Source organism: Staurois parvus, unplaced genomic scaffold (assembly GCF_062004578.1).
Source record: "Staurois parvus isolate SC_StPar_1 unplaced genomic scaffold, SC_StPar_1.0 ptg001302l, whole genome shotgun sequence".
Taxonomy (NCBI): Eukaryota; Metazoa; Chordata; class Amphibia; order Anura; family Ranidae; genus Staurois; species Staurois parvus.
The window spans coordinates 9,619,644-9,763,822 of NW_028319098.1; the positions used below are offsets into that span (position 1 = coordinate 9,619,644).

The 144,179-nt window shown below is 42.9% G+C and overlaps 4 protein-coding genes and 1 non-coding gene across 5 annotated transcripts in view; 2 read left to right on the top strand and 3 right to left on the bottom strand.

Annotated features, from left to right (window-relative positions):
• The first annotated feature begins 55,068 nt into the window (after window positions 1–55,068).
• On the top strand, window positions 55,069–56,563 carry LOC149437187 (uncharacterized). Its single transcript, XM_089661057.1, has 2 exons — window positions 55,069–55,151; window positions 55,387–56,563. The coding sequence occupies exons 1-2, from the start codon at window positions 55,069–55,071 to the stop codon at window positions 56,561–56,563; spliced, it is 1,260 nt and encodes a 419-aa protein (XP_089517183.1).
• A 1,835-nt stretch (window positions 56,564–58,398) lies between these two features.
• Window positions 58,399–95,382, bottom strand: LY96 (lymphocyte antigen 96). Its single transcript, XM_089661064.1, has 5 exons — window positions 95,245–95,382; window positions 75,165–75,251; window positions 69,511–69,639; window positions 65,004–65,056; window positions 58,399–58,989 (listed from the first exon to the last, which is right to left on the bottom strand). The coding sequence occupies exons 1-5, from the start codon at window positions 95,363–95,365 to the stop codon at window positions 58,900–58,902; spliced, it is 480 nt and encodes a 159-aa protein (XP_089517190.1). The 5' UTR covers window positions 95,366–95,382; the 3' UTR covers window positions 58,399–58,899.
• Window positions 95,383–98,299: 2,917 nt separating this feature from the next.
• LOC149437189 (U11 spliceosomal RNA) lies at window positions 98,300–98,432 on the bottom strand. Its single transcript, XR_016308172.1, has one exon. It is a non-coding gene; the product is annotated as a U11 spliceosomal RNA (small nuclear RNA).
• Window positions 98,433–102,827: 4,395 nt separating this feature from the next.
• On the bottom strand, window positions 102,828–110,292 carry TMEM70 (transmembrane protein 70). The gene is made up of 3 exons (XM_089661026.1): window positions 110,113–110,292; window positions 105,958–106,066; window positions 102,828–103,511 (listed from the first exon to the last, which is right to left on the bottom strand). Exons 1-3 carry the CDS (start codon window positions 110,257–110,259, stop codon window positions 103,063–103,065), a joined length of 705 nt encoding a protein of 234 aa, XP_089517152.1. The 5' UTR covers window positions 110,260–110,292; the 3' UTR covers window positions 102,828–103,062.
• A 13,367-nt stretch (window positions 110,293–123,659) lies between these two features.
• Window positions 123,660–144,179, top strand: part of ELOC (elongin C) — a 21,338-nt gene continuing 818 nt past the window's right edge. Inside the window, exons 1-3 of the mRNA XM_089661027.1 lie at window positions 123,660–123,772; window positions 131,141–131,186; window positions 140,508–140,651. Coding sequence (XP_089517153.1) covers window positions 131,183–131,186; window positions 140,508–140,651 — 148 coding nt within the window. The 5' untranslated portion in view covers window positions 123,660–123,772; window positions 131,141–131,182. The remainder of the gene's footprint in view (window positions 123,773–131,140; window positions 131,187–140,507; window positions 140,652–144,179) is intronic.

Genomic DNA, 144,179 nt, shown 5'->3' on the forward strand with positions numbered 1-144,179 from the left:
CACAGTCTGCTGAACATAATACTACACAAACATTAGATGTTGCCATGCTTTCATTGCACATAACATTTAAACATTCACAGTGCAGGGAGGAAAAAGTATGTGAACCTCTGGACTTAATAACTGGTTGACCCTCCTTTGGCAGCAATAACCTCAACCAAACGTTTCCTGTAGTTGCAGATCAGACCTGCACAATGATCTGGAGTAATTTTGGACCACTCCTCTTCACAAAACTGTTTCAGTGTAGCAATATTCTTGGGATATCTGGTGTGAATTGCTCTCTTAAGGTCATGCCACAGCATTTCAATCGGGTTGAGGTCAGGACTCTGACTGGGCCACTCCAGAAGGCGTATTCTGTGCTGTTGCAGCCATTGTTTTGTTGAATTACTTGTATGCTTTGGGTCATTGTCCTGTTGCATCACCCATCCTCTGCGGAGCTTCAGTTGGCGGACAGATGATCATACGTTTTCCTGCAAAATGTCTTGATAAACTCTGGAATTAATTTTCCCATCAATGACAACAATCCGTCCAGGTCCTGAGGCAGCAAAGCAGCCCCAAACCATGATGCTTCCTCTGCCATGTTTTACAGTGGGGATGAGGTTTTGATGTTAGTGTGCTGTGTCTTTTTTTCTCCACACATAGTGTTGTGTGTTCTTCCCAAACAACTCAATCTTGATTTCATCTGTCCACAGTATATTTTGCCAGTAGTGCTGTGGAACATCCAGGTGCTCTTTTGCAAACTTCAAACGTGCTGCAATATTCTTTTTGGACAGCAATGGCTTCTTCCGTGGTGTCCTCCCATGTACTCCATTCTTGTTTAATGTTTTCCTTATTGTAGATGTGTCAACAAAAATGTTAGCATGTGCCAGAGATTTCTGTAGGTCTTTAGCTGACACTCTGGGATTCTTCTTTACCTCATGCAGCATTCTGCGCTGTGCTCTTGCAGTCATTTTTACAGGACGACCACGCCTAGGAGGAGTAGCAACAATGCTAAACTTTCTCCATTTGTAGACAGTCTGTCTTACCGTGGACACATGAACATCAAGGGTTTTGGAGATACTTTTGTAACCCTTTCCAGCTTCATGCAAGTCAACAATTCTTGATCGTAGGTCTTCTGAGAGCTCTTTTCTGCGAGGCATGGTTTACATCAGACAGTGCTTTTTGAAACCAGTAAACCCAAAACAGGTGCGTGTTTTTTAAGGGCAGGACAGCTGTCAGCAACACATCCATTATCATCACACTGATTGGAGTCAAGGTTGGCTCACTCCTGGCTGCCATTAGCTCTGGGAGAAGTCATTAAGCTAGGGCCTCACATACTTTTTCCTCCCTGCACAGTGAATGTTTACATGTTATGTGCAATTAAACCATGGCAACATCTAATGTTTGTGTAGTATTATGTTCAGCAGACTGTGTTCTTCTATTGTTGTGACTTAGATGACGTTCAGAGCACATTTTATGCCCAATTCATGCAAAACTCCATGTAATCCCAAGGGGTTCACATACTTTTTCTGGCAACTGTATTTGCATGTTGTGGTTTATGCACTTGGAATGGTTAGCCCCATCTCAACAATGATTAACATTCTTGGTTTAGAATTTCATTGCTTTATCTGTGCGCTGTGACCTGATAGACGTGGCCTGTCCCGAAGACACTAGTAACATTCATTTGAATGGGACATATGTGTTTTCCAAGGACATTTCTCAAGATCTTCACATTCGTGTTTTTGTTTTGTTTGCTTATAAAAATAGCTCATGGATGTGAACCCAAAGAAGACCGGCTGACCTATGTGTGTTGTACTTGTGTGAATTGATCAAGATCAGGAGGACTTTCTTCTCCCAATATAACCTCCTATTCATCTTGGTTTACATCCTCCCAAGAAGAACAGCTGCCACATTTACTAGCAGAATGATTGCTGTTAAAAGAAGGGCAGAGACTGCTATTGTGTCCTCTGCATAGTTTAATGTCTGGTCCATCTACCAAACATATAGCTGGCCCTTCTCATTTACAGCTTATGTTATCCATCAGAGTTACTTACAATCATAATAAAAGAGTACAAGGAGCTTATTTCTTAGTGCAGTCCGTATTGGAATCCATCTTCTTTAGTTTTGATTTCAGTAACTTCTAAGTGGATGCTATTGATCACTGTAATTTGCTCCATTAACCTTGCTCCTCGCACTTTACCTAATTAACCTTTAACCACTTGCCCTCCTGAGGATTTACCCCCCTTCCTGACCAGGCCATTTTTTGTGTTACGGCGCTGTTTACTTTAACTGACAATTGCAGAGTCACGCACCGCGGCATCCAAATGAAATTTGCGTCCTTTTCTCCCCACAAATTAAGCTTTCTTTTGGTGGTATTTGATTGCCTGTGCGTTTTTTATTTTTTGCGCTATAAGGAAAAAAAAAACAACAATTTTGAGAACAAAAATATATTTTGGACTTTTTGCTATTAAACATGTCCAGTATAAAAATGTAATTGGATAAAGGTTTAACACTGTGAAACACTTTTTGAAAGATACATTGTGCATTTTATGTACAACTACTGTATATAGATCAGACAAAAATGAGGATCAAATGAGGAGCAAAGAGGGACAGAGGGACTTTATTCCAAATCAGGGACAGTCCCTCGAAATCAGGGACAGTTGGGAGGTATGTATACATATGTTTAAAGACTATAAATTATTTAGAGTCACTTTACAAGCTCACCGTCTAAGCTCCTTTTCTTGCCTCTTTATAAATATAACCATTAAATATACTAATCGCTAATAAAATACTAAATGCAGACCTTTTAAAATAAGTATACTAAGTGACCCATAATGATTACAAAAGGTGATTTCATACAGTAATTCATCCACTGAGAAATCAAAACTGGAATCATTCAGAATAAGAGCTCTGTCCCCTGTACTTTCATTGAGTAAAAATGGTGGCAGCTGTTCCTGCTATTTCCTCTGCCTCCGGTTTTGTAACATCCTCTCTGTAGTTCCTTTCTCAGTAAATGGCAACACAGCTATGTCACCACTCATTGTAGTGAAAGGACCTGAGAGTCTCATACTCCCGAAGTGACCCACTCACTAACATTGCTTCATATGATAGACAGGCCAGGAGACTCCTGGTCTGTTATGCTCACCATGACCTCATGACGGGAATTGTAGTCTGTTGCAGCAGTGCTGCACAATCAGAGAAACTGCCAACACTTGTTTGATTCCTCCTCAAGGTGCATAGCTCGGCTTTCTGCATGAAACCAAGGACATCACTGATGATAAAAAATTAAATTTCTAAAAAATAAAAAAATGAATAGACACATTTGTAATGTACTTAGCAGCAGGAACTGATGGTTAAAATGATTTACCATCCTTGGGTAAGCTTGATATGCAGTGAAGCCCTTGAAACTTATTTCCATCTCTTCTTGAGGTTTCTTTCAGGATTCAGTGCCATTGGCTTTAAATTCATGGATTACATTTTCAAAAAGTGTAACAATTAAGCATATTCAATTATTTTGGGAAAAGATCTCGCACACAATCACCATTATAGTATGTTATCTTCTAGGTTGAAAAGCAAAATTGTTAAATTAGAAACGCCCACAAATCTAAAAACTCCACAGCCTAGTCAATAACCAGTGATGCATTTTCCAAACATAAACTGGTTACAAGAGTAGACCGTTACCAGTTAAATATTACAAATCCTGGTTACCATGGTTAGAGCTTCAACACAAGGAAACATACAGCAGGTAATCGGTTTTGATCTATTTTGAGGGTCAGCAACCTATAGATTGTGATCTACCAGTAGATCATGGCCACGTGACTGGTAGATTGTGGTCTGGGCTTGCTGACCTGCCATCCCAGAGCATCCAAAGAGTGCAACGCACAGGGACTATTTTTAAAGTTAGAGCTTTAGCAGGAGCTGTAGCACCTTCCTGCGACTTTGCTATGCTTTTGTCAAAAAAAAGCCATAGGGAGATGAGCACTGCTATGGCTGAACAAAGCAAAAGCAAGCAGGGAGAGGGTCAATAAAATGCAGTTTGAGGTTGACAAGAAAGACACAACTCATTTACATTACATGTTTTGGAGGTGCCTTTAAGCTGTAGGTTTGTATTACGGAACAGTACAATTTTTATAGAGAACGTTAGCAACACCATGTTCTGTCATCACATATTTTAAATGTCCAATGGATTTTTTAAATTCAGCATTTATTGTGGCTTAATACAGCAGTAGCATTGCAATCTGGTTCATTTGAACATGAAAAAAAGGCTTTTTTTAGGCGGTTTTGGCTGTGACACCTGATTTTTTTATCAAGCATTTATAGGCCTGAATTGACTGGTGGAAGTAGCTGCCGCAGTAAACCTAAAAGAAAAAGAAAGTTTTATTCTCCAAAAAATAAAGCTAAAGCCCTCAGCTTCATAGAAATTGGCCAATGGGAAAACGGTTTAATAGTATAAACCAAGAAAAGCGCATAATAGGATTTTAGAGGTGCATAAAAATAGAAAATCTATTACAGTCAAATTATATTCGGTACAAGTAACTACAGTAAATCTTGACAATCATAACATGTTTGGCTGTTTTCTGTGGCATATGGATGGTGATTCCCTACATGTTTCGCCAAACCTGGGCTTCCTCAGGGGAAGAGATAAGGTATCCGCAGTACAGTCCTTAGACCACGCTGCCAATATCATTCATTAAAACAGTGATACACATATGTTGAAATTATGGCCCAGGTGTACGTGCAATTGCAGATGGTACATAAAGGACCGAATGTCCACAATAACAGGAGAGGTAGGGAGGATTATCAACACCAAAGCATCACCAGTAGATGTCAGAGGTCTCCCTCACTCATCAAAAATCCACACAGACATTAGATCCCAAGCACAGCCTCAATGTTCAGGCATCACCTCTGTGACCTTTAGGTGCACAGACACACATACTAGACTGATATTAGCTTTGTTTTGTTTTGTTTTATGAGCCCTGTACTCGAGTTTGTGGCTTCAGTGATGGAAATGTAGCCCTGCATAGAATCATATAATGAATTTTTAACATGGAATTCTGCCTTTCTAACAAATATAATAGGATGTGGAAGGATAGTTAGATAATACAGTGTATACATAATGTTCATTGCTTTTTATGATCTGTTATACCTGCTCAAGTATTTAAAGAATTAATTCTATGCAGTGCGGAATTTTGCCAGTTGCCATGGGGGTATGCCTACAGCTGTCTACAGTTGAGCATAGGGTGACTGTATGGACACAATATTTCACATTCCTACACAGGAACCAAATATGAACAGGGGGTATAATGGAAACTGCAATATCTTGAAGAGGTGTTAAGGGATTTTAATGCCTATACCAAGAACAGAATATACCAACTGTAACTGCATACCCAGCTGCTCCATTTGGCTGCCCATAACCAGGTTAGTAAGTTCCATGTAAGCCCTGAGATCATCTAGTCAGAGCTTACACAAGGCTAAAGACTATTTCCCTATCACCATGTGACAGGACAGAGCAGCCAATCACCAAGCAGCAACAGTGTTAAGAGTGAGGGAGTGGAAGGAGTCACATGCCCACTCATACAAGAAAATACCAGGTATTTAAAGCAAACCTGTTACCTTGACTTTTGTGATCAAAGTACAGGTTTGGTTAAAGGGAATTTCCTAAAAAACAGGAAGTCACCTCTCTATTCAGAAACAACCTCCATTTACTCATAAAGAGCTCCCTGCTGTTTTCCTATTACACCTGCTGGTGAAATCTGGTATTGCATTGCATTTTCAATTAAGCCTCAGTCTGCCAAGTACTTTGGACAGGAAGACTTCAGATTTGTCTTCCTTGAGGTATAATATGGTGAAGATATAATTTAAATACATTGAGTCTCTTTACTGAGAAACAGTTACACTCTACATGAATGTGTCCTAAGTGTCAAAACTCTGAGGTCTGATTCCTATTATTAGTAACATACATTATATCCTCTGCCATTTATTGGTGGGCTACATGAGAGCAGTGAGCCATCTCTGTTAAAACATTACTGTTACACAAACGTGCTAGAGGAGAACAGTGATACGAATCTTGTATTCCCGCAGAGGAATGAAGCGCTCACGGGTTGACGTCAGCTAGGAGTCGAGTATCAGCTGTTTCCTGCCATTTCTATCTCAGCACATTTTTTATCCCCACCCTTTCACCTGCACATTCTGCCATGCTTTTAAAAGTGCTTTAATTAACCCTTCCCGAATCTGTTGCAGCAGTAGAAATAGATGAATCCCCATCCCAGGGAGGGGAGTCGACTTTCCAAGGTTAAGCAGTGTAACCATCAGCTGCTCCTGTCTGTCAGGAGTAAATCTGACCACTGCTGAGTGGCTGATTAGTGTAAGTCATCTGAAGATTCAGATATTCAGCTATATAGCAAAGTGTGAGCTTCACGAAGGATATACTGTACAGCTTGGTGTTTAGCATGCAATCATATAATGTTACCGCACTTGGCAACTAACATTCCCCATTTTATGCAGATCTCGCCATTCGAAGCTGGAAAAGAATTGCTCCAATTGCTGATGATGGCTTCATGTATATATATCTAACTAACCCATTACATATTCTAAAAAGCATAGAGAGATTCTAAATTGCGTGTTTTGCACTGTACACCTACAAACACAGCTCTCTGCTCCAGTACACACCTATTAGTAGAGTATAAATTGTATCTATAGTCAAAACATTTTAAAGCATAGTTTAAACAGAGTAGGGAAAGGTTCAAATCCTTGTGGGGATTTCTGTGAACGCTTGGAGATACAGTATATCCCTTAATTTCCTGTCCTAGAGACAATGGGAAATTATAGTAAATCTCCAAATGCTAAGGGAATTTTCTTCTTAGGCCTGGTTTACATCGGTGGCAAGGACTGACTCTCTGAGGCATTTGAAAGGCAGCTAGGAACAGACTTGAGTACAAGCCTAAATTCTCTTGAGCTATTCCACCAGGAAGCTATCAGAGGTAACAGCTAACCAAAACCAGCAAAAGCATTCCATACCCTGAAGCCACAGGTATGCAAAGGGAATTTGGATCGGGGATTGCCTCCATTATCTATTATTGGCTGTCCACTTTGACAGCTTCCAAGGGAATTGCTCAGGTGGGTTCGGACCCCAAACATGTCTGAGCTCATCCCTGGTGAGGAGGAAGTATGTCGTTTCCTCACCACCTGTTTCAACCCCCTAAATGCTGCACTACCTCTCCACAACCAGACAGTTGCAGGGTAGTTCCAGCATGGCCCGGGTCACATTTGGTGAGCAACAGAGCATGGGGAAAGCAATAGGGGGTATAATTAAGCAAAGCATTGCGGCCGTGGCATGCGTTCACCCCCAGCCACTGTCTTTGCAGCTTAATGGGGAAAAGTTGAGGGGATAAGCAGCTCATCTAAAAACACAGCTCAGTATGTTTTATCATCCCCCCAATTGCAAATGTAATCTAGGCCTTAGTCAGCTGTCCCCAGAACAGGTGTCCCCATTGGAGGATTTCCCCTCACCTCTTGTTCTGGTGACAACTCTAAACGTTTGGATTTCCCCCCTCTTTTTTGGTGACATTGGTCACCAACACAAATAGAGGGGTGAATCTTCTCAATGGGGACACATACAGCAATAAAAATATTTAAATATGAGCAGCTATGTCCGTGCACAGCCTCTGTGTCCCCAAACACTTACATGGGATGCCTACACACAGCACCTGGCAGCTCAAGCCACATCAACACACAGCCCATTCACCGATTACGGGCCCCAGTGCCCTTGTGAATGAAGCCTTATCACCTTATTTTATAATCAAAGAGAGGAACTTAAAATCAATTTATTTGTAGAACAGTAATAAATTGACAGAGGGTTACACCTTATGTATTAGAGTGCCCCCACTCTGGATGAATGAGCACAAGGGGGCACCTTTGGACCACAACACTGTCAATCTCAGAGGAAGGTAGTGTTAGATGTACTAGTAGATTTAAATACAGTACACTAACAAACTGAAGCCAAATGCCAGCTAATGCTTTAAAAGCAGTTACAGCAAACAGTTTTTTCCTTTTGGGATATAGGTTTTTCATAAATAAATAAAAGACAATCATTGTAAGCATCCCAGCTAGTGTTTGCCCCATTCTTGTAACTGATTCATTTGCAAGAGAGTTTGTTCTTTCACATAACAACAGACTTACAGGCTGGATCACCAGATGAAAATAGAAGAAAGAAAGCCTAAAATAAAAAACAATGCAGCCATCACATCTAAAAATTGGTAAGTTGCAATATAATAAATGTTTGCTTTTGGGTTTAATACTGCTTTAAAGTGAACATATGATTTACTTTTTGCAGGACAAAGAAATAAGTTTACTTGATCCCCCCCCCCCCATTCTCCAGTAGCATGTACTTACCTTCCAGTTGCTCCTTCCCCCCCCCTTAATTGGTTCTGCCAATGGGAGCAAAGAAAGACTGCTCTGTGTAACCCAAAGTAGAATTTCAAGTTGCAGCTTACCCATGGCTGACTGCTACCTCATCCCCACATGCCAGCACTGGGTCAGTCATTAAAGCAGAGCTCCACCCAAAAGGAGACATTCTACTTTAAGTCCTGCTCCCCCCCGATCCTGGTAAAGAAATGGGAGCTTTTGGGGAGCAGAGGGGTGCGGGTGCCTGATTTTGACGGGTACCTACTCCCACTTCCATTATGACCACCTAGGTGTTTGGAAAGCAGGAGTTCTCCTCCCCCTCCCTGCAGTCTTCTGGGACAGGTCTCAGAAGACTGCCGGACCATGTACAATGAGCAGCACTACTTGCACATGCACAGTGGGCAACCGGCCGGGAAGTAACAAGCTGTTGCCGACGGGTGCCCACAGTTAAGGTGCCGGCACCTGGGAGAGAGCACCACTGGAAGGAACAGCTGGGGTGAGGACATCGCTGGATTGTGGGACAGGTGAGTGGCTGTTTTTTAAAAGTTAGCAGCTACAGTTTTTGTAGTTGCTGACTTTTAATTTTTTTACAGGAAGCTGGAGAACCACTTTAAGTACCAGTGTTATCACATGGGTGAGTTCCATGCTCCTTCAGACCTGGAAATAAGTGGTATTTCCATAGGTCTTGGCAATGGTGGAGAAGCAATGGAAAGGTGAAGAAGTGTTGTTGTAGAAACCCGGTTATGAAATAAACCAGTTTGTTGAATGCAGTAGTTAAGGGAAAACCAAAAACAAATAATGGTCACTTACCTGCGAGGCATAGAAGGTAGAAGGATGTGTTTGTGTGCGTTGTTGAGGAAGAGAAGGGAGTGTGAGCCCTTCTGTTTTAAGGAGCAACTCCAGACAAAAAGTGAAACCAATGAATGAGTTATTAATGCTTTCCAGCAGACAACTCAACTATGCAAAAATCAGAAAGTGTTTTCTGCTTAACTTAATCCACTGTAGCCAGAATCCAGGGAGCTCCTCACATGATCATATGAACTACCTAAAGTCTATGCTGTGTATTTCCTTTTTCTCCTACCTGTATTACCAATCACATTCAAACTTTCAAGATATGTCTGAACCTGATTAAAATTAAACATGTTGTGGGTGTAGGTGGGAATTTATTCCTGCATTACAAAGAGGTAAGCAGAAGGGGTTCTCAGATCTTTAGATGACAAACAAGCCTTGGTGGACTGGTGCAGATGCCTCAGTAGGTAGACAGCTCTCTTATCTGAACTTTCAGTTTTGAAATGTGCTAGTTTAGACTTGTGGCTGGGCTGTAAAACAGGTAACTGAGTTTCATTTTTTCTGCCCCCAACCACCCTTTCTAACCTGCATGGCTCTGAGGAAGTGGCTAAGTCCTCGAAACGCGTCAGTCTGTTGAGATTCCATTGTTCTGCTGTGCTGTTTCCATGCGATGAGCTTGTACTCTTAGTGGATTCTGTGAGTATAATACTTACTTTTTTACAATAAAATTATATTTTAAGGATAATGCACTAGGCCAGTGCGCCCTCTGTTTTGTTTGTTATTGCAGTATTTCTAGACTTCCTCAGTCTTGTGAGGGCAGCAAGGCAAGAGCATCCTGTGAGAGCCAGGATATGATTGCAGCCTACTGACATTTTATCAGGCCCACTTCCCAAGCGCAGGAGCAATAAAGTTTTCCAGTTCTTTATACATGGGTATACACCAGCTGCAGGCAATAATGATCCCCCATCACGATCAGCTTGCGCCACTGGTGAATAGGGCCGTGCCACAACAGCCCCACAATCCCATGCAAAGCACACCGTTGAGGTGAGGATTTTAAAAGGGGAAAACAGGTGGTGAGGAGGTGACATAATGCCACCTCACCGCCTGTCAAATGCTCCTCTGAAAAGTGATCCACCACAAGTGTAAACAAGCAGAAAAAGAAAAACATAAAAACCAAACTTAAGCTCAACCTCAATCTACAAATTTCATTGTGTATCCTTGAAGAGGGTAAAACCCCCAGTGCATGGCTAAACACACACAAATAACAAAATAGAAAATCTTTATTGGAAACCTATACTATACAAAAACCAACTGTTCTAAAATGAATTAAAACCATAATTGGCCAATTATTCAAATTTTCCAGCCTTTTTCCCATTTTGCAATCTGTTGGGATGTCTCTCCCTCCCTACCTCCTCTATGCAAGATGTGACCATGCGGCTCTTTCTGAAGCACTACCATTATGGAGCACAGTGGGGATGCCCCAAGAACCTAATGGATGGCTAAGCATTACTTTGCTTCATTACTGGACACTTATTATTTGGAACTTTCCTTACTGTGTTGGTGATTTCCATGTTAGGCATTTACTAATTCTGTCTCTCATATTGGCTAAATCATTCTATGATGCCTAATTGCCTATGGAGTCTTCTGACACCCCAAGCTAGCCGGTGGCTCCCTGGACTGGCAAATCAATTTGCATGGCTGTAAATCTTCTCGTATAAGGAATCTATTATCAGCATGACAAATCTATAATAGGATGGAAAGATACACAGTTCAATTTCTTTTGGAGTCTTCCGGGAATCTCAGCAAGCTTGTGGCTCCCTTGTTTTGCCGTTAAACCACATAGTTGGGATAATTTCACACAACAATCATTGGTAAGACATGCTACAAATGGAGGGATTCAACATCTTCCTTAAAGTGATTCTAATGGCTTATAATTTTTTTAAAAATAAAAAACATGTTATACTTACCTGCTGTGTGTAGTGGTTTTGCACAGAGCAGCCCAGATCCTCATCTTCTCAGGTCCTCCTCAGCCTCACCTGACTCGGGTGCCCCCACTGCAAGCAGCTTGCTATGGGGGCACCTGCTGCTCCGTGTGTCTATCCACACACGGAGCTGCAGTTCAGCCCCGCTTCCTCTCTCTTCTCATTGGCTCGCTGGCTGTGATTGACAGCAGTGGGAGCCAATGGCTCCTTCCTCTGTCTCAGCCAATGAGAAGAGGGTGTCCTGGGATAGCGGAGACTCCATTGCACATCACTGGATCAAGAGGGGGCTTAGGTGAGTATTTGGGGGGGGGGCTGGGGGGGCTGTAGCACAGAGTAGGATTTTTACCTTCATGCATAGAATGCATGAAAGTAAAAAACTTTGAGCCTTTAGAACCACTTTAACGTCCAACAAGGACTTTGAATGTTTGTCTATTCACGGAATGGATGGACTCTAAGACATCCCCATGGAGGAGGAGGTCCTTTTATATTATATAGTTTCATATCACATAGAATTATATATATATATGAATATTTGGGACATTTTCATGTATGTGCCCTTCATTGGGAGGTGATGCTTTACATTTTTCCCGCAGCTGCTATGGGGAAGGTTTTTAATTATTGGCCAGTTATGGTTTTATTTCATTTTGGGACAGGTGGTTTTTGTATAGTATAGGTATTCAATAAAGATTTTCTATTTTACTATTTGTGTGTGTTGAGCCATTCCTGGGGTTTATACCCTCTATACACAATAACACTTGTAGATTGAGGTTGAGCTTAAAGTGTTACTAAGCCCACAACAGTAACATCAGTCTGTATATGCAGTAAAGCATGCTTGCTATTCTCACTTAAGGAGTTAATCCTCTGCATTGTGTAAAAATGCTGTTTGATCCTGACTTCTCTGATCCTCCCCTTCTTCCAGTGTTCCCCTCTTATCTCCTGATAAGACATATTGTGTGGAATCACTATGCACATGCTAAATGTGGTGTGTATTGCTAGAGAGGTTTTTTTTTCTTGGAGCACAGGGCCAATCAGCACTGCCCAGACTGTGCATCCTCCTAGAGAAAACTCCTCCTACAAGCTTTAACCAGTGCTTTGCTGAACACTGATAGAAGTCACAAGACTGCTGTAACTGCTGATGAGAAAAGGTATTTAGCAGTTTATATTTACTAAAATAATTGCATTTTCCATGTAGTGTGTACTTTGGGAGACCAGATATAGTGAATGCAGGGTCCTGGGTTTAGTAACACTTTAAATTTGATTTTTATGTTTTTCTTTTACCTATGTATATTTACACCGACAGCTCCCTTTATATAAACAAAAAAACACATTTATTTATTTATTTTTATTTATTTGGATCTTGAAGACACATTTTATTATAATTTTTTTATGCAAGTGTAAACAAGCCCTAAGGGTCGTTGGTTCGAATCACAACCATGGCATTACCTGCATGGAGTTTGTACGTGCTTCCTGTGCCTGCGTTGGTTTCCTCCGGATACTCTGGTTTTCTCTGACGTTCCAAAGACATGCTAGTAGGTTAGTTGGCTGCTGTCTAAATTGGCCCTAGTATGTGTATGTATGAATGTGAGTTAAGGACCCTAGATTGTAAGCTCCTTGAGGGCTAGGGACTGATGTGAATGAATGTATGTGAAGTACTGCATAAATTGTCGGCGCTATATAAGTACCTATTATAAAAAATAAGAAGTTTGTGATTCCAGGCCAAGAAGCTAATGTTACAAAAAAGTAAATGCTATTTTTTATTTTTATATATTTTTGCTCTGATATTTGGAGGTTTTATTTGATGGATCTGGCAATAAACAGAATAAGAATTGCTAATTTATTTTACAAAATATAGATTACCTGTTTGTAATAACGAACTGCCTGAAAATCTTTATCATACTACAGAAGTTTAAAGTGGAACTTAACCAATAACAACTAAGAAAAAAAAATGTATTTAGCTAGGAACATATATTCCACATTTATAATTATGCTACCAAATCTAGAAAGTGCTGTAAATTGCCTCCAGCTTTGTTCCTCTTTCTTCTTATCGGAGGCTGCCATTTTGCTGAAGCACAGAGCCCCTGAGCAGCAGTAAATCTTTAGGCCAGGGGTGCTCAAACCATATGCGGCCCGCCGAGGACATTTATCCGGCCCGTCAGGCAGGGTTGTATCTGCCGCGAGGCAAGGGACTAGGGTTTGGCAGGTCAGGAGAGCTCGGCAGGGCTTGGGCGGGAAGCAGGAGGGCGGGATCAGAAATTCTAGAACAGGGAAAGGTGGGCTTGGCTTATGAACCGGCACCACTCACCTGGCCTCTCTGCAGCCAGCCGGCCATCTATTCTGATCAGTGCATGCAACCGTCACGGCCACGGACCCTAGATAAGTGCAATAGATAATCAATCTCCTCCCTCTCTCTTTCCCCCCTCTCTCCTCTCTCCCTCCTCTCTCTCCCCCCTTCCTCTCTCTCTCTCTCCCCCCTCCTACCCCCCCTCTCTCTCTCCCCTCCTTTTCTCCCCCCCCCCCTCTCTCTCTCTTTACATTGTATACAGATCTGACCCAACAAGGTGTCCTGCATTTACCATATATTTCGCTCCATAATACACACTTGGGGGGAAATGTCTGTGCGTCTTATGGAGCGGCCGGCCCAGTATTCCCGCCGCCGTTGTATATCCGCAGTCTCTGGTCATCTCCTGTACTGTGTCCGCATTTGTTCATAGTTTTTTTTTTAAACTATAGTCCGGCCCTCCAATGGTCTGAAGGACAGTGAACTGGTCCCCTGTTTAAAAAGTTTGAGGACCCCTGCTTTAGGCTGTCAGCAGACCTCTACATTTTAGGCACACCGGCAAAATATAGAGAGCAACTGAGCATGTGCAGAACAGGGTAAGACAGTGTATTACTGAATTTTTAAACAGTAAAGCTCTTAATTTTAATATTTTTGCAAAAGGTGCAAGCTTGAAGTGATCTAGCAAGATGTAATTTTCTGACTAAAGTTCCACTTTAACTAAAGAATAATAAACAGATTTGCTCTAAAAAACAGAGCAGTAGTTAGGCTCTTCTCAGATGCGATGGTGCACTCCATTTGTTTCAAAGTGCAAAACAACCATGCAAAATAAGTGCATAACCCTTTCTTTTAATTGCCCTGTACCACAAGGCATGGTGCTTTATTAGAAATGTGCATTTGGGTGCCATTAAGAATTAATAACACTACTGTGCACCTGCAAAAGGAATGCACGTTTCTTGTGTGTTGTGGGAACACTCACAATTTTGTGTGTGTTCCCCCAATGCACAAATGTGGACTTAGCCTTGGCCTGTCCCTAGGTACATACATTTTTTACACCCTCTTCTCCTGGTACTATGATGCTAAAGGTGAATTAATATTTGTAGCAACTGACTATTAAAATGTTACTAAACCTACAACAGTAAAATCAGCCTGTATATGCAGTAAAGCATGCTTCTTATACTTACTGTGGAACCTAGAGGGTTAATCCTCTGCTTTTTGTAAAAAGGCTGTTTGACCCTGTCTTCTCTGCTCCGCCTCTTGTTAAAATGACCACCTGATAAGACAAACTGAATCAGTAGTCACATGCGCATGCTCAGTTTGGTGTTTATTGCTAGAGAGGTTTTTTATTTTTTCTTGGGAGAGTGCATGTGATTAGCAAAGGGCAAATCAGCACTCTTCAGACAGAGGGTCAGGACTTTCACATCCTTCTAGAGCAGAAAGAAAACTCCTGCTACAAGCTTTAACCAGTGCTCTGCTGAAGTCACACAACTGCTCCAACTGCTGATGAGAAAAGGTATTTAGCAGTTTATATTTACTAAAATAATAGCATTTCCATGTTGTGTGTACTGTGGGAGACCAGATATAGACTGAAGCTCCTCTTTAAGGACTCTTTCACATGGGCAGCACTGCCTACTGCCCCCTGAAAAGCAAGACGCATGCTGCCTCCTAAATGTGTTTTTATTTTTTAATCCCAGGGGGGATTTGTATTAAAAACTGTACCACAACTGTGAGCCAAGTATTTGGCTCATGGTTGTGGTATGCTTCAGATGATTTTAATGGGTATGTTTAACAGGTTGTGCTACCTGTCGAACTCTGCTAGCTGGATTAAAATCGGTGTGCCTGCAATGCTTTGCATGTGTACAGCTGCAATGGTATGTAGCACTACCCCCTTAGGGCCACTGGATTTGAATTGGGTCCCCCTATGCTCTGCATGACCAGGGAACACACATTTCCCACACTTTGCACACTGGAGCCAGTAAACAGTCCTTGAGCTTGGTTTTGTCATTTTATTAAGGGGTTAAACTTGGATAGGGTCTAGGGGTATATGGGATGCAAGGAACTGTAGAATTTGAGGACAACTCCTTAGCAACTATATACAAAGGTTTGGATTAGCAACACCAAAGACTCTTAGGTGTACCTCCTCAGACCCCAGATGATTCCTTCTCTTCACCCAGTTGCCTAAGAGTATCCTTGAGCACGGGAGCCCAAGAGCTGTTAGTTTAGAACAGTCACAGATGAGAAGCTAGTTGGATCTTGTACCTGACTGCCCTCTCCCCTTATCTGGCCCACGGGATATAAGAATACTCATACTGTCCTCTCCTGTTAGCTTGGTGGGTTGGTGGCTGCCTTCAGGCTGTTCTCCTGGGAGATGTTGAGGCAGTGGAGATCTTCTTCTCCAGCGACCTGCCTGTAGGTGGGCTCCCCTCCCTGGGGCCCTCTCCCAGGCTCCACACTCAAGCCTTCCTCAATCCATCTTACACCCGACACTACACACCTCCCCCAGGCTCTGCCACATGTGAGGGTTGCCCTGGACACCATGCCCAGCCTCTAGCCAGGGGATTGGCCAAGGTCCACAAATATGCAGATCTGGGGCTCCTACCCTCCTCCACCCCTCTTCCAGAAAGCTCTCAGGTTTCTAGAAAGATGGGAGCGCTCGAGAAGCCCTGACCTCTTAGAGTATCCCAGCCTGTAACCTCACTACCTCACTCCCATGCTGACTCGTCCCCAGGCTGCAATCCAACCTCTAGCTAACAAAATACTATCTACCTAACCTGGAGTGCATTCCAGGCAGAATGAAATGAGATTTTGGGCTATCTAATTTGATGCAGGAGGAGGTAAGCAATGGACCACAAGGGGTGGTGACATCAGGAGTGGCTTAATTTGAGGGTGGGGGATTGGGAAGTGAAACCATGTTTCCTGTTGCACCATAAAAATTGGTGTAACATAAAACAGCTTTGGCCTTGTGTACAAAAAGTGTTTGACTGCCAGTGCCGAAAGCAATGTACTGCAGATAACTGTTACATGGTATATTTGTTGTAATCCGCACTAAATTTGAAAGCAGGTTATAGAATGCATGCACCTGCCACAGACGAGATTCCATAGGCATATACTTAGATATCATGGTATGGTGTGCAGAGGTACAATGCAGTAAAGACCCATTCCAAAGACTAATTTCTGTGCACTCAATGGAGCGGGCAATAAAAGTGAGGCATTTCATTTAATGTTTAACCGCTTTGAGACTGCCCTATTGCAGATATACTGCTACAGGGCGGCACGGATGCACACAATTATGTATATATACGTGATTTTGCAATTTATAGGCAGGTGGCGCATGCGCCCTACTCACGCCTCCATTCGTGGCCACGACTGTAAATCAACGGATCCCAGCCGGTGATTACTCGCTGGCGCCCAATGATTGAAGAGGATGTTCAATGGGGAGGAGAACTATATGTAAACAATACAGTTCTCCTCCCTATCACCTTGTGCACAGCACAGCCATCCAAAGCAGTGTGATTACAGTGAAGCACCAATACACAGCACATAGTAAAACAGCACACACCATACAGTTAACTCTTTGATCGCCCCTCATGTTAACCTCCCTCATGTTAACCCCCTGCCCAGTGCCATTAGTACAGTGTCAGTGCTTTTTTTAGCACTGGTCACTGTATTGGTGTCACTGGGGATGTCAGTGACACCAAGTCAGTTCCCCCCAGTGTCAGAATGCCTGCCTCCATTTCGCAGTCCTGCTATAAGTCACTGATCGCTGCCATTACTAGTAAAAAATAAAAAAAAATGTAAAAATCTAGTATATATTCAGCCATTTGTAAACCCTATAACTTTCATGTAAACCAATTAATTTACACTTATTGGGATTTCTTTTTAGCAAAGACATGCAGCAGAATACATTTTGGCTTAAATTTATGACGAACTGTGATTTTTAAAAAAAATTTTTACTGAACATGTTTAATAGCAAAAAGTCAAAAATATTGTTTTTTTTTCTCAAAATTGTCCGTCTTTTTTTTATAGCGCAAAAAATAAAAACGCACAGGTGATCAAATACCACCTAAAGAAAGTTAAATTCCTGGGAAACAAAGGACATAAATTTCATTTGGGTGCAGTGTTGCATGATCACGCAATTGTCAGTTAAAGTAACGCAGTGCCGTAATGCAAAAAGTGGCCTGGTCAGGAAAGGGGGGGGGGGGGTAAATTCTCTGGAGGGATAGTGGTTAACTAAATGTCATTGAACAAGTGTGAACAGGATTAGCTGAACACAGTTTGATTTGTTTTGCTCTAGGTAAAGTATACCTGTAACTGCCATACATTGGACCTTTTATGCATTTTTGCTCCAACTCAGGTGTATTCAGATCCTAGTGCGAACCCATCTAAGTAAGCCTGTCAGGAAGCTGTCACTGTACTGAGCGAATCATTTGTGTCTGTGGCATTCTCCATCTTTTAGCCGCAAGTATACAAGGGTGTGTATACGTGAGGCTGCAGGGTGGAGAATGCCCTGATTACTTATGATTGGCCCAGTACAGTGATGGCTTCCTGGGGGGTTCACTCATGTGGGTTTGGACCAGGGGCAGACTGACAACTCATGGGGGGCAATAGGGGATCATGGGGCCCCTGTGTCCTTGCCCATACCCAAAAAAGCCTATGAAAAAGCCAATGAAAGGTACCAGGGGCATCTCATGGGGCCCCCTACTGACCCCGGGCCCTCGGGCAGTGCCCTAGTGCTCGAATGGTCAGTCCGCCCCTGGTTCGGATTAATATCCAAATACACCTCAGCTCATACCTAGTGGCAGCCTTTTTTGCACAGGCAATAGATACACTGCTGCTCACACATAAGGTGATGGACAGGTTAAAGGCAAAGTCCAATGCTTTCAAATTTTAAATTAAAGTGATTGTAAACCCTTACATATACCCAGTGAAGTGACTAGCGTCAATTGATACACAGAGATGAAACTAATCCTATTGTACCTCTGTATCTGCAGCCTTCTCTCATCTATAACTGTGCAAAGTGCTAAATGTTAAAGCTTGTCTGAGAGTTTAGAAAAAAGGGGCGGAGAGCTGAAATTACACACTGCAGAGCTCAGTGAGGAGAGCTCTGAGAGCTGATTGGAGGGAAGAAACACACCCCCTTCACACAGGTCACAGGAACAGAGCTGAGGCTGTCAATCTGCTGGAGGTATCTCCCTGTCACCATTTTTCTCTTGGTGTCAGGAAAACTTGTCAGAAGTGACCAATGCTGATAGCAGATGAACGAAGCAGCAGACATGACATCTCCTAATAGAGACAAGTACTCACTATAGAGGGATATGCTTTGTTGCATATTTCATTTCTGAGGTTTACAACCACTTTAACTCACCCACATTAATAAAATGTATTAATTTTTGCCTGGAAGACTGCAGAGCATTGCAATCACAATTAGTGCATAGCGGGTACAATGCACAGAAGCCTGCAGACCCTTCCCCTGGCCCCAGATCTGCAAGGAGGTATAGGCCTTCTGTTATGGTGGTGAATAAAGAACACACCAGACTACAAGTCTGGCGACATCAATACACTTGAGATCTATGAGTCCCTTTACCGCGGTGGTACATGGGACTTGTAGTCTTCCAATTCACAGATCCTTGTAAATGGATATGTGAATAGATGGCGCACTGTGTGGGTGAAGCCATGCACAGCTGGGGTAAATAAAAAGGAAAACAGAATGATCCACAGAGAAGTGTTTCAAGTAAGTGGATGGGTAGCCTGATTAAGGGTGGGGCTGGAGAAGGTGCACATATTTTACTGTAAACAAACAAACAAACAGAGAGCGCACTGACCTAGTGCATTATCCAAGGATCAATCTATTAAAAACTGGATAAAATGATTATACTCACAAACATTACAGTAAGTGGTCGCAAAACAAGTGTCACCACATAATATAATTTAGCTGAGACCCAATGGACCCTGTACTGCCTGAAGAGGAGCCGTATAGGACCAGGGCAAGGTTGACGCGTTTCTAGGGAATCCATCTTCCTCAGAGCCCTCGAAGAATCCTCCTCAGAAGGATTCCCTCGATATGCGTCAGCCTTGGCCTGGTCCTATGCAGTTCCTTTTTAGGCAGTACAGGGTCCATTGGGTCTCAGCGACTTGTTTTGCAACCATTTACTGTAATGTTTGTGAGTATAATTTTATCCAGTTTTTAACCGCTTCAGGAATACTGCTACAGGGTGGCATGGGTGCGCAAAATCACTTACATATACGTGATTTTGCAGTTCTGGATAGGGGGAGTGTGCGAGCAGTGCTGCCATTCACGGCCTCGGCTCTCAATCACCAGGTACCTGACGGTGATTACTTGCTGGCACCTGGTGATCGCCGAGTATTACCAACAGGGGAGAGAACTGTATGTAAACAATACAGTTTTCTCCCCTGTCAGCTCCTGCACACTGCTTTGTATGGCTCTGCATAGCACAGCCATACACAGCAGTGTGCTTACAGTTGAAAACACACACGCAGCTTACTGTGAAACAGCACACAGTTAACCCTTTGATCGCCCCAGACTTTAACCCCTTCCTGCTCAGTGCCATTAGTACAATGTCAGTGCTTTTTATTAGCACTGATCACTGTATTGGTGTCACTGGGGATGTCAGTGACACCAAGTCAGTTCCTCCCCAGTGTCAGAATGCCCGGCGCAGTCCTGCTATAAGTCGCAGATCACCGCTATTACTAGTAAAAAATAAAAATTCCAGTATATATACCGCCATTTCTAAACGCTATAACTTTCACATAACCAATTAATTTACATGTATTCAGATTTTTTTTAGCAAAGACATGTAGCAGAATGCATTTTGCCCTAAATTTATGACAAAATTGTATTTTTTTAATTTTTTTATTGGACATGTTTAATAGCTAAAAGTAAAAAATATTGTTTTTTTCTTAAAATTGTTGTTTTTTTTGTTTATAGCGCAAAAAATAAAAACCGCAGAGGCGATCAAATATCACCAAAAGAAAGCTCTATTTATGGGAAAAAAAGGACGTAATTTTAATTTGGCTGCAGCGTTGCATGACCACACAATTGTCAGTTAAAGTAACGCAGCGCATTAACGCAAAAAATGGCCTGGTTAGGAAGGAGGGTAAATCCTCTAGAGGGCAAGTGGCTGATTCTTGGATAATGCACTAGGTTGGTGCGCTCTCTCTGTTTGTTTGTTTACAGTTGCCTTCTGGACTACCACTGACGTGTGTGAGAGCAGCAAGGCCTATCATATCTGTTGGTCTAGTTTGGTCATCCATACATCCTATGGGACACAATCAGGAGAGTGGCCTCTAGTCCTTCTCACTCATGCGCAGGAGAATTTGACTGTTATATTTTATGGTGCACCCTAAACACGGTCACAAAGGTGGACTATGCTTTGAAGTATTTGTGTTGCCATAGCAACCGCTACGATTTTCTCCTTCTTGTTAGCCTGTGCTGTCAGAATGACAGATGTGTCGGACTGGTTGCTATAGACATCAAGGAAACTTTGGATCTACTATACATTTACATGTATTTTCATTGAAAACGGTTTGTGTGTTTATCATTTCTATTATTCTACATAATCCTAAAAAACTGATCCTCCTGTAAATGCAATGTAAGCATGTAGGTAGGCGGGGGAATGACAGCAATTGTCACATTCATTCTATACATAAACTCCCCCACCCCCACCGCTCAGAGATTTTACAGAAACATCTCCGGGGAACGAATGGAACAGAAGGAGACTCAGAGAATAATTTGGAGCTTAGCACATATTTGTAGAACCGTGAGATGGGGAGAGAAATGGGAGTCCAGACTGCGAGCAATTAGGGACAGAGATATATAGGAGGATCACATTCACTGAGTGGATGGAGCTGGATATAGAAAATAAAGTCCCCATAGAAAAGGAAATGTTAGGAAAAGTCCTCATGCACACTGGACATTTTTACAGTTGCTGTTTTTGGCATTTGACGTTTTTTTGATGTTTTTTTCTACAGCCAGTAAACCCCCCAGCATGTTATCCTATGTGTCCATGCACACATAGACTGTATTCAATGTTTTTTGGCTGGGAAAAAAAACAGAACTAGTGGGTTGCTACAGGAGTTTTTTAGCTGGAAAAACACTCTTAACGCTGAAAAATGCAGCAAAACGCAGTAAAACTTGGTAAATCGCAGTAAAAAGCCACAAACCGGCGTTTTTGGACTTTTTTGGGTTAAAAAAATTGCTAAAAACCACAAATGTGGAAAAACGTGGGAAAACACCACTAAACGCTAATGCAAAAATGCTAAAAAAAAGCTGGAAAACTCAGGTTTTTAACGTGAATTTACACAGCTGACGTTACCAGCGTTATCAAAACACCCAGTGTGCATGGAGCCTTACTATCAGTGCCTGCTGGTATAGAGGGTAATGCAAAACCTACAATAAGTTGTAACAACAAGAGTTGACAGGAGCACAAGACTTGAGGTGTGCCTCCATACACGATACAATCTGATTGTACAAACTTCTCTAGTTCTTTAATCCACTGTATAGTGCCCATGCCTGCAGATTCGATGCACATTGAATAAATTGTTTAGACGTGTCCTCCCAGTACATAGTTTTGGAAAATCTAAAGGAGATTGTCTGATCAAATTGTATAATGTAGGGCCAGCCCAAAGCTGATCTTCGTCCCCATCGCACTGCCGAACCACAGCACTGTGTATTGTATGTAGCTGATGCTACATACAGTTTATACAGCATGCCCAGCAGATACATCTGTTTGTGAAGTATTGACACCCCGGGTACATGACATGGCATCACTCTAGCCCTTCCCCTCCCTGTTATATGTTTTCAAGTATTTTTTTCGGGGGGGCAAGTACCTGCAGCCTCCTGCGAAACATGTCACAACACTCCAGGAGGCTTGGGGACGCTGTCCCTACAGTCCGTAGTGTTAGCGTTTCAGCAGCCATCTTTGATTTGGCAGCCAACTCACTGATCACTTAGCTGGATCCCAAATCCAAGATGGCGGCATGGGAGAAGAAAAGCTGGGATAACTGCAAGTTTTGGGAAGACAGCACTGGACTCCTTGGGCAGGTAATTACTGGTATGTGTTTTTTAAAAGTCGCCAGCTACAGTACTTTTAGCTGCTGGCTTTTAGATTTCCCAGTACTGGGTGAAGTTCCTTTTTAAGATATAGATTACAGCCACTGCTTCAGGTACTTATTGATGATCTATATTGGGGGTCTCCAAAGTACAGCCCATGGGCCACATCTGGCCCACTACAAGGGTCTGCCCACAGCTAGAGTCAGTGGCGTATTCTCAAATTTTATGGATTATGGTTTCAGGTCAGCAGAAGCTGCCTATGGTCTCCGTTCTCCCTGCTCAAGTCCCCCACCTCCATCCCTGAGGTCTGAACAACCAGTGACATGCTTGCCCCGCAGAAAAATTAAACTTCAAGCTCCTCCTCCCAGATTCCACCATGCTGTAATCTTAAGGCCTCATTCACAAGTGGTGTATATATGCATGCCCCATGTGAGGGCCATGTTTACCCGCACAGGTATGAAAAGTTGTTCCAAAGCTTCACCGTGCACGCAATCCCATTGATGCCAATTGGGCAGCAGCAGCTGCATGGACACAGCCATCGGTCCCAATTTGACATCCATGTGGGGTATCCATGTTCTTCTTCCATGTCATTGGTTGTTTGGACGTCGGCAATGGGAGTGGGGGACTTGAGCAAGGAGAATGGAGACCATCGACAGCTTCTGATGACCTGCAAACCTCAATCTGTGTACTTAGATCACTTATCCTAGCTATGGGCAAGATTAAATCTTTAATCGGGCCAGATGTGACCCATGGGATCTAGTTTGGAGACTCTTAACATAGATCTAACAATAAGAGACAGAGGTTGTGGTGAGAGAGGATGTGTGTGACTCAGTCCCCAATATCATAGCATAGAAAAAAAAAAAAGAAAGTTTGCCCAAGGAACTATGCAAGACACACAAATGTGTAAAAAAGAATTCACAATCTTTTTTATTATTCTTATCATTAATAAAAGAAAACATATTAAATCTCAAGCAATCAATGTGCATCAAATATCAAGAAATATAAGCATTTAACAATACTATGTCAACACGATCCACAAGTTACATAGCACAAGCTCTCTGTGGAACATCTCAACGAGCTTCGTGAAGCAGTGTTCACTTCTTCAGGAGACAATACAGCTTGTTAGTATGATATATGAAGTGATATCTGGAAGAAAAAAAAAACTATTCATCACCAGGATAATCCATATCTCATAAGTTGCAAGAAGCATGAACAAGGGCTAAAATTTGACCAAGGAAACAGGTAGTGACTGGAGGGAATTTCATTGGCACAAGTCAGGCACAAACACCTAATATAGATCATCTATAGGTATTCGAAGCATGGGCTGTAATTTATACCTTAAAGAGGAACAACTTTTCATCCCCATAAGGGGAAAACCAGGCCCTCACATGGAGCACACATATATACATTTCATGTGAATAAGGTCTTAGAGTGGTAAGGGGGACTCTGATGGGGACACTGATGTAAAGTGAGTCTCTAATGGGGACACTGATGTAAAGTGGGTCTCTGATGGGGACACTGATGTAAAGTGAGTCTCTGATGGAGGTACTGAGGTAAAGTGGGTCTCTCATGGGGACACTGATGTAAAGTTGGTCTCTGATGGGGACACTGAGGTAAAGTGGGTCTCTGATGAGGACACTGATGTAAAGTGGGTCTATGATGGAGGTACTGATCTAAAGTGGGTCTCTGAAGGAGGCACTGATCTAAAGTGGATCTCTGATGGAGGCACTGATGTGAAGTGGGTCTCTGATAGGGACACTAATGTAAAGTGGGTCTCTGATGGAGGCACGGAGGTAAAGTGGGTCTCTGATGGAGGCACTGATGTAAAGTGGGTGTCAGATGGGGACACTGATGTAAAGTGGGTCTCTGATGGGGACACCGAGGTAAAGTTGGTCTCTGATGGGGACACTGATGTAAAGTGGGTCTCTGATGGAGACACTGATGTAAAGTGGGTCTCTGATGGAGGCACTGATGTAAAGTGTTTCTCTGATGGAGGCACTGATATAAAGTGGGTCTCTGATGGAGGCACTGATGTAAAGTGGGTCTCTATGGAGGCACTGTTGTAAAGTGGGTCTCTGATGGAGGCACTGATGTAAAGTGGATCTCTGATGGAGGCACTGATGTAAAGTGGGTCTCTGATGGAGGCACTGAGGTAAAGTGGGTCTCTGATGGAGGCATTCAGTTAAAGTGGGTCTCTGATGGAGGCACTGATAAAAGGGGGAGTCTCTGATGAAGACCCTAATTTAAGCAAGTACTCTGATTAGAACTCTCCCGGGGTCCTGATGTAAGGCTGTATACTGAAAGAAACTCTGACGTTGGGGCGACTGTAATGGGCACCCTGATTGGGCTCTGACGTAAGGTGGGGGGTCATTCATTTATAAAAAGAGTGGCATAAGTGCCTTGCTGGTCAGTTGGATGCTGGTACAGGTGAATAGGAGCCCCTGGTCAGGTTCGTAATGTGTGGATTCCCTCTGGAGGTTGACAGACAGGGGGCCAGTCACAGCAGCAGCAGCAGATGTGATGGCAGAACACAGGATCAGAGGACTTGGGAGCAGGCAGGTGAACAATAAGTGGAGCTGCAGACAGGTAATTAGAAGAGATTATGGAGATCAGATCTGGTTTGAGGTTGGGCAGGCCAGATCAGCAGCTTATGGGCAGATCAGGTACATTATCAGTAGCAGGTGCAATGTCAGGTCCCAAGCAAAGGTTGGTATCAGAGGAGCAGGCAGAATCATGGTCGTGGTGCAAGCCAAGGTTGGTACTGGTGGATAGCAAAAGCAGGTCAGGACAAGCTAGGTTGATATCAGGAGGTCATTCAGGAAATACTGGACAAAGGTTAACAGGTACTGCCAAAAAAAAGTCAGCATTGGTCTGGTGCCAAGAATAGTCGAACACGTTCGCACACAAAGTCCCACATGCGGTCACACATGGGAGCGATATATTACTCAGCAATTTCATAGGGACAAACAAGCAGCATCTTAGCGATCCTGCTAGTGGCGGTTTTTAAAGTTGTCAGCACCAGGATGGCCCATGCGTCATCAGCCTAAGGCTTGCTTTCTAATGATATAGAGGACAAGTTTTTTTTTTAAATCATACTGTTGCTGTATATTTTGACTTCTGTCTCTAATAATTTTATTTAGATGTGCAAAGTTACTGAAAATCCACTGACCTGTGTGCAAACAGGTAAATTATTATTATTATACAGGATTTATATAGCGCCAACAGTTTGCTCAAAGCTTTACAATATAAAGGGAAACAATACAGCAACAATACAGTTCAATACAAGAGGATTAGGAGGGTCCTGCTCCTGGGAGCTTACAATCAAAGAGGGAGCGGCTGGTGGTACAAAAGGTAATAACTGTTGGCGATGAACTGATAGGAGAAATAGAAGATTCAGTTATTAGTTAAGGCAGGATAGGCTTCCCGGAAGAGATTAGTTTTCAGAGATCACCTAAAGTGGACAGAGAAGGAGATAGTCTGATAGATTGGGGTAGAGAGTTCCAGAGGATGGGGGAGGCTCTGGAGAAGTCCTGGAGATGAGCATGTGAGGAGGAGACAAGGGAGCTAGAGAGCAGGAGTACAATTTGAGTGATATTTGGAGACAAGATTGGTGATGTAATTTGGGGCAGGTTTATAAATAGCTTTGCATTACAGATCAAATATTGTGACCGGGGCACCCCTGCCAGATATTACAGCCAGGTCCTAGACCTCTCTGCAAACAAGCTACACAACCTGGACCCACCCCAGCCTGTGATGAGAGAAAGAATGAGAAGCAGCTCAATAATGAGGTCTTCATTGGCTCAAGGTGCTGACCTTCTATCTCCATGTATAAGTACTGCTGATAAAAAGTCTACAGAAGGCTGATGTTAATGGAGAATCGGGTATTTACAGTAGTCCTATGTAAAAATAAATGTCATGATTTTATTGAGTACAAAACTGAATTAAAAGTTTTGTTTTTTTTGCAACTGCTTGGAGTTGCTTTCAACGAATCCATTGTGAGTCGTATGTACTAAAAGGGCTTGTTTACAGAGGGCACTTTGAATAACCATCCACAGTGGATTGCTTTTTAGAGGGTGTGTCACAGTCATTGGTGAGGTGTTATGCACGTCCTTATGGTGCAGTCCTTTTCACCTGAATGGGTCATGTTCAGCCAGTGGTAATGCCCACTGAGTATGGAAGAGGGTTAATTCCTGCTACAGCATGTGTACAGCTCTAAGCACCTACATGCCCTAGTTCAGATGGGTGATTGAGAGGCAGTAAAACCATGGCCCAACTGCTTGGTTTTACCACCTGCCTCTTTCCTTAGCCCCTGTAAATGAGCCCTTATAAAAACATAGGATATATTGTCCATTCATGAATTACTCTTGCTCTGCTTAATAAAGCATGAACGGTTTTCTCTCACATTTGTTAATAATTTCCTTTTTATCAGCTCTCCAGGAGATTCCCAGCTGCTTCTAATTGTTTTATGTGCATAATTAATCACTTCCCAGCCTTCTAGTTTGAACTCTAGATAAGCTAAGCAGAGTTATCTTGCTGTTGTGATCTCACTTACTTTACCTGAACCTAACACTCTCCACCTGTATGATTTCATGTCATCTTTGTTGGCTGTTTCATAGAGCCTAGGGATACACAAACTATTTAAAGCTGAAGAATAATCTGTGTATATTTCTGTGTATATTTTGCCTTCACTAGTTCCTCTGCCCCCCCCCCCCCCCCCCCAGTCATCAACATGCTAATTACATTTTTAAAACTTTTTGGCTTTCATTACACACCTTATTTTAGATCTTGTAACATTATCACTGGGTCTTTCAAAATGTAACTTCTTTTATGGCTCTGAACACATCACTGCATTACAGATAGTAACGTAATTGTGTTCAGATCCATTACAAAAAAAAGAAAAAGCTACACGTCTACAAACACAATGTTTTTTTGCCAATGTGGCCTAAATCTCTGAGTAGCAAAGCTTAGAGTGGACCTAGCCTAGGAAGTCCAAATCCTTAAAGCCCAAGTCCATGATAAACACCAAGATAAAATCCCTCTGCCCCATACAGTATAACATTTGTAGTATTCGTACATTCGGTCTTCTGGACAGTCACATAACATTCTGGGGTCCATCCTCTTCCTTCTTCAGTGGCATCAGAGGGTGGTCTTCTCTGCTGCATGAAGTGACCCGTTCACCTGTGAGCCCAGACTAGAGTAATGACTCCCCCAGGTGAGTGTCTTTCATTCCCTGAAACAGAGGAAATATATACCTGAGCTCAGGCTAAAAATCTCCATTTTTCAATTGCAAAGTTTGCTAGAAAGGGTGTGTTGAAGTGTGCAGAGGGTTCATCCAGAATTTTTAGTTTTTCATGCCCTGGTCTCAAAGGAAGTGGGTAGAATGGCAGTGGGCATCTTCAATCTGAAATAAGATGGGTGGTGGAGAAGGATGTGACCTATAGTGCTGGAACATAGAGAGGCTGGGTACTGCTGTGCACCTTCTCCTTTTTTTCTTTTTATTATTATTATACAGGATTTATATAGCGCCAACAGTTTGCTCAGCGCTTTACAATATAAAGGGAGACAATACAGCAACAATACAGTTCAATACAAGAGGGATAGGAGGGTCCTGCTCCTTGGAGCTTACAATCTTCTTTTCTTTTTTTATAAAGGGGATTTCTGCTTTAAGATCCAGATGCCTGACCAGCTTGAAATTTTTGAGGTATATGTCCAACACCTGAGCACTGGTGTAAATTTCAAGAAAAAATTCCAACCTTTTTTTTTCTTTGTATCAGAAAGTAACCATTGAAGTTTGCAGCAATTAACAGTTGGTGTGTATTTCAGGGGTGCTACCTGCCATCTAGTGGCAATATGAAGAAGTACACTGACTATAGAAATACGTCTTAATATACAGGATTTATATAGCGCCAAGAGTTTGTCCAGCTCTTTACAATATAAAGGGAGACAGTACAATTACAAAACAAATGAATACAGGAGGATTCAGAGGGCCCTGCTCATTTGAGCTTACAATCTAAGGGGGAGGGTCGAGAGATACAAAAGGTAATAATTGTGAGAGATGGGCTGATGGACAAAATACATGTACAGTTGTTAGGTGGGGGCAAGGTAGGCTTATCACTTGCCTGGGATAGTTAGATGGATGTAAAATATTTAAAGGATAAGTTCACCTTTTAGTCAAAAGAATAAAAAATGCACATTTTGTTTGCAGGTAAAAAAATGTTCATTTATTATTTTTGGTTGCAGGAGCCTAGAAAGCATTGCACCAGCAGTCAGCAGATCACTGCTTCCATGCAGGTCTTCTGCAGATCTGTCAGTATATCTGCTTGCCCGTACGGGATGTATGAGCAATACACTGACAGGAAGAATCCATGAACTACCATGGAACTTCACAGCACTGTGGAAGTTCATTGAGGACAACTAGCCGACAGCCGCTAAGACTTGTAGTCTCCCATTCACAGAGGACTAGAGATGAGCGAATTATTAAAAAATTCGGTTCGGCTGATTCGCCGAATTCGCCGAATAAATTCGCTTCGAGCCGAATATATTCGCTGCGAATTTAACTTATAAAAAGGGTGTTTCTAGGCTTCAGAGAGCCTTTATATTAGTGCAGAACACTGTACCTTTAATTTAAATGCCCTTGGAGTCTGCTGGGGAAGAGAAATAATACTGTCAGTCAGTATGACATGCAGATGAGTGCCGTCGATCTTAGAATCACCGCACACTTCACTCATTTGGGCAGTCACGGGGCCAAAACCAGAGTGTGGAGCCACAGTGTGGCGGTGGAGGCAGCAGCAATGGGAGGCCATACAGCACCCTATGACAAAATGGAACCCACCAGCAGTGTGAGGAGACCTGAAAGTGGCACATGGCAGAGTGTGGCGATGGAGACAGCAGCAATGGGTGGCCGTACAGGGACCCATGACACACTCTGGACCTGGCAGCAGCATGAGGAGGCGGTACAGGGGCCCATGGCAGATTATGGGCCTGGCAGCAGCATGAGGAGTCGGTACGGGGGCCCATGGCAGATTACGGGCCTGGCAGCAGCATGAGGAGGCGGTACAGGGGCCCATGGCAGAGTGGCGGAGCGTAAGCAGCTAAAATTGAAGGCCATACAGAGGCCTATGTTAAAAAGTCCCCCCAGCAGCAGCGTGGGGAGACGACTATCAAGAGTCCAATGGCAGAGTGGCGGAGCAGAAGCAGCTTCAATTGAAGGCCATACACAGGCCTAGGTTTAAAAGTCCCTCACAGTTAATTCCAATAACGAACTCTACTCCTCCGTGCAATCTACTTACGAGACCCTGGGCAGGTCTGGGTCCAATTTGTGGTAGAGACTGGTTTTGTTCAGCCATGCTTGAGCGAGTAATAACAGGTCTGAGCTGCCCTTTGGTGTCTGGCTTAATGCGCACAATACTGAACGTCCCAGCGTTTGTCAACGATTTGCCGTTAAGTGATGTAAACCCGCTGAACCACATTCATGAGGAGCCGGTACAGGGGGCCATGAATCAGTATGGACCTGGCAGCAGCGTGAGCAGACGACAGAGGCACATGGCGCAGGGTGGCGGTGTAGGCAGCATTATTCTGAAGCCATACACAGGCCTAGGTTAAAAAGCGGAAGCCGTCAGCAGCGTGAGCAGACAACAGAGACACATGGCGCAGGGTGGCGGTGGATGCAGCAGTATTCGGAAGCCAAACACAGGCCTCGGTTAAAAAGCGGAAGCCGTCAGCAGCGTGAGCAGACGACAGAGGCACATGGCGCAGGGTGGCGGTGGAGGCAGCAGCAATGGAAGGCCATACAGCACCCTATCACAAAATGGAACCCACCAACAGTGTAAGGAGACCTGAAAGTGGCACATGGCAGAGTCTGGCGATGAAGTCAGCAGCAATGGGAGGCCGTACAGGGACCCATGACACACTCTGGACCTGGCAGCAGCAAGAGGAGGCGGTACAGGGGCCCATGGCAGAGTGGCGAAGCGTAAGCAGCTTAAATTGAAGGCCATACAGAGGCCTATGTAAAAAGTCCCCCCAGCAGCAGTGTGGGGAGACGACTATCAAGAGTCCAATGGCAGAGTGGCGGAGCAGAAGCAGCTTCAATTGAAGGCCATACACAGGCCTAGGTTAAAAAGTCCCCCCAGCAGCAGCGTGGGGAGACGACTATCAAGAGTCCAATGGCAGAGTGGCGGAGCGGAAGCAGCTTCAATTGAAGGCCATACACAGGCCTAGGTTAAAAAGTCCCCCCAGCAGCAGTGTGGGGAGACGACTATCAAGAGTCCAATGGCTGAGTGGCGATCCGGGAAGTCAGCGTTGTGATTGCAGATGCAATGCAGAAATTCTACGAAGTAATGCCGTGGGTGCGAAGAAGATCATATACCGTCGTACTTCCATCCATAAGACGGAACAACCTGCGAACCGGGAGCTTTATTGCCCTGACCCACTGAGCAGCTTCTGGGATACCCAAGAGGTCCATGGCAGAGTGGCGGAGCGTAAGCAGCTTCAATTAAAGGCCATACAGAGGCCTAGGTTAAAAAGTCCCCCCAGCAGCAGCGTGGGGAGACGACTATCAAGAGTCCAATGGCAGAGTGGCGGAGCGGAAGCAGCTTCAATTGAAGGCCATACACAGGCCTAGGTTAAAAAGTCCCCCCAGCAGCAGTGTGGGGAGATGACTATCAAGAGTCCAATGGCTGAGTGGCGATCCGGGAAGTCAGCGTTGTGATTGCAGATGCAATGCAGAAATTTTATGAGGTAATGCCGTGGGTGCGAAGAAGATCATATACCGTCGTACTTCCATCCATAAGACGGAACAACCTGCGAACCGGGAGCTTTATTGCCCTGACCCGCTGAGCAGCTTCTGGGATACCCAAGAGTTTGGCTTCTGTGGGGAATATGGTTGAAAACTGAAACTTAAAGGCATGTTGACGGAAGGGCACCAGTGTCAGTGCTCCGGAGGGAATATAGCTTCAAAGCTGACACTTAAAGGTATATCGACGGTCAGAGACCACAGGAAGTGGAGCTTGCGTCTTAAATCGACTGAATGTGGCAGACGTGAAACGTCTACGGGCCGTATATGAAACGGGTTGTTCCTCTTTCTGGAATAAGTGTTGGAAATGGCCACTCTTTTTGGTGTGGCGTTTTGTCTATTTAATTCCGATAACGGACTCTACTCCTCCGTGCAATCTAGTTACGAGACCCTGGGCAGGTCTGGGTCCAATTTGTGGTAGAGACTGGTTTTGTTCAGCCATGCTTGAGCGAGTAATAACAGGTCTGTGCTGCCCTTTGGTGTCTGGCTTAATGCGCACAACACTGAACGTCCCAGCATTTGTCAACGATTTGCCGTTAAGTGATGCAAACCCGCTGAACCACGTTCATGAGGAGCCAGTACAGGGGGCCATGAATCAGTATGGACCTGGCAGCAGTGTGAGGAGACCCGAAAGTGGCACATGGCGCAGGGTGGCGGTGGAGGTAGCAGTATTCGGAAGACATACACAGGACTAGTTTAAAAAGCGGAAGCCGTCAGCAGCGTGAGCAGATGACAGAGGCACATGGCGCAGGGTGGCGGTGGAGGCAGCAGTATTCGGAAGCCATACACAGGCCTAGGTTAAAAAGCGGAAGCCATCAGCAGTGTGAGCAGACGACAGAGGCACATGGCGCAGGGTGGCGGTGGAGGCAGCAGTATTCGGAAGCCATACACAGGCCTAGGTTTAAAACTGGAACACAGCAGCGTGAGCAGACGACAAAGACGCACATGGCAGAGGATGGATCTGGCAGCAGTATGAGAAGGCGGTACAGGGGCCCGTGGCACAGTGTGGTGATGGGGGCTACAGCAACTGGATGCCAGAAAGTGGCCGATAGGGCTATATACTGCATGGAATTATAAAGTTGTAAAGACAGCGGCCTATAAGGCTATACACACTATAACAATCATGACTTGATTGACCATTGGCCTATAAGGCTATACACAGCATGAATATCATGACTTATTCTGAGAGTCGTTTGGAAGGCTATATACAAAAAGTAACATATGTAGGGTTGAATTCCACCTTGTTGCAACGTCGCAGATCAGGCGATGCTGTGGAATTCCGTTCTGCCGCTGCAGCTCAAGGAGGGTGTGCTTTGCGGTGTAGGAATGGCTGAAATGCATGCAAAGTTTACGTGACATTTTAAGGATGTCTTGCAGTGGGATGGTGGATTTTAGGAACCGCTTGACAACCAGATTGAACACGTGAGCCATGCATGGCGCATGGCACAACCTTCCTTGATGCAGAGCAGACACCATGTTCTTTCCGTTGTCGGTCAACATGGTTCCGATTTTCAGTTTGCGCGGAGACAGCCATCTGTCGATTTCTCTGTTCATTACACTCAGAAGTTCCTCCCCTGTGTGACTACGTTCGCCAAGGCATACCAGGTGCAGCACAGCGTGACACCGTTGCGCCCTGCACATGTGATATGCCGGTCGGGTAATGGGACTTGGCACGGGGGTGGCGGCTGAGGACACGGCGGAAGAAGAGGTGGTAGAGGCGGACATCTTTGCTGGACCAAGGACGTGCAAACGTGGAGGCAAAAGCGGCGTGACCTGTCCAAGTTGCTGGTGCGGCTGTGCCGGCACCACGTTCACCCAGTGGGCCGTAAATGACATGTACTGTCCCTGACCGTAGCTACAGCTCCACACGTCGGCGCTGCCGTGCACTTTGGCAGAGACCGACATGCTCAAAGACTGGCCCACCATCTCTTCTACATGTGAATGCAGGGCTGGCACTGCCTTTTTGGCGAAGAAATGCCGGCTTGGCACTCTCCACCGCGGCTCGGCACAAGCCATCATTTCTCGGAAAGGTGCTGAGTCCACCACTTGGAAAGGGAGGGACTGCAGCACCAGCAACTTGGACAGGAGGACGTTCAGCTTCTGCACCGTCGGGTGCGTGCTCGCAAACTGTTGTCTCTTGGAAACGGATTCCAAGAAAGACTGCTGACGGAATCCGTGAAGAGGAGTAGCAGGAGAAGGAGCATCTGAACGAGCGGAAGATGCCAACGAGCGACAACTCCCCTCAGCAGAGGTGTTGGAGCCTTGACTGGCTGATAGAGGGCGATTGACGTCGGGTGACAGAGCAAGTAACGGAGCGGGTGATGGAGTGGGGGCTGGGGCAGGCAGAACCACCGTATCTTTATCACGGTTTTCCCAGGCCACCGAATGGCGACGCTGCATATGCTGACGCAACGCTGTAGTCCCAACATTGGCCCCCTGGCCACGCTTGACTTTCTGGCCACATAGTCGACATACGGCTACGTTTACTTCCTCGGGCGGCTTGACGAAAAATTGCCACACCGCCGAGTAGGAAACTTTGCCCCCGCTACTCCTCACTGGCTGACTGCTACTTCCTCCGTGCACACCGGCACCACTACTGGCCGTGGTGGTAGGCTGCAGTGGAGCTGGTGCTCTACTCCGTGGCCGTTTGGCTCCACTGACACTGCTGCGACCCTGCTGCCTCCTGGGCAACCCACCGACTGTTTTGCTCGCTGGCAAGCTGGCACCCTCTTCTCCTGATGATGCGGAAGCAATAGCCTGATGACGACGAGGCTGCCAAGTGCGATCAGCCTCATCATCATCAATTAGGGTCTCCGCGTCACTACTAGCCCCCTTGGCTGCGTGTGGGTCAGGAGACAGACCTGTCTCTAGACCGGCTACCGAGCCACTCTCCTCGCCAGTACTTCTTCGCCTGGCTGCTGAAGAGGCGGATGTCTCCCCCCGTTCCTGACCGCCCTCTGTTAGCTCTTCCTCACTGTACAGTGGGGCTGAGCCCACAGCATGCGATACTTCGCTTGGTGAGGGAACACCAAAGGACAGGGGCAGGTCGAGGACACGTGATTTCAGTGGGCTTGCTCCCGGGCCATGCCAACTAACGGTTGTGTCTGACGTACCCACCGACCGTTGGCTGTAGGTGTCAGAGGTGACCTGGGAAGAGGAAGACGACCGAGTCAACCAATCGATGACGGCAGGGTTGTCGGTGGAGACACGACCGCTGGATGACACCGGGAGCACTGGCCTCTGGCTGCGACTAGTGCTGCCTCGACCCCTTCCTCTGCTGCCACGTCTGCTCGCTCCTGAAACATTGCCTCCTCTGCCACTCCTCTGCGTATTGTCTGACATACTCTTTAATTCAATAAGCATCCCAAAAATAAAACCGGATTTAACTCTTTGAACGTACAATAGTGGTTGTGAAGCAGAAAGTCAGTTTATTTAGCACAATCGGTCAATTGCAGCTTGCCGTTGGCTGGAAACTGTACGTTTATGTCACTGGAATGCACTAATCACCCAAAAAATATTACCGCCACCCGGCGTGTATATGGATTTAACTCTTTGAACGTACAATAGTGGTTGTGAAGCAGAAAGTCAGTTTATTTAGCACAATCGGTCAATTGCAGCTTGCCGTTGGCTGGAAACTGTACGTTTATGTCACTGGAATGCACTAATCACCCAAAAAATATTACCGCCAGCCGGCGTGTAAATGGATTTAACTCTTTGAACGTACAATAGTGGTTGTGAAGCAGAAAGTCAGTTTATTGTACACAATCGGTCAATTGCAGCTTGCCGTTGGCTGTAAACTGTACGTTTATGTCACTGGAATGCACTAATCACCCAAAAAATATTACCGCCAGCCGGCGTGTAAATGGATTTAACTCTTTGAACGTACAATAGTGGTTGTGAAGCAGAAAGTCAGTTTATTGTACACAATCGGTCAATTGCAGCTTGCCGTTGGCTGGAAACTGTACGTTTCTGTCACTGGAATGCACTAATCACCCAAAAAATATTACCGCCAGCCGCCGTGTAAATGGATTTAACTCTTTGAACGTACAATAGTGGTTGTGAAGCAGAAAGTCAATTTATTTAGCACAATCGGTCAATTGCAGCTTGCCGTTGGCTGGAAACTGTACGTTTATGTCACTGGAATGCACTAATCACCCAAAAAATATTACCGCCACCCGGCGTGTATATGGATTTAACTCTTTGAACGTACAATAGTGGTTGTGAAGCAGAAAGTCAGTTTATTTAGCACAATCGGTCAATTGCAGCTTGCCGTTGGCTGGAAACTGTACGTTTATGTCACTGGAATGCACTAATCACCCAAAAAATATTACCGCCACCCGGCGTGTATATGGATTTAACTCTTTGAACGTACAATAGTGGTTGTGAAGCAGAAAGTCAGTTTATTTAGCACAATCGGTCAATTGCAGCTTGCCGTTGGCTGGAAACTGTACGTTTAGGTCACTGGAATGCACTAATCACCCAAAAAATATTACCGCCAGCCGGCGTGTAAATGGATTTAACTCTTTGAACGTACAATAGTGGTTGTGAAGCAGAAAGTCAGTTTATTGTACACAATCGGTCAATTGCAGCTTGCCGTTGGCTGTAAACTGTACGTTTATGTCACTAGAATGCACTAATCACCCAAAAAATATTACCGCCAGCCGCCGTGTAAATGGATTTAACTCTTTGAACGTACAATAGTGGTTGTGAAGCAGAAAGTCAGTTTATTTAGCACAATCGGTCAATTGCAGCTTGCCGTTGGCTGGAAACTGTACGTTTATGTCACTGGAATGCACTAATCACCCAAAAAATATTACCGCCAGCCGGCGTGTATATGGATTTAACTCTTTGAACGTACAATAGTGGTTGTGAAGCAGAAAGTCAGTTTATTTAGCACAATCGGTCAATTGCAGCTTGCCGTTGGCTGGAAACTGTACGTTTATGTCACTGGAATGCACTAATCACCCAAAAAATATTACCGCCAGCCGGCGTGTAAATGGATTTAACTCTTTGAACGTACAATAGTGGTTGTGAAGCAGAAAGTCAGTTTATTTAGCACAATCGGTCAATTGCAGCTTGCCGTTGGCTGGAAACTGTACGTTTATGTCACTGGAATGCACTAATCACCCAAAAAATATTACCGCCAGCCGGCGTGTAAATGGATTTAACTCTTTGAACGTACAATAGTGGTTGTGAAGCAGAAAGTCAGTTTATTTAGCACAATCGGTCAATTGCAGCTTGCCGTTGGCTGGAAACTGTACGTTTATGTCACTGGAATGCACTAATCACCCAAAAAATATTACCGCCACCCGGCGTGTATATGGATTTAACTCTTTGAACGTACAATAGTGGTTGTGAAGCAGAAAGTCAGTTTATTTAGCACAATCGGTCAATTGCAGCTTGCCGTTGGCTGGAAACTGTACGTTTATGTCACTGGAATGCACTAATCACCCAAAAAATATTACCGCCACCCGGCGTGTAAATGGATCTAACTCTTTGAACGTACAATAGTGGTTGTGAAGCAGAAAGTCAGTTTATTGTACACAATCGGTCAATTGCAGCTTGCCGTTGGCTGGAAACTGTACGTTTGTGTCACTGGAATGCACTAATCACCCAAAAAATATTACCGCCAGCCGGTGTGTAAATGGATTTAACTCTTTGAACGTACAATAGTGGTTGTGAAGCAGAAAGTCAGTTTATTTTGCACAATCGGCAAACTGCAGCACCATCTGTGCACGACAGCCACCAAAAAAAAAGGGGTGTATGTCACTTTAAATTTTTGATTCTTTGATAGCTGTGGCCCTAAGTAACAATTCTGTGTCCCTGAGTAACGATTCTGTGTATCTGAGTAACGATTCTGTGTCCCTGAGTAACGATTCTGTATCCCTGAGTAACGATTCTGTGTCCCTGAGTAACGATTCTGTGTCCCTGAGTAACGATTCTGTGGCCCTAAAGTCTCTGTGGCCCTAACTCTGTCCCTTAATACACACAGGTCTGTCTCTCTTGAATGACCGGAGGCTAATGGAGAATTCTAAGATGGCCGCGATTTATAGCTCCACCATTACACAGTGCTGGCTGGCTGCTGATTGGCTAATGCAATCACATGTCATGAATGCATTATGGGTCAGCGCGCCTTGTCTGCGCGCCTTCCCAGAGATCCCCGCCCCATCTTCTCTGTCCATTTTCTCCGTCGCCACACATGTCACCGCCATTTTTGGGAAAATTCCATTCGTGCATCCGAAGTTTGCTAATCTTCGGATTCGTCGCGAATAGAATTTTTCCAAATCTTCGGAACGAATTCCACTTCGTCATGTTCGATTCGCTCATCTCTACAGAGGACTGTGAATGAGTGCCGTGGTTTTTTTTTATTTTATAGCTAGCAGGCGGGGGAAGAGGGAAGATCCACCACTAGCTGTCAACTCATAAGGAAGAAAAATATATCTGAAATATATTTTAAAAATATTCTTCCCAAATATATTGACATATTTTTGAAAGACTACAATTTTGGCCATATTCAATATATTTATATATATATATACAGTGGTAAAAAAAGTATTTAGTCAGCCACCAATTGTGCAAGTTCTCCCACTTAAAAAGATGAGAGAGGCCTGTTGGCATCATAGGTAGACCTCAACTATGAGAGACAAAATGAGAAAAAAAATCCAGACAATCACATTGGCTGATTTGGAAAGAATTTATTTGCAAATTATGGCGGAAAATAAGTATTTGGTCACCTACAAACAAGCAAGATTTCTGGCTCTCACAGATCTGTACCTTCTTCTTTAAGAGGCTCATCTGTCCTACACTCATTATCTGTATCAATGGCACCTGTTTGAACTTGTTATCAGTATAAAAGACACCTGTCCACAACCTCAAACAGTCACACTCCAAACTCCACTATGGTGAAGACCAAAGAGCTGTCGAAGGACAGCAGAAACAAAATTGTAGACCTGCACCAGGCTGGGAAGACTGAATCTGCAATAGGCAAGCAGCTTGGTGTGAACAAATCAACTGTGGGAGCAATAATTAGAAAATGGAAGACATACAAGACCACTGATAATCTCCCTCGATCTGGGGCTCCACGCAAGAACTCACCCCATGGGGTCAAAATGATCACAAGAATGGTGAGCAAAAATCCCAGGACCACACAGGGGGACCTAGTGAATGACCTGCAGAGAGCTGGGACCAACGTAACAAAGGCTACCATCAGTAACACACTACGCCGCCAGGGACTCAGATCCTGCAGTGCCAGACGTGTCCCCCTGCTTAAGCCAGTACATGTCCGGGCCCGTCTGAAGTTTGCTAGAGAGCATTTGGATGATCCAGAAGAGGATTGGGAGAATGTCATGTGGTCAGATGAAACCAAAATAGAACTGTTTGGTAGAAACACAACTCGTTGTGTTTGGAGGAGAGAGAATGCTGAGTTGCATCCAAAGAACACCATACCTACTGTGAAGCATGGGGGTGGCAACATCATGCTTTGGGGCTGTTTCTCCGCAAAGGGACCAGGACGACTGATCCATGTACAGGACAGAATGAATGGGGCCATGTATCGTGAGATTTTGAGTGCAAACCTCCTTCCATCAGCAAGGGCATTGAAGATGAAACGTGGCTGGGTCTTCCAACATGACAATGATCACAAACATACCTCCCGGGCAATGAAGGAGTGGCTTCGTAAGAAGCATTTCAAGGTCCTGGAGTGGCCTAGCCAGTCTCCAAATCTCAAACCCATAGAAAACCTTTGGAGGGAGTTGAAAGTCTGTGTTGCCCAGCGACAGCCCTAAAACATCACTGCTCTAGAGGAGATCTGCATGGAGGAATGGGCCAACATACCAGCAACAGTGTGTGCCAACCTTGTGAAGACTTACAGGAAACGTTTGACCTCTGTCATTGCCAACAAAGGATATATAACAAGTATTGAGATGACCTTTTGATATTGACCAAATACTTATTTTCCACCATAATTTGCAAATAAATTCTTTCCAAATCAGCCAATGTGATTGTCTGGTTTTTTTTTCTCATTTTGTCTCTCATAGTTGAGGTCTACCTATGATGCCAATTACAGGCCTCTCTCATCTTTTTAAGTGGGAGAACTTGCACAATTGGTGGCTGACTAAATACTTTTTTGCCCCACTGTATATATATACATATACACACACTATGGGATCCCCATGGAAGTCAGAAATCGCTGTTATAGGCCCAGCTACTACAGTGATCTCCACTAGCTTCCAGGTCCCATGCCAAGCAGCTGCCCTGCTGCTTACAGAACACAGGATACAAGTGCCATTCAGTGAACCCTTTGCATTTTCTCAATGAATGCAAAGCATTTTCTAATTGGACGAAGTGGAGACCATAATGTCACCAACTCGCCTTGTCCAATCAGATAATGTTTTGTATTCATTGAGCAAATGAAAAGTGTTCCCTGAATGGTGCCCATGCCATGCAAGTGACCTTCTGTGTTTGCTAAGCAACAGGGCATCAGCTGAGCCAACCTGGAAGCTAGTGGAGATCATTGTAGTAGCTGGGCCTACAACAGTGATTTCTGACTTCCATGGGGATCCCAAAAGTATGGCACACACATAGTTACATTGGTCCAAGCTGGACCAATGTAACTATGTAAAAATTGCCATAAAATTCAGCTTTAATGGTATTAAGTACTGGAATGAAAGCATGGAGTGACTGTTCTGGTATAAACCACAGGTGACCACTTGTCTCTGCACCCCCTATTATGTATTAAAGGATTTTGCTCTTCTCTTAACCCTTTGAAATCCATTACTGTGTTACACTGAGCTTAGATTAATATGTGGCAAAACAAGTATTTACTTCCCCAAATAACACAAATATTCTGAAATGAAACAGGACAGTTTCAACATGTTAAAATCCTAGTTGTAATGGCGCACCAGCTATGGATCCAATTGATCGTGGTGGAATTTGGTGCTTTAGTGAAATGACCTAGATCTCCACCCAAGTCAACTGCTATGGATTTTGTGTCCGGGTTACTGTAAATTCATAGCCAGCAACTAGAGCATGAATGTTACTATGTCACATCAGGTTCCAGTACAACAAATATACAAAAGCAACAAATCTGACTTTTTAATCCTGTAAAATGTTGGCTATGTTACCAAATCTGTGTTTAAATCATGAAAATATTGGTGGGGCTTTAGCTCTTGCTTTATCAGGCGTATTTAATATGGTAGTGGAATTAGCACTTGTGATGTACTGTGCAGGGAGAAATTGAGCAGGTATTATTATTCACAGCAACCAATCAGATTACAACTCAACTCGTATTTCACACCTAAGCAGTTAACAGTGGAATAAAGCAACCCGTTCACAGTACACACTGAAGTGTCATATACAGTGCTCAGCATAAATGAGTGCACCCCAACAGATTTGTCAGAAAACCTTTACTTTCCTTTCAGAATCAACATTTTCTATGGGACATTATACTACAAAATACTCCAACAAATGCGGGCCGTTGATTGCAAACAAGATTTGTTAATTTTCACACACAAAAAAGTATTTTCCTAACAAATTCATTCAAGACCATGTTGCAAAAATGAATACACCCCAATGAAAGTCTTAGCAGCAATGCTAAATTTTAGACAACAAAAGCCCAATTACGAGAATTCAACTACAGGTAAGTCTAATCATTCATTAAACAGGTGTCCAGCACACAGCTGATTATAAAAGGCCGTTACTTAACAAAAAGAAACCCCTTCCCATTTCATGCTGTCAGCAATGGCACCACATGGAAGAGAAATGTCACAAGGCCTGAGAAAATAATTTCTTTACACAAGAAAGGTGAAGGCTACAAGAAGATCAGCAAAGATTTACTTATCGGTCAGAATACTGTAGCAAAAGTGATACAAAAATTTATTAAAACCTTATTTTCATGTAATGAGCTAAACAAATGTTCTATAAAACTCAGTTTTGCCAAAATTTTGGAAATTGTTCTTTGTGTTTATTGCTATATTGATTAAAATCTTACTTTTCAAAAGGGATGTACTCATTTATGCTGAGCACTGTACGTGTTGATATCTTTGGACTGCAGTGTGTCATAGAAAACATAGCTTACATATGTTTTACTGTGTCCATGTGTGTTTTGGGACCCATAGAAATGATCGAAATTGCAATAAAACACCCACTGGAAAAATGGGCTGCTGAACTATGGCTTTACTGCCCCCTGGTTGCCTATCGAGCTGTCCCAATACAGCTGGATGGGCTGCAGAAATGCTCTACTATGCAGTCACTGCATTTTTAACTTGGGGTACACCGTTTGAAAGGCAGTGCAGCACATAATTACCCATAATCGGGTGGTAAGGGCGCCAACTCACTCAAATGTTCTCTGAAAAGCAATCCGAAAGCATATTGCTCTTCATAGAGCATCACGAATCTGCAAGAGCTCTAATGATCAACAAAGGTAGACATGTTTTAGGTAGGTAGCCTGTGTGACAGCCATGGGTGTCTCCATAGATATAGTGGAGAAGTGAGTGTAGCCACAAGGGAACAGGTGTTATTTATGACATTACCAGGCAAAAATAAAGGGAAAAAAGCCTATAAATATATTTCATTTTTCTATTTTGTTATAGATACACTTTTATTTCTAGTAATTTTATTAGCATGATTGAGCTACTAAAATTCCCTTGTGTATCTTTAAACTAATGAGCTATCTGCCAGCAAGTACATAAATCTCTCAGGAGTAAGGCAAGCCATAGCTGATGCGATTTAATTTTGTGTAACCACGGGTTGCATGAAAGAAAATTACTTGATTCCCCCATCAACACAGTTAGTGTTGATAGGGGAATCCCCCCCGCAGAGCTATTGTGTTCTTCAGGCCGAGAGCCTTCCCTGCCGGTGAAACATGATTACTGCTTCCAGTAGCAATCGTGTGTAAAAAAAAATCTAACAGGATTGACTTCAATGCAACCAGCCTGCCCATAGATGGATCGAATCTCCAGGCCATTCGAAAATTTATGCTGCCCTAGGCAACACAAAAAAATCTGCCACCCACACCCCAACATCCCCCCCCCCCGCCCTCCTGGTGACACCTCCTCTAGATCCCAGAAATGGTGGAGTTGAAGTGGAGGGTACAGTGGCTGTCCATGGCCATGTACTGGCGGGGGGAGGGGATCTCCCGCTGCCGGTATTCCTGCAGTGACACCTCCCCATTCCTGGAGATAAGGCAGACTCGTCTGGACAGAGGCTCTCCTGCCTGGGTGGTCCGTGATTTTTCCACCTGGAGGGAAAGGTGCTGGCCCGGGGTGTACATATATCCCAGATCGTTCCTCTTCCACCCCTGCTTCCTACACCAGTCCCGGTGTCTCCGGGCATCCATCTCATACCAGTGATCGGTGCTGAAAGCCTTCACCAAGGGGGCGAGTGCAGCCAAGGCGAGGCACAGACCGGCACCGGCCAGCAGCTTCATTACCCTGGAGGAGAGGGGATCACACCTCGGGCACAGGACCCCACCCCCCCACCTGTGCCCCCCTCTGCACACCACCGCAGCCCCCTGAATAGAAAGAGAGAGACTCACCATCCAGCCCTGGTGCCCAAGAGAACCAGCGTCCCTTCTTCTGGGGCCCACTGAAAAATGCACTTAAGGCAAACACTTTGCAAATATGCCCCTGCTTAAAAGACTACCTGAGCTTGAGTATCTTATGGTGGCCATACACGCTTTGATTTTGTTATCCGATCAAAACAATTCAACAGGGATAACTTCGATTCGGTTCAATTTAGGGTGCTTTCACAACCCGATTGAAATGCTGTGGCATGACCTTAAGAGAGCATATCACACCAGACATCTCAAGAATATTGCTACACTGAAACAGTTTTGTGAAGAGGAGTGGTCCAAAATTACTCCAGATCATTGTGCAGGTCTGATCTGCAACTACAGGAAATGTTTGGTTGAGGTTATTGCTGCCAAAGGAGGGTCAACCAGTTATTAAGTCCAAAAGTTCACATACTTTTTCCTCCCTGCACTGTGAATGTTTACATGTTATGTGCAATTAAACCATGGCAACATCTAATGTTTGTGTAGTATTATGTTCTATTGTTGTGACTTAGATGATGTTCAGAGCACATTTTATGCCCAATTCATGCAAAACTCCACGTAATCCCAAGGGGTTCGCATACTTTTTCTTGCAACTGTAGAATGATTATTCCTATTGGGACAGATCGATTAGAAAAAATATTGATCATTTCAGACTGTCATAAGGTTTTACAAGCTGCTGGCAGTAGGGTTGGATGGTGTGCCTCTGCCTTCCCCTGCACCTACGCTTGAGTCTCCTGAACCGGGGCTAAACACTAAGGCTAGGTTCACACCGATACAGGTTGCGTTTGAGCCGTTTCTGCATTGCGCTTTGCGTTTTTGATACGTTTTGCTTTTTTTTTCATTCTTATTTATTTTTATTGTTGCTAGGCAGATTTAAACCGCAAAATGCCTCAAAAACACAATACATGTTTTTCTGCAACATTTCCATTGAAGTCTATAGAACCAAAAACACAACTTTTTGTGTTCAAAAAAGTCCCTGACCCTTTCCAAAAAACGCACCGGGTGAAAACACACAGATGTGAACATGTCCCGTAGGAAATCATGTTAAATGGACTGTACTGCATTTCTGCAAAATGCTGCAGAAAATGCTTAGGTGTGAACCTAGGGTAAGTCTGCATGAATCTCTAAGCTGGGGTTCAGCGGGGACCGGCCAAATTCCAGTCCCTCAATAGTTGTTCCTGATCAACCTCTGTCAAATGGGATATTGGAAATGTTTAACTCGATCAATAGCTGCACTGCTGATCAGAGTACTCTAACAGAGGAGGAGTCCCCGCTGTCAGAAAGCAATAGCACAGCACGGAGGATTCCATGTGCATTTTTTTGTTCGATCCGCCCTCTGGCTGATCTAAAAAATAAAAAATAAATGACTGATCTGTGGCCAGCTTTATTCTTTCCTAATGTATGTAAAAAAGAATGTATTTAAAAAATATTGAACTCTTTTAGTATTTATTGTTGGGTTGCTTCCCCCATACAGGACAGAGAACTAGAACTGTTTTTTCTACATTCATATGAAAAGCAACCAACATAACACAAAAACAGCAATCACTTGTATTGTATGAACCACAACAAGAAGTTTAGGGGTTTGGTTACGAAAAAAAAAAGAAAATATTCATCCCAGGTGTTTTTCCTTTCTATAACTCATTTCATGAATTTGATATTGCCTGCAGCGAAATCAAAACTGATCATAAAACCCGACTTGACATCAATGATTTAATTATAAAAAGTACTGCGTCGTTCTGAAATAATAAGCAACTGAAATCATTAAACACAACCAATTAACACTTTTACTTACACTCCTGAAGGGTTTTCTTTGAAAGCTTCAGAGCCTTATAACACAAATGTCATATTTTATCACAGCGGTGGGTAAAAGCAGGCAAGTCACAATCTTTTTTGTTGCATCCATTGATGAGGAATCAATGTTAGCGTCTTATTATTTGCTTGTGTGGATTAGGATACATCACTTTGGGGTTTATTTATAAAAAAAAAATGCAGAGCAATTCACCCAGTGAAAGTACACGTACATTCACTCTGTGAGAATGGGCAACACCCAGTGAAAGTGCACGTACATTCACTCTAAGAGAATGGGCAACACCCAGTGAAAGTGCACGTACATTCACTCTAAGAGAATGGGCAACACCCAGTGAAAGTGCACGTACATTCACTCTGTGAGAATGGGCAACACCCAGTGAAAGTGCACGTACATTCACTCTGTGAGAATGGGCAACACCCAGTGAAAGTGCACGTACATTCACTCTGTGAGAATGGGCAACACCCAGTGAAAGTGCACGTACATTCACTCTGTGAGAATGGGCAACACCCAGTGAAAGTGCACGTACATTCACTCTGTGAGAATGGGCAAACAAGTGACTGTTATTAGGCTATTTCCTGTGCTGGACAAACATTTTTCATTGTTTTAAAACCAAAAATAGTGCATTTAGTCAGTAGCTGCTGCTAAGTATCGCAGATATTTTTACTATTTTTAACCATGTTTTTTTCTAAACACTTTCTTTTACTTGCTTTTTTTACCCAGGTTTTTTTCAAACTGTTGTTTTGTTTACCGCTGTTTACAAACTTTTTTGTCTGGAGCCACATATTTTACTTATTAGCATGACCCTCACCCCCCTTTTTTTAACCTTGTTTTTGTTTACTTTTTTGATCTCTTTTGTTTTTTCTGAACCACATTTTTTACCTGCTTTTTACCCATTTTTTTTCCAAACACCATTTTTTACGAATTGCAATATCTTTTAACCACTAGCCTACAGGGCACTTATACCCCCTTCCTGCTCAGGCCAATTTCCAGCTTTCAGCGCTGTTGCACTTTGAATGACAATTGCGCAGTCATGCAACACTGTACCCATATGAAATTTTTATCATTTTTTTGTGACAGATAGAGCTTTATTTTGGTGCTATTTATTCACCTCTGGGTTTTTTATTTTTATAAAATTTTGAAAAAAAAAAGTTTTTTCTTAGCTTTTGTTATAAAATTTTGTAAATAAGTGATTTTTCTCCTTCACTGATGAGGCTGCACTGATGGACACTGATAGGTGGTACTGATGGGCAGGCACTGGTAGGTCATATGACATCCTCCCAGAACGAGAGAACCACCTTGCGTCCATCATATTACTATATGGTGGGTGGAAGGCGGTTAACCTTTTATAGCATTGCATTTTTTTCTAAACTATGTTTTTTTAACCACCCACGTTTTTTATGAATGACATTTTAACCAAATGTTTTGTGTAAATTAGGATATAACACTTTGGAGTGTATTAATAAAATAAAAAGGCAGAGCAATTCACACAGTTGAAGTTCATGTACATTTGCTCTGTGAGAATGGGCAAGCAAGTGATGATATTAGGCTATTTCCTGTGCTGGATAAACATTTTTCATTGTTTTAAAACCACTAGCTGGTACTAAGTATCATAGAAATTTCCTGTTTTGTTTCAGTACTGTGTTTTTACTGAACCACACATTTTTAACCAAATTTTTTTTTCTAAACTGCTTTATTTTACCCGCTTTTTTAACTACAGATTTTACAAACCATTGTGTTGTCTACTACTGTTTTAAAAAACTTTTTTTGAGCCACATTTTCTTTTAATTGTTTTTTTTTTACCTCATTTTTGTTTACTTTTTTAGCTGTGATTTTTCTGAACTGCATTTTTTACCTGCTTTTTTACCCCATTTTTCTAAACTACAATATTAATGAATTGCAATTTTCTGACTGAATTTTTTTCCAAGCTGCATTTTACGCTTTTGTAGAATTGCATTTTTTTCTAAACTATGTATTTTTAAAAGTGTTTCTAAACCCACAACAGTAAAATCAGTCTGTATATGCAGTAAGGCATGCTTGTTATAATCACTGTGGGATCTAAGGGGTTAATCCTCTGCATTGTGTAAAAAGACTGTTGGATCCTGACTTCTCTGATCCTCCCCTTCTTCCAGTGTCCCCTTCTTATCTCCTGATAAAACATATCGTGTGGCGATACACTGCACATGCTCAGTTTGGTGTGTATTGGTAGACAGGGGTTTTTTTTCTCTTGGAAGAGTGCATGTGATTTGTACAGGGCCAATCAGCACTGTCCAGACAGAGGTCAAGGGTTCTGAAGGATATATTTTAAAAAAAATAGATATTTTTTAAAAATAAATATATTCTTCAGATTTTTTTTAAAATATAAAAAAGTCATTTTAACATATATTTTTACGTATATTTGTAAATGCATTCCAAAAATGTAGATTTGTATTTTTAAAGACATGCAGTATATATATATATATGTATTTATTTATTGAAATATATTTTTAAATATATTGAATATGGCCAAAATTGTAGCATTTCAAATATATGGCAATATATTTGGGAAGAGCATTTTTAAAATATATTTTTCTTCCATATGGGCAGGAAGGGGTTAAATGAAAAAGTTGAATTATGTACAGTATATATTTTTTAGCAATGTTCTGATTTCCAGGTAAGAGTTTCCATTGTGGCACTAACATTACAAAAATCCACATTTCCTGCTGTGATAAACAACAGACAGAGTCAGGGTGATGTCATGATTATGTCAGACTTTTCTAAAAGTAAAGCGTCAAAAGACATGTGTGCCTTGCACTTGGTTTTTTTTTTCTTTACCTTGAAGAGGAGTGAGTTCACACATCCTTACAATGTAAACCTCCTCGCTTCTCATTGTCTCAGTTATAATTAGCTGCAAAGGATTTCCTGGTAAAATCAGACTCATTAACCCCTTCGCGCCGGCCGCACGCAAAACTTTCGGCGTCTGAGCATTTGCGCACATTTGCATTCATGTAGCAAAAAAGATATGTGCTGAGAGCGTGCGCTCCCAGCACACATGTGAGGTACTCACGGAAAGGTCCCAGGCCGTTCTTTCGATCGGGACCTTTCCCGATCATGTGACCGGCCGTGACGTGATGTCACGGGGCCACATGACACTAAGCCACGCCCGTCCCGCCCACCTCCCGGCGCACGAACTCCTCTTCACGCCGGGACGATCCGGCGTGAAGGGGTTAATATCATTGAGCTCTAGAATTGTTCTTCCTATTTATGGATGTCCAAAAGGTTAAAGCAGGGGTCTCCAAACTTTCTAAACAAAGGGCCAGTTTACTGTCCTTCAGTCTTTAGGGGGGCCGAACTATGGTCAACAGGAATACAAAATGTTCCAGCATCAGTGGGAGTAAACTATCTCCTATCATTTTGTGACAGTGGGAGGAATTGTGTCTCATCATTGGTGTCATTAGGAGGTATTGTGCCCCTTCATTGGTGTCATTGGGCCCAGGGGTGGACTGACCATTTGGAAACTCGGGCACTGCCCAAGGGCCCGGGGTCAGTAGGGGGCCCCATGAGATGCCCCTGGTACCTTTTTTATAGGATTTTTGAGTTTGGGCAAGGACACAGGGGCCCAATGATCTCCTATTGCCCGGGGGCCCCATGAGTTGTCAGTCCGCCCCTGGTTGGGCCCCATTGTTGGTGTCATTGGGGGGGGGACTATGCCCCAACATGTATTTCATTGGAAGAAATTTGACTATCATTGGTGTCATTAGGAGGAATTATGCCTTTCATTGGTGTCAGTGAATTAAATAGTGTCCCAAGGGCCAGATAAAACCAAGCAAAGGGCTGCATTTGGCCCCCAGGCTGCAGTTTGGAGACCACTGGGTTAAAGCAAGCCTTCACCCTAAACCTGGTGTCCTCATGCCCTACCTTCTTCCCCTTTTTTCTCATTAGGTAAGATATTTTATTTATTTATTTATTTTTAAACCATCTATTGAGCTGCAATCCCACATTTTTCACCTAGGCGAGAATGACGTCTGGGAACACCCCTCCCGAATTCTGAACATGTGCAAATATGCTGCAGGACTTCAGTTCCAAACTGCCCTGTGACACATTTGCACATGTGTGGGTTCACTGTACATCAAGGCAGGTGCATGGTTACCCACCCAGGCACCATAAAGACAACACTGAAGGTGGGGGCAAAGCTAACGAACCTGACTGAAGCTCTTCTTGTTGTAAGCTGAGAGTTCTTGGAATTACTACCAGAGCCACAGCGCTACCGCCCATAATCCTCAATGAAACAGAAGACATGGAGGCTGAATAACCATAGAGACGTTGTGAATCTTCAAACTATAAGGGCTCATTTACATTTGTGTTGCTTTGTGAAGGTCGATCTGTAGTAAATTGCTTTTTATAGTGCAAGTGCGTCCGACAGGCGCTCAGGAGATGATATTGCCCCACTCCTGAATGCTTTTTTTTTTTTGAAAGCCGAAAGGGCTGCTTGAATACCCCCCTGCAACTGTGAGCCTAGTGTATAGTATTTTCAAAAAACAAAAAAAAAGGAAAAATGGATTTAGTTCCATACCTCTACCCAAATCACTTTTTCAACCATTGTATAAAAGTAAGAAAAACATCGACAGATATCATTAACATACAAAATACTTCATTTATTATTCGCCCTATAACAGATATATTGCTACAGGGTGGCAGGGGTGTGCAAAATCACATATAAACAGGTCTACGCCGTCTGAAAGGACCCTTAACCACTTCAAGTCTGGACACTTTCACCCTCTTCTTGTCCAGGCTTTCAGTGCTATCACACTTTGAATGACAATTGCGCGGTCATGCAACACTGTACCCATATGAATTTTTGCATTTATTTTGGTGGTATATATTCACCACTGGGATTTAAATTTTTTGCTATATACAGTGAAGGAAATAAGTATTTGATCCCCTGCTGATTTTGACTGTTTGCCCACTCACAAAGAAATGATCAGTTTAAAAATCGAATGGTTGATGTAACACTGAGAGACAGAATAGCAACAAAAAATTCAAAAGAAATGCATGTCTAACAAATTATGCACTGATTTGCATGTTCATGAGGGAAATAAGTATTTGATCCCCTTCACAAAACATGACTTAGTACTTGATGGCAAATCCCTTGTTGGCAATCACAGAGGTCAGACGTTTCCTGTAGTTGGCCACCAGGTTTCCACACATCTCAGGAGGGATTTTGGCCCACTCCTCTTGGCAGATCCTCTCCAAGTCATTAAAGTTTGGTGGCTGACGTTTGGCAACTCGAACGTTTAGCTCCCTCCACAGATTTTTAATTGGATTAAGGTCTGGAGACTGGCTAGGCCACTCCAGGAACTTAATGTGCTTCTTCTTGAGCCACTCCTTTGTTGCCTTGGCTGTGTGTTTTGGGTCATTGTCATGCTGGAACACCCATCCACAACCCATTTTCAATGCCCTGGCTGAGGGAAGAAATTCTCACTCAAGATTTGACAGTATATTGCCTATCCATCGTCCATTTGATGTGGTGCAGTTGTCATGTCCCCTTAGCAGAAAAATACTCCCAAAGCACAATGTTTCCACCACCATGTTTGACAGTTGGGATGGTGTTCTTGGGGTCATAGACAGCATTCCTCCTCCTCCAAACACGGCGAGTTGAGTTGATGCCAAAGAGCTCGATTTTGGTCTCATCTGACCACAACACTTTCAACCAGTCCTCCTCTGCATCATTCAGATGTTCAGTGGCAAACTTCAGACGGGCCTGGACATGTACTTTCTAGAGCAGAGGCACCTTGTGGGCACTGCAGGATTTCAATCCTTGTCGGCGTAGTGTGTTACCAATTGTTTTCTTGGTGACTGTGGTCCCAGCTACCTGGAGATAATTGACTCAGATTCAGTTCTGGGATGATTCCTCACTGTTCTCATGATCATTTACACTCCATGAGGTGAGATCTTGCATGGTGCACCAGACCTAGGGAGACTGAGAGGTATTTTGTGTTTCTTCCATTTGCGAATGATTGCACCAACTGTTGTCACCTTCTCACCAAGCTGCTTGGCGATAGTTTGGTAGCCCAGTCCAGCCTTGTGTAGGTCTACAATCTTGTCCCCGACATCCTTGGACAGCTTATGATGTTTGCCATGGTGGAGAGTTTGGAATCTGGTTGTTTGATTGCTCCTGTGGACAGGTGTCTTTTATACAGGTAACAAAATGATATTAGCAGCACTCCCTTTAAGAGACTGCTTCTAATCTCAGCTTGTTACCTGTATGAAAGACACCTGGTAGCCAGAAATCATGTGAATGATAAGGGATCAAATACTTATTTCCCTCATGAACATGCAAATCAATGCATAATTTGTTAAACATGCATTTCTTTTGAATTTGATGTTGCTATTCTGTCTCTCAGTGTTACAATACACCTACCATTTGATTTTTAGACTGATCATTTCTTTGTGAGTGGGCAAACATTCAAAATCAGCAGGGGATCAAATAATCCTTCACTGTAAATGAAAAAGTCCAACAATTGTGAAAAAAAAGTGTCTTTCTTATAAAATTTAGCAAATAAATAATCTTTCTTCATAAATCTTGGCCAAAATGTATTCATTTATCTTTTTGGTAAAAAAAAACACAAAAAAAACCCAAATTAGTTTATAGCCAAACATTTTTTTACATTTTTATATTATTTGTTTTTTTATTTTTTTTTACATACTGTCACCCTAGCAGTACAGTGTCACCATAGTGACGCTGTACTACTTATGGGGGGTGATGAAGATTTTCTTTTTCTTTTTTTACACTGATTGCTTTTACATCCATGAAGGCTGTAAAAGCAATCATTTCTCTTTCTCTCTAGCTGCATTCCTTCAGCCATTGAGAAATACTGTGAGAGTTGTGATTGGTCACAGCTTGTCACGTGATACAAGGCTGTTGTGACTAGCCTTGTACCATGTGACCTCTGTGATCATTCACAGATTTCACACGTAGTAAGCAATGATGTCAGAAGTGACATATTGTTTACTACTGTTCATGTGATCACCAGGGGCGGACTGACAACTCATGGGGCCTCGGAGCAATAGGGGATCATGGGACCCCTGTGCCCTTGCCCAAACTCAAAAAAGCCTATGAAAAAGGTACCAGGGGCATCTCATGGGGCCCCCTACTGACCCAGGGCCCTCAGGCAGTGCCTGAGTTTCCAAATGCTCAGTCCGGCCCTGGTGATCACTGATTGGCCAATCAGTGATCACATGAATCTGGACCTCACACAGATCTGTGTTCCGCTGTGTCAGGAGGATACAGTGGGCACCAATCGCGGTGCCGCGTGCTCCAAGGGGGTGCACACAGGCAATGGAGGCAGGGGGATGTTTAGAAATATCTGCCCGCATTGGCAGTGCTCCCGTTTGGCCGCTTATCAACATGGGCCGGACGGGAAGTGGTTAAGCTTGATTCGTCAGCATACGGAATATATATATACTGGTTAGTCCAACTGTGAAACAGGGGCATATAAAAAATAGCAAATGTGGCTTCCTAATACATGTAACCATATCCAACCAAAGCAAACATAATGTTCCATAATGCCATGAGAGTGATACTTCTCAGTCTTGTAAGAAATCCATAATAGGTCCGTCATGACTTGCACAGCCTGACCGGTTTGCATCAGAGACAAATAAATGTGTGACCTAGAAGTATCAAGTATATTTTAATTTTTTGTGCTGGTGTATAGCATGCAGTTGCGGCGCAGACCTATTCACTTGAATATGGACATTTTTGCGATGTTGAGCCTTGCACATTTTTTACCGTACGTTTTGTCGTGTTTTTTCCACATGGCTTCTTGTTGTGTTTGCGGTGCCATTAACAATGAATGGCACTATAAATGCGACACACGTTCTAAGCATGCTTTGATAATGCACACATAAAGGCACAATTTTGCACGAGTTTACAAAACACGCAGGTGTGAATGGAACTTTAGTTGCCTGTACCCCTTTAAATCAACTCCAATGCATTTTACATTTCAGTACACAAAATACATGATTGTAATAACTGAAAACATGATGAAAAATCCATGTATGGAATGATGTAGCACAGTGTTCCAAACAGGCACCTTTACAAAGGCCACGATTTTCTGCCAGTTATGGCCATTACAGTGACGGTTTACTATTCAAGGTCTCGCTGTGAGGCTATCTTCTTAGGCCATGTGTTATAATACTCAGAGTGCATTTTTAACTACAAGAATTCCGGCCGGGTGACCACTCTAAATTCCCAGATGATACACAGCACACAATTAGAAGTCGTCTGCGCCAACTCACAGGATCTGAATGGAAGACATTGCCATCTAATGGACAATATTTATACTTCACAGAATATCTCCCTATTATAAATTAGGTTCATAGCTATGCGTTTTACAGTGCGTTTACAAATTTGTAGAAATGCACTACAGTTGAACATGAGTTCCTATGAGTCACATTCACATCTTTCCATTTTCATCCACTGCATTTTCTGGAATGGCTCAGGAACTTTTTTGCCAGCAGCAGTTTGTGTTTTTTGTTCCATAGACTTCAATGAAAATGCTTTTCCTGCATTACAACAGACACCTCCCCGTAGCAACATTAACACATCTCAAAAATGCATCAAAAAAGCATTTAAAAAGTATATGAAGAAAAAATTCCAACCGCACAGGAAGAAGACATCAACCACAACCTGCATAGGAGTGAACATAAAACATATCTAAACCCCCTAACAAAAATTGAATATATTGCAGCTTATCAGTCCATAGAGGTGGTGGCTACCCTAGGTTCACATTTGTGTGGGTGATTGCTGCTGTAGGACTGCACTAGTTCCCGCAGCCACCTGCACAGAAAAACGCAGGAGATGCGTGCAAGTGCCATTAATGTAATTGCTCCCACACTGGGAGCCACCTTGCATTTTAGATTCCCATGTGGGCTGTGATTCCAGAAATGGTTCAGGGACCTTTTTTCTGTGTTCAGGAGGCACAGCAGCCCATTTAAATGAATGGGCTGTCGTGCCCACACACAACGCGTCTTATAGAGCCGCAACAGTGTGAACCTAGGGTAAAGGATTTTTTTATGTTTATTTTCACTTGGTGATTTTGCCAATAACACACTTCCTGCCTGGGTTTCATTGATCACTTACTTTACTGTATCTATAGAGAATTAGCATTGTCACCCTAGGCTGGTCTCCTGAATTGGACTACAAATACCTCCAACTCTCCTCATCTCCATTACATAGGTGGAACAGAGTTATGTAGCTCACAGAAGATGCTTGAAATATCACTTCAGTACACAGTTAGTTATGGATGCTGGATCTTTAGCAGGATTAACAGGCATATTTCTGTACTTGTAGTAAATATACTTAAACAAATACAAAAACTAATGCTGCCAGCATTTCTGAGGACTGTTCAGTGTCAATATATTTCATTTTTGTTCTTAGGTTTAGAAATACTTTAATGGCTTCCCATCCAGCGACATACTGGTACTGGTATTAATTTTTCCAGCCAGTGTTTTCAAAGCCGTTAAAGGTTAGAAGCCTCTGGATTACTTTTACAAGTGGTGGAAGGGGGTCCCACCCCTTCCCTCCGCTGCCACCTTTACCAGGCTCTCCCGAGCTATCAGGGACCCAGAAAGGATGCAACAGGCAGCATCCTGCTCTGGGCACACAGTGTAAGGAACTAATGTTGTTTCTCCCACTGTGTGATGTCAGAAACCAGAAGCTATGACAATTTCATCACTTCTGGTTTTGGGTCTTTGTTTATCTGGCCATTACCAGGGAAGCAGATGATCAGACCAATCTGTGTCTATTCGGCTGCATTGGATGCCAGAGGAGAGGTCTGGGATCTAAAAGACCCCAGATCTCTCCATAAAGAAGACCTGTCATGGCCCATGCCATCACAAGATTGTCCAGATATAAGCTATCGTTGGAGGAGGTGGACAATTTTCTGAAAGCAATAAATACACAACTCTGGAAATCCAGGAAGAAAAAGTCCAGCTGTCAGTTCATGATAAACATAGGCTAAACATAGAGTCTTTCAGGTCCATCAAGTATTATCTTGATAAGGAAGGAATGGAAGGATCAAGAAAGGGGCCCTTTCTTTTCCAAATCCCTAAGGAGGAGGTTCCCCTTCGAGGAAAATTAGTTGCTTGTATGGAACAAGAAACAGAGATTGGATGCGGCTTTCTCGCAGGTTTCCAGGTGCACTGATTTGGCTTTTGAGGATATGGGCATCCTGAAGGATGCAATAGATAAAACTCTCTCTCTTTAGACTCTCTCTTTAAAAAAGCATGGAACTCTTCCCTGACCAACCTCAAGCCGGTAATGACTTTGACAGTGGCGGCAAGAAATTTGGAGTGCTGCTAGATCAGCTGAGAGATCATGTTGAGGCAGGGACCTCAAGGAGAGAGCTTTTGGAGTCTTTCCCGGTCCTCCTAAAAGCTGTAAAATGACGGCCAGGTCCTCGGCATTGTTCAACTCTGCCAGGAGAGCCATGTGTCTCAAGACTTGGTCGGGGGAGACGCAGCGTCTGTGAAGTTATGCAGGATCCCATTTTTGGGGGAAATTCTGTTCGGCCCAGATGTGGAGTTGATGTTGGATAGAACAGCGGATATGAAGAAAGCTTTCCCCCTGAAAAAGAAGAAGCAGGTGGTCAAGGAACAGACCCAGAAAAGAAACTGGAGTTTAAAAAAAAATAGGGGGAAAGAGGGGTGCTCTGTAGACCCCCAGAGTGGCCGGCCAAGAGCCAATGACATTTCTCTTCCAGTGGGAGGGAGGCTTCGGACCTTTTCTCACAATGGGAAGAAGCAACATCAAGTGTCTTTGTCAGAAACATCGTGGCCCAAGGGTACGGCCTGGAGTTGTCCCATACCCCATCAACCAGATATTGTGTAACCAATCTCCCAAGGGATCAGGAGATGGCCTCAGCAATGACGTCCCTTTTGAAGGAACTGATGCAGCAGGAAGTCATCATTCAGATGCCAAGGAAACAAGAAGGTCCGGGGTTCTACTCACATATTTTTCTAGTTCCGCTTAATTTTGAATCTAAAAATACTGAACAAGTCCATTCAGTACAAGCACTTTCGCATGGATACAATTTTTTTAGTGGGTGCTTCTTGGCAACCATCGATCTGCAGGATGCATATCTGCACATTCGATGTGCAATCTTTTCAAATTTCCTCCAACTCATTGTCAATCTGGGAACATCCATTTGGCAGTTCAAGGCACTACCCTTTGGCCTGTCATCTTGTCCAAGGGTGTTCACCAAAGTCATGGCAGAAGCACTAGAACCTCTGAGATTGAGGGGGATTTCGGTGGTGCCATATTTGGACAACCAGCTCTTGTTTGCGGATCCCAAGGTTCAGGTGCTTTTGAATCTTCAGGCAACTCAGGCTCATCTGGAAAGCTTAGGATGGCAGTTGAATCTGGAGATATCCAACTTGATTCCAGCCCAGAGCGTAAGGTTCTTCGGATGTAACATAGATTCCGTACAATTGAGGATATTCCTTCCAGAGGAGAAAGTAGAGAAGATTCAGTTGGCTCTGAGTTGGATTCAGTCCAACCTGCTTTCGTCGGTCCAAGTGGCCATGTCGGCCCTGGGACTGCTTACCACCTCCATCCTGGCAGTTCAATGGGCCAGGTTTCATTCCTGCCCTCTTCAGTGGGACATTCTGCGAAAATGGACATACCAAGATCCACTGGACAGACCTAAAACAATCATTTCAAAGGTAAAGAGGGCGCTTTGGTGGTGGCAAGACATGACCAACCTGGGGAGGGGTCTGCCATGGTCCTTTCCACGAGCCAAACACCTAACAACTGATGCAAGTGCATGGGGTTGGGTAGCCCACTTCAGAGATCAGACGGCACAGGGCTCGTGGTCCAAAGCAGAGGCCAGAAAGTCCTCAAACTGGAGTATTGTATTTTGGTACATGACAATTAATTAAAGTGTATTTTTTCCAAAAAAATGTACATTTGAAAAACCTCTGCGCAAATACTATAGTAATACGACATAAAAATAGTGACATAAAATATGCAACACCGACCGTTTTATTCTCAACGGCCTCTGCTTAAAAAATATGTATAACATTTGGGGGTTCTTAGAAATTTACCTGCAAAAAAAAAAAAATGTTTTATACGTGTAGGAGAGGAATGTCATAACTGGCCTGGTTAAGTAGTGGTAAAGTAGATCTTGGATTAGGGTTTATTCTCATCTACAAAATGAAAACTACTTACATGATGCAGGCTTGCAGCCCCCATTTATCCTACATAAACTTCCAGTGACGGCTTGCCCTGATGCTATGCATCTCAATCTGTCACACAAACAGCTTCAGAGCATCTGAACTGACAATGCCCAATGTATGACAATTTTATATATTTAAATACAGGTGCATTTTCATTCTTGCTCTTCAATACACTTTTTTTGAAAAGCAAGATGATGGACATGTATCTAGAATGTAGAATGAATGAAAGAGTTAAGCTTACATTCGCTGTAAATGGTACATTTGATAGAAATTTTACTCTGCAGTCACCTTCAACTCAGAAAATGAATACTAGATTTTTCAAATTTGTGTTACTGGTCTCTTTATGACCTGGGGCAGCTGAAACCTTTGTAACCAGAGCAAATGTGCTCTATTCACACCTTTTGTATTTCAACACATGTATTAACACTTTTTTTCATGTATTGTCCCATGTGACATTATGGCCCTTTGAAAGAGACATTTAGTGGCTGTGAATGTATTTATTTTTATTTCCTGAATGTCACTTTACTTTGGGTACAACAAACAGATGCACCACATTACTGGCAGGTTAATGGCATCCCCTAAGTATGTTATTCAACGGAATTGTTCATTACTAATGTTTTACTTTAAGACTTGTTAAAGTGGAACTAAACCCACCTATCCCTTACAGCCAAAGATGGCAGCATCTTAGTCTCTGTTTGATTGGCTGTTACCATTTGAGGGCTTGCAAGTTTGTCTGAGAGCTAACATAAGCAAACTAGCAAGTGTGACAGCTTCTTTCAGATAGACGTCAATGCTTACTGCAATAGATCACTTTTCATAGGATGGTATAACAGTGGTTAGCAGGTGTTCAGGAGGTGATCTTTGCGTCTCGTGAATGTCTCATTTTTTTCCAAACCCAAGGGGGAATTTGTAGTAAAAAAAAAAAAAACTTACACAACAAACTGGAACCAAGCATTTGCGGTGAGTTCCTAATGAACTTAATGGGTGAGTATGACAGGCGTTGTTGCCTGTCAGATTCTTCAAGCCGAGTTAAAATGCTGTGGGCACAGCATGTGTACAGCCCTGTCAAGCTGTAATGTTAATATATGGATGGGCAGCCCAGGGGGCAGCAAAACCACTGCTCGACCACCTGTTTTTACCACTCCCCTTCCTAGATGCCTGTGTGAAGCTCCTGCCGCCCACCTGGGAATTAGACAATTGCCTTGAAATTAACTGTTTGGGTTAAATCAGTGGGTTTAGTTCCAGTTTAAAAAAGCTGCTCCCTGCCATATATTTTTTATTTGTACATGTCTCCCTGGAAGTGCCCAGCTCCCCATGCCTTTTGTTTAACAATTCTTTTCACATTAGCCTTAAAAATGGAGAGAATTGAATTCAATGGTGTCTACATTACAGTTTTGCAATTTGTTGATTTTTGGATAAGTTTGCTGAACCCACCCTCAAATTGAACCAAAGATTTGCTCATCATCAACAATGACCCACTGAGGATTAAGCAATCATAGTAAAATCACTCTATCCATAAAAAAATCCACTCCAAGGGATTTAATGAAGAATATATTAAAAATTATCTTTTTATTCTTTTTACTGAAAAATGACTTAAGCAATGATGAAACAAACAAACCACATAAATAAAAAGAAGATACTAACCTAACTGGCACATTGATAGATCAAATAAATAAACCAAACTTATTAGGAAGGAAAATACAAGAATTAATGCCAAGGGTATTGGCAGGAAGAAATTAAAGTAGAACCCAGGACAAAATTTTATTTTATTTTTAGCTATTATAGGAAAGTGTCAGAACATCTACCAGGCTATAGGCAGTTGTACAGAAGTTGATCTGTAGATCGACTTCTGTACAATTCTATTGCCCATACATGGAATGAATTTCATCCAGTCCCTGCTGGCCCGGACGAAATGCAATCTATGTATGGCCAGCTTTCACTTATCCACACTTGATACAAAAAAAAACTTTGGGCTAGAGTTTACTTTAGCTTTTGACTGTGAAAAACATATTGCATGCAGAAAAGCATTAACATATAATTTACAATTTCTTCATTATGGTCGCATCAGCACATATGATCAGTTCTTCTTTTTGTCCAGCAAATAGCCGAAGTTTTACAATAAATGTGCCCTGAAATTAGGAATAAGATAGAAAACTTTTAACACAATAAAGAAACATTATGCTGAGAAATGCATATATACCAGTGCATTTTTTTTAACCTTGCAGACTCTCTTATTTAGGTATGATGAACACTTAGCATTGTAGTTCTTCAGATAGTGTGAAATGAGCTTTGTTGCTTCATGTATGGTGTACAATGAGCATGGCTCTTGTGGATGGTGTAAAATGAGCATGGCTGTTGTGGATGGTGTAGAGTGAGGATTGTCCCCCTGTGGATGGTGTACAATCATTGTTGCTCTATGGATGGTCTACAATGAGCATTTTTGTTTTAAGCATGGCGCACAATGAGCTTTGTTGCTCTGAGAAAGGTGTATCATGAGTATTGTTGCTCTGTGGATGGTGTATAATGAGTATTGTTGCTCTGTGGAGACCCAGTGGTTTGAAAGGAGGTGGAGTTGGTTTGCTTCTATCCCCAGTGAGCACCTTTCCAGTTCTCCATAACCCTCCCTCTCTATCCTTCTCTTCTTTCAAGACTCACTGCATTCAGCTGTTTTTTCCTATTTCTCTGAGGATTGCAGTGATCTACCGGCCTCCTGGACCGATATCGCGCTTTCTTTATGACTTCTCTGCCTGGCTACCCTACTTTCTCTCCTCTGAAATACCCGCTATCATTCTTGGAGATTTTAACATCCCTGTTAATGTTAACAACCCAGATACATCCCTACTCTTCAACCTACCCTCATCTTTTGCCTTAACACAATGGACACAGTCCTCCACTCACTCTGATGGGAATACATTAGACCTTGTTTTCTCCCATCTTTGCACTCCCTACAACTTCACAAACATCCCCTTTCCTCTCTCTGATCACAATCTCATCACCTTCACAGTGTCCTCATCTTCAAACACCTATCCCTCCAAGCAGCAAACAATTACCCGCAGAAACCTTCATAACTTGAACCCTTCTCTTTTCCACTCTGCCACTGACCGCCTCTGTGACAGAATCTCTCCCCTGTCCTGCCCTGACCTGGCCACTGCTGTCTACATCTTTGATTTCATCCACACTAAACTCACTTGCTCCTCTAACTACATGAAGTATCAAGCCCCTACCATTTTACCTGTGGCAGACTGAGAACACCAGAAATATTAAGAGACATAGTCGTGCACTGGTGTGATTGTGGCATAAAACCAAATCTCAGCAAGCATTCACCCTATATAAATCTGCTTTCTTAACATACAATTCCTCCCTCCATGCTGCCAAACAAGCCTACTTTGTCACTCTCATTAATACCTTGTCATCCAGTCCTCATTGTCTCGTCTCTACTTTTACCTCTCTACTTTCTCCACCTCCACCCAGTACCTCACTCACTGCTTACGAGATTGCAAATCAGTTCAAAAACAAGGCTGATGCAATTCGTAGGGGCATCTCCACTGCACAGACATCTATCCCACTTAGCATACCTTATACTAAACCTCCCTCAACACTTTCCTATTTTGACCTTGCTACTACTGAAGAGGTCACTAAAGTTTTCTCATAAGCCTGTCTCACCACCTGCCCCCCCCACAACTACTACGGTCACCCTCTTCTTCTATCCTATGAGCCCACACTCACATCTTCAATCTCTCCCTCTCTAATAGTGCCTTCCCCACCTCTCTAACGCAAGCACACATCACTCCCATACTTAAAAAGCCCTCACTGGACCCCACCAACTTGAACAACTTAAGACCCATCTCCCTGCCCCTGCTTACCTCTAAACTCTTAGATCGCTTAGTCTACAATCGCCTGAGCTCCTATCTCACTAACAACAACCTTCTTGACCCTTTACAGTCTGACTTTTGCTCACTCTATTGAAACTGCCCTACTAAAACTCACTAATGATTTACTAACTGCTAAAACCAATGACCACTACTCTATACTCTTACTACTTGACCTCTCTGCGGCTTTTGATACTGTTGACCATCCCCTCTGCCTCAAAAAACTCCACTCTCTTGGCCTCCGAGATTCTGCTCTCTCCTGGTTCTCCTCCTACCTATCGCAGTGCTCCTTCAGCGTTACCTATAACTCTGTCTCCTCCTCTCCACTTCCCCTTTCTGTAAGGATCCCTCAAGGTTCTGTCCTTGGAACCCTTCTTTTCTCCATCTACACCTCCTCCCTTGGTCACTTAATAAACTCCCATGGGTTTAAGTACCATCTCTATGCTGATGACACACAAATCTATCTTACTACCCCTCACCACACCCCTTCAGTCTCCTCTCTCATTACTAACCTACTAAGTGACATATCAACATGGATGTCATTCCACTTCCTCAAACTCAGTCTTTCTGAAACTGAGCTCATACTATTCCCTCCAGCCCCTGCCCCCTCCCCTGACTTCTTCATCAAGATCAATAATACAACCATCAGTCCCTCCCCTCATGTCAGGGTACTAGGTGTAATCCTAGACTCCCATCTATCCTTTCAGCCCCAAATCCAATCACTGTCCAAATCTTGTAGACTTCACCTCCGCAACATCTCCAAGATATGGCCGTTCCTAACCTCGGAAACCACTAAGCAACTTATTCACTCCCTGGTTATCTCTCGCCTTGACTGTTGTAACTCCTCACTGGCCTACCTAATCGCAAGCTATCCCCTCTTCAGTCTATCATGAATGCTGCTACCAGATTCATCCACCTTATTAACCATTCCATATCTGCCACCTCTCTCTGCCAATCCCTCCACTGGCTTCCCATTGTCCAACGAATACAATTCAAAACATTAACAATAACATATAAACCCATTTATAACTCTGCCCCAAAATTACATCACCAATCTTGTCTGCAAATATCACCCAAGCCGTCCTCTCCGCTCCTCGCAAGACCTCCTACTCTCTAGCTCCCTTGTCTCCTCCTCCCATTCTCATCTCCGGGACTTCTCCAGAGCCTCTCTCATCCTCTGGAACTCTCTACCCCAATCTATCAGACTATCGCCTACTCTGCCCACTTTTAGGCGATCTCTGAAAAACTATCTCTTTAAGGAAGCCTATCCTGCCTTAAGCTAATAATGGAATCTTCTATTCCTCCTTCCAGTCCATCCCCCACAGTTATTACCTTTTGTACCACCAGCCCCTCCCTCTAAGACTGCAAGCTCCAAGGAGCACGGACCTCCTATCCCTCTTGTATTGAACTGTATTGTTGCTGTATTGTCTTCCTTTATATTGTAAAGCGCTGAGCAAACTGTTGGCGCTATATAAATCCTGTATAATAATAATAATGTATGAGTACTGCTGCTCTGTGGATGGTGTATAATGAGCATTGCTGCTCTATACATGGTGTATAATGAACATTGTTGTTCTGTGGATGGTGTATAATGAGTATTGTTGCTTTGTAAATCATGTATCACCAGCATTGTGGTAGGGTGAATAGTATATAAATAACATACAGTAGATGCCCTGGTAATGGTGTACAGGAGCATTATTACTCTTTTGGATAGTGTAGAGTGAGCATTGTTGTTGTATGAATGGTTCACATTGAGTATTGTTCTTCTGTGGATGGTATACAATGAACATACTGTAGATTCTTTTTGGATGGTGTACAGTAAGCTGTTGCTGTATAAATGATGCACAATGAACCATGTTCTGTGGATGGTATACAATGGGGTAAATTTACTAAAACTGTTGCACTTAAAATCTGGTGCAGCTGTGCATGGTAGCCAAGTAGCTTCTAACTTCAGCTTCAATAAAGTTTTGAAAATAAAACTTGAAAGCTGATTGGTTTCACCAATTGCACCAGATTTGCCCTCCCGGGTTTTAGTAAATAACCCCCAATGAGTCTCATTGTTTCCTTCCAAGATGCATTGCCGAGTGTCTAAAAACTAGAACCCAGTGGGCGGTCAGGGAAAAGTGCAAGTTCGGTTAAAATGTATTTATCTGGATCTATTTGTCTGTCCGCATATGTTACTGCTTGTAATAAAAGTGTATATAAAGACACTACAGGCCTACTGATAGAGCTTCAATAGTTATGGTAATGTGTTTGTGATTCAGTAAACCTGTGGTCACTTTAAAACTATTAAACTGGCAGAAGACATAGAAAACAGGCATCTAGAGGTGCTTGTGTGTAGTGTCAAACACCTTGTCAAGCTCGAGTTCTCTTTTATGCAAATACTGGTATAGTGCCCTCCTAGATAGACTGCTAATTAGGTTAGGAAAATTTTGGATTTTTTTGGCTCCCCTGTAATCCATGGCACAGCTTCTGGAGTTCCACCCAAAAGGGGAAGTTCCGCTTTAAAGATTGGTCCCCCGCTCCCCATTAAGGATTGGTACCTTTGGGGAGCGGCGGGGGAGCGGGTACCTGAAATTGACAGGTACCCGCTCCCACTTCCTCTGTGATTGCCTAGGCGAGCATAAACGGAAGTTGTCCTCCTACCCTCCCTCACCATAGTCTTGTGGGACATGTGACAGGTCCCAGAAGACAATAGGGCCATTCAGGAAGCGCAGGGCTACTTGCGCATGTGCAGTGGGCACCCGGTTGTGAAGCCGCAAGCTGTCACAGCCGGGTACCCACACTGAAGATGCCGGTGCCTGGAATACAGGACGGCCGGTGAAACGGGCTGCGGCGGGGGCACCGTGGGATCGTGGGACAGGTGAATGGCTGTTTTTTAAAAGTCAGAGGCTACAGTTTTTGTAGCTGCTGATTTTTATTTTATTAAAGAGTGAGTGTACGTTAATTTGAGCTGCTCTGGGTTTCACTGGTTGTGGGATTGAAGGCTTCCCCATGCCTTCAGTAGGATTCTGGAATGTAGTGGGCTGGAAGAATGTAATCCACAGGCTAAATATTTATGAGGTCATAGCCAATGACTGGGGGAAGGGTGCCCAGTAGGTGGCTGGGAGAATGCAAAAGTAGTTTGAGGCCTGGGGCAGAGGGGTTCTTGTTCAGGAAAAGAAGTTCCAACCCTGAAATGCTGCTTCCCTTCTGGGCAGTCCAGCTGCATCTACACTTGTTCTTCGAGGATCCAGCTATGTTTAGCTGGGGGGCCTGCTGTAATGCTCATTCAGGTCCCAGCTATGTTAGAGCTGGGGGTCTATTCTACTGAATTAGCTGGAACCTACTGTGGGATTTCACCGAGGATCTGGTCCGGAGATTTCACGGGAGACATGTCTGGTTGCTATTGGAAGGAGGCATCCAAATATCCAAAGACATTTGTGTGTACAGACTGATGTGTGAGATCCTAGTGACTGTGTGCTGCCACTACCCCTTGTATATCAGTGCCGTTTTAACTCAAATGTGGACATTTCTTATAGTGTCCCAGTGTAGCACAGTCCATAAATTCCTACTGCAAAGACGCTTTGAGAAAGTGAGAAGTGTCCTCATGTTGCTACTTTGGGTTACATTGGAGTATCCCACAGTTTCCCTGCACCCCAAGTTCAATTTATAATAAAGCATCAGAAAAAGAATACCCTTAAACTACTCATTGAGCCAGAAGAGTGACTGAGACTGGCTGCGGATCAGGGCTCCCTGGAGTAAGGTATATGGCAGCATATGCAGACATCTCTATATACCTTTTTTCATGTGTGTTAATTGTTTAGTAACTTAACCTGTTTGCGCCAACAGTACACATATATACTGTCTCTCAGCGAGTTGATCTTAATGCCGAAAGGTCACATATATGCATACCAGAATATAAACACAGCTGTGCCGAGAGCATGTGCCCTGCGAGCTCACAGTTGCCGGCAGCTAACGGGAAGCTACCAATCTCTACTTGCAATCGGGAGCTTTCCGAACATGTAACTACTGTGTCAGCCAATCACGGCGGTCATATGATCAGAAACTCCACCCCATCTCCCGGCATAAGAAACTTCTTAAAGGGACAGGAAGCGCTAGCATTAAGGGGTTAAGTGACCATGGTTTCAGCTTATACCCAAAAAAAGTATTAATTATTTTATACAGACAAAGCATGCCTCCTATGTGGGATTTAATACATGACTTTCTCCTGGATATAAATCTTAATGCAAAAATAAATGCTCTGACACTATATAAGCCCAATGTCACAATACCTTCACATTTGGTAACATAGAAAGGGTTCTTCTTTTGTACAATGTGATTGTCTCTGTAGAAACACATACATAGTCCATCATTAGTGAATGTGCAAAACTCTAAGTTCAGAGAATCAAACATGTCATTGAAATTATAAAAACTGGAAAGTCATGTCAGATTACTATTAAATAGATTTTGTATGATCAATACAATCACATTGAAGCTGATTTTATAAAGGAAATACACACAGTCAAACTGAATGGTGGGTCTGTGTCACCATGCTCCATATTCATTAGTAGCAATAGTGTAGTACAAGTGTAAGTTTACATATGCTATTGGTACTTATAATTTTCTAAAATCAAAAAGTGTGTGAACATTTACTTAAATTATACAGTCATTTGAAAAGTAAACTCCTGTTCTTGAATTTTCTAACTATCCTCAACTCTATCCAAAACTATGGGCCCAGTCATAGCCAGATATAGCAAATAAGTGCAAGATACAGCAACAGAAAGAAGACTGCAAAAGAATAAAAAAATGTCCAGTAACACAGCTGCAACAAAGCTTTTATTTGCAAACCTGACAAACCAGAACTATCAGTTTTGGAAATTCAAGATTAAAATTCTGCTAATAAGAGAAGGTACGTAGAAATGTAAAAAAGGAGTCAGGCCAGAACACCCTTCAGATGACTGGATAGAGAAAGATCAGAAAGCTCAAAGCCCAATTTCACTTAGTATAGAAGATGATCAAATCATACACATACAGTGCTCATCATAAATGAGTACACCCCAACAGATTTGTCAGAAAACCTTTACTTTCCTTTCAGAATCAACATTTTCTATGGGACACTATGCTACAAAATACTCCCACAAACGCGGGCCATTGATTGCAAACAAGATTTGTTAATTTGCACACATAAAAAAATAATTTTCCTAACAAATTCATTCAATGCCATGTTGCAAAAATGAATACACCCCAATGAAAATGTTAGGAGCAAAGCTAAATTTTAGACAACAAAATCCTAATTAACAAGAATTCAACTACAGATGAGTCTAATTATTCATTAACAGGTATTCAGCAAACAGTTGATTATAAAAGGGTGTTACTTAAAAAAAAAACCCTTCCCATTTCATGCTGTCAGCAATGGCACCACACGGAATAGAAATGTCACAAGGCCTAAGAAAGAAAATAATTTCTTTACACAAGAAAGGTGAAGGCTACAAGAAGATTAGCAAAGCTTTACGAATCAGTCAGAATACTGTTGCAAAAGTGATACAAAAATTAAACAAAGATGGAACTGCAACCATGTCACAGAGATTTCCAGGCCATCCACGGAAGTTAAAGCGGAGTTCCACCCAAAGGGGAAGTTCCGCTTTAAAGATTGGTCCCTCGCTCCCCATTAAGGATTTGCACCTTTGGGAAGCGGGGGGAACGGGTACCTGAATTTGACAGGTACCCGCTCCCACTTCCGATGCGATCGCCTAGGTGATTGGAAGCGGAGGTTGTCCTCCTACCCTCCCTCCCTGAAGTTTTGTGGGACACATGACAGGTCTCAGAACACAACAAGGCCATTCAGGAAGCGCAGTGTTACTCGTGCATGCGCAGTGGGCACCTGGCTGTGAAGCCACAAGCTGTCACAGCCAGGTGTCCACACTGAAGATGCCGGAACCTGGAATACAGGATGGCCGGTGAAACGGACTGCAGCGGGGGCAACGCGGGATCGTGGGACAGGTGAGTGGCAGTTTTTTAAAAGTCAGAGGCTACAGTTTTTGTAGCTGCTGACTCTTATTTTTTTACAGAATGAGTGGAACTCCGCTTTAACATCTCGACAGGTGCGTCTTCTGATGAGAAGGGTTGACGAAAATCGCCATGCAAGTTCGCTGCAGTTAGCTAAAGAAGTAGAAAGCCAAACTGGGGTGATTGTTTCCCACACAATACGACATACACTGCAGAGGAATGGCATGCATGGGTGTTGTTCACAAAGGAAGTCTTTCCTAAAGCCTGTGCACAAAAAAGCCCATCTAAAATTTGCCAGGGTCCATGCTGAAAGAGAAGAAGACTACTGGGACTCTATACTCTGGAGTGATGAGACCAAGGTAAATGTTTTTGGAACTAATGGCTTCAAAACTGTATGATGTCGCAAAGGTGAGAAGTACAAAGAAAAATGCATGGTGCCTACAGTGAAACATGGTGGTGGCAGTGTCCTTCTGTGGGGTTGAATGAGTGCTGCTAGTGTTGGGGAGCTGCATTTCATTGATGGTATCATGAATTCACAGATGTACTGCTCTATATTGAAAGAGAATATGCTACGATCACTCCGTGCCCTTGGTCATCGTGCACTTTTCCAGCATGACAATGATCCAAAACACACATCTAAAGCCACTGTTGCATTTCTGAAGATGAACAGGGTGAAAGTGATTCAGTGTCCAAGTATGTCTCCTGATCTGAACCCAATCGAACACCTATGGGAAATTATGAAGAGACAAGTTGAGCATCACTCTCCATCCAGCATGCAGGCTCTAAAAGAGGTCGTTCTTGAAGAATGGAAAAAGATAGATGTTGCAATATGTTGCCAACTTGTTCATTCCATGCCTAATAGACTTGGTGCTGTCCTTACAAATCATGGAGGTCATACAAAATACTAGATGTAGTAGTTTTTGTTGTGGGATGTTTTCATTTTTGCATCAACTAATTGGAATAAAACTGAAGATTTTGTAATCTAAGTTATATTATTAACCTTACTTTCATGTAATGAGCCAAACAAATGTTCTATAAAACTCAGTTTTTCAATATTTTTGTTCATTGCGATATTGATGAAAATCTTACTTTTCAGAAGGGGTGTACTCATTTATACTGAGCACTGTATGTAAGTGTGAAACTGCTAATGAGATGTGGAAAGCATTACAAAAGGTGCATGAAAGAGGCTGTTTTTTATGTCTCCCGTATGTGTTCCATTGGGGAGATTTCCCCTCACTTCCTGTCCCATAGCCAAAACAGGAAGCGAGAGGAAATCTCTGCAAAACTAACGGAATCTCTTGGGCCCCCATCCCCCCAGGTCACCCCAACTAGAGTCCCCATTGGAAGATTTCCCCTCTTACTGTTCTGGGGACAACCCAAAATTGAATATTCTTTTATTTTCACATTCAATGATAATGGTAAACAGGACAAATAGGGGAGGGGAGTCTTCCTAACAAGGGCAGAGGTAGCAATAAAAGCCTGACATGTATCCTAATTCATCTCCACTCTGTCCAAAGCTAAAAACTGTTTTGCCTTTAGTTGTACATTAAATGCTACAAAAATTGATGACCTAGCAGCCACCCGGTGATCTGAGACACCCAGATTTGGACTCTAGCAGCAGCTTTCCTCCAGATGCACAATATTTTACTGAGCCAGCTGGTAACTGTATTTTTCTGTAGTAGACAAGACTGGTGCATTGTGAAATGTAATACTAGTTGCAGTTGGATAATAACTGAATAATAAAATTATATATTATTCAAGCAATACACCTGATCTGTCAAAGATCATGTAGGCATAGCTTTCAGCAGTCCATGTTTTCCAACAACATCATGTTGCTGATCCCTGCAGATGTCCATGTGAATACCTGTCCCCCCCCCCCCTTTATTTTCTTACTGTCTCATACAGGATATACAAGCCAGTGAGAGGAACCACAGCATTTGGCAGAACTGCCAGTATACGACCCACTTGGAAGAATGGAATACGTGCAGTGGCCCGAAAGGCAGGGCTTTTGTATATACAGGCACCTGGAAAACTAAATGTATGTGATCTCCTTTTAGGCTCCATTCGCACGGGCATTTTGCCATGGTGCTAATCCCACTGGCTGGAGTATACTGCTGCTGAGCCCATATACTGTAATGAAAAGCTGTTAGCAGCTGCAGCTATTCGTGCTTATTCACAAAGCCAAGGATTATCTGCTGTGATCGCTTCTGGACGCACTTTTTAATTAATAATGGCCAGAAAAGAAGCACAGTGGTCAGTGGTCAGCTTCCACTGGTTGTCAATATAGTGCTTCTTTTATATTGTATACCAGTGCGAGAAGGACCCTAAACTAGGGGTCATTGGGCGAAGGACCCCCTTGCACTAGTGATAAGTGTGATGTCCTTTTTATTTTGATGATCATACAGGATATCAATCCGCCAAAACGCCCACTGCACAAGGAACCCTTGCAACCTCTGGAGGAACCCTGGCTGAGATACCTATCCTTAAGGATGAGTCCTTCCAAAATTGAATTTTCAGATAAACCACCTATTTCATGCTTATTTGGGATTTTTTTTTAATTTTTGCAATTTGCCTTCTCCTTCAAAGATTTACTCAATTTGTAACACCTTGTAACCAGTTTACTGTGTGCTTTATTCCTCCATATACCACAATGTAGCCAAACAGCTTTACATTGCATTCTAGATGGAAACACAATCCCACACAGAGTCACCTGCAGTTAATACTGACCAGGTTAATAGAGCAAAAGAATAGGGACATACTGTATATATTATATAACGTATTTCTATGACTTACCTCCTTTTAAGGCACCACAAAAATTAAATTCATCATCTATTCCTGAACACAAATCATATCTTCCATCAGAAACTTTTAAAGCATTATTCCAGATTTCAATCATCACATATACATAGTCTAAATTCATTCCTACAAGAAGAGAAACATTATACAAAGTGAAAAGCTACAGGATGAGTTATTGCAATCAAGAAGGCTCTACTAAACATTCAGATTCTGACCCAAAAACAACTTTCTTAACTGCACATTACAAGGCCCAGGACATTTGGGTTATGCAGCCACCTTCACGTGATTGCACACTGGAACGAACAAAGCTGATATTACAGAGCTCTAGGAGTTACTCCACACATGCTCAGTTTAGGATGTATGGCTAGAGAGTTTATTTTTTTCTTTGGGAGGATGCAAGTGATCAGCATAGGGCCAAACAGCACTGTCCAGACAGAGGGTCAGGGGTTATGCAGCCCCATAGAACAGTCAGAGCAGAATGAAAACTCCTTCTACAAACTTAACCAGTGCTCAGCCAGACACTGATAGCAGTCACAAAACTGCTCTGACTGCTGATGAGGAAAGGTATTTAGCAGTTTATATTTACTAAAGCAATTGCATTTCCATGTTGTGTGTACTGTGGGAGACTAGATATAGTGAATGCAGGGTCCTGGGTTTAGTAACACTTTAAAGTGAATCTAAACTAGTGAAACTGACTAAACTGTCAGCAGTTCAAGTTCTTTAGCAAAAGAGACTGTGAAAGTCTCTTTTACCTAAAACAACCCCCACCCCCCCAAGCTAATAGCATTTTTTAAAATTTATGTACGCACTATGCATTGTACATCCCGGATAATTCTTATGTGCCGAAGTGCTCCGGATGTTGAAACTCCTGTTCGCATGGGTAGGAGTTACATTTTCAGTGGTCATTCATTGGCTGAAGAGGAGCGTTTTGTGACCCACAAAAAGCATCTGAAGAGAAAGTGGCACCATTGAACAGAGAAGCGACTTCAGCCTAGACTTGACGCTGCTGAAAGAGGGCATTATGAGAGGTATGTGTGTCATAATGTGCAAGTATGATGAACATACAGGTACTTGTACAATATGGTGGCAGCTCACCTCACCAAGCAGAATTTCATTCTACACAGCAATAAATTGACTGAACAGATTCCTGTAAAAGTGATGGTAATTCTAAAGTTCTTTATGCTGTGACCCTACTAATGATGATAGTGTGTTACTTTGGCATCTAGAAATTCTATCAACAGCTGCAAGTCACCCCATGACCTGCTTGTCGGTTTCCATAAATGAGCCAGTGCTGACCTTCTCTGACCACCCGGCAGCACCAAAAAGATACCAGGCTGAGTCAATGAAATGTCATATTTGGGTGCACGTTTACATTTTGGTACATTGGTACATTGCAGCACAGTGGCTAAGTGGTTAGCACTTCCGCCTGGCAGTACTAGTGTCGTTGGTTTGAATCCCAACCACGGCGCCACCTGCCTGGAGTTTGCATGTTATCCCTGTGCCTGCATGGGTTTCCTCTGGGTACTCCAGTTTCCTCCCACACTCCAAAGACATGCTGATAGGTTAATTGAATCCTGTCTAAATTGGCCCTAGTATGTGTATGTATGAATGTGAGTTAGGGACCTTAGATTGTACACCCCTTGAGGGTTAGGGACTGATGTGAATGTACAATATATGTATGTAAAGCACTGCGTAAATTGATGGTGCTATATAAGTACCTGAAATAAATAAATAAAAATATATTGAGCCCCTGGTACTCTTGTCTGCAAAGCAGCAAATGCTACAGGACCTATTCCTGCTACTAATGTTAACTCCTTTCAGTGTAAATTAACATACAGGACTAGTTAAAGCAGTAGGTCTTCATCACAGAACAGTTAGGATAACAATATTAACAATATAATATTGCAGATAATTTCACAAGGAAAAACTTTCTTTAAGAGCACAAGCACAAATTTAAAATTGCAATTGTGCAGCCTTTAAAAGCCATTTGAGGCATGTTTTAGATGTACTGTGGAAGTTCCCTTCAATTGACTTCAGTGAGAAAGTGCAAACCGATAGAACAAAACTGTACACTACATAGACTTTTCTATGTGCATCAGCACAACATGTCTGGTTTAACTGAAGGCCTTTAATTTATATTGAGTGATTTTTTTGGAGGAAGTGCATTTTCCTATAATTAAAAAGGTGAGACAATGCACTATGGTTGACAAGTAATCATTCTGAACTACATGCACAGGTATTCATTAATAAATCATTACTTTTCTTTTTAATTTATTGTAGCGCTACCCCTGGAGAAGGTACTAGTATTCTGCCCAGGCTTTTCCCTAAATCTTCACCTGCAACCAAGCACACAGTATTTTCTATGACCAGATGCACACAACTTCCGTCCGTTACTCCAATGATCAGTCTAGGGGTTGTAGTTTTTGTTGTTTTTACTTTTATTAGAACTGGGATAGGGAAAGGATATAGTGGGATACTCTGAATTGAACTATTCCCAGTTGATGACTGCTTTCTCTATCTGTGGGTTTCCTTAGTAGAATTGTGTAGCAGACCATACAAATAATGGAGCAAAGTCCTTCTGCAGAAATGAAGAACTAAATGAACAGTTGCTCTTCTGGACACCAGCCGGTGTCCCCTCTAGTTTACACCCAGCAGCTGACTATGTAGGTCCTGAGAGAGTTAAACAGTCCCAGGATCCCTTTTGAACAGTATGTACTCACAAGGTCCTTGCTACAGGTCACCTTCCTCAGTGATACCAGATAGGATTTGTAGACATTCCCCTTAGTGAGCTCTCAAAAGCACCCTGGGTTTCTGTGTTCTGGCCCTCAAGTCACGCACCCAGTGGAGCCACCTCAACCCTGGCTGGAACTCCCCTCTGGGGAAGAGGAAAAAGAACCCAGATCCCACGTGGTCACTGAATATAAATACCAGCACCTAGCATGCTCAGGGGCACCACTCCCTGTAATTGGCTGGAGCTGCATCCATATTACACCATACTCAACTATCTACATCCTAGCACCTATCTAGGGGGGTGCTATATTAATAAACTAGTGTAGGTACCAAGATTTGATTTGATATCAGCATCTTGCAATTTCTTGCACAGCAGTTCTCAAAGTGATATTAAAGGCAATTCTTAAAAAAAAAAAAAAAAAAAAAGAGTCATCCTTGCCTGCTTTGTACAGTGGTTTTGTATTCTGACAGTGGGGAGTCCCGCTGTCAGAATACAATAGCACAAGGGAGGAGATCTAGTATTTTTTTTTTTTTCACTTAACTTGCTGGTTGAACAAAAAAAAAGATCAGAGTGTTCACCTAGCTTTAAATTGGGAGAGGGAGCGACTTGAGTACATATCCCCTGACGAGGAACAGTGATAGGGACGTTACTGAGATTATGAAAGACCCTGGGCATTATTGGGCACACCAAGAAAAGCAAAGATGTGGTGCATGTAGTATGCTGTGATGAGTGGTGGGTGTGGCCTAACAGAGGGAGAGTTGTAAAGAGTATATTCACATTATATGCTTTCATTACTGTGCCACAAACTAGTCTTACAGACATAACCCCAACCTTGCAAAGTGCAATGCAGTCAGGTTTAGGTGTGGCCAGGGGTGGACTGACCATTTGAAAACTCGGGCAGTGCCCGAGGGCCCAGGGTCAGTAGGGGGCCCCATGAGATGCCCCTGGTGCCTTTTTCATAGGCTTTTTTGAGTTTGGGCAAGGACACAGGGGCCCCATGATCCCCTATTGCCCGGGGGCCCCATGAGTTGTCAGTCCGCCCCTGGGTGTGGCTAAATTGCACTGGATATTGGGTGTGGCCTAAGTGAACATGGTTACATATAGTCTAAGCCTACTGTCAGTAAGCATTACCCACAGTTGTACATGCAAAATACTCCAACTACTGTAACACACGTGAGAATTTCATAGACAAACATACACCAAAGGGTCACTTTTAAAAAAATAACACAGAATATGTACAGAGAGCTAACACCTTTTCTGAGTCTACCTTACAGTAGACCTTCATGGTCAGTGTCTGTACCCCCTCCCGCCATTTCCATTGGTGATCAGTGTCTGGTCCACTTTACATTAGGGGTCAGTGTCTGTGCCCCCTTACTTTGTTGATCTGTGTCCTCAGTACATTGGTGGTGTGTCCCTAACATTGGTGGTTAGTGTGTCTCCCTTTGATTGATGATCAATGGAAGTGGTGTTACAATTACCTTATTAGCAATGAAGCGTGGGCACTGGACGCTTGGAGCAGAGGGAGCTGGAAGAGGATCAGCAGCAGAGAAGGAAGGGGCACACTCTCAAATGTAAACACAAGTTGGGCACACCCTGATTGCCTCTGTGCCTTTGCTCATCACAATCTTTGTGCGGGTGGTTGGGACACCTGGGGTACCCTGTAGGAGATATGGGGTATGTGCCCAGTGTGCTTAATGCTAGTTACATCCAGGGGCGGACTGACCATTTGGAAACTTGGGCACTGCCCGAGGGCCCGGGGTCAGTTCTGGGTCCCATGAGATGCCCCTGGTACCTTTTTCATAGGCTTTTTTGAGTTTGGGCAAGGACACAGGGGCCCCATGATCCCCTATTGCCCGGGGGGCCCCATGAGTTGTCAGTCCGCCCCTGGTTACATCTCTGTGATATGAGGAGAGAGCAGAATGACAGAGAGATGACCTCATCCGTCTGTTGCTGCTTTTTTACTGTCCAATCAGCAGGCTAGGAGTGGAGCGAGGACAATGCTGCATCTGTTCTACAGTCTATAACTGTAATAGAAAAAGTGTTATCATCTTCCTGGATATGCTGTGTGGCAGGGCTGTACAAATAGAACTAGTTGTACTACAAATACATTGGAAGCTAAACCAGCTTCCATACCTATCTATCTATCTCTCTCTTGTGTTTTCCTGGGGTTCAACTTTAAATATTATACTTAAAAAAAAAAAAAATCTTCATTACTGGAATAACTAAGTACAGCGTTTGACTTACATAACCTCTTCTTTCAGAGCAATATATACCATATTGAGAAAGGCAATATAAAGTGCAACAACCATATGCGAAGTGCAGTAACCCATAGTAATCAGTCAGAAATCTTTTAGCTGAGCTGGTTTGACAAGCTGCCATAAGCTACTGTACTTTACACATAGTCACAGCTTTTTGCACTGCCTTATTGAATAAGGTCGGTGATACAGAGTTGTACCCAAATTTATGACCTTATGTGACACTCAGACCACGACCATTAAAAGCACTCGCTACTGTGTATAGACACACATACCCAGCAGCTTGTTGAGAAATCTCCATGTGACAGTGCCACTTTGTCACTTGGAGAATAAGGAACAAAGACACTGACAGAATAAATGTCACTTCTGACCCTGAGCCACTTCATAAGACACTGGTAGTACTATGAAGAGCATGCAAGGAGAAAAGTGCTCATTTTAAAGTGCATTCTAAAGTGCAGAATGTATTATTTTGGCAGCGACTGCCTTTGGCAAAGATGGATGGACATCTCCTGCCTGTCTTTCTCGGAGGGACATCTTTCAATTGCTGGTTAACCTAAGTCTGTATATCTGAAGGTAAGTATATTCCTTTTTTATCTTCCTTAGACTATCTTCCTTAGTTTTAGCCTTTAAACAACAAACTTTTAACAAACAAAAAAAAAAATTACTTGTTATGAATGTGGTAGAAATATTCACTTCTCCTTTCCAATTAGTAAAACAAGGATCAATGGAAAAAGACATCTGGTGGTTGTCATCTGAAAAACAATTAGACATGTGTAATATTCAATTCATTTATATAATAATGTGACTAAAGGTCTTATTAAATGAAGTTAACAGAAATCAACATTTATAATGCAATTCCAGCCCAAACAATTTTAGTTTTGTATAGGGTAGGGGGGGGTAAGAACTTCTGGTGGGTTTTACAGTGCTCAGCATAAATGAGTACACCCCTTTTGAAAAGTAAGATTTTAATCAATATCTCAATTTAACACAAGAACAATTTCCAAAATGTTGACAAAACTGAGTTGTATAGAACTTTTAATTTTACTCATTACATGAAAGTAAGATTAATAATATAACTTAGATTACAAAATATTCAGTTTTACTCCAATTAGTTGATGCAAAAATGAATACACACCACAACAAAAATTACATTATTTTTATTATTATTATACAGGATTTATATAGCGCCAACAGTTTGCTCAGCGCTTAACAATATAACGGGAGACAATACAACAATTCAATACATGAGGGATAGGAGGGCCCTGCTCCTTGGAGCTTACAATCTAGGATTTTGCATGACCTCCATGATTTGTAAGGCCAGCACCAAGTCTTCTAGGCTCTTTTGGAGCCTGGATGCTGGATGGAGAGTGATGCTCAGCTTGTCTCTTCAGAATTCCCCATAGGTGTTCAATTGGATTCAGAGCAGGAGACATACTTGGCCACTGAATCACTTTGCACGTCTTCAGAAATGCAACAGTGGCCTTAGATGTGTGTTTTGGATCATTGTCATGTTGGAAAAGTGCACGACGACCAAGGGTATGGAGTGATGGCAGCATCTTCTCTTTCAATATAGAGCAGTACATCTGTGAATTCATACCATCAATGAAATGCAGCCCCACAGAAGGGCACTGCCACCGCCATGTTTCACTGTATGCACCATGCATTTTTTTTGTACTCCTTACCTTTCCGACACCATACAGTTTGTTTTTTTTTATTCTTTTTATTGAAAAGTTTAACATAATATACATCATACAAAATGGTGAACTAGAGCCGTTAATCACCAACAGCTGTTAGCAACATAAAACATACAAGAGAAAACATACAGAAGACAAATTTCCCAATGGAAAACAACAACAGCAAAACGAAAAACAATAACCATTCCTGCACATGTCCAAAAGGTACCCGTAGTAGGATGGGCAAACACATTACAAAATAAAAGCACCACACCATGCTCCACCCCACAGAGTTACATCAAGAGAGCCATTCTCACTTAACACCGGCCGTCATTCTGCTATAGGCCGGGCGGGACACTTGCTGTTATGACTGAATGTCATATGATGTCAAAAGCAGCCGTTCACGTGGCCACGGTGCCAAGCAGCGGCACGATCTGTCCACAGGACACAGTCGATGACATATGACTACACCGGTCTGTTGCCAGTGTCATGTGACTACTCACAGCAGATCACATGTCAATTGTATACAATGGATGGCTTCCTGTCATGCCATCCATTGTATACAATTGTGTTGTTAGATGTGATTGGTCAAAGCAGTCACATGGTACAGACATGGCCAATCACAGCTCATCTGTATCATGTGATGAGCTTTGCACAATCACAGCTAATCACAACAAAACACTGAATGAATCAGTTTCATTCAGTAACAATGATTGCAAATATCAATGAAATACACAGGTATTAGCAATCATAATGTGTAAAAAAAAAATCCTGATCACTTGCCCAGTAGTAGTTCAGTGTTACTATGGTAATATTGTATTGCTTTGGTCACAGTGTGTTGAAAAAAAAAAGTAAAAAAAAGAATGTAATAAAAAATATTAAAATTATATTATAATACATTTTCTTTTTACATACTGACACCAGTCAGTATCCCTGATCACTGCCACACCAGTTATATAATCACGCTGTAGTGGACTAGTGGCAATATGTACAAAAAAAAAAAATTTTAATTTGTGATTTTTTTTTCTCTTACATTTCTACATTTTCCAAAAAATTGTAACAAAAAATTACAACCTCCAAAAAACTCACCATGCCTCTTACCAAATACCTTGGACTGTCTATTTTCCAAAAATGGTTAATTTGGGGGGTATTTGTACTATGCTGGAGTTTTCAGGCCTCAGATATATATACCATGGTTTGTGAACTCTATAACTTTCCTACAGACTTAATAATATACACTGATTTGAGGTATTTTCACAAAAGAACTGTAGCAGAATACATTTTGACCTAAATTTATGAAGAAATGTAATTTATTTGCAAAATTGTATAACAAAAACAAAGAAAAAGGAGTTTGTTTTTTTAAAGTTTCAGGTTTTTTTGTTTATTTAGCAAAAAATAAAACGTGGCACCAAAAGAAAGCTCTATTTGTGTGAAAACAATTATTACATTTTTTATGGGTACAGTGTTGCATGACCATGTAATTGTAATTCAAAATGCGACAACACTGACAGCTGAAAATTGGCCTGGGCAGGAAGGGGGTAAAAGTGCCCGCTATTGAAGTGGTTAAATACAATGCACAGAGGTAAACTTTAGACTAGTAATATAACAACCAATTCGAATACTCAACAAATACCATTTTAAAGGGACCTTAATAGGAGAAAATCGTAGTAGAATATTCACTCAGAGACCATAAGGGAAGATAATACCCACCCGCCCCAAATCTTGTCAAACTTGAGGAGAGCTCCCTTTTAAGATACAAAGCCTTGCAAAAGGGTAATGTCTTATTAACCTGGGACTTCCAAGACCCCACGGTAGGAGCATGTGTTCTTTTCCATGAGAGAACAATCGGTTTCCTAGCATGGAAGAAGAGTAGGGTAAGTAGTAGGGTAAGTAGTGTGCGTACAGCTGTAGTAGGGGCCAAATCATCCACCAGACTAAGTAGGCAATGTCTCACGGAAGGGTGAAGCGGTATAGTGGTACCATTTTGAATGCACCGGAGAACTTCCAACCAGAACCCCTGTATAGCTGGACAATCCCAAAATATGTGCATTAATCTAGCCCCATCCGCCAGACAACGCCAACAGGAGGAAGAGACTGATCCAAAAATCTTAGCAATTTTGGCTGGGGTCAGATATATATGTTGTAAGAATTTAAAGTGTATTAGTTGTTCACGGGCTGAGACCAGCCTGGTGAAAGGAGCATCCCAAACATCCTTCCAGTCCTCTCTATCCAGGTCAGGGACCACTGCCTCACACCTAGTCCTACACACCTCCAGGAGTTTACTAGTTTCATGGAAAAGAGACATATATAGTGGATAAGGGCTTAGATAGCTAATTGTCCCACAGTAATGACTCCAGATCCGAGGGAGAAAGGGTAACCCAAGAAAGTCCAAATTGCACTTGAAAAGCATGCCGAAGTTGGAGATAACAGAAAAGTTGCTTATTAGGTAGGTGATACAAGGCATTTAACTCATCAAATGTTCTCAACTGTCTATTATGCAAAAATGAATTGACCAGCTACAAAATATTTATAGAAGTTGGGCACTACTAGACCACTTTCTTTCCAAGGTTGTTGTAGGATCCCAAGCCAGAGCCTAGGAACTTCACTCTTCCAGAGGAACTCAGAGATTAAACCATGTATAGCTTGGAAAATCCACAATGGAGAGCTACGCAGGACATATAACAAAAGTAGAATAAGTTTAATTTTGATCAAATTTATCCTGCCAGTCATTGAGAGAGGGAGATTCTTCCAGGCACCAATCGTTCATTTGAAATGGGAAAGAATAGGGGAAACATTCAACCTTATAAAGTCCAGCATGGAATTAGTAATGGTTACCCCTAAATATTTTACTTGCGACACCCACTGGTGCAAGGAAGTGGGCCGTGGAAGGCTACCCACATCCCTACCCAAAGGGAGAACCTTAGATTTAGACACATTCACCGGGAGACTGGAAAAAGAAGCTATATCATCTAATGTGGATAAGGCAGACGACAAGGAGACCCCGGAGTCTTCCAGGAAGAGCACCACATCGTCAGCATAAAGGGCAGTTTTCTCCCCAAATTCCCCACCTGTACCCCATGAACCGAAGAAGCCCACAGAGCCAAGGCAATGGGTGCCATCATCAAGGCAAAAAGCCCCGGTGACAGTGGGCAACCCTGTCTGGTTCCCCGAGCCACTGGAATGAACTCAGAGAGTCTGCCACCAGTTTTTATGGCGGCAACAGGATGATCATGGAGCAAACCTATCCAGCAGAGAAACACCTCCCCAAATACCATACGTGTCAGAACTGCCAAGGTCTAATAAAACTAAAACCTGGTTGTCCAGACCCTCTGGGCGCAATCCATTATGAGTATATACCCTCCTTAGATTAATGTCTGTGGCCTTACTGGGCATAAAGCCCGTTTGATCTGGGGACACCAAAAGATCAATGACTCTCGTAAGTCTGGTTGCAAGCATCTTAGTAAGGATCTTGATATCCATATTTAAGAGAGCAATAGGCCTATAAGAGGCAAACTGTAACAAGTCCTTAGCAGGCTTAGCTAACAATATTACATGTGCCTCATAAAAGGATTGGGGCAAGGTGCTAGTTCGTAAGCATTCCCCATAAAGGTATAGAAGCCTGGGAGCCAGCTCCTCAGAGAATTGCTTATACCATTCCACAGGAAGCCCATCTGGGCCAAGGGACTTACAATTAAGGAAGGAGCTGATAGCACTGGCCACCTCCTCCTCAGTGAAAGGAGCATCCAGTATCACCCTAGTCTCATCTGATAGTACATGCAAGGGTAAACTGTCCAGAAAGGTCCCTAGCTGGGAGGCTTCATAGGCTGGAATGTGGGAGTATAAGGATTTATAAAAATCAACAAATGCCTGGAGGATACCCTCTCCCAAGGTCTGAAGGGACCCGTCCTGGGCATAAACACATGGTATTATTGTAGGCATGAAAGAATCGTCGGCTGTCAGTAAAGTAAGCAATTTTCCATTTTTATCCCTCATCTCAAAAATGTCTTCAGCACTCCTGCACACCGAACACCGAGTTAGATTAGAATAATGTAATTGTAATGTCCTCCTCGCCTGCTGAAAAGCTATGAAGGAGTCATAAGAGGGATGAAGTACATATTCTTGAGCACAAGCTAATTCTGCCTCATGTAGTGCAATGTAATCTGCGTTCTGGTTCACACGAGTAGCCTTAATAGCTGAAATGTATTCTCTCCGCGTAGAGGCCTTAAAAACACCCAAACCATCTGAGGGGTGCCGGAGTCCATGTTGACCGGCCAGAAGGCATCCAAATGCACCGCCAATAGGGGCTCAACCGAGGACTCCGCCACCCAGCTAGCGTGCAAATGCCAGACATGAGAGCCTGGAGTGGCAGGCAGCTGCAGAACAATTTTAGGCGTGTGATCTGACACTCCACCCACCAGGTACGTGGCTTCAGTAACCCAAGGCAAAAGAGAAGCATTCGAGAAGGCCATGTCCAATCTGGAGGAGGTACCAAACACATGCGACAGTTAGAATTGTTTAGTATGAGGATGTTTCCACCTTCACTGAGCCCAGCGGAGTGTGCTGTTCCCCTCATATTTGTTATTTAACTGTGCATTGTATCACCAATTCTTATTTCACCATGTTTGTTTCTATGTCTTGATCTGTTGCTGTCATCTGCTGGCCAGAATTTGCATGCTGCATGCCTCTGTTATAGCTAGTAAGTTTTTCCTCTGCTGGGCGTGGTTTTAGGCAAGCCTTGGTTCTGGTCACTTCCTGCAGCCATTTTATCTGCTATATAGCTGTGTGACAGGACATTCAATACCCTGGGCTTGTGAAGGCATCAGTTTTTGATCAGCAGTTAGCCTCAGGAAAGATATAACAGGACAGCATGAATACCTCTACTACATTACAGTATTGTATCACTGTTTGTCGCTGTATTTGGACCAAATAAACCCACGCTGATTTCATTTCCGTGTATACGTTTGGATCCGTCTAACCTGAGCATCTGCCGGTCCGGTCTGCTCCACTGCTTGGATACGAAGGTAGGAAGTTACACAGCTATTATCAGTTATACCTTTATTCGCCTTCATGTGGGGACAGAACACGGAGTCAGCCCAAGCAGAAAGGTCTAGGTTAGGCGCTCTGGACGGGCTGGAGGTAACCAGAAAGTAGTCCAACATGTTGTTAAAGTCACCCATGATTAGGATTTTTAGGGCATAAGAGGCCAATTTATCTAGAACTGTGTATAAGATTGAGCCCTTAAATGGAAGGGGGTACATACAAATGTATCAAGGCTAATTTGAGAGAATTGATTTCCAAGACAACAGCCACATACCTCCTTGCAGGGTTAGAAAACACATGATGTACAATGCAATTAAGACATTTATACAACAATATGGAAACTCCCCGAGCATAGGTACAAAAGGTAGCATGAAAGGAGCGCTGAATCCAGTTCCTCCTCAGGGAGAGATTCCCCTTGCCCATCAAATGGGTCTCTTGCAGGAGCATCAGGTGTGGATTATAAGTCTTTAGGTATTTTAGCACCAAGGACCTCTTGATCTTACAGTTCAGGCCTCTGACATTCCAGGAGACTATTTTTAACTTAGACGCCATACCTGTAGACAGCAACAGGGAGACAGAACAGCATGTAGCAGTGCGGGGACAGTTCCACAAGTCCCATCATGGTCATCACAGGCAGGCAAAAATTTAATAAAATAGCACCTCATGAAAAACAAAAAGAAAAAAAAGGAAGGGAGGGGGAAAAATAAGGGATAAAGGCCCCAACAAAAAACATCCCTGCGTCCCCTGATCAAACAACAGACAAACACAGTCAGGGAAACTTTATAGCCCAAAACTAGAAAAAAATGGAGCGCATAGTGCTCAAAACAGTAGTGGGTGGCGTGAAATAGTCATAAATCCAGCCCGGCAGAGGCTAAATGTGAGCATGGGGAGAATAGAGAAATCACACACCGAGCCCAGGGAAAGCCAGAAGCACAGGTATATGATTGGGTGTCCATCCTCAGGATCAATGCAGGGAGTCCAGCCAGTTGGATGCTAGGCGAGGGTGTCAAAGAACTGAGTGGATCCATTATGCTGTACCCTTAGTTTGCTAGGGTACAACATGCTGTATTGGAAACCTTTTTCACAGAGCCTCTTTCTCACCTCCACAAAGGATCTCCTGCATTTTTGTAGTTCTGGAGAGAAGTCCAAAAAAAATGCAGAATGGCATTTTCATAATGCAGGTCTTGTTGCCTCTGAAATTCAGGAGGCGGACCAAAAAATAACATGGAGGAGCACCAGGTTTTTTAGGGCCTGTGAGGACTCAGTGTGCCCACTCAACTTGATAGGCCCCTGAGACATTTTGAAGGTTCAGGACTTGTTTAATGAAGGAGTCAGCGAACACCACAGGGTCATCCCCTTCAGCCCCCTCAGGCAAGAAGACCACTGGCACATTATTGCGGTGTAGCCTGTTTGCAGGGTTCGCCACGGCGTGTAGGTCTGCGCATACACAGATTGCCAAGACACACTAACACGCGGGCGCTAGGACCTGGGCACCCGCGGCGGCAGTTGCGACCGAGCATGCGCACTCACGCACACGGGCGCACGCTTGTCACCAATGACAGTGCAGGGCGCTCTATTTAAAACCAGCTTTTGCAATGCTCAAGTGCCGTATGGTCTTACTCCTGAGAGATTGCTTGTTGCCGGCCCTGCCTGACCCTGATCCATTAACCATCTCCTGCTCCGATTCCTGGCTTGTCTGACCATTCTTCTGTTTGCTCCTGAACATATTGACCTCCTGTTACTGAACCTGGCCTGTGACCCATCCTCCAAGGGTGACATCAGGAGGTTCACCTGGCGCTGGAGCTCAGATAGGGTTCTAGCATGGTTAGATGTACTATCCTCCAATTCAGAAATGCGGGACTGAGCAGATCCCAAGCGCCCCCTGATTTTATCCAGGTCTTGCCACACTCCAGGGCCAAGGAATCTATCTTAGACAAGAGGGAAGTTTTACTTGCCTCTATGGCTGACAGGATAGTAGAGGTAGCCGAGTCCCCAGACAGCATCTCACCTCCTTCCCCCGCTGTTGCAGCCATGGCGGGCTTGAGCTACTCCACTGTCTGCACTGCTACAGATGTCCCAGATGGCGTGCATGCAGACAAGATGGCGTCTACGCGTAGACGACGAAGAGCTCTGGGATCCACTAGAGACCCATCACTGTCCGGATGACTTCCTCAAAAGCATGAGGAGGGTGGAAGTAAGTCCCCCAGGTAAAGGTGGATGTTTGCTGAGCAAGATGGCGAAGGTAAGCTCCCCAAGAACAGGAGAATAGCACCAGATGATAGGAGCCTCTGCCACACACGTCTGTGCTGCTTCACATCCCGGCCATGCCTCTCCCTAGCTCCACACCATACAGTTTTGAAGCCGTCAGTTAAAAAAACATTTATCTTGGTCTCATCACTTCAGAGTCTCGGTATTCTTCTTTTTAAGCATGGGCCTTGGCAAACTCTGGGCTTTAGGAGAGTATTCCTTCATGAACGACACCCATTCATGTCTTTCCTCTACAGTGTATGCCGTTTTGTGTCACGGGAAACAATCACCCCAGTTTGGCTTTCTACTTTAGCTAACTGCAGTGAACTTGCATGGTGATTTTCTTTAACCCTTCTCATCAGAAGACGCTCATGTTGAGGTGTTAACTTCTATGGATGACCTAGAGGTCTGTGAGATAGTTGCAGTTCCATCTTTGTTACATTTTTGTATCACTTTTGCTACAGTATTCTGATAAGTAAAGCTTTGCTGATCTTCTGTTAGCCTTCACCTTTCTTGTGCAAAGATATTATTTTCTTTCTCAGGCCTTGTAACATTTCTCTTCCATGTGGTGACAGCATGAAATGGAAATGGGTTTTCTTTGTTAAGTAATGCAGGCCATAGATGGGTCGAAAATCGGACGATTTTTCTTTTAAAAAACGAAAAATCGGTCGGTCAAGCGGCTGACATTACCAGCAACGGTAAAAAAATCATCCAATTTTCATCCCGTCTACAGCCGGCAAAGAGTATCCCTGCAGAGAGCTCCGCTATTTCTTTGACAGTTCCTTGACATTTATAGCGGTTGCAACAATGCATCTATTTGTATCCATTTAGGATACAGATGTTTTTATTCGGAAACATTGGATACATTGTTGCAACCCCTATAAATGTCAAGGAACTGTCAAAGAAATAGTGGAGCTCTCTGCAGGGACACTTTTTGCCGGACTGGAATTCCTCTTCTTTTTCATCCTCTTCTTCTTCCTCTTCTTCATCCTCTTCTTCTTCTTCATCCTCTTCTTCATCTTCCTCTTCATCCTCTTCTTCTTCATCCTCTTCTTCTTCATCCTCTTCTTCTTCCTCCTCTTCATCCTCTTCTTCATCCTCTTCTTCTTCCTCTTCTTCATCCTCTTCTTCTTCTTCATCATCCTCTTCTTCTTCTTCTTCTTCTTCTTCTTCTTCCTCTTCTTCTTCTCTTCCTCTTCATCCTCTTCTTCTTCTTCATCCTCTTCTTCATCATCATCCTCTTCTTCTTCTTCCTCCTCCTCTTCTTCTTCCTCCTCTTCTTCTCTTCCTCCTCTTCTTCCTCTTCTTCATCCTCTTCTTCTTCATCATCCTCTTCTTCATCCTCTTCTTCTTCTTCATCCTCTTCTTCTTCATCCTGTTCTTCTTCTTCCTCTTCTTCCTCATCCTCTTCTTCTTCATCCTCTTCTTCTTCATCCTCTTCTTCTTCTTCCTCTTCTTCTTCTTCCTCTTCTTTATCCTCTTCATCTTCTTCTTCATCCTAGATTTTTTTATTGGTAAAAAATCGGCCGATTTGCCCATCATTGCCGCGAAAATCGTCCGATCAGCAAAATCGGCCGATTTTTTTTCCAACTTTACCGATAAAAAAAATCTGCCAAAATACCGAAAAACGGCCGAACAATTAGCCCACTAACGATCCAAAAATTGGCCTATTTTATTTTCAACCCATCTATGGCCTGCATAACTCCCTTTTATAATGAACTGTCTGCTGGACACCTGTTTAATGAATAATTAGACTTACCTGTAGTTGAATTCTTGTTCATTAGGATTTTGTTGTCTAAAATTTAGCTTTAATACTATGACTTTCACTGGGGTGTATTCATTTTTGCAACATGGTCTTGAATGAATTTGTTAGGAAAAATACTTTTTTGTGTGTGTGCAAATTAACAAATCTTGTGTGCAGTCAATGGTCCACATTTGTGGGAGTATTTTGTTGTATAGTGTCCCATAGAAAATGTTGATACTGAAAGAAAAGTAAGGGTTTTCTGACAAATTTGTTGGGGTGTACTCTCCTGTATTTATGCTGAGCACTGTAATTATTATCCATGTCCTTGTTGGTGAGATTCCCTCACTTTTTCATGTCCTGGTCTTATAGTAAAATAAGAGAAATCTGCCCAACTGGAGACACAAACATTTCTAACTCTTCCCTACTCTATTAAAATGTGTTTTTTCCGAACATCTTCATGCCATCTCATTTATTATTTGATTCTGCTTCCTCATCAACTCCATAGGACTGCGTACCAATACATTAGTGTTCCTCATCATTGCTCAAATGAGCTTCAGACAGCCCGATTTGGTGGTCTTTTTTGGATCTGGAATAACCCCATGCAAACAGCCTGGCCCCATGCACAGAGAGTGCTACTGGTCATATTTCCCTTCCTAAAAAGACTAATTACACCTTTTCAGAACATGTTACATGTTCCACTCGTTTTTAGGGTGGAACATGTAACATGTTCCCACTCCTGCAGTCTCTTCCCCCTGATCCCCCCCGTGACAGCGTCCCAGGGATCTACTCCCTGCACCCTTGTCACAATTTAAAAAGAACACAGCTTTACAGGGCTCCACCTATGTGGCCACACTATTCATTTGAAGATTTCTGGAAATGAATGATCTACAGTCGGACTTTGCGCATGGCGGCTTGTAGTTCTCAATGGACTCCGAGGACACTGGTGAGCATCCTTATAGTCCACTGATTCCTTCTGTCATTCAGTATCTGCCTGTCCATGTGAGGTATGGCCAGACAGCTTACAATGACAGTCTTCAGGAACCCTGCATTACACCCATGATCTGCTGATCATCGATGCAATGCTTTGCATACTCATATGAAAAAAAAAAAGTAAATGTACACTTTTTTACCTGCAAAAAGGGGAATTTAGCCTTTGAGACCATCAGTCATCCTTTTCGGAGGTACATTCCCCAACCTGTCTGAATTTCAAATTTCTGTAGCTCATGCTAGCTTTAAAGAACAGCGCATGACATGGTTAGGTAATTGTTTGATATGAATGTTCATTCATGATTTCTCTTCACTTCCTGTCTCATTACATTTTTTATTGGGACAGAAATAGAAGGGATTCGTCCCAGCAGTGACCAAGGCAGCAATGAAAACCCAACACAGATCCAATCTCTTTCCAACTCATTTGAAAAGTCCTAGCTGGTACCTGACTGCCGTTGTTGCAACTACCTGACTGCCGTTGTTGCAACTTTGTATCCTTATACTGGTCTGTTGTGCTTCAGTTGTTTTTTGTGTTTTGTGTTTTTTTTTACCTAAGCCTGACCAGCACCGGATACATGCTGCTCGGGTTGGGAATCATATTGGTCTATTGTTTTGTTTTATGTACGCCATGTTTGGACTGCTGTTGCACATTTACCTCGCCTGGCGGACCCTCGGTTCCGGCGTTTCGGTTGGTTTGGCTCCCACCTCTCTGGGGCCGGACCAGGTTGACCGGGGCCACCTGCGCCGGGGCTCTGCGGGCTTTTTGCTTGTTGGTTTTGATGCTTTCTTCCTACCAGAATCACTTTAATATGCCTTTGTCTACATGCTGTCTTCCTAGCCGCCTGCGTTTCTGCGCACTCACCACTAGCCCCCTTGGTGTTCCATTTTTTTACACCACCTGGGCTACATCTGTTCCCCGGGCCACCAGGTTTTGGGTGCTCCCGGGGACCGTTGTTTTTTTGTTGTTTTTTTTTCTTTTTTGTTGTTTTTTTTGTTTTTGTTTTTTTTTTTTTTTTCTTCCCTCTTTCTTGGGGGGGTTCTTATGTCCTTCAGTGTCTCTCATAGAATACCCTCCCCTCCCCCCTTCCTCTCCCTTGCTCTCGCATACGACTGCACGTTAAAGCTTAGCTCGAGTAACCGCATACCCTCCCGGCGCCAAATTGACATAACATTCCTTGTGATGGTACCTCACTGTCCGCTTACCCATTGTTTGCTCTACCCATGGGTTCCTTGAATATTCTCACCCTGAATGTTCAGGGTCTTAACGTCCCGCAGAAGCGCAACAAAGCATTCCGCTCATTTGCGTCGCACAATGCGCATATAGTCTGTCTTCAGGAGACACACTTCACTCCTACCTCTATTCCCAAATTCTTTGGCCCTCGTTACCCACAGGTCTACGCGGCCTCTGCTGCCACTAAGTGTAGAGGGGTTTTAGTCGCCCTCCACTGTACAACTCCTTTTAAGTTACAAACTGAGATTAAGGATCCTGAGGGTCGTTATATCATACTGGTTGGGCAGTTGGTGGACTATGAGGTCACCATAGCCACGTATTACGCTCCGAACCAGGGTCCTCTGCCGTTCCTTTCCCACCTCTTCTTGGTCATAGATCATCATAAGCGAGGCACGCTCATACTCTGTGGAGACTCTAACCATATAATATACCCCTTCTTAGATAAATCCCCACAATCACCTTCTCCGCGCACCCCCAACCACTCCTTCCAATCCATACTGCAACATTACTCATTGGTCGATTCCTGGAGGGAATTCAATCCCACTAAATGCCAGTATACTTTTTACTCCCACCCACATAAGGTTTTTTCGAGAATAGATCATATTTTTTTGACCGCCAGTTCTTCCCCCCGCATCTTAGCTTCTGATATCCTACCGATCCCTTGGTCGGATCACTGTGCGGTGGTCACTACCATTGCTTCTTTGGCCCCAGCTCCCCCCGATCCCTCCTGGATCATTAACGAAAACCTGCTGGCTGACCCAGTTTATTGCTCAGGGATAGCAGCTGCGCTTAAGGACTATCTCTCCTTAAATCAAACCCCTGATATCTCCCCCCTTCTACTATGGGAAGCACACAAACCGGTACTTCGCGGACTCTGTATCAGCAAAGCCTCCTTCCTGAGTAGAGAGAGGAGGCAGAAACGCCTCCTCCTTGAACAAGCTTATGACCAATCCCATGCCGCCTTCCAAACTTCCCCCACCCCTGCTAACAAAGAAGCTCTCGAGCACTCCCGCCTAGCCCTGGATCTTTTCCTCACTGACCAAGCCGAGCTCTCCATCTGCAGATCTCGACACAAATTCTACACTAAAGCCAACAAACCTGGCACTTTCCTTGCTCTCTCTCTCCGTAAACTAGACCAAACTGTTAGACCCATACGGTTACGGACCTCAACTGCGAATCTCTCTAGCAACCCCGAACGGATTCTGCACACCTTCCACAAGCATCTCTCGCGCCTTTACTCTGCCTCCACGCCCTTTGACTCTTCCCATGCTGAAGCCCTTTTTGCTTCCCTTCCTTTCCCGAAATTGGCTGAAAGTCACTTAGGAGCACTGGAGCGACCTATCTCAGTAATTGAAACCTTAAATGCTATCAATTCCCTAAAGCCCCGTAAACGCCCAGGACCCGACGGCTTTTCTGCCACGTATTATAAAAAGTTTGCCCCCATTCTCACGCCTGTTATAACCAATGCGTTTAATGCCATACTTTCAGGCCATACCTTTAACTCAGATACAGTGCAAGCCAACATTTCTATGATACCCAAGCCGAACTCAGATGACACGCAATGGTCCAATTATAGACCAATCTCCCTTCTTAACGTAGATGTTAAACTCCTAGCTAAAATTCTATCTAATCGCCTCAATACATGTATTGGATCCCTAATCCACAATGATCAGGTCGGCTTCATACCAACCCGACAAGCGGGGGACAACGTCAGACGTGCATCCCTTTTAGCACACTTAGCCAAAACTCGCAATATTCCTGCTTGCTTCTTGTCGTTGGACATACGGAAAGCGTTCGACACTGTCTCGTGGCCATACCTACACTATATATTGTGCCGATGGGGTTTTGGCCCGCATTTCTTAACCTGGATCTTTTCTCTCTACCAGGGCCCTTCGGCCAGGATCAAATACTTAGGGCATCGATCTGCTCATTTCCCAATTATGCGTGGCACCAGACAAGGTTGTCCCCTATCCCCTCTGCTTTTCGCATTAGCTATAGAACCGCTGGCCCTATTGATTAGGACTGACCCCGATATTCGCGGACTTGAGATAGGAGGCACCACACATAAACTGTGCTTATTTGCAGATGATGTCTTACTTTTTCTCACCTCCCCCTTAACATCCACACCTACTCTTCTTCAGCTACTTGATAGGTTTGGGATGCTCTCGGGCCTCCAAATAAATCCCCAGAAGTCACTTGCACTTAATATTTCGCTCCCACCCAATGAACTTAACCATCTAAAATTGATCCTGCCATTCTCGTGGTCGCAAGACTCTGTTCCCTTTTTGGGTATAAAATTCACCCCGCATATTTCAGGTCTCTATACAGCTAACTACATTCCTATGCTAGCTCGTCTAACGGCACTAATGACCAAATGGTCCTCCCTTCCGTTGGCTTGGCTGGGCAGGATAGCTGTTGTGAAGATGTCGATCCTCCCCAAAATCCTTTACCTTTTCAGAGTTCTCCCTATCCCAGTACCTTCTCACTACCTTCGCGTATTGCAGCGCCGTATTTCCTCCTATGTTTGGGGTAAAGTCCGCCCCCGTGTTCCTTGCTCTACTCTATACCGACCAAAAATTCATGGTGGTCTGGGCCTCCCTGAAATTAGCAAGTATTACCAAGCGGCGCATGTAGCACAATTGCCAAAGTATCATGCTACCAATGAAACCCCGCAGTGGGTCATTCTGGAATCCATTGAATGCGACCCCTTTAGTACAGGAAACCTTCTTTGGCTGAGACGTGTTGATCGCCGCACGATTGCGAATCCCATTACCTCGCATTTTTTGTCCCTCTGGGATAAACTGAAGTCCCGTTATCTCCTACAATCACCACATAATCCCCTCCTTTCCTACCTTCGCAATCCGGCCTTCCCCCCAGCCTGGTCCGCACCACACGTCTTTGCTCACTGGTCTACAGCTGGTCTCACCCAGACCCGACACTTCGTATGCAGGAATAAATTCAAATCCTTCGCCTCACTATGTGAATCCCATAACCTCCCTGCCTCTGAGATATTCAGGTATCTGCAGCTGAAGCATTTCTTTGCTCCGTACACAACGGCACATAACCCAACACCTACTTTGTCACCTTTTGAGCGAGCTTGCCTCAGGGACCCCCATAGACGGGGCCTCATCTCCTATTTATATTCCCTCTTCACAACTTCAACTACCTCAGCGTTCCCCTCGTATACAAATAAATGGGAAGTGGATTTAGGATGGCAAATTGACCCCTCAGATTGGGACCTTATTTGGTCCAATACCAAGGAGTCATCACAGAATATTGTGGCCCTGGAGACCAATTACAAAGTTTTGACCCGCTGGTACCTAGTCCCGGCTAGAATTGCAAAATATACCCCTGATTACCCCTCAGTTTGTTTCAGGGGCTGCGCAGACCTGGGTACTTTTTTCCATATTTGGTGGGATTGCTCCATCGTCCGTGCATTTTGGGTGGAGGTTTTTAAAATATTATCTACACTCAGTGCCGTGACCCTCTATCCCGATCCATTAATCGCGCTTCTTAACCTGCGACCGCCTGGCATCGCTAAGGCGCATTTTAAACTTATTCTACAAGTCACCACCGCAGCCAAGCAGGTTATCGCTAAATCATGGAAATCTCCCTCGTTGAGCATGACTGCAGTTTCGAATAGGGTCACTCAGGCAATGATTCACGCAAAAATAGAAGCCACTATCCTAGATTCCATCCCTAAGTTCAAGAAGATTTGGAATCCCTGGGTAGAGCATTTCCTCCCATCCAATTTTGATGACTCCCTTCTCAATCCGTAATCTGCATCTTTTGTTTGATGGTACCATTCCATAACCATACTGCGGGTTTCCCCCTTCTCCCCCTACTGTACAGCCGTATGCCCCTTCCCATCCTTCCCCCCCCCCCCCCATTTTGTTAGGCCTTAACTGCCATTTGATAGTCCTCTTTATTAGTGCTGCCTGACTTTGTATTATTGGGTTTCTTACTGTGCAATTAATGTATACCTTCAATGACCCATACTTTTGCTTATTATTTTATACTGTTCCATGTTAAAAAAAATAAAATTGTTTGAACACGAAAAGTCCTAGCTGGAATTACACTTGAAGTATATTGAAAAAATGTGGCGACCATCAGGTGGTAGGAGGTCAAGACCCAGTTTATACCAAAGGCCAACGTCCCTAAAGTTAAATATTGGAAAAAAGGATATTGCACAAAAACTCAGTACACAAAAAAATAAAATCAATATTCCTTTATTAACACATCACCTCTAAAATGTATCTTGTATACAGTTACATTGCACAATTAGCCCACAGCTAACATCCCACATCCAACCAACCATAGAAAGACAGGTTTGTACTCTACACATTCATTGGAACCTGTCTTTCTATGATTGGTTGGATGTGGGATGTTAGCTGTGGGCTAATTGTGCAATGTAACTGTATACAAGATACATTTTAGAGGTGATGTGTTAATAAAGCAACATAGATTTTATTTTTTTGCACATTTAAAGTATAACCACTGAACTGACAAAAGTTGCTCAGTGATTGATGCATATTTGTTACTTCTCAAACCTCCTTTCTCTTTTTTTAACTCCAAAGTATCAGTTCACTAAAACATACAGTAATACAATATTGGGCCTCTTGTGCACAAGGCGTTAAGCCCATGTGCGTCAAATCCTGGTGTCAGGCACTCAGGAGGAACAGATACATGTCCAGCCCTGCTGCCAGCAGTATGTCAAGATCTATGACAGGCTACATGGTGGCTGAATGCTGTACCAAGTGGTATTCACATTTAGAGCGGTATGCATTCAGGGGCATTTGCCCGGAATGCAAGAATTCTGTGTTCCGGGCATATGTCCCTGAACACATACAGCTTTAAACATGCGTAATACTCAGTACAGCAGCTAGCCACTGTTTATTTCAGTCTGTCATAGCTTTTGACAGGCTGCTAATAGTGGTGAAGGGCGATGTACCTGCACCTGCCAGGTGCCCAAGAATGTTGGGATTTGACCAACATGGGCTAACACCCAGTGTACACATGGCCTTTATCCTAACCATGTGTTATTCACAATTTTCTGCAATCAAAAATGTCTTTTATTCATTAAGGGCCTTTCACACCAGCCTGGTCCACTGAGGTGCTTTAAAAGATTGCACATTAATGCATGGGCGCTAATACACTTTGCATTAGGTCAGCTTATTCATTTGAAGAGACTGCCTAAGGCACATCATGAATCTATTCTTTTTTTAACTAGATCTGTTGATTAGGTGGGGGTTGTCTCTGCAATATCCTCTCAAGGTTCAAGAATAAAACTGTTTCATTGGAACAGAAGGGAGATCTTTCAATGGGGGAACTTGTTCTAGTGACAACTTTTCCTAGATTGGAAATATTTCCTTTGATGTATAGTTAAAGTGTTACTAAACCCAGGACCCTGCATTCACTCTATCTGGTCTCCCACAGTACACAGAACATGGAAATGCTATTATTTTAGTAAATATAAACTGCTAAATACCTTTTCTCATTAGCAGTTAGAGCAGTCTTGTGACTTCTATCAGTGTCCAGCAAAGCACTAGTTAAAGCTTGCAGTAGGAATTTTCATTCTCCCCTATGAGGCTGCATAACCCCTGACCCTCTGTCTGGACAGTGCTGATTGGCCCTGTGCTCTCTAGCAATACACACCAAACTGAGCATGTGCACCTTGCCTCCAAGGCTCTGTTCTTTCTGGAGATGGACTGGGGACAAATGAAGAAGGGGAGGATCAGAGAAGACAGCATCAAACATCTTTTTTTTACACATTGCAGAGGATTAACCCCTTAGGTCCCACAGTGAGTATAACAAGCATGCTTTACTACTGATTTTACTGTTGTGGGTTTAGTAACACTTTAAGTCTACTGCACAGGAAGTGAAGGCAAATGTCTGCACTGGGACACTGATGCCAACCTGACAGGGGTTTTAAACATTTCCTATTCTACTTAAAACTAATAATAACTTTCTTTTTTGTTCTTTTTTTAGTATTGCGTTATTCTGGAAAACCAATAGAAAAGTAATACAGTAGCTGACAAACATTGGTATCTTTTATTTAGGCTCAATTCACACTGCCGCATCTTGGGATCCAACTTGTGAGAGCCCAAGTCGCAATACATGTGAAATCCCATGTTAACCAATGAGAGCTGTCTTAATTAGCACTACTGAAGTCGCTCCGACTTTATAAAAGGTTGCTGTACTACTTCAAGGCGACTTCTATCCGACTTTAGCCCATAGACTTTAAAGAACTTTAATGGAAGTCGCCTCCAAGTTGGATCCTTATCTATTTTGATGTGATTTGGACCTGACATGACAGGAAGATTACCCAGGCATTCCCTGAAAGTCACTTCCAAGTTGCATCAAAGTAGTACTCAAGTCGCCAGGAATTATTGGCCACTGTAGTTTTCATAATTACTGTGTACTCAATTTGGTTTGAACCCTCAGCTCACATTCTGTGACTGTATGCCTTTGTCTTTCCTTAAAGTATATGTAAACCCTTACCTTGTAAAACAACACATACAGTTTCAAATAGAAATGAAATAAATCATTTGTGTATAAATATAAAAAAAAATACATGATAAAAACCTTGCTCCCCCCCCTTTTTTTTTTTATAAGTGATCACATACCCTCTACATAAAAGGTGAGGAACAAGAAACAGCAGTACACTAATCTTCCCAGTGGTTGTGTAGGGGAGTGTGCCAGGACAAGTCTGATCATGGAGGAGAACAGACTGAGTTCACAGCACAGAGAGAGAACTGACCATACTGTGCTTTCCTGCCTACTATGGTCAGTCTTTGATAGGAAAACAGAGGGATTGGCAATAACACCAGGGACGTCACACCAAGGAAGAAATACAAAGAGAACAAGATACTTTTTCATGCAAGTACATGGCACAGAAGGCACATATAAAGAATTAAAAAAATAAAAACTAATAAAAGTTTTTGACTGTAAATATACTTTAATGACCTACTTCCCCCCTTGTCTAGGGCTAGGTTCACACTGCTGCAATCCAATTTTGATCTTCCAGTGCGAATATGTAGTGCTACTTGGCTGTAGTTTGCATATTCTATGCGGTCATAATCGTGCTGGAATCGCCCCAAAGTAGTACAAAAACCTTTTCCAAAATCATGCCTTGATGAGTTGCATTGATGTAAATGGGCACCATAGAAAACAATGTAATTTTTTATTGTCATGTGATTACATGCGACTCAAGTTGCATCTGAAATAACATTACTGTGAACGAAGCCTCAGTGTTTAGCCCTGAGCATTGTACTCAGGAATGAAGGAGAGAAAATAATATGCTTCACTACAATTGAAAATACTCAGTATTTCCAACAAAAGAGTTTCAGGAGAATCGTGCAAAGCTATCAGTGAGTGGATGAGATGGCTCTCTAATCAGGCAGAGAGCACTATGTTGTCATGTGTGCCCCATTTCTGAAGGTCCTGGGTTTATCCAAAGGCTATTGAGGCAATATAGTGACTGGGGTAAAGTGTGGGTACCATAAAACTCAATCATACCTTTTTTTTTAATCTCTTTGTGTGGTTTTAAATCTGCGTACGTCTGTTTTACCCACAGCACCATTAACAAAAACAGATATACTGGCTGGAAACCACACACAATATATAATAAAAATATTTTTAAAATACACAACACTAAAACAGATAGTTGTAACCTATGCCCTAAAATCCCTCCTTTAAAACCTGATAGTTAAGTGAGTAAACCCATAAGGAGTATAAATATACTTTGATGTCAGTATTCAAGCAAAGACAGTACAAGAAGTGAGATCACATACAAACACAGAGCAGAAAATACCTTTACTTACCACATAGTATATAAAATAGTTCCACAGCAGGCGTGTCACAAAGTATGTATTTTGTGATTGTATTCACCGGAATAAAAACAAGGAAAAAATAAAACAGAACCTTAATCATATCATCCAACATTAATAAAACTACGCAAAGAAAATGATTTACAATAAGAGGAACAGCAACCCGTCATCTGAGTTCCACTTCCTCTTAAAATGTTTTTTGTTTAAGTCATATTCGCAATCCCGGGCAACCAGAGTTTTACCAAGAACAGGAACATTTAGTTAAAAACGTTTGTGTAATGGCAATTGTATTTTCTTAGGGGTTTCTCCGGGTGGAATATAGGAGTGACCCTATAGGGTTTTTTTTGCTGTGTCCCCACTTGGGAAATTTAGGGTATGTTCACACCAGCCGCTGGGTTACAATTTTGGTGTGGTGTGCAGTGCAGCTCAGTTGACATCAGCGCCATAACGATGCACCAATCTCGGCACATCCCACTCTTGCCTTTTATTTTTAACAAACTTTATTGAGGCGTCACACAGACATCTAATAGAGTTCGATTGCTGGTCATATTGTGTGAGATAGTGGATTGCTCCCAGTACCTTTTTTGACAGCAAAGCAGTGATGTGAGCCGGGCAGGTTGGGAGACAAGGCATTTCGCCTTGTCATGCTGTGGGAATTAGCTGGAATAGCTGCCCAACACAGACCCATCGCATGTGGTGCGAATGACGCCTTATGCTGGCCATAGATGAGATTTCTAGCGGCAGACTGCATTCGAACAGGGATGGCCACACACTAAATGAAATTCGGCCAGTTACTGCTAAACCGGCTGATTTTCGGTCCGTCTATGTCCAGCTTTAGGGCTCTTTTACACTGACGTTTCGATCGGGTCCACCTGCCCGTTTTTCAGGCGGGCCCAATTGCAACCTCTATTCTCCTCTATGGAGAGGCGGGTGTAAATGGACATGTGTCCATCTGCACCCGCTGACATCCGATCCACCAAAAAGGGACGGATGAGGATCCAATTCCCCTTCCGTCCAACGAATGAAAACGGACAGGCGGTCTTTTTTCATCCAACCGCCCATTGAGGAGAACGAGCAGCTCTGTAGCAGCGGAGCAAACACAGACCTGTCATCTGCTTGCTCAGCGGATCCACTAAACAGGCCCGCCCCATGTGAAAGGACCCTAACTCTCTGCATTTGTCCTGGTGACCACTGTTTCCAGTGACTGAAAATCCAAAATTGACGCTGAAACAAGAGATGAACATTTCAATTGGGGCATCTGGTGCAGTGAACTGTCCTTAGATGTTTTGGTTGCATTTGTTTTTTCAGGGAATTTTTCTTCCCTGGTAATACTGAAAATAACACACTTCCTGTCCATTTGTGGCTACGCTCACTCCTCCAGAACACATATGGAAGACGCCATGCTTGTCATACAGGTTTGACTTCAAACATATCTACCTTTCATTCCATTACATAGTGGATTGATGTGACTAGTAGTTTGCACAATAAAGATAGGAATGTTTATGCTTTCTTTTTGTCCCCTATGTGATGAAAAAACAAATGATCTAAAAATCTCTTTTAAATTGTAAAGAATTAGTTACACCAAGATTCCCCCACACACACATATATGCACGAATGAACGTATATGCATGCGTTAAGGCGCCTATGCATGAAAGCGTTGATTGTGATACGTTACATATCACCGCGCACGCCAGAGTGAGAGCAGTATTTCTAGCACCAGACTCCAGGTATCCTCCGTTACACCAAATTGGTGACCTCCAGGGGGCTTTCAAAGCATCTCCTATGGAAAATATAGGTTACTGACGTTTGTTGTCATCTCATGGGTGCACGCAAATTTAAGGTTTGACATGCTGGGTATCTATTTACTTGGTACAACCTCATCTTTTATATTTTACCAAAATGTGGTAATTTGTGTCTGAGTGCCCAAAAATCAACTTAAGTGTATTTTTTCCCGAAAAATACAGAATAGAGTAAAAAAGGAAAGCTGAGCCAGACCCTGGTGAAAAGAGAGAGGAGGAAAAAATAAAAAACAATGTTTCAGGTATCCAAAAAAACCCTTTCTCAAGAACCTCCTACCTAATTTCTCACTGGAGCACATGACCTTATATACAATGGTTGCCATTGTCAGCTACTGAACCCAGCCAGCTGTATGTGATATCACTTCCGGTTCCTGTTTCCTCAGAGTGACATCACTCCTGGTTCCTCCCTGTTCCCAAGACTTGCCATTCATAGCATGGCTGGACCATGTGCCAACCAGCTTCATAGGCCAAGACTGCACAGGGACAGGGTGAAACCTAGTTTGTCTAGCTAGCACAACAGAAAAATACATTTTTTTTTTCCTCTTCTCTTTTCTCCCAGGTCTGGCTCAGCTTTTCTTTTTACATCTATTCTGGGTACTGTATTCCTGTATGTAATTCTAAACATCAGCTCTTACACGTTTTAAGGTGTATTGCATCTATATGCATGTTCTTTGCTGTGATTCAACATTATGGAGCGAGCATCTTTGTTGTAATATGTTTGATGTCAGATGACATATTTGGTTATGTGTACCTGCTGGGCGATTGTATGTATTGTATATGCCAAATACAAACCTATTGCTAAAGCAATTTGGCTATGTGGTGTGCTTACTCTATAAATTAAAAACTAAAATGATTTATTAAACATGTCAAAAAAAGAATACAAAAACGGCTCTGGCAGCAAAGGGGTTAAACAAATACAATTATTTTAATAGAAAATCATACATTAGCAGGAATAACTTGTTCTCAGCTTTGGTACTTAAAATGTTATTTACAAAGTTGCACAAAACTGTTATTAGTTCTTCTTCCTCGGGATTTACTGGAAAAGTGGTTGAGAAATTCTACACAGCAGTAACATCACTCACAAACACTATATAGTGACCCTGTTTTTACCACAGTATCTGCTGTGATGGAGGTAAACACACAAAGGTGGTATGGTCTACTTTTAAAGTCACTGTACAAATAGATTTTATGAAAAAAAGACCTGACAGGTGATTATGGTACATTATGATGTCCAGCTTTTTCTTTTATTTTAGAACACCTAGAATTACAATCACAGGCAGATTGAAAAAATGATGCTTTTAAAATCTCTTGGCGTTGATTCTTCACGACAGACCCCTAATCTAGCAGATCATGATATACTAAACATGGCACAAAGCCCTTTTGTTCACTTACTTTACCTTCCTTGACCGTGACTCTGTCAATCTCCAGAAAAAAAAAAGTGCCCTACAATAGAAGAGCAATTATGCTTTCCAGTGGACTGTGCCTCTTGCTCTCCCCCTCTGTTCCATCACTGCAGTCTCCGTAAGGCTCTTCAGCATTTAACACATCCAGAAATGTTGGATACTCATGTATCCTGCCAAGAGATGGCCATTTTTAAATCCACAAAGCTGGCTTAGTGGCCTAAAGCAGGGGTGGGCAACTGTGGCCCTCCAGCTGTTGTAGAACTACAAGTCCCATGAGGAATTGCAAAACTGACAGTTACAAGAATGACTCCCAAAGGCAGAGGCATGATGGGACTTGAAGTTCACCAGCAGCTGGAGGGCCACAGTTGGCCACCCCTGGCCTAAGGGAATTACTGGGGGCAGCTCTGAATTGAAGGTAAGCATAGGCTACTTTTTGAAGCTGGATGGTAAAAAGCTGATTCAACCATCTATAAAACACACATTTCAGTTTTGTAGCAAGGTTATGGTCATCAGTTGATTCCTTTAAATTGGTTCTAAAAGGCAAGAGGTTTTTTTCACCTTAATGATACCCCTGTGCTTCTGCTAAAGAGCTGTGCATTTGTCTGGATGTCGGGAATGTACATTAACCAACACACAATAATGTGAACCAAGCCTTAAACTAAGTGCCTCGAGACTGAAAACACTTTTCAAGGGTGCCCTGACTGGAAAAAGGTTGAGAAATACGGTCTTTGGGAAATGACCCTCTATTTATTTCCCTTACTTACTCTTTTGTTAATCAGCATATATTGATATAATATTTGTAGGAACTGTATTAAAAAAAAAATGCCCCAAAATTTGTGCTGCCTTCTTGGATCCATGACAGCACCAGGGTATGCCAAACAATGACAGAAACACTGACAAATAGGGGTTTATTTACTAAAGCTGGAGAGTGCAAAATCAGACTCACTTCTGCATAGAAACCAATCAGCTTCCAGGTTTCATTGCCAAAGCTTCATTGAACAAGCTGAGGTTAGAAGCTGATTGGTTTCTATGCAGAAGGGAGTCTGATTTTGGACTCTCCAGCTTTAGTAAATAAACCCCATAGTGTCAGAATGCCTCCTCTGAATAGTAATTGAACTGAAAATAGATCATTTCTACCAGCAATCCAGGTCCTCATTTGTAGACATTTTAAGCTCTGAGGAAGAAGGGACCCCCCTTCGAAACACGTCAGTTTGACCAAGAGTTTATCTCCCTTCCAGATGGAACTCGCAAGTGTCTTCTAACCCTGTGTTGGTTTTGGAAGCTATATGCCTTTTTTACTGCTACTCTTGTGAGTATAATTTATCAATAAATTCATGAACTGTTTGAGATACTGTGCAAGGTTTGTGCGCTCTTTTGTTTTCTCTACTACAGTCTATATCAAGCATCCCCAGCTTTGCCTTAGAGCTGCATAACCTTTGATCAGTGTTGGATGAACATTATCATTTTATTTGATTGACCTTCCTCTGATCTGAGCCCCTGAGCGCAGGAGGTGGTGGATATATGCCATACAATGTGCAGTGCATCCAGAAAGTATTCACAGTGCTTAACTTTTGCCACATTTTGTTACGTTACAGCCTTATTCCAAAATGGATTAAATTAATTTTTTGCCTCACCATTCTACAAGTACCCCATAATGACAATGTGAAAGGAATTTTGCTTTGAAATCTTTGCAATTTATTAAAAATAAAAAATAAACAAATGTACATAAGTATTCACAGCCTTTGCCATGACACTCAAAATTGAGCTCTGGTGCATCTTGTTCCCACTGATCATCCTTGAGATGTTTCCACAACTTGATTGGAGTCCACCTGTGGGAAATTCAGTTGATTGGACATGATTAGTAAAGGCATAAACCTGTCTATATAAGGTCCCACAGTTAACAGTTCACGTAAGAGCACAAACCAAGCCATGAAGTCCAAGGAATTGTCCGTAGACTTCAAAGACAGGATTGCATCCAGGCACAGATCTGGGGGAGAGTACAAAAAAATTTCTGCAGTATTAAAGGTCCCAATGAGCACAGTGGCCTCCATCATCAGTAAATGGAAAATGTTTGGAACCACCAGGAATCTTCCTAGAGCGGGCCGCCCGGCCAAAATGAGTGATCAAGGGAGAAGGGCCTTAGCTAGGGAGCTAACCAAGCACCCAACAGTCACTCAAAGAGCTCCAACATTTTTCTGTGGAAAGAGGAGAACCTTCCAGAAGAACCATCTCTGCAGCACTCCACCAGTCAGGCCTGTATGGTAGAGTGGCAAGATGGAAACCACCCCTCAGTAAAAGGCAAATGGCAGCCCGCCTGGAGTTTGCCAAAAGGCACCTGAGGGACTCTCAGACCATGAGAAACGAAACTCTCTGGTTTGATGAAACAAAGCTTGAACTCTCTGGCCTGAATGCCAAGCGTCATGTCTGTAGGAAACCAGGCACCACTCACCACCTGGCCAATACCATCCCTACAGTAAAACATGGTGGTGGCAGCATCATGCAGTGGGGATGTTTTTTTAGCGGCAGGAACTGGGAAACTAGTCAGGATCGAAGGAAAGATGACTGCAGCAATGTACAGAGATATCCTTGATGAAAACCCGTTCCAGAGCACTTTGGACGTTAGACTGGGGAGACTATTCATCTTTCAACAGGACAATGACCCTAAGCACACAGCCCACATAACAAAGGAGTGGCTACAGGCCAACTCTGTGAATGTCCTGGAGTGGCCCAGCCAGTGCCCAGACTTGAACCCGATTGAACATCTCTGGAGATCCGAAAATGGCTATGCACCGACGCTCTCCCTCCAACCTGATAGAGCTTGAGAGGAACTGCAAAGAAGAATGGGAGAAATTGCCCAAAAATAGGTGTGCGAACCTTGTAGCACCATACTCAAAATGAGTTGAAGCTGTAATTGGTGCTAAAGGGGCTTCAACAAACTATTGAGCAAAGGCTTTGAATACTTACGTACATGTGGGTTTTTTTTGTTTTTTATTTTTAATAAATTGCAAAGATTTCAAAACAAACTTCTTTCACATTGTCATTATGGGGTATTGTTTGTTGAGGAAAAAATGAATTCAATCCATTTTGGAATAAGGCTGTAACAACAAAATGTGGCAAAAGTGAAGCGCAGTGAATACTTTCTGGATGCACTGTATGCAGTCCACTCCTAGAGACTGAATTTCCTGCACTCATCCCTGCTCGCCTCTTTGCCCGACAGTTGATCGCTAATTGCAATTCTGTGGCGGATCGTGTGATTATGTCCCACTTAACAGTAGAAGTGAAAGCGTCACTTTCAGCTGTAGAAGGTAAATGTTGCTTAAAGTATGTATAGAGAAACCTTTTTTTGGCTATATTTTTTTTTCTTTATTTGTGCACTGGGTAGGGAAAGGTTAACCCCATTAGTTTGTCTGTAACCCTTCACTTTCACATTCAAGAGATACAACAGGAAGTGAGACAGTTGTCATCGAAACAAATCAGCCTCTAGTTATAGTGATAATGCAAAAATGTTGGATTTCCCCTCTTGTTCTGTCTCCGCAACAATGGTGATTGAGACAAAAGGGTAATGAAAGATTAGAGGAGCTGAATTTATTCTCTTTTGAGGAGATTAAGGGGGGATATGATCAACATGTATAAATACATTAGTGGTTCATATAGTGAACTCGGTGTAGAGCTATTCACCCTGAGGTCATCACAGAAGACAAGGGGGCACTCTACGTCTGGAGGAAAAGAAATTTAATCTCCAAACACGGAAAGGTTTCTTCACAGTGAGAGCTGTGAAAATGTGGAATAGGCTCCCTCAAGTGTTGGTTCTGGCCAGCTTAGTGGATTGATTTAAAAAAGGCCTGGATTGTTTCTTAGATACACAGAATATAACTGGATACTAACATTTACAGGTAAAGTTGATCCAGGGAATATCTGATTGCCTCTCGGGGGATCAGGAAGGAATTTTTTCCCCTGCAGGAGCAAATTGGATCGTGCTTTGCTGGGTTTTTTGCCTTCCTCTGGATCAACTGTGGGTGTAGGATTATAACTTTTTTTTTTATGGTTAAACTGGATAGACTTTTGTCTTTTTTCAGCCAGACTATGTAAAAACAGTTCTGATTATACACAAACTTTGAACTATTGCAATGCATATAATGGAAATGGGGTAGATTTTTTTCCTCTCAGTGGAGTTGCACTTTAATCATGTTACTATAGATGTCTGTGACTTATCAATATACAGCTGTGGGACACAGTGCAGCTGTGGAAAAACACAGTTAGTTGTCAGGGGCAACACTGTTCCTAGAGGCGTGTTATAAAACTTACAAAAAGGTATTTGTAACATCATAAATCTGATACCCTTGTTGTATATAAACATTAGAAAGACTGTCACATATTCACAGAGAAAATGTTTTATTGGTTCTTTGAGGGCTTATCCAGATCTTTCTGATTGAAGGTGAACATTTTATCATAGCCCATAAGGTGATTGTAGTCCCAAGGAATTGGGAAGAAGTCTGGATTAATGAGCGTGTTATAAAACTTACAAAAAGGTATTTGTAACATCATAAATCTGATACCCTTGTTGTATATAAACATTAGAAAGACTGTCACATATTCACAGAGAAAATGTTTTATTGGTTCTTTGAGGGCTTATCCAGATCTTTCTGATTGAAGGTGAACATTTTATCATAGCCCATAAGGTGATTGTAGTCCCAAGGAATTGGGAAGAAGTCTGGATTAATGAGCATTGATTTCTTCTTAGCATAGAAAGATGTAAACATCTTACTCACACCAGGAACCTCCACATCGGCAGGAGAAAACACAGTCCTCTTTTTTGCAAGAAAGGCGTTATATGTCACCGCAGTGAACAAGTCTCTGTCGCTATTGTAATACAAGCGAACCACATACCCCTTTGTTATTAGGTGCAGAATAATAGGGGTGGCAAAGGTGAAGAATCCCACCATACTGCAGAAAACTACTTTCAGAACAAGGCTGTCCACTCCAATGCCAGTCTTCATCAAAATATACGGCATAAGAAACAAGCTAGCAAAGCTGGTGGAATAGGAGAAGAACTTCACACCTGTGTGGAAAAAAAATGGCAGAACGCATCATGTAGAGCTGGTTCCTGGTGGTGTATTACTGGATATTTCAAACGTTACCACAATCATTGATCTAATCAACCTCAACATTTTTACCCTGGAAGAACCCTTAAAACTATTTTCAGGTCTCTGAACCCCTGAATTGGAGTTTAGTTTAACCCCTTCACGCCGGGAGGCGGAGCGGTGTTTATGGTCATGTGACTGCTGTAATTGGCTGTCACATGATCGGAAAGGTCCCAATCGCAAGGAGAGATCTGGACTTTTCCATGGGATGCTGACACACGTGCTGTGGGCATGCAGGGTGCACGTTCTCAGCACGTTTGTTTACAAATGGTACGCAAATATGCGGCCGCTCGGCATCAAGGCCCAGCTGTTGAGTGGCCGCATATTTGCATACACTCGGCGTGAAGAGGTTAAACCTCACTTTGTATTAGTGTGCACCTTGCTCGTGCTATTTTTCTTTTAGTTTTGTCTAAACTTAGGCTTTAAAAACATGTCTCAGGACATGGACCCATACCCTGTACATTACTTGTGTTAACCTACCAGTAATAACTGTGGTAGGAAATCAAAGCACAACCCATGCACAGGGTTTCAGTACTTGCCTCAAGTAGTACAACAGGAGTCTTTTCATCTCACGAAGTTCTATTTGGTGACATCAGAAACCAGGACTCTAAGGGGTTGATTTACTAAAAATGGAGAGTGCAAAATCTGGTGAAGGTGTTCATGGTAGCCAATCAGCTTCTAACTTAAAATTTATATATGGTAGCTTACCAATCAGTAGATGTGGTGGCTGTATTAATTTTCTTTTATTAGGCTTTTTCCCTGTTTTCACCTGGTGATCTGGCCAGTAACACACCTCCCGTATTAGCGAGACAAAACTCTGGATGAAAGAGTATGTTTGGACAGCAGCATTGTCAGTCTGGGGGGGAGAGGAATGTCAGATGTACTAACAGATTTAAATACACTAACAAATTTAAGCTGAACTCCAGCTAACACTTTATACTCGGCTACAACAAACATTTTTTTTCTTTTGAGATAAAGGTTTTACATAAATAGAAGCGGATTGTTTTAACCTCCCTGGCGGTTTTCCCGAGTGTAGCTCGGGGTAGAATTTCTATACCACAAGCGGTAACCCCGAGCTACACTCGGGCTTACCATGCGGCGCTGCTCTGGGGGTCCCTGCAGCACTTACCTTGTCCTTCGTTCCCACGATGTGTCCCCTGCAGCGTCCCCGGCCATCTCCTCCGGCCGATGCCAGCAGCCGGCTTCTGTGTTCCGGTCCCTGTGACGTCGGGACGTACGGGCGGCGGCGGGAAATTTAAAAAATTTAAAAAATGTCATTTTTTTTTTTTCAATTTTAAATAGTAAAACATTGCTGTTTCATCCCATTTCACATACATATTGTCCCTAGTGCTTTGCCCTGTGCCCTGCCTGCATTTTGTCTGTTCTTTCTGCCTGGAAACTTAGAAAAGTCCATGGCGTCCAAAAAGCGTCCCTTTACGTCAAAAGCAGTTTTAGACCGGCTAGAGAACAGCGACAGTAAATCAGAACCACTTACAGAATTGAGTAATGATTTGTGGGGAAATTTTCCTAAAAATTACAGCCTACAATAAAAAACTATTTCCATGCGAAAAAATGGTACCGCTTTCAGCACAAAAAATCAGAAGGAATCATACCGCCAAGGAGGTTAAGCACCCCTGTCAGCAGGACATGGTTTGTCACATTCATGCAGAGAACTTGATCTGTTGAAAAATTACAGACCTCCTGGATGGATCACCAGATGAAAAAGCCTAAAAAAGAAAATTAATTCAGCAATCACACCCAAGAACTGGTAAGCTGCACTATAATAAATGTTTGCTTTTGAGTATAAACCCATTTAATTTATTAAAGGTTCAAATTTCGAGATGCCTAAGATACAGTCTTCAGGCTTTATACAATTATAAAAAGCCTGATGAATGGATCTACAGCATGCTGAAAGTTTGCTTCTTTAAAAACTTAAAGCAGAAGTAAAGTCGGGAATACCTTCCTCTGCCTCAATGGTCCTGGCTTACTCCCCCAGCTTCACCTAGGTGTCAGTCTTTGTCTTGATTGGCCAGGCCAGAATGATGTCACTCTTGTGCAAGCATGGGAGTGATGCATCCCGACACACTGATACTGTGCTGGAAATGCACAGCTCAGTGTCCATGCTGCAGATGATTGCAAACAGGCAAGTTTATTACAGTGCAGAAAATACATTGCATGTCTCTTACAATAAAGAGCCAGCCTGTTTGCCATTTTATGATTTTAGTTCCACTTTAAGCTTGCCAATAAAGACCATCACTTAAGCTCCAACTTTCTGCATTAATCAATGGCTGACATGGTACAAGACTCTACTACTATAAACAAACACAAGGTAATAATTTCCCTTAAGAAGGTTGTGGGACATACCGAAGACTGCCCTGGCCAGATTACCGGTATAGACCAATCTGCCTTCTTCAGGTAGTGATGGACTGGATGACGTACTGTAAAAATGAACACGCCTCAAATCATGTAGAGCCTAAGAAACAAAGATTAAAAAAAAAAAAGTCTCACAAATTGCTCTTAATGAGAAGGATGTAATGACATTTGGAGTGAACGACCCACATGAGCATGTACACACAAGCACCAAAAATGGAGCATCAAGTACAGCTTTACATCAAACTGAAGGACACAATCCAATCAGCAATATTGTTCCAAAAAGCCAGTCAGGGGAAAAAACCTGAGGATGAGGAATCCCAACAGCCAGGTAGTCTATGCACCTAAAAATGACAGCAGACACCTGGCTTTACTTGTATCTACTGCTCATGCTCATTATTTGTATAGTTGTACCTGTAGGCCAGTTGGGTCCCCTGAGAAGCCTGGTTAAAAACTGTTGGATTTCACTCCTGCAATGCTGGTAATGAACATCCAACAGTTCCTGCATCTCCAGAACACGTCAAGACCAGAGGGTACTAACTAGGAGGTTTTTTTATCCAGGCTTCTGGAGGGACCCAAAGGGCCAACAGGTAAAACAATTAAACTAGAGATCATTTTACAAAACTGCACAGATTTTCAATATCTACTGGCTCCCCTCGACTGCCTGGGATGTTTACTAGAAAAGGTGAACTTATCCTGTAACCCGGGTTCACACTGATGCGGTGCAGCAAATCGCATGTGCGGTGCAATTTGAGCTATACATTTTGTCCGCATCAGAACTGGATCGCATGGGTGTGAACACCCATGCGATCTGATTCTGCACACTGCACCATGTTTTCCGAACCGACTTCAGGGTGTTAACTTAAAATACACACCCACAGCGGTTCACATGAATGGGTGCAATTGTGATATGGAGCGCAAATCACACAAAAACCGATACGAATTCCACACCGCATCAGTGTGAACCCGAGCTCAAAGCGGTAATAGACACAACTAAAATGGAATATATAGCTACTTACCAATCCTTAGATATGGTGTCTGGATTAGTCTTTTTATTCCCCTGGTGATCTGGACAGTAAGTCTGTTGTCTGTTATTTTTCCTTTAACCACTTGCCTTCCCCTCCCTTCTTGACCAGGCCATTTTTTACGATACAGCGCTGCGTTACTTTAACAATTGTGCGGTCATTCAACACTGTACATGAATGATATTTATGTCCTTTATTCCCCAGAAATGGAGCTCTCTTTTGGTGGTATTTGATCACCTCTGTTTTTTTATTTTTTGCTCTATAAACAAAAAAAACCTGAGAATTTTGGAACCCCCCAATATTTTTGACTTTTCACTATAAAACATATTAAATAAAAAACTTTTAAAATTCAAATTTCTTCATAAATTTAGGTCAAAATGTATTCTGCTACATGTCTAGCAGAATGTTCCTAGATTGTAAGCTCCAAGGAGCAGGGCCCTTGAACCCCTTGTGTATTGTATCTGTACTGTCTCGTGTATTGTCTCCCTTTATATTGTAAAGCGCTGAGCAAACTGTTGGCGCTATATAAATCCTGTATAATAATAATAATGTCTACGTGAAAGTTATAGCATCTTCAAATGGTGGTATATATACTGGAATTTTATTATTTTTATACTAGTAATGGCGGCAATCAGCGACTTATAGCAGGACTGCGCCAGGCATTCTGACACTGGGGGGGAACTGACTTGGTGCCACTGACATCCCCAGTGACACTAATACAGTGATCAGTGCTAATAAAAAGCACTGACACTGTACTAATGACACTGGGCAGGAAGGGGTTAACATCTGGGGTGATCAAAGGGTTAACTGTGTGCTGTGTTTTACTAAGGAGACATGCTGTGCAGAGATAAAAAAAACAGCACCTCCATGCTGACAGGAGAGAGACCTGTGTTGTTTGCATACAGATCTCTCCCCTCTCAGCTTTACCCGACGAATGCCGAGTGTAGGCCAAGAATCGTCAGACGGGACCTGGTGATTGACGTCCTTAGCCGCCAAGAGTGGTGCGGGTATGGTGATTTTGCGCAGCCTAGCCCTGTTTTTGATGCGTTTTGCTATGTTTCAATACTGTTCAGTTCCAATGCCGAAAAAAAAATAGAACATGCTGCATTTTTTTCTGCACAGAACAGTACTGGAACATAGCAAAACGCATCAGATTGCACTGGAATAGAACGTGGTGTGAACTGTAAGCAATAACGCATCCGGAGTGCATTTTTGTGGTGTGAACTGGCTCCTAAACCGTTGCATTGATGGGTTTAGCGCCATCAGTTACAATAACAGCTGTATTCCTTTTTAAATAAATGTGTTTCAACCCTCTGACACTTTAACGATTTTGAAAGCGGAAGTAAACCCTTCTGTCCTTTTCAGCCAAGGAAGCTGCTATCTTAGTCTCTGATCTGCAGTTGCCATGGTGCTGCACATGTGTTGTGATGTGGTGACTCCAGACATTGATAGTTTGGTTGAGAGCACAAACAAATGTGACCGTTACATTCCCGGCATCCCAGGAATCTGTTTTTTTTAGGGCTGGTCCACACTAGATGCAGTCCAGTGCTTTTTTTGACTGCACTGGTGTGAACTAGGGCCACTGGAATACATGGAAAACATTGTACATGTATTTTTGAAGCCAAAAAAAAAAAAAAAGCACTGGACTGCATTTAGTGTGGACAAGCCCTAAAAACCAGGGACATTCCCAGGATATTGGGGATATAATGATGTGTTATAATATATATAACTATCAACGTTTGGAGTCATCACATGACGACAGCTGCAGATCATACGCAGGCAGCTTCCCTGGCTGAGCAGACCACGGTTTATTTCCACTTTTAAAACATGTGAGCTGGAGATTTATTGTGTTAGTCAATCCATCTAAATCTGCCAGAACATCTAACATCACCGCCCCCCAGCAATGCTGCTGTCCAAGGTGCCTCCTGTGCTCCTTCATCCAGAGTAGAGGCACTCTAATACAGGAGGTGTGTTACTGGCCAGATCACCAGGCAAAAACAAACTAATGCAGCCACATCTAAGGGCCCCTTCACACTGCTCCGTTGAAAAGAAAAAATGCTCTGCCCCACAAGCACGCCATACGCCCTCCATGCACTGCCCCGCGAGCACGCTATATGCCCTCCATGCACTGCCCCACTAGCACACCATACGCCCTCCAAGCATGCCATACGCCCTCCATGCACTGCCCCACAAGCACGCCATACGCCCTCCATGCACTGCCCCGCGAGCACACTATATGCCCTCCATGCACTGCCCCACTAGCACACCATACGCCCTCCAAGCACGCCATACGCCCTCCATGCACTGCCCCGCGAGCACGCCATACGCCCTCCATGCACTGCCCCGCGAGCACGCCATACGCCCTCCATGCACTGTCCCGCGAGCACGCCATACGCCCTCCATGCACTGTCCCGCGAGCACGCCATACGCCCTCCAAGCAGTGCCCCGCGAGCACGCCAAACGCACTCCAAGCAGTGCCCCGCGAGCACGCCAAACGCACTCCAAGCAGTGCCCCGCGAGCACGCCAAACGCACTCCAAGCAGTGTCCCGCGAGCACGCCAAACGCACTCCAAGCAGTGCCCCGCGAGCACGCCAAACGCACTCCAAGCAGTGCCCCGCGAGCACGCCATACTCCCTCCAGGCAGTGTCCCACGAGCACGCCATACTCCCTCCAGGCAGTGTCCCACGAGCACGCCATACTCCCTCCAGGCAGTGTCCCACGAGCACGCCATACGCCCTCCAGGCAGTGTCCCACGAGCACGCCATACGCCCTCCAGGCAGTGTCCCACGAGCACGCCATACGCCCTCCAGGCAGTGTCCCACGAGCACGCCATACGCCCTCCAGGCGGTGTCCCACGAGCACGCCATACGCCCTCCAGGCAGTGTCCCACGAGCACGCCATACTCCCTCCAGGCAGTGTCCCACGAGCACGCCATACTCCCTCCAGGCAGTGTCCCACGAGCACGCCATACGCCCTCCAGGCAGTGTCCCACGAGCACGCCATACGCCCTCCAGGCAGTGTCGCACGAGCACGCCATACGCCCTCCAGGCAGTGTCGCACGAGCACGCCATACGCCCTCCATGCACAGTCCCATGAGCACACCATACACCCTCCATGCAGCACCTGGCAGGAAGTCCCAGGGCTCGCCTTCTCTGCTCCTCTCTCCGGGAGGGGAGGACACACTCGGCCCCCCACCACTCCCCAGCAGGTGACCCGGAGAGCCCCCACCAGCCCCGCCGGCCGTCTACCGCACAGTGCCAACCGAAGCATCCCGACAATGACAGGCCGCCCTCTGTGACCCGGATGTTGTCCCCGGACTCTGCATTCCTGGGTGTAGAGCGTCTACCTGCTGCCCACCGCGCCCCCTGCTGGCTGCCCTCAGGTGCAGCATTCACATGATGACTACTACAGAGGAAATGGACTTTCACCCCCAACTCATCTCCTGTATGTGCGGTGTTGTGTGCACAGTACACTTTGTAATGACTGATCTCTCACACATTGCAATCCAGGAGTAAAGACTCTGTCCAGGACAATAGATCCCATGTTTTCATGTTAAACATGACCAATAGCTGTGTATGGGCTGGCCTATGTTTTATAAACCACCTAAGTCACTGGTCACACCACTGTGATTTAAAATCGCAAAATTTGTGTGCAATTTCAGCGTGATTTCTGAAGACTGTATTGCGACTTGTGAAGATTTTCAATGACTTCTTGAGATTTGCATTGTGAATTCCATTACGTTCTAAGTATGTGAAATCGCAATAAACTGCAGAAAAAGTCATGCAAGAACTACTTTAGAAGTTGCACTGCAGCAAATCGCACATGTGACACTGATATTCACATTCATTAGCTGTAATTTAAATTCGCAAATCGCAGCGGTATGAATGGGCACTTAGACTGGGCTGTGGATGATCACTGTGTGCACATCCACACCTGCTGAGTACAGGGGGCACTAGGGTGGCCACTTCATCCCTTTAAACCTGATCACACATTAATTACACGGGTTCTGAGGCTAATTTAATGCAGATAAGGCACTCAGCAAGTTCAATTAGCACCTTAATCAGCTCAAGAACCTGAAGCAATTAATATGTGTTCGGTTTTAAAGGAATGAGGTGGCCACCCTAGGGGGCACCTACCTTGGCACTGTGATGATGGTGGTGGGCACAGCGTGTTCAGGGTCTCTCCTGGCTCTGAACGTTACATTGACAGTAGGATTCTCACTGGGGTGGTAAAAATAGGACTTGCTGAAATTTTTTATAGGAAAGATATTTTAAGGCCACTATTTTTTCCAGAAAAAGTGGTGATCTTAAAGAGGATATTCAGTTGTTTTTTATAAATTATTTAAAGGGATCGACAATGCAATGTAACAAGGCCGGTCATAAAATCACAGGAGGTCTTCAGTCGTTTTTTTAAAAGATTAAAAGTCAGCAGCCACAATTACTGTAGCTGCTGACTTTTAATAAAAGGATACTTATCTGTCCAGGGATCCAGCACTGTCCTCACCCAGACCGGTTCTTCATTGGACTTCAGATGCCCAGCACCACCATGTTAATCAAGGGGAGCTGGTTGTCACTCCTTGCAACTTCACATGACAGCTCCCCACTGTGCATAGGCCAGCTGTGATGTGCCCTGTGAATGGTTCCACAGCCTTCTTGGACCTGTGATGTGTGGGGGTGAGGGAACTTCCACTTGGAACGCCTAGGCGATTCCAGCAGAAGTGGTACCCATCCCCCCTTAAAAGAAAATATCCTAAAAGTGTTAGAGGAGGGGGAGGAGGAGCATCAGTGGAACTTCCCTTTTAGGGTGAAGTTCCACATTAAACTGACACTAAACTCTGGTTTTAAGGATAATCTATTCAAGTATGCGGTCTTAAAGCCAAATTTCAGGAATTCAGCCTCTTTTTAAAAATTTAAGTGCAGGCACACTATGAGTTAAGTCCAAGGAGGCGCATGACATCTCCTGGGTTTTTCTCTAGTCACTGCTAATCACTATCAGTGCAAGGACACATAGAAAGCAAATGCTTCCTTGTGCCCTGTTCACACTTTAATGCTGCCATCAGGTGGGTTGCAGTGCATTGTAGAAAAATGCAGACATGCTGAACTTTTTGGAAATGTATTGGAGCTCACTTACTGTCCATTTTCACTATACTGCTTCACTGCAGTGCATATGAATGAAATATCACGTTGACATTTCAATTCGTAAAAAAAAAAACCCAGTGCCTTGCATTGTAAAAATGCAAGACACTGTTCCCTACCACCAACATAGAACTTACACTAGCATATGTGATTTTAGCATATGGCCAGTGTGAACAAGCCCTCAAGTGACCTCTACAATAGATTTTTTTTTTTTAAATAATTCTTTTTATTCATTTTCTCATGAATAGTTACAAAACAGAGCCTCTGGGGCATTCATAGCTAATTAGCGCAATCAGTGAAAGTCAAAACATTTGTCTCCGGGCTACCCACAAAAAGAATGTAATACAGGACAGGATACAAGGCAGTCCCAACATGCACCCCAAATGCAGGAATCTTGGAACAGAGGTAAGAAATCCTGCCCATGGGCTTAGGGAGCTGGTGAATAGGATCAATTCCAGGAAGTCTATCATTAGTCACTAATCTAGTGGTAGAGGAATCAAGCCATAAATCCCTCACTTTTTTCAATTTAAAGGGGCACCGACGAGAAAGATAAGTGGACTTATAAAGGGGTAATGACTGCATTTATCATAGTTTCCAAAATGTCAAAGTAGGAGTCTCCTTTGATTTTCATTTTAACGTGATAGCTTTCCTGGCATAAAACAATAGTAGGCTTATGAGGGTCCTAAGAGCACGTCAGATAGCCAGAGAACCCACCAGACCAAGCAAACAAATGTCAATGTTCAATGGAATATAGATCATAGTCAATTGGGTAATAAATTGTGTTACCTCAGACCAAAATATATGGTCAGAATCAGTCACACGTCTCCAGCACTAAGAAGAAGTCCACAGTAGATGTTATGGAGCCTTTGTGGTGTCAATTATATTCTATGTAGTATTTTAAATTGGATCAACCAATTGGGTCTCTACTGGCAACTAACTCTGAGAAGGGATATTCCCACATATCCTCCCAATCTTCTTCATCAATATCTGGAACACGCGCCTGCCATTAAAAGCGGAGACCCTCCATGCCAACAAGAACAGAGGGCATGGGTGCCTTACACCTTTTGAAAAATTATTTGGGTAGGGAAGCATCCCAGAGCAAGGTTTCAAGATCAGAAGAAGTAAGGTCCAAGGGAAGGCCTCCAAATTGGCAGTTATAGGCACAACAAAGTTTCAGATAGTGGAAGAAGTGGGAATTAGGGTGCCCAAAGCGCTGTTTCAGATTATCAAAAGGCAATAAGGACCCCTGAACCCTTAGAATAAAAATTTAAATCCACCATGTGAATAATATTTTCTGTTCTGCTGTTTGTGTCTCCAATTGTCCTTGAAATACACCATAGAAGATTCTTCAATATACACCACTTTTGTGAGTCTTGGGTACCTGATTCCCTGTTATACACTGTGCATCCATCCGCTAGCAGCTATGACACTTGTGTATCCCTTGGACAGACAGGTGAAACCATAGCATGCAGCAGGGGCACTTTTATATACTGTACATGACACATTCAGACGACTTAGGTGTTGAAGATACCCATGGTGACCATAGCTCTACAACAGAGTGAAAGAAAGAGGCACAGGGCTTCAGAACAGGCATTGTTAATCTTTTTTTCTGCTTTTATTTAATTTTTTTTTTAGAGACAGGGAGTAGTTTGTAATGTATAAATACATGTGTAATACAAAGACCTAACTCATTAAAGACATTAAAAACTGTCCTATCTTCACTTTGTGCTTTCCACCAGATGTGCATTGACCCTGTAGCTTCATGGTGTCATTTGTTGCCCTGTACGCCCAGCCTATAGTAGAGTAAATCTTCACATTCCTGTGCCAGCAATTTCTGCTTGTTTGAAAAATGAGAAATACAGCATGGCATTGCACAGGTAATGCATGACCTCTGTCTGTAGTTTGAGAACTAACATTTCCTGTGAAAAAACTATATATCCCACAATCCCTGGGTCTCTCTGGCTAGTGTACTGCAGGTGAAAACTACACAGTAATTAGATCTGACACAGACAAAAATAGGCAGGGCAATTAAAGTAGAACTATAGGCAAAACATTTTTTTTTCAATTTGGATAGAGTGAGGGAGGTGTCACGTACCTGATTGGACACTGAAATGATGAGGTCAGCCTCACTTGTGTCACTAGCCCTGACCCCGCTAAAAGTGGAACAGAGGGTGTCTAGGGACCAGGGGGACAAGAGTGCCAAGATGTTGTTTGCAGCTCTTGCAGTTGGAGACTTTGGAAGACTGATGAACCTCCGATTCAGGCACAGTAGTAATAAGCAGAGCTGGTATGGTAGGTTGCCAGGTGTGCACCAGAGTAAGACAGGAAGCTGGGATGGGAGACAGGAGCAATGTCATAGGAATAGCCAGGGTCATCAACGGGCAGACAGCGAGGTACCAATACATAAGCAAGCCAAAGTCAGGAGCGGAGCCAAGGTCAGGAACAAGTATCAAGCAGGAGAGTAATCAGAGTCAGGTCAGGAACAAGCCGATTTCCCTTCACTTCCTGCCCCATAGCCAAAGAGGAAGTGACAGGAAATTCCTGCCAATTACCTGGTTGCCGACCAGCCACAGTGTTTTTACTGAGGCAGGGTGGCACCGCTGCTCAGAACGGCATTTTTAAACGGTGGTCAGCAAAACAGGTGCGAGGCACGTGCCCGCTCTACCCGTCCAGCCAATCGCGGCAGCGGGTGTCAATCACCGGGTCCCGATGGGTCATTACCCGCCGGGTCCCAGCGATAGCCAGCAATCACTGACAGGGAGCACCGCTGCAGTGTTTACACTGCAAGTCTGCTCCCTGTCAGTTCCGAGCACACGCTGATCCTGAGAGAGGAGTTTATCTCTCCGGATCAGTGTCCTGTGAAGCACCCCCCGCCCCCTATTAAAACACTCCCCTCACACAGTTAACCCTTTCATTACCTAAAAAAAAGTTAACCTCATCCTCCCCAGTGCCATTAGTACAGTGTCAGTGGTTTTTTTTTGCATTAATCACTGTATTGGTGTCACTGGGGATGTCAGTGACCCCAAGTCAGTTCCCACCCAATGTCAGAATGTCCGCCGCAGTCCCACCATAAGTCGCTGATCGCCTCCATAAGTCGCTGATCGCCGCCATTATTAGTATAAAAAAAATGTAAAAATCCAGTATCTGTACTGCCATTTGTAAACGCTATAACTTTCACATAAACCAATTAATTTACACGTATCTGGATTTTTTTTTAGCAAAGACATGTCGCAGAATACATTTTGGCCGAAATTTATGCCAAAATTTGATTTTTACATTTTTTTACTGGACATGTTTTATAGCAAAAAGTCCAAAATGTTTTTTTCTCAAAATTGGCAGCCTTTTTTTTAAAGCGCAAAAAATAAAAACGCACAGGTGATCAAATCCCACCAAAAGAAAGCTCAATTTGTGGGAAAAAAAGGATGTAAATTTAATTTGGGTGCAGTGTTGCATGTCCGCGCAATTGTCAGTTAAAGAAACACAGCGACGTAACACAAACCGCTTCCGTAACTGCTTCCTGACCACCCTATAGCAGAAATAATGCTACAGGGCGGTATGGGTGCACAAAGTCACATATATATATATGTGATTCGCGCTCCTGTGCTTTTCACGCCCCTCTCGGATAGCGTCAGATTGCCCGTCAGTTCACCAGTCATCACATTTAACCCCTTGATTGCCACAGGAACACGCTCATACACAATAAACCTCCATTGCTAGTATAGTGTCTGAATAGATCAATATCTTTGATCAGATCTGCACTATACCAGCGTTCACATTAGTATAGCGTCCCCAAAAATGCAGCATTATGCAGGCCATAGACATATCGAAAACCAGCCGTTTTAAAAAAAAAAATGAAAAATCGGTCGTTCAATAGGCCAACGTTACCACCAACGGTAAAAAAAATTGACCGATTTACGTCCCGTCTACTGCCGGCATTTAATTACTTCTGTCCCTTGCAGGGAGCTCCGCTATTATATTTGACATGAAAAAGTATTGTGGTTGCAACAATGTATCCATTTGTATCCATTTCGGATACAGATGTTTTTATTCAGATACAAATAGATACATTGTTGCAACCGCAAAACTTTTTCATGTCAAATATAATAGCAGACTGGAATTCTTTTTCTTCTTCTTCTTCTCTTTTTTCTTCTTCTTTTTCTTCTTCTTGCAGGTCACGGCTCATGCGCAGATTTGTTATCGGTAAAACGATCGGCCGATTTGCCCATCATTGCCGGGAAAATCGGCCGATCGGCAAAATCAGCCGATTTTTTCCAACTTCACCGATGAAAAAAAATGTGTCAAAACCCGAAAAACGGCCAACCAATTAACCCACTAACGGTGCGAAAATTGGCCAATTTTGTTTCGCCCGAAAAATTGGCCGATTTTCGATCCTTTTTCTATATGGGGTACCACTTATACGTGGACAATTTTTAATAAAGGTTCATTTGACCTGCTTGTATATCCGTTTAGACCATATGAACAGGTGGGAAGAACCACTGCATCCAATGGGGGGAAGAAGGTATATGACTCATCCAGCTGGGTGAATCCTAACAGCAACTGCGGAACAGGCTTGTGGAGATGTTTCAAGACTTGGGTCATCAGAAAGGTATTTATATTTTGCTGTTTTCACTCTGTAAAGTAGCTGTAGACCCTAACTGAACATTTACAGTTGCAAGAAAAAGTATGTGAACCCCTTGGGATTACATGGAGTTTTGCATGAATTGGGCATAAAATGTGCTCTGAACGTCATCTAAGTCACAACAATAGAAGAACACAGTCTGCTGAACATAATACTATACAAACATTAGATGTTGCCATGGTTTAATTGCACATAACATGTAAACATTCACAGTGCAGGGAGGAAAAAGTATGTGAACCTTTGGACTTAATAACTGGTTGACCCTCCTTTGGCAGCAATAACCTCAACCAAACGTTTCCTGTAGTTGCAGAGCAGACCTGCACAATGATCTAGAGTAATTTTGGACCACTCCTCTTCACAAAACTGTTTCAGTGTAGCAATATTCTTGGGATGTCTGGTGTGAATCGCTCTCTTAAGGTCATGCCACAGCATTTCATTTGGGTTGAGGTCAGGACTCTGACTGGGCCACTCCAGAAGGCGTATTCTGTGCTGTTGCAGCCATTGTTTTGTTGAATTACTTGTATGCTTTGGGTCATTGTCCTGTTGCATCACCCATCCTCTGCGGAGCTTCAGTTGGCGGACAGATGGTCGTACGTTTTCCTGAAAAATGTCTTGATATACTCTGGAATTCATTTTCCCATCAATGACAACAATCCATCCAGGTTCTGAGGCAGCAAAGCAGCCCCAAACCATGATGCTCCCTCCGCCATGTTTTACAGTGGGGATGAGGTTTTGATGTTGGTGTGCTGTGCCTTTTTTTTCTCCACACATAGTGTTGTGTGTTCTTCCTAAACAACTCAATCTTGGTTTCATCTGTCCACAGTATATTTTGCCAGTAGTGCTGTGGAACATCCAGGTGCTCTTTTGCAAACTTCAAATGTGCTGCAATATTCTTTTTGGACAGCAATGGCTTCCTCCGTGGTGTCCTCCCATGTACTCCATTCTTGTTTAATGTCTTCCTTATTGTAGATGTGTCAACAAAAATGTTAGCATGTGCCAGAGATTTCTGTAGGTCTTTAGCTGACACTCTGGGATTCTTCTTTACCTCATGCAGCATTCTGTGCTTTGCTCTTGCAGTCATTTTTACAGGACGACCACGCCTAGGGAGAGTAGCAACAGTGCTAAAATTTCTCCATTTGTAGACAGTCTGTCTTACAGTGGACATATGAACATCAAGGCTTTTGGAGATACTTTTGTAACCCTTTCCAGCTTCATGCAACTCGACAATTCTTGATCGTAGGTCTTCTGAGAGCTCTTTTCTGCAAGGCATGGTTCACATCAGACAGTGCTTCTTGAAACCAGTAAACCCAAAACAGGTGTGTGTTTTTTAAGGGCAGGACAGCTGTCAGCAACACATCCAATATCATCACACTGATTGGAGTCAAGGTTGGCTCACTCCTGGCTCCAATTAGCTCTGGGAGAAGTCATTAAGCTAGGGCCTCACATACTTTTTCATCCCTGCACTGTGAATGTTTACATGTTATGTGCAATTAAACCATGGCAACATCTAATGTTTGTGTAGTATTATGTTCAGCAGACTGTGTTCTTCTATTGTTGTGACTTAGATGACGTTCAGAGCACATTTTATGCCAAATTCATGCAAAACTCCACATAATCCCAACGGGTTCACATACTTTTTCTTGCAACTGTATTGTGGTAAAGTGCTGTGTATATTAGACAATTTTCATACTCTTTTCTTTTACAAAATATTACAATTGCTACACTGAAACAGTTTTGTGAAGAGGAGTGGTCCAAAATTACTCTAGATCATTGTGCAGGTCTGCTCTGCAACTACAGGAAATGTTTGGTTGAGGTTATTGCTGCCAAAGGAGGGTCAACCAGTTATTAAGTCCAAAGGTTCACATACTTTTTCCTCCCTGCACTGTGAATGTTTACATGTTATGTGCAATTAAACCATGGCAACATCTAATGTTTGTGTAGTATTATGTTCAGCAGACTGTGTTCTTCTATTGTTGTGACTTAGATGACGTTCAGAGCACATTTTATGCCAAATTCATGCAAAACTCCACATAATCCCAACGGGTTCACATACTTTTTCTTGCAACTGTATTGTGGTAAAGTGCTGTGTATATTAGACAATTTTCATACTCTTTTCTTTTACAAAATATTACAATATCTGGTGCCTGATAGCACCGCCAACCTCTTGTCTCTTCCTGTCTATATGCATGTATTCCAGTAATGGTTGCATGGAATTTCTCAGAATGTGCTTCCTAATTATTTATTTATTACAGGTATTTACATTATCTCACAGAAGTGAGTACACCCCTCACATTTTTGTAAATATTTTATTCTATCTTTTCATGTGACAACACTGAAGAAATGACACTTTGCTACAATGTAAAGTAGTGAGTGTACAGCTTGTATAACAGTGTAAATTTGCTGTCCCCTCAAAATAACTCAACACACAGCCATTAATGTCTAAACCGCTGGCAACAAAAGTGAGTACACCCCAAGTGAAAATGTCCAAACAGAGCCCAATTAGCCATTTTCCCTCCCCAGTGTCATGTGACTCGTTAGTGTTACAAGGTCTCAGGTGTGAATGGGGAGCAGGTGTGTTAAATTTGGTGTTATCACTCTCACTCTCTCATACTGGTCACTGGAAGTTCAACATGGCACCTCATGGCAAAGAACTCTGTGAGGATCTGAAAAAAAGAATTGTTGCTCTACATAAAGATGGCCTAGGCTATAAGAAGCTTGAAACTGAGCTGCAGCACGGTGGCCAAGACCATACAGCAGTTTAACAGGCCAGGTTCCACTCAGAACAGGCCTCGCCATGGTCAACCAAAGAAGTTGAGTGCACGTGCTCAGTGTCATATCCTGAAGTTGTCTTTGGGAAATAGACGTATGAGTGCTACCAGCATTGCTGCAGAGGTTGAAGGGGTGGGGGGTCAACCTGTTAGTGCTCAGACCTGTCATCCCAGACGGAAGCCTCTTCTAAAGATGATGCACAAGAAAGCCCGCAAACATTTTGCTGAAGACAAGCAGACTAAGGACATGGATTACTGGAACCATGTGCTGTGGTCTGATGAGACCAAGATAAACTTATTTGGTTCAGTTGGTGTCAAGCATGTGTGGTGGCAACCAGGTGAGGAGTACAAAGACAAGTGTGTCTTGCCTACAGTCAAGCATGGTGGTGGGAGTGTCATGGTTTGGGGCTGCATGAGTGCTCCCTGCACTGGGGAGCTACAGTTCATTGAGGGAACCATGAATGCCAACATAAACTGTGACATACTGAAGAAGAGCATGATCCCCTCCCTTTGCAGACTGGGCTGCAGGGTAGTATTCCAACATGATAAAGACCCCAAACACACCTCCAAGATGACAACTGCCTTGCTAAAGAAGCTGAGGGTAAAGGCCATGGACTGGCCAAGCATGTCTCCCGATCTAAATCCTACTGAGCATCTGAGGGGCATCCTCAAACAGAAGGTGGAGGATCTCCGTGATGTCATCATGGAGGAGTGGAAGAGGACTCCAGTGGCAACCTGTGAAGCTCTGATGAACTCCATGCCCAAGAGGGTTAGGACAATGCTGGAAAATAATGGTGGCCACACAAAATATTGACACTTTGGGCCCAATTTGGACATTTTCACTTAGGGGTATACTCACTTTTGCTGCCAATGGTTTAGACATTAATGGCTGTGTGTTGAGTTATTTTGAGGGGACAGCAAATTTACACTGTTATACAAGTTGTACACTCACTACTTTACATTGTAGCAAAGTGTCATTTCCTCAGTGTTGTCACATGAAAAGATAGAATAAAATATTTACAAAAATGTGAGGGGTGTACTCACTTCTGTGAGATACTGTATATAGCACCAACAATTTACGCAGCACTTTACAAATATATATTGTACATTCACATCAGTCCCTGCCTTCAATTAGCTTCCAATCTAAGGTCCATCTTGCTTGAGGTGATTGTAGCGATATTAATGCACTTGGAACAGAAACAATGGAGAACTGTCCGTGATATTTTTTTAATTTGCACCAACATACAATTTTCAAGACAAGCTTTTGGGGTATGTCCCCTTCTTCAAAGTCCAAGCAATACTACTTCACAAATCAGAATGTTAAAAAAAGACAATCTCTTGGGGAAAAACAAACAAATATACACAGAGGGAAAGCTATAGACTGGGGGGATGACAGTCACAGAGGGGGTTGTAAAACTGTTGCATAATGAGTGAGAAAACCCAAGTCTAAATTAAAGCGGAGCTCCAGCTGAAAACAAATAAATGTCAGCAGCTACAAAAACTGTAGCTGTTGACTTTTAAAATACAGCCACTTACCTGTCCCTCGGTCCAGCGGTATTCTCACCACTGCTGGTTTCATGGGCCATCTTCTCTCCCTGGCGCCGGCATCTTCAGTGTGGGCACCCGGCTGTGACAGCTTGCGGCTTCACAGCCAGGTGCCCACTGTGCATGCACAAGAAGCGCTGCACTTTGTGAATGGCTCCGTAGTCTTCTGGGACCTGTCACGTGCCCAACAAGTCTACGGTGATCACAGCGGAAGTGGGAGCAGGTATCTGTCACATTTGAGTACCAGCTCTCCCCCCCCAGCTCCCCAAAGGTACCAATCCTTAATGGGGAGCGGGGGACAAAACACTAAAGCCAATTCCCCTAAGGCCGTTATCTTTTGTGTCAAATAGAACTTTCATTCTTAGTTAAAAAGTTATCTTTTCCTGAATAGCTTTGAAGTTCCCTTTAAGTCCTTTTACAGCTGCTGATTTTTGCTTCTGGCAATTTTTTCTACAGCCAGTAAACTCTCCAGCATGTTATCTTATGTGTTCATGCACACATAGGCTTTAATCAGCGTTTTTTTGCAGAAGCGTTTTCTGACTGGAAAAAAAATCCAGAACTAGTGGGTTTCTAGAGGAGTTTTTTAGCTGTAAAAATGCTCTAACGCTGATAAAAGCTGAAAAATGCTAAAAAATTACCCAGCATTTATAAGCATTTTTGAGCCTGAAGATTTTGTGGGCGTATAAATTTGCTAAAAAATGCAAACGGTGAAAAACAAAAAAAAAAACGCTAAAAAAAGCGAATGCAAAAAAGATAAAAGAACGCAAAGAAAATCACATTTTTATTGCAGCATTCTACAGCTAACGCTACTGGTGTTTTTATAACGTCCAGTGTGCATGAGGCCTTAAAACTAAGACGTTCAGATCTTCCATAGTGAGAAATGGTGTCCCACTGGTGTGCAGAACTCACCTTCTTTATGTTCCTTGATGGTATGTCTGTGCAAATTTATCCTTGTGCACAACTTCTGTCCTGTTTTTCCAACTTAAGGTCCTTTGCTACATTTTTTGCATTGGATAAAATACACAACACTACTGGAGGTGCAGCTGAATGTTGCTGGGATATTGACGGTCTCTTTTGAGTGTGTAACACTTTATATCTTTCCATCTGTCTTCTCTCACTACCTATCCTAATTTTATTACCATTGCTGTTTACATTTGTTTGTTTTTCCCCCTCAGAGATTGTTTTTTTTTTTCAACATTCTGCTAAAGCTTTGTGAAGTCATACGGCTTGGACCTTGAAGAAGGGGACATACCCCAAAAGCTTTTCTTGAAAATTGTTCGTGCAGATAAAATAAGTATCACGGACAGTACTCCATTGTTTCAATCTAAGGTCCCCAACTCATATACCAGGGCCAATTTAGAGAGGAGCCAATTACCCTACCAGCATGTTTTAGGAATGCCCAGAGGACACCCACATAGGCACAGGGAGAACATGCAAATTCCAGGCAGGTAGTGCCTGGAGTGCTGCTAGGTAGTAGTGCTAACCACTTATCCACTGTGCCCTCAAGGAGCTTACAATCTAAGGTCTGTGCTCACCTATGGGTGTTGCCTGCTATTCTCTGGGTTTTATTTTCTTCCCTTCTATCACTTCCTTGTCCGCCTCCTAGTTTGCTTGTCTATATAAGACATGCTCAGTCTAGCCCACTTTGCCTGAGCAACTACTTATTTCTTGGAGCGCCTGTTTGTTGCTATTCCTATATCTGACTACCCGTGTACCGACCCCGGCTTCGTCCACTGACTGTGCTTGTTTTCCACCCATCCTGACCTCGGCTTGTCTATTGGATTTCCTGTTGTCTCCTGCCATTGTACTCTGCTCACGCGAGCGGTCTCCGCATCCTCAGCTGGGGGCCGCAACCTGGTTCTAGCTTGCTGCAAGTCCATCCCCACCATCAGGGGCTCTGGTGAAGAAGCAGGCTGGGGCTTAGACTCTGCGCCCTGGGGAACCCCGAGTTGGCGATCTACAAGGGCTCACTAAATTAGGCATGTGACACCCTTGCATACAAGGGCCAATTTATACAGGAGCCACTCTTTGGAGTGTGGGAGGAAACCAGAGTACCCGAAGGAAACCCACTCAGACACAGGTAGAACATGCAAACTCCAGGCAGGTAGTCTACTTATACCAACAGAGGCCTGTTTTACATGTACCGAAATAGCCACTATGGCCTCTGTAACAGGGTGACAACAAAGAAACACAACCGTGACATAGGGAAGGAGCGTTGTCACTCTGTAAAAGGAAATGCTGCAATAATTCATGGCATCATCACATATTAATGAAATCTACAGAACCTTCAGTACATTGAAGATTACTCTAAAACAATAAAGCTCATCCAATAAATACACAAAATAAATTAGTGAACACATTAGTGATTGTTTGTTCAGTCACAGAACCAAAAATGAATAATCGCAGCTGAAGTAACACTATTGAATACAGAAAATGATCCAGTGTGTGAGACGAGGAATAGAGGGGATCTGCAGATTAGTATCTTGGGAACTCCGAGTTCAGGCAGAGCCTTAGGTCTCCCCTGTCTCCACCAAAATGGCGGCGCCCGGAAATCTCAACTCGCAGCTAGGGAACGGCGCCCCGATAGAACGTCAGTTCCACTTTGCTGCTAGGCGTGACCTTCCGGAAGTGATTGTTGCAGCTGTCGCTAAGGGGAGCGATCGGGCCGCTGGAGGAAGAGCGGGTCGTGCGGCCGGGTGAGGAAATCGGTGTCCTGTATACATATAATGGGGGAGGGGGACATATGGGGGCGGTTTGTACACATATAATGGGGGGCTTAGTGTGCACACATGGAGGGGGCCGACTACATGGGAAGCCCCCATGCTGTGCTCTCGTTGTGGGGGTTATACTCTATTATTTGGCCTTCCATTGTGTCATTGTCAGGATTGTAAGGTCGTGTTTTGTTATGTATGGTTAGATTGCTGGAACAAAACCCCCTTGTAAAGCTCATCACACACATTGCAATCTCCATCAGACCTGCCAATAGGTAATACGTTGGTCTGCCTGATTGGATAGTGTCGGTAGGTCCTCGTATGACATAAAGTTGATTGTAACACATTTCCATAAATGATCGATCTCTTCTGGTGGGAATAATAGATCTATGGGCAACAACCCATTTGCTCGATCAAACTCTCCTGAAGGTGGATATCAATCAATAGTTGAGCTTCTTCAATCAGGTTTAAAAAAATAAATAAAAGTTGTCAGTTACAAATACTATAGCTGCTGACTTTGAAAGCAGAGCTCCATGCAGTGGGACTGAGCCTGCACTGTATTGGTAACTGCTTGTTTTGTCTAGGGGCATACAGAAAGGCTGTACTTATCCCATTCTTCAATCCTCTGGAGAATCGCACTCCCCCCTGTCCACTGCTGAACGGTTTCTGCCATTCTCATGTCCAGAGCCAGTCTATGGGCGTGCCGACCTCAGGGACAGTCCATGTAAAAGACTGCTAGCATTTGGGGGAGGGGGGGTTGCAGGAGTGGCAGGGACAGCTCTTGTGCATGGAGGATCGGTGGATTAGGTAAGTATATCTCTGCTCTTAGCACCCCTAGACACCCCATGTAAAAGACTGCTAGCATTTGGGGGAGGGGGGGTTGCAGGAGTGGCAGGGACAGCTCTTGTGCATGGAGGATCGGTGGATTAGGTAAGTATATCTTCGCTCTTAGCACCCCTAGACACCCCATGTAAAAGACTGCTAGCATTTGGGGGAGGGGGGGTTGCAGGAGTGGCAGGGACAGCTCTTGCGCATGGAGGATCGGCGGATTAGGTAAGTATATCTGCTCTTATCACCCCTAGACAAAAACGAGCAGTTAGCCCATGCAGTATGGAAAAAAAAAATCCTGGAACTCTTCTTCAAGAAAAGGACATTTACATTTCCAAGGATCCAGCATTATCCTCACCCAGGCTGGTTCTTCGCCGTTCTTTGTGTCCCCGGCATGTTAAGTGTGGGAAGCTGCCTGACGCCTTGTGGCTTCACAGTCAACTCCCGACTCACATGCGTGAGCTGCAGTGTGCTCTGTGAATAGCCCTGCAGCCTCCTGGGACCTGTGATGTGTCCCAAGAGGTTTCAAGTGGGAGAAGAGAACTGGTGGTGGATTGTCTAGGAGATTCCAGTGAAAGTGGGAGCGAGTACTTGAGGAAACTAGGTACTCTCTCCCAAAAAATAAAGTTCTACAACACTGTGGCTAGCACTTCCACCTAGCAGCCCTAGGGTCTAATACCAACCACAGCACCACCTGCCTGAAGTTTGCATGTTCTCCCTGTGCCTGTGTGGGTTTCCTCCAGGTACTCCGGCTTCCTCCCACACTCCAAAGACATGCTGGTATTGTAATTGGCTCCTGTCTAAATTGGCCCAAATATGTGTATGAATGTAAGTAAGGGACTTGAGATTGTAAGCTCCTTGAGGGTTAGGGACTGATGTGGATGTACAATATATATATATATATATATACATATGTAAAGCGCTGCATAATTTGATGGTGCTTTATAAGTACCTGTAATAAATAAAGTGGGGGGGGTGACATAAAGCAGAAACTTCCTCTTTAGAGTGAAGTTCTGCTTTAAGATACCATGTAACCTCACATCTCCATGGTTGCCACCATCTAACCTCCTAATCAGATCAATTGAGATACAATGTACAGTGGGGCAAAAAAGTATTTAGTCAGCCACCAATTGTGCAAGTTCTCCCACTTAAAAAGATGAGAGAGGCCTGTAATTGGCATCATAGGTAGACCTCAACTATGAGAGACAAAATGAGAAAAAAATCCAGACAATCACATTGGCTGATTTGGAAAGAACTTATTTGAAAATTATGGTGGAAAATAAGTATTTGGTCAATATGAAAAGTTCATCTCAATACTTTGTTATATATCCTTTGTTGGCAATGACAGAGGTCAAACGTTTCCTGTAAGTCTTCACAAGGTTGGCACACACTGTTGCTGGTATGTTGGCCCATTGCAGATCTCCTCTAGAGCAGTGATGTTTTGGGGCTGTCGCTGGGCAACACGGACTTTCGACTCCCTCCAAAGGTTTTATATGGGGTTGAGATCTGGAGACTTGCTAGGCCACTCCAGGACCTTGAAATGCTTCTTACGAAGCCACTCCTTCGTTTCCCGGGCGGTATGTTTGGGATCATTGTCATGTTGGAAGACCCAGCCACGTGTCATCTTCAATGCCCTTGCTGATGGAAGGAGGTTTGCACTGAAAATCTCACAATACATGGCCCCATTCATTCTGTCCTGTACATGGATCAGTCGTCCTGGTTCCTTTGTGGAGAAACAGCCCCAAAGCATGATGTTGCCACCCCCATGCTTCACAGTAGGTATGGTGTTCTTTGGATGCAACTCAGCATTCTCTCTCCTCCAAACACGACGAGTTGTGTTTCTACCAAACAGTTCTATTTTGGTTTAATCTGACCATATGACATTCTCCCAATCCTCTTCTGGATCATCCAAATGCTCTCTAGCAAACTTCAGACGGGCCCAGACATGTACTGGCTTAAGCAGGGGGACACATCTGGCACTGCAGGATCTGAGTCCCTGGCAGCGTAGTGTGTTACTGATGGTAGCCTTTGTTACGTTGGTCCCAGCTCTCTGCAGGTCATTCACTAGGTCCCCCCGTGTGGTCCTGGGATTTTTGCTCACCGTTCTTGTGATCATTTTGACCCCATGGGGTGAGATCTTGCGTGGAGCCCCAGATCGAGGGAGATTATCAGTGGTCTTGTATGTCTTCCATTTTCTAATTATTGCTCCCACAGTTGATTTGTTCACACCAAGCTGCTTGCCTATTGCAGATTCAGTCTTCCCAGCCTGGTGCAGGTCTACAATTTAGTTTCTGGTGTCCTTCGACAGCTCTTTGGTCTTCACCATAGTGGAGTTTGGAGTGTGACTGTTTGAGGTTGTGGACAGGTGTCTTTTATACTGATAACAAGTTCAGACAGGTGCCATTGATACAGGTAATGAGTGCAGGACAGATGAGCCTCTTAAAGAAGAAGGTACAGGTCTGTGAGAGCCAGAAATCTTGCTTGTTTGTAGGTGACCAAATACTTATTTTCCACCATAATTTGCAAATAAATTCTTTCCAAATCAGCCAATGTGATTGTCTGGATTTTTTTTCTCATTTTGTCTCTCATAGTTGAGGTCTACCTATGATGCCAATTACAGGCCTCTCTCTTTTTAAGTGGGAGAACTTGCACATTTGGTGGCTGACTAAATACTTTTTTGCCTCACTGAATATCAGTGTTGCCAGTTGATGCAAACAGGGAGTGTTCATCCCCGTCCAATCTACTAAGTTTGATTGAATCCATTCTAAATTGGCCCTAAATCAATTCGAAGGGAAATTATGGCTATTTAATTGTTTGCCAATTCTATCATTTTGATCAAATCACACACACATTAAATAAAAAAAAAAATCAAAGCATGTGTGGTCAGCATAAGGCTGGCCATAGACGGGCGTTGCTGCCATGGATGCTGCCACCAATGCTTACGAAGCACATGCCCATGTGCTTGTATGCATGCCTGACAGTGTCAGAGCATGCTCCTAATGAGATGACGGATGGTGTCCTGGGGTGTTTCCTCCCAGATCTGGACCAGGGCATCACTGAGCTCCTGGACAGTCTGAGGTGCAACATGGTGTTGTTGGATGGACTAAAACATGATATCTATTGGATTTAGGTCAGGCGAGCGTAGGGGCCATTCAATGATATCAATTCCTTCATCCTCCAGGAACTGCCTGCATACTCTCGCCACATGAGGCTGGACATTGTCGTGTACCAGGAGGAACCCAGGACCCACTGCACCAGTGTAGGGTCTGACAATGGGTTCAAGGATTTCATCCCGATACCTAATGGCAGTCAGACCAAGATGTCTCCTTAAAGTGACACTAAACTATATCTGTAATCTCAACTACTTAACAGCCCTGTAGCCTGTTTTGCATGAAATATTCCTACTGTGTTTTTCTGCCTCCTTTTAACATTGTCTGTGAGCTCCTGAACCTCTCCTTTTTCTTCCTCACTTCCTGAGTAGTGCACGTTATTTGCAGTCATGCTCACTGCTCTATGCACACTACAAATCCCCAAAAGACAACTGACTTTTCCAAAATATTTCTCTCCCTTTAAGTGGGGTGTCCTAGATTTCACTCTTTTTTGCCATTTCCACCTTTCAGCTCTGTGATATGCTAAGGCATTGACTTACACAGAACCCTTCCTTAAGCTGTGCCAGTGAGGCAGCTGCCTGTCAATTCCCTTTGCTGTCAATTGAAAATGGAAACATTCCTGACTGTGGTGCTGATATAATAAGTTTGAACTTTGAGTCACTGAACTGGAGCAAGTCCAGATTTTGGAATCTGCTTGACTGCACACTTGTTCCAGGTCAGTTATAAAGAAATTTCTGAAGCCAGAAACAACCAGGGAGCTAGCATTTTTAAAAGAAGGTCAATAATGACAGCCTTCAGCATTGTCTCATAACAGGTTCCCATCAAAGTCCCACTGCAGGCAGGAAACAAATAACCCTTGCAATGGAGGCACCCACACTGTAAGGGTTAAATGCTTGGTAAGTTTGAGGAATGAGGACTATGCCTCTCTCCAGCATGCTCCTTCTATATGAGCAACTAGTCTCCCCGAAGCCACTACTCTGAGGCGCTCCAGCCATGGTCACATCAAGTACAATGCAAGACCAATAGTTCTGCATTGTACATGAGGATGCCAACGAGGGTGAGGAGCCACACCCCTTCCAAGTAGATCCTGGGGAATACAGAACAGCTGAAATCACGTGGGAAGATGCTCTTCCAAGAGACTGGAGTGTCTTCTCAGGAGATTTCTCCTGTGCTTCATTCTCAAGGAATCCTCCATAAGGACAGTGACATCACGCCTAGCGAATCAGAAGGCAAGGGGGTAAGGTACATCTAACAGATAGATTTGGCACCTAGTAATAGGGGGAGGGGGCCCAGAGAGTATACTGTATGAGGACCTTGTAAAGGAAATATATTGTGTTAATAAAACAAACATTCTTGCTTGCCTCGATGCTGCAGTTGTCCCCAGCTGGCTGTAAGACCAGGAACTGAGTGATCGATTGCTTAGCTGTCCGTTTTCTCAAAGTGGAGAGTAGTGACTGTCAGTCACCGCTCTCTGTTATGCCTGTCCAGCGCTCACTGGAGCACCGAGTAGAAGAGGGGGCAAGTGCAGCTGGCTTTGTCTCTCGGGCCGCGTGCTGAAGCGGAACCTGCTGTCAATCCGGCAGCTGGGTGGATCCCGTCAATATGGAAATAGGATCCTTCTAGAGCCTGGAGCTCTTAGACGTCGACCGACATTGAGTTCTAGCCTGCTGTCAGCTGGGTCTGAGTCACAAGAGAGAAAAAATAAGTGCAATACTGTGACCCAGAAGAGAAGTATGGCCAACAAAGTTTTGGCCACACTTCTCATTTATGAGGAACTGAACTCTGAAAGCTGTACTCAAAGCCAGGCAGGGGCAAAAGGACTTTTCACCAGTATTGCTTGTGGGCTGCCTGCATATAGTTATTCCTTCATAACTGACTTACCGGGGTTTATTTACTAAAGCTGGAGAGTCCAAAATCAGACTCCCTTCTGTATAGAAACCAATCAGCTTCTAACCTCAGCTTGTTCAATGAAGCTTTGGCAATGAAACCTGGAAGCTGATTGTTTCTATGCAGAAGTGAGTCTGATTTTGCACTCTCCAGCTTTAGTAAATAAACCCCACCATGTCTTGTCCTGCATTGTGTTACTCTGTGGAGGTGGCCATCTTGGTAGAGGCAGGGTTTTGCTTCCTCATGTCAGCCTCCAGTAAGCACTGTAGTGAAACTTCCAAAACTCCTGAGACTAGTACCTTAAAGGAGTAGTACAGCCAAAGCTCTTTTGCCTGTAATTTTTCTATGGACCACAGGAGTGCAGTTTTCTCTGCACTCCTGTGACCCGTTTTCAGCCAACAGCGGGCCGAAGCCTGCTGTCGACTGATGTCATAGAGCCAGTCTAGGCTCTGAAAACATCCCATCCATATGGTCAAGATCCACCCAGAAGCCTGGACCTGAACCTAGCTCAGCCTGTCAGCAATCTGCTGAGAGCCTGAGCCAGCCCCACCTGCCCCCTGCACAGCTCAGCGCTTTGGTGAGTGCTGGAGGGGCAAAGCAGAGAGCTGTGACTGACAGTCATGGCTCTCTGCTCAGAACGGAGGGCAGAAATGAGGGTCCATTGGTGTTTGACCACTCAGTTCTCTGTGCAGAGCTGGTGGGGAACAGATGCAGCATCCACCTAGATGAGTATAATGTGTGTTTTGTTTTTTTTTCTTTCTTGTTTTTTTTTTTTTTTTAAATTGCACACTTTTCTTTTAAATCTCGCACTACAGCACAGATGTGCCTAGGCACGCTTACATATCAAGAAGCACACTGCTATATTTTAAGAGAAATTCCAGACAAAATATATATTTTTCTGGGTACTGCGTAAGCACAATTAATATAGTTACATAGTTAGTCTGGCTGAAAAAAGACAAAAGTCCATCCAGTTCAACCATTAAAAAAAAAAACGTTATAATCCTGTACCCACAGTTGATCCAGACGAAGGCAAAAAAAAACAGCAAAGCATGATCCAATTTGCTCCTGCAGGGAAAAAATTCCTTCCTGATCCCCGGAGAGGCAATCGGATATTCCCTGGATCAACTTTACCTATAAATGTTAGCATCCAGTTATATTCTGTGTATCCAAGAAAGAATCCAGACCTTTTTTAAAGCAATCCACTGAGCTGGCCAGAACCAACTCTTGAGGGAGTATATTCCACATTTTCACAGCTCTCACTGTGAAGAAACCTTTCTGTATTTGGAGATTAAATTTCTTTTCCTCCAGACTTAAAGAGTGCCCCCTTATATTTCTAGGTGTTTCCTATAAAACAAAAAAAAAAAGTAACTTTTTTTCATTCAGGTTTACTTTTTACTGTTTTGTTCTTTTGTTTTTGACCCACATAGCCTCTAGTGGTGGGTGTGGATATTGTGATTGCATAATTGTTTGTTTTAATATGTGATAACAAAGCAACTGTATTCTTATAGGGTTACTTTTTATTTTGTAGACAATTGTATTCAGTCTCCTGCCGAATAATCATCTAATTAGGATGGGTATGTAAAAACGTTTTTCTTTGTTTTATATTGCTTGAGTCTCAAGCGAAGTGAAAATTTATCATTTAAATTTAGCAGTATAAATGCTTTAAGGGAAAAGTCCCACATTTCATTTATGAAAGCTACAAAATCACTGTGGTTTTATTGCTTGAAAAAAATAAATAGTCAGTGAAAGGTCTTGTGATTTAGTGATGTTTTTCTGTAGCTCAGCTGTTGACTAATGGACATTTTGAAGGGCTTGAAACTAGATTTCGCATCACAAGATTCTAGAATTAGAAATGATGTGTCCAGTTCTGGAGACATCACTTACCAAAAAAAATAATTTTAAGAATGATTCCAGATACAAGAACAAAATAAGAGGTCTGTGGTATAAATACAGGTGAAACTCGAAAATGTAGAATATCGTGCAAAAGTTAATTTATTTCAGTAATGCAACTTAAAAGGTGAAACTAATATATGAGAGAGACTCATTACATACAAAGCAAGATACTTCAAGCCGTGATTTATCATAATTGTGATGATTATGGCTTACAGCTCATGAAATCCCCAAATCCACAATCTCAGAAAATTAGAATATTGTGAAAAGGTGCAATATTCTAGGCTCAAAGTGTCCCACTCTAATCAGCTAATTAAGCCATAACACCTGCAAAGGGTTTCTGAGCCTTTAAATGGTCTCTCAGTCTGGTTCACTAGGATTCACAATCATGGGAAAGACTGCTGACCTGACAGTTGTGCAGAAAACCATCATTGACACCCTCCATAAGGAGGGAAAGCCTCAAAAGGTAATTGCAAAAGAAGTTGAATGTTCCCAAAGTGCTGTATCAAAGCACATTAATAGAAAGTTGTGTGGAAGAAAAAGGTGCACAAGCAGCAGGGATGACCGCAGCCTGGAGAGGATTGTCAGGAAAAGGCCATTCAAAAGTTTTGGGGAGTTTCACAAGGAGTGGACTGAGGCTGGAGTCAGTGCATCAAGAGCCACCACACACAGATGGATCCTGGACATGGGCTTCAAATGTCGTATTCCTCTTATCAAGCCGCTCCTGAACAACAAACAATGTCAGAAGCGTCTTACCTGGGCTAAAGAAAAACAGACCTGGTCTGTTGCTCAGTGGTCCAAAGTCTTCTTTTCTGATGAGAGCAACTTTTGCATCTCATTTGGAAACCAAGGACCCAGAGTATGGAGGAAGAATGGAGAGGCATACACTGCAAGATTCTTGAAATCCAGTTTGAAGTTTCCACAGTCTGTGTTGATTTGGGGAGCCATGTCATCTGCTGGTGTTGGTCTACTGTGCTTCATTAAGTCCAAGGTCAACGCAGCCGTCTACCAGGAGATTTTGAAGCACTTCATGCTTCCTTCTGCAGACGAGCTTTATGGGGATGCTGACTTCATTTTCCAGCAGGACTTGGCACCTGTCCAAACTGCCAAAAGCACCAAAACCTGAACCCCATAGAGAATCTATGGGGCATTGCCAAGAGAAAGATGAGAGACATGAGACCAAACAATGCAGAAGAGCTGAAGGCCGCTATTGAAGCATCCTGGTCTTCCATAACACCTCAGCAGTGCCACAGGCTGATAGTTTCCATGCCATGCCGCATTGAGGTAGTAATTGCTGCAAAAGGGGCCCAAACCAAGTACTGAGTACATATGCATGCTTATACTTTTCAGAGGTCCGATATTGTTCTATGTACAATCCTTGTTTTATTTATTGCATGTAATATTCTCATTTTCTGAGATTGTGGATTTGGGGTTTTCATGAGCTGTAAGCCATAATCATCACAATTATGGCAAATCACAGCTTGAACTATCTCGCTTTGCATGTAATGAGTCTATCTCATATATTAGTTTCACTTTTTAAGTTGCATTACTGAAATAAATGAACTTTTGCACGATATTCAATTTTTTTGAGTTTCACCTGTATATCAGGAGAGAGTGCAGGACCCTAATATGTAGGTCTGGGGGAAAGGGGGTCCGGACTGACAATTTGAAATACATGAAAGGGGTGAATAAGGTTCAGGAGGGCAATATTTTCAGTTTGAAGTCAAGATGAAGAGCACAGGGACCTCAAATTAGCAGAAGGAATGTGCATACTAATCTTTTGAGTGTATTACTTTACTGAGTGGTTGATGCCTGGAACAGACTTCAGCAGAGGTGGTGAGTCAGTCAACAGTAAGTGAATTTAAACATGCTTGGGACAAACAGATCTATACTCAAGATATTAAAGTGATCTATACTCAAACGTGAAACTAAAGGCAGTAAAAAAATTGAAAAAAAGAGGTTATACTTGCTTGTTCTGTGCAATAATATTTCACAGAAAGGTAACTTACCTCCTCTTCTGGCAATCCTTGACGGTGCTGTCAGCTCCTCCCTGGGTGTCTTCTGTAACATGCTGGATGCTAAGGAGTCAGCTGTGTGTGTATGTTTCGATGGGTCCTAAGCATTGCTGTGTGCGTCTATAGACACGCACAGCACTGGTAAGTCACGTTGCTGCTGCTTCCTAACAGGAGTTGAATCTGACAGCAGCAGAAGCCTATGGCTATTCTGCCTTCCTTTTCTCATGGGAAAACAGGAAATGAGAGGAGTGGTGTGGGACCAGGGTTTCTTGTTCTTTTTCTGCCTTGTTCTTTTTCTGCCATCACTCTGCTATGTTGGCTTCTAATGTATTCCAGGGCAGCCACCGACTGCGATGGCACCCTATAGTACACAAGCAGTGTAGTCTGCTGTTAATTTTCAGAGATTTGTAACTGCAGATGTGAGTACAAATGGAATCGTGGTTATGCCTGCTCTGGTTTCTTAAAATCTTGTCAAACGTGTACTAAAGTTGTATATGAAGACGTTTGGTGGTATGTATAATAGAAGTTGCAAAAACATTTGCCCATTCACGCCAATCATATATTCCCAAGTGAGGGGATTTATCAAATCTTTGACAGAATCTGGAGCAGTTCTGCTTGGAAACCAGCTTCTATCTTTCATTTTCAAGGCTTAACGGAAAATGCTGAAGATAGAAGCTGATTGTTTGCCATGGAGATTTGCTCCACATTCTGTCTCCTCCGGTTTTGATGAAGTCTGCCCTGTGCCGAAATCATAAATGTATTGCTGTGGGATCATAAAAATTAAAACCTGGTTTCTGTGGGCTTTTTCTTTTAGTCACTTTTAGAAACGAGGCCCACTGTTTTTTGTGAGATCATCAGTTAATCAACTGCAAAGTTTATTTAAAACAATAAAAACTGGTATGCAAGAGTGATTGGGGTGGGGAATCTGCCCATCCTCATTCACATCTCCATGGCTTGTGGTCCTGCCACATTTTTCAGACTGACTCCAAAGACATTGGTTTGGCACGTGCCAAATGTAGTGACCGCTTAAAGGAAAACTGTGCTGGGAGAATCACATGGGCTGACTAGTGATGAGCTAAGGCCATGTGGCCATATTAGGTCAATGATGTTACCAGCATCCCTGCCCCTTTGTTACATGGGGTTGTGATTTCACTGACCGCATTCTTCTTGTTCAGTGATGTACAAAGCAGTAAAGCTGAAATTAATTTTGATAAGGAAAGGTCCCAATTGGCATGCTACATATTTCATCAGTAAAACCAAAAAATGTGTATCTGGGATTTTGTTTTCAGCACGTGTAACAAAGATTACTGAAATGTCCTAAACGCCAAAAAAAATTAAAACAAAAAATTAATAAATGTATCCTAAAATCATCATTAAAAAAATCCTTTGTGATAAGAAGGTGAACATGTTACAGTTACTATGGAGGCTAATATTGATTTAATTGAACCAATTAATAATTTATACCACTGGCCACTTAATTTATATACGCGCAGTAAAGGTCTATGTGTTTGGCAGAACAGATATGCTTCTACAGGACTGTGATGTATGTAAGTATTGCATTGACTCTTACTGGATCATATATTCCCCCATGGTTGTTATACATACTAACAGAGACACGAACAAATGTCCCTCAATTTAGCCATGTGGCAGCATGCCCCAAATCTGCCAGCAAGTCTCCATTATTCCCAATTATTTCCTCCAGTAACAATTTCTTACAAATTGCCATACTCTATGAAAAAGGGAAAAATCCATGCTACGATTTAAGCTCACCACAGGCAGTACAATCTGATTATACAATCCTCTTTAGATCTACCAACAACTATATAGTGCAAAAGCCTCCTTGTACACAGTTTGTTAGATCTAAAGTTGATTGTATGGACAGGTTGTAACATGCATGGTGACCCTTACAGACTATACAACAGATCGTACAATTTCTGTGCAATAATGACTATTCCTGATGCTCATACAGTGCATCCAGAAAGTATTCACATTGCTGAACTTTTGCCACATTTTGTTATGTTACAGCCTTATTCAAAAATGAATTAAATTCGTTATTTTCCTTAACATTCTACAAACAATACCCCATAATGACAATGTGAAAGAAGTTCGTTTTGAAATCTTTGCAATTTATTAAAAATAAAAAGCAAAAACCGCTCTCTCAGAATCTCCCGTCCCACTGGGAGTCCCAAGCGACCAACCAGTGAGTCAGCTGGCTGGCTGGACAGCCGGACATCACTTCTGGTCTACTCAGAAACTTTCAGCGTCATTTTTAAAAATCTGAAAGCATTGGTCTTGGTGTTTTGAATACCTTCAAGTACAGAGCAGGAATTTGGGGTCTAATAGACCCCAAATCCCTAAAAATAAAAACCCCTGTCACGTATCTATTGCTGTTCTCACAATAAAAGTGATTACAAAAAAAAATGAAAGTGACAGTGTAAAAAAAAAAAAAGAAAAAAAAGTGCCCTGCCCCCTCATGCTTGCGTGCAAAAGCGAACTCATATGTTGATCCTGCACGCAAACATTGATCGTCCCACACATGAGGTATTGCCGCGATCATCAGATCATGGGCAGTAATGGTAGCACTAGACCATCTCTGTAAATCTAAAGTGGTAACCTATAATGGCTTTTAAAGCGTTGCCTATGAATAGTAAAATTTATGTCATTTGTCACCATTGAACGGGAACGCACAATTTTAAAGCATGACATGTTTGCTATATATTTACACGGCGTATCTCCATCTTTTTATATTTTACAAAAAGAATTGGGTTATGTATTTATTTTTATTTTTTGTATGCAAAAAAATTAAAAAAAAAGTTTTTCACAAAAATTGCGTTTGAAAAATTGCTGTGCAAATACCGCATGACATTTAAAAACAAAAAAAAACAAAAAACTATTTCTTCTCTACAGCCTCTGCTTAAAAAAATATAAATAGTGTTTTGGAGTTCTAAGAAATTTTCTATCAAAGAATACTGATTTTATAATGTAAACAAAAAGTGCCAGAAATGGCTCGGGGCTGAAGTGGCTAATGATTTCTGAGACCAGCAAGAAATTCTGTTTGTTGGTAAGCTTTTTATACATTAACCAATTGTTGGCTTGAGCTGGTTGTGACTTAAAAAAAAATGTAGCTTTTAAGTCTTGTGATCATCTCAAGTTACTTAGTGTGCTCCAACAGCTGACTACATAAGACTTAACTCCCTCAGTGAATAGATTGCCTGGTGAGGGCATCAAGCAGAACACTTTAGTTAATAATAGACAGCTGTTTGCATTTATCGAAATAGAAATGTCACATTTATATGTCATCCTTCATAGTTAAAGGAGAACTATGGGCTTGTGAAAAAAACAAACATCCATACTCTCCTCCATGTCACAGCATCCCACGCTGACTCTTAACACTGAGAGGTGAGCAAACACATGACTGCTGAACAATCAGTTTTTCGGGCTGCCCTTAGCAGAGAGTAGTGACTTTCAGTCACTGCTCTCAGCTGTGCCCCTCCAGCACTCGAGTGCTGGGCTTGGGAGGGGGCGGGCATGGCAAGCTCTGGGTCTTAGCTGAAAGGTGGAGCCAACTGTCAGTCAAGCAGTGCAGTGGATCGTGACAGTATTGTCTAGATCCTTCCAAAGCCTTGAATGGCTGAGATTGGGCAATAGCATGCTATAAGCTTACTCTGGCTCACAGGAGAACAAATGTAAATATACTCCTGCGACCTACTTCTTCTTTTTTTAAAACACCAGACAAAGATAACATTCTGCACATACTCTTGTCATCCAACCTCACCTTGCTGTATGGCATCACAACACCATATAGCTATTTTTAAGAGACCAGAACACTGCAGACTCCAAGCCACTTCCCTTCCTTCTGTTTGTTCTGTGTAGTATAGTGAACACCACCAGATTGGTGACGCCTACACTGAGCTCTCTCCTCTGTGGTTATTTTTTATGTATTCGCCTGGAATATCTTTGTCCTTTTTATGTTATTTCCCATATCAGACAGCTGTTCAGTTTTTTTTTTTTTTCTTGTGTCATAGTGGCATATTAGCATGGAATCTGTAGTTTCAGCTTAAAAAACATTCATCCTCACCAGCACTGTTCCCACCATGAGACAAGTGTAGAATTTAAAGTGGACCCTCTCTCAAAAATGATACTTTTCAGCAGGGTGGATTTGATTTAAATAAAACTGATTTAAATCACAATTTAAATCACTAGTCAGTAAGGCTTGATTTAAATCCTAGTTTTCTACATAAAGACTAATTCTTGCTGGTATAACTTTAATATGCAAGTAGATGAAGATTTTTAGAATAACAACTTTTCAGATTAGTTTTTTTATCCCCTATTTAATAGGTTAATCATTCATATTTGGACAACTTTTCTGTTGTACTTAGGAAGGAGAAAAATAATCATTACCTTAATAACAATAAATAATTTAAATAGATTTATTCAAGTGAAACAACAACATTACAGCATATGTTATTTGCTTAAACATCCATGTTTGTTAACTAATTTGGCTAAACAAAATATATATATATTTTAAGAAACTTAGACTGTCAGCCCCTTCCTCCTCACACTTAGTTTCACTTTCTTCTTGTGCAGATCTATTCCACTCCAAACAATCAGAAAAATATTGTTTCTATTTACTGAACTTCTTGAAACTTAGCACTGAAGGGGCTGATTCTGTATTCATAGGTTTGTAGAAGTTAGGATTAAGGTCTTTTTCTTAACTCTGTTCATGTTATAACATTTTTGCTGTGAAGAAGAGGCATGTGATCTCCGCTGAGTCAAATTCAGTTTTGAGAACTGCAAAAGTAAACCAAGCATCTGTGATAATATCTTGTAGGCAGAGAAACTGCCCAATAATCTTACAAAAACCTCTGGAAGAGCATGACATTGTGAATGGATTCATGGAATTTATTTACCAAAAAAATTAAACATACACAGCCTTATTCTACATAATTAAACTAATCTTTATTTCATGATGGAATAACCTTTGGATGGTAATATATTTTCCTCAAAAAGCATTTTATTTAAAAAAATCAGATTTTTTTTTTTTTTTTTTTTTTTAAATCATTGATTTTTATCCACCCTGCTTTTCAGTATTCTAAGGGCTCATGTACACTGCAGCTGATAAACTCACGTTTAGGAGCTGTTCAGCGTTTTTTTCAGCAGCCCCTGAACTCATCCTAATGTTTTTCCTATGTGTCCATGTACACATCTTCATTTACAGGTATTTGAGTTTACAGTTGTTTTTTTGAACGCAGAATACTTGCGTTCAGCAGTCGATTTTATCAGTTTCAAATACAAAAAGCTTGTAAACGTGGCAAATCGCGTTTATAAGCGTTTGCATCTGAAACTTTTTTTTTTATTCTTCCAGTTCCCGATGCTGCTCAGAACCTTTTTTTCATCATGAAAAATGCATGCAAAGCGTTTTCAAGGTACTCAGATGGACAAAACATTGAACACAAGATGTTCCTACCAAGCTTGTCACACATTGTAATGACCAATTCACACCTCAGACCTCTCCCACCCTTGGAAACAAAAGATATGTTAATGACCATTCACACCTCAAATTCCTCATGAAGACCCCCTGCCAGGGGACCTTAATGACTCACTCCACCCGACACCTTTCCCAGCCTTGGAAACAAAAGAAATGTTAATGAGCAACTCCTGCCTAAGCTAATCTCAACACATGCTTCTGTCTCTGCTTCTACTCTCTGTATTTCTCTGAAACAGTCTGAAATCGTTAATAATTTACCACTTTTCAGTGCATTCTGGGCATTTGGGAGGTTCTTCTGTGCTTATCTTTAAAAAACGCTTCTAAACGCAAACGTACATAAACAGACTTTTTTTAACCTACATTTTCCAGCAGTCAGTTTCCATCGTTCAGAAGTGTCCTGTGCACATGGGGCCTAATTTTCCTTTTCCACTTTTTAAAAAAAGCCAACATTTTTTTAATTTTTATTTACAGTTTTTTTTACCTTCTTGCTGCTACACCCACCCCCTGCCTCAAATTTCACTAGCCTCATGGGACACTCATGCCACGTATCGCAGAAGGCACTGCTTTGCTTTCATGTACAAGGAGGCATTCTTAGACTTGGCAAATGTGCAGCCAGAGATCTGACACCATGTCCAATTACATATTGCTCTATGAGTGTTGGAAAGTAATGCCTCCTGGAATATGAAATATGATATGGTATCCCAGGAGACATTACTAACCTCCATTCATGGAACAATATGTAAATAGGCATGGTGCCAGATCTCTGCCTGCACATGTGCAAGATCTGGCCCCATGCCATTGGGGGTCAACTGCACGAACCAGGGAGAGAGTCAGCTCCCCGTGGCATAAAGAAGAAAGATGGCGACGCAGGACAGGACCTGTAGCAGGGCAGCTGTGCGATAGAAGAGGTCAACACTGGATCTGCTGGGATTGTTAGTATATTATTACAGCATAAACTGCAGCAGCAAAGAAAAGGGGGAAATAGACTGGAATTTTCATTGGGAGAGTCTGCACCTTACCTCCTTGTTTTCTCTTTTCTGGGGAATAATCAAACAGGGGTGTTGAATCCTTTGGTGGCAGCAGCAGCAATAATGCGCAGCATGAAGTAGCAGTAACTATTTTCACCAGAGGCAAAAGCAATGTTTTAAATACTGCCTTAAAGAAAACCTTTGCTTAGGAAAGATACAGGTGTTGCCATTACTAATCTTCTAATTCTAGAATTCTGGTGGTCATACTGACCAGAGGATCATACTACTTTGACCTAGAATAGGCAGGTAGTGTGTGAAGCTGGAATAGTGATGTATGTGCTTGTTTGGGTCAGTGACTCAACATTATGATGCTAATGATTCATCAGCAAGCGCTTTTAGGAGAGATCAGCAGTACTCATTACAAGCGATACTACCTATAGGAAGGATACACATGCAAACTTCCCATGAAAGTGTTATGTTACCCTGTTATGTTCCTGTCAACCCAATAGCTTTTCTTTTCTTGTGGTGTTCTAGATGGTGAAGAGAAAACATATGGTGGCTGTGAAGGGCCAGACGCTATGTATGTTAAATTGATTTCCTCTGACGGCCATGAATTTATTGTGAAACGTGAACATGCATTAACATCTGGAACAATAAAAGCCATGTTGAGTGGTCCAGGTATGTGTAAATGGTATCTTTTAAACTGTAAAAGAAGTGTGTTCTTTTAAGATTCTAATAGAAATGCTCCAATAAATGTTTGCAAATAAGAAGATAATTACTCCAAGGCCTTGTTCAGAGGGGCGCTGGCGAATGTGCTGGTTGCAGGCTGCCTTTTGATTTGGCATCTACATCTGCCCCGAGCTGCATGCTGGAAGCTTAGGGAAGTGGCTGCATGGACAACACCACAAGTCAAAATTTGGCAGCTGTGCAGGATCTCTTGGATGAAGCTGCCTGCTGGGTATATTTCCAAGGTCTTCACCCACAAGTATTGGAGGGCTTTCTTTCTTATATAGTAGGCCTTGTAATAGTGCAGACTTGGGGAACTCATGTACAAACCACTGCAGTCCCTGAAAGACATAACAAACCATAAGACCATTTAACTGGACAAAGCGACAAAGCATCAAAGCGCAACACGTGTGCGTTTTTGATTGGTTTGCAATGCATTTTAAGCCTGATTAAAAAGTCAAATATAATACAATTTTTTTATATATATGAATTGTCAGATTCAGCAGTCCAAGAATATTTATTTCGGTGCACCACTATCAGATGCTATAGATTCCGTTGGATGGGTATTATATCTTTCTTTATAGATATAATACCCCCCATTAAAATATCAGGTTTCTGTGAAGAGTAACTTCATCTTTCAGCATGACATGGCCCAGCCAGAGTTCAGACCTGAATCCGATCGAAAATCTGTGGGGTGATCTGAAGAGGGCTGTGCACAGGGAATTCCCTCGCAATCTGACCGATTTGGAGTGTTTTTGCAAGGAAGAGTAGGCAAATATTGCCAAGTCAAGATGTGCCATGCTGATAGACTCATATCCAGAAAGAGACTGAGTGCTGGAATAAAATCAAAAGGTGCTTCAACAAAGTATTCGTTTAAGGGTGTGCACACTTTATTTATTTCAGGTACTTATGTAGCGCCATCAATTTACACAGCGCCTTACATATATATTGTACATTCACATCGGTCCCTAACCCTCAGGGGGTGTAGAATCTAAGGTCCCTAACCCTCAAGGGGTGTAGAATCTAAGGTCCCTAACCCTCAAGGGGCGTACAAGCTAACGTCCCTAACCCTCAAGGGGCGTACAAGCTAACGTCCCTAACCCTCAAGGGGCGTACAATCTAAGGTCCCTAACCCTCAAGGGGCGTACAATCTAAGGTCCCTAACCCTCAAGGGGCGTACAATCTAAGGTCCCTAACCCTCAAGGGGTGTACAATCTAAGGTCCCTAACCCTCAAGGGGTGTACAATCTAAGGTCCCTAACCCTCAAGGGGTGTACAATCTAAGGTCCCTAACCCTCAAGGGGTGTACAATCTAAGGTCCCTAACCCTCAAAGGGCGTACAATCTAAGGTCCCTAACCCTCAAGGGGCGTACAATCTAAGGTCCCTAACCCTCAAGAGGCGTACAATCTAAGGTCCCTAACCCTCAAGGGGCGTACAATCTAACTTATGCAACCATATTATTTTAGTTTTTTTATTTGTACTTCCCTCCACCTGCAAGATTTCAGTTTGTTGTTCAACTGAGTTGTTTATAGGTTACATTAAAGGTGGAAAAAGTTCTGAAATTATCCATCACAATTTTTTACATCACAGAAACCTGACATTTTAACAGGGTGTGTAGATTTTTATATCGTGCGTGCGGGTGTAAAAAAATCCAAAAGAATTGGCAGCAGTCATGGGGCTTGAAATGTGAACAAACAGTTATGAAATTTTATTTTGACATTCCGATGAAACACCAGCTCACCTTCCTCCGTATCATTTTATCTTTTGGAATATATGTACTTCATGCCTTGCTGATCATTCGGGCCTATTTACCCTCTCTATTTGTTCTGTTTACCGTTCTTTTTGAAAGTAAAAGAAAATCACATATTTTGGGTTGTCCCCAGGAAAGTAATAGAGGGGAAATCTTCAAGTAGGAACACTAGTTCTGGTGACCTGGGGGTCCCCATTTAATTCCTTCAATTTGCAGGGATATCCTCTCACTTCCTGTTTGGCTATGGGACAGAAAGTGAAGGGAAATCTCTGCAATGGGACACAGATGGCGAAAAAAAAATTGCTAGGGGATTTAACCCTCCCTTACTCTATCCAAAGTAGGAAAAACAAAGTTTTGCCTATAGTTTCGTCTTAAATACTGTAAGTATGGGCTCATTATGAAAGCACTGAGTTTTACAACCTGGACATTCTTTGCTGTGGGCACAATTATAGTGAAATTATAATAAAAGTTATGTCAGACTTCTCTCATTAACTGCTTTGGACTCCATATAACTACTGGCTCTTAAACACAGCTATGGTGGGGGTCACATGGCTGCTTCTAGCTGTAACCTCCTGGGGGGTTGTCAGACCACTGCTGTCTGAGTGTAGCGGTTCTTCTCATCAGACTACTGGCGTGGTACAGGCTGTTTTAGGAATGCTGAGTTATAAACCGAGCAGTAAGGCTTTGCATTATTTGCATACACCCTGATAGATTTACATAATTCAATAGGAGGGTTCCAAAAGTTTGAAGAATAAATAAACTCAAGAACAAAAATGTAATATGTTGCAGCTTACCAGTCTTTGGATTTGAAGGCTGCATTCGTTATAATTTTTCAGGATAAGAAAATTTTTAGCAAGAACTGAAAAGATGAGTTGATCTTCCCAGAAATGCATTGTCCTGACTTCTTGAGCTGAACTCTGTTTTGTAAACTACTAATTTGATCACTCTCCATGTAATGGAGATGAACAAAGGCAGACATGTTTGAAGTCCAGTCTGGGTGACGGCCATAGTAGCCTTTTATGGGTACAGTGGATAAGTGAATGTAGCCACGAAAGGACAAGAAGTGTGTTTATTTACACGATTACTGGGTGGAAAAAAAACCCCCCTGAAACAGGAGTGTAGCCACTTCATCTATGGACTGGTAAGCTGTAATATATTGCATTTTTATTTTAGGTTTAGATATGCTTTAAGTTCTAAGGCTCCTTTCACACAATCAGTCTGATTGGGTCTGCTTTTTTGTTTTTCAGGCGGCCCCAATAAGACCTGCCATTCTCCTCTATGGAATGGCGGATGGAAATGGACATTTGTCCATTTACACCCGTCTACCTCCAGTCCGATCCGCTAAAAGCAAACAAAAGGGGATCTGTTTCCCTCCGTCTGTGTGGATCGGAGGGTAGTCAGGTATGAACAGATGGAGCAGACACTAACCCGTCATCCACTTGGTCTGTTCATTAGGGAATTAGCAGACAGATCCCCTGCTGAGCAAAGTGGATCCCACCCTATGTGAAAGGAGCCTAACTCTAAAACAGAGAGCTGTAAAGGCTTTTTTAATGTATTGCTTATTTGTAGTTTTGGATATCTTAGATTTTTGCTAATTGACAAGGCTAGATATGTTTTAATTTTTACCTCATCATGGTCTCATCCTTCCTAATAGAAAACTTGGACATTAACTTGCTTTTGAACATTAAAGTTATTTCTGTGTAATTTTTTTTTCTAAAGTGAAAAAATAG

Coding starts and splice junctions, on each gene's coding strand:
- LOC149437187 (XM_089661057.1), top strand. CDS start 55,069: ATGACGGCCAGGTCCTCGGCATTGTTCAACTCTGCCAGGAGAGCCATG. Junction 55,152..55,386: donor TCGGGGGAGACGCAGCGTCT/GTGAAGTTATGC, acceptor TTTCTCTTCCAG/TGGGAGGGAGGCTTCGGACC.
- LY96 (XM_089661064.1), bottom strand. CDS start 95,365: ATGTTGGATGATATGATTAAGGTTCTGTTTTATTTTTTCCTTGTTTTT. Junction 65,057..69,510: donor TTGTGGTGCCTTAAAAGGAG/GTAAGTCATAGA, acceptor GTGTTTCTACAG/AGACAATCACATTGTACAAA. Junction 58,990..65,003: donor CTATGTTACCAAATGTGAAG/GTATTGTGACAT, acceptor TCCTAATTTCAG/GGCACATTTATTGTAAAACT.
- TMEM70 (XM_089661026.1), bottom strand. CDS start 110,259: ATGCTTCGGTTGGCACTGTGCGGTAGACGGCCGGCGGGGCTGGTGGGG. Junction 106,067..110,112: donor GCCCTGGGACTTCCTGCCAG/GTGCTGCATGGA, acceptor TTTGTTTCTTAG/GCTCTACATGATTTGAGGCG. Junction 103,512..105,957: donor TCTGGCCAGGGCAGTCTTCG/GTATGTCCCACA, acceptor TTTTCCACACAG/GTGTGAAGTTCTTCTCCTAT.